This window comes from Theropithecus gelada, chromosome 15 (assembly GCF_003255815.1).
Source record: "Theropithecus gelada isolate Dixy chromosome 15, Tgel_1.0, whole genome shotgun sequence".
Taxonomy (NCBI): domain Eukaryota; kingdom Metazoa; phylum Chordata; class Mammalia; order Primates; family Cercopithecidae; genus Theropithecus; species Theropithecus gelada.
Window position 1 is genome coordinate 88,526,108 of NC_037683.1, and position 144,179 is coordinate 88,670,286.

The 144,179-nt window shown below is 40.3% G+C and overlaps 2 protein-coding genes and 1 non-coding gene across 8 annotated transcripts; 2 read left to right on the top strand and 1 right to left on the bottom strand.

Moving 5' to 3' along the window:
• Positions 1-3,286: 3,286 nt before the first annotated feature.
• On the bottom strand, positions 3,287-32,390 carry NMRK1 (nicotinamide riboside kinase 1). 4 transcript variants are annotated; one of them, XM_025360028.1, is made up of 10 exons: positions 32,085-32,390; positions 26,893-26,956; positions 21,413-21,669; positions 20,573-20,663; positions 20,243-20,291; positions 12,566-12,713; positions 12,412-12,483; positions 11,682-11,788; positions 9,457-9,540; positions 3,287-4,272 (listed from the first exon to the last, which is right to left on the bottom strand). In XM_025360028.1, exons 3-10 carry the CDS (start codon positions 21,451-21,453, stop codon positions 4,253-4,255), a joined length of 612 nt encoding a protein of 203 aa, XP_025215813.1. In that variant the 5' UTR covers positions 21,454-21,669; positions 26,893-26,956; positions 32,085-32,390; the 3' UTR covers positions 3,287-4,252. The 4 variants fall into 4 exon arrangements, with proteins under 4 accessions (XP_025215813.1, XP_025215814.1, XP_025215816.1 ...); XM_025360029.1 differs by having other exon boundaries at positions 21,413-21,698; XM_025360031.1 differs by lacking the exon at positions 21,413-21,669 and having other exon boundaries at positions 32,085-32,211.
• On the top strand, positions 32,129-90,489 carry OSTF1 (osteoclast stimulating factor 1). 3 transcript variants are annotated; one of them, XM_025360026.1, is made up of 10 exons: positions 32,129-32,232; positions 61,006-61,052; positions 70,432-70,482; positions 73,269-73,332; positions 74,466-74,519; positions 75,963-76,070; positions 77,011-77,060; positions 80,491-80,569; positions 83,780-83,878; positions 89,972-90,489. In XM_025360026.1, the coding sequence occupies exons 1-10, from the start codon at positions 32,226-32,228 to the stop codon at positions 90,028-90,030; spliced, it is 618 nt and encodes a 205-aa protein (XP_025215811.1). In that variant the 5' UTR covers positions 32,129-32,225; the 3' UTR covers positions 90,031-90,489. The 3 variants fall into 3 exon arrangements, with proteins under 3 accessions (XP_025215811.1, XP_025215810.1, XP_025215809.1); XM_025360025.1 differs by lacking the exon at positions 32,129-32,232 and adding an exon at positions 32,351-32,788; XM_025360024.1 differs by lacking the exon at positions 32,129-32,232 and adding an exon at positions 32,566-32,797.
• A 49,627-nt stretch (positions 90,490-140,116) lies between these two features.
• On the top strand, positions 140,117-140,223 carry LOC112608760. The gene has a single exon (XR_003116053.1). It is a non-coding gene; the product is annotated as a U6 spliceosomal RNA (small nuclear RNA).
• Positions 140,224-144,179: the final 3,956 nt, after the last annotated feature.

Consider the following 144,179-nt stretch of genomic DNA (forward strand, 5'->3'; position numbering starts at 1 on the left):
GATGTGAAGTTTAATAATCATATCGACACTCTATTTTTATCCTAATAAGACAAAACAAAACCCTCCTAACGTGTTAATAACACAAATTACAGCAACCCAAACTTGATACAATCATGGCCAGGGAAGGTATGCAGAAAAAGGCTGTGGTAGGCATCTTCAGTGGCTTTCCTATTTCCTCACTAAAAGATCCTTGATATTGTTCAGTGGCAACATCCCAAGGCAGAATCACAATTGGTCTGAAACTATCATGACATCTTCCCAGCCTCCCTTGCAGGGAGAAGTGACTATATGACCCAGTTCTGATGGGAAATAAGGATAGAGAGGTACACAGAAGCCAGATCAGAGAAAGCCTTGGAGGCCACATTAAAATATTTGAACTTTATCCTTATTCTACCCTATATCCATTCTAAATACTGTTGATATCCCCCATCTTAAAAAGAGAAAACCAAGACTTTAAATGGCTTGATTGAAGTCATAGCTACTGAGCGGATGAACTGTAATTTGAACCTGGGTTTTGTTTTTATTTGTATTTTTTGTAGTGTGTGGGAGCCAAAGAATTGTCCAGTCATCACCAAGTGAGTGCAAGCTAGTTAGAAATAAAGAAATAATGAGAGCTTACTGAGTCTGTAGAGAATGGCTAATGTAACAATATATTTTAAGGATTGAGATAGTTGGCTGGGCGTGGTGGCTCACACCTCTAATTCCAGCACTTTGGGAGGCCAAGGCTGGTGTATCACTAGGCCAGGAGATAGAGACAATCCTGAAACCCCGTCTCTACCAAAAATGCAAAGATTAACTGGGCACGGTAGCGCGCGCCTGTAGTTCCAGTTACTTGGGAGGCTGAGGCGGGAGAATTGCTTGAACCCAGTAGGCAGAGGTTGCAGTGAGCCGAGATCATGCCACCAAACTCCAGCCTGGCCACAGAGTGAGACTGTCTCAAAGTCGGCTTCATCCCTGGGATGCAAGGCTGGTTCAGCACACACAAATAAATAAACGTAATCCATCACATAAACAGAACCAATGACAAAAACCACATGATTATCTCAATAGATGCAGAAAAGGCCTTCAACAAAATTCAACAGCCCTTCATGCTAAAAACACTCAATAAACTAGGTATTGATGGAACGTATCTCAACATAATAAGGGCTATGTATGACAGACCCACAGCCAATATCATACTGAATAGGCAAAAACTGGAAGCATTCCCTTTGAAAACCTGCACAAGACAAGGATGCCCTCTCTCACCACTCCTATTCAACATAGTGTTGGAAGTTCTGGCCAGGGCAATCAGGCAAGAGAAAGAAATAAAGGGTATTCAATTAGGAAATGAGGAAGTCAAATTGTCCCTGTTAGTAGATGACATGATTGTATGTTTAGAAAACCCCATCGTCTCAGCCCAAAATCTCCTTAAGCTGATAAGCAACTTCAGCAAAGTCTCAGGATACAAAATCAATGTGCAAAAGTCACTAGCATTCCTATACACCAATAACAGACAGAGAGCCAAGTCATATGTGAATTCCCATTCACAATTGCTACAAAGAGAAAAAAATACCTAGGAATGCAACTTACAGGGATGTGAAGGACCTCTTCAAGGAGAACTACAAACCACTGCTCAATGAAATAAAAGAAGACACAAATAGAAGAACATTCCATGCTCATTGATAGGAAGAATCATTATAGTAAAAATGGCTGTACTGCCCAAGATAATTTATAGATTCATTGCTATCCCCATCAAGCTACCAATGACTTTCTTCACAAAATTGGAAAAAACTACTTTAAAGTTCATGTGGAACCAAAACAGAGCCTGCATTGCCAAGACAATCCTAAGCAAAAGGAAAAAAGCTGGAGGCATCATGCTACCTGACTTCAAACTATTCTGCAAAGTTACAGTAACCAAAACAGCATGGTACTGGTACCAAAACAGAGATATAGACCAATGGAACAGAACAGAAGCCTCAGAAATAACACTACACATCTACAACCATCTGATCTTTGACAAACCTGACAAAAACAAGAAATGGGGAAAGGATTCCCTATTTAATAAATGGTGCTGGGAAAATTGGCTAGCCATGTGTAGAATGCTGAAACTGGATCCCTTCCTTACACCTTACACAAAAATTAATTCAAGATGGTTTAAAGACTTAAATGTTAGACCTGAAACCATAAAAACCGTAGAAGAAAACCTAGGCAATACCATTCAGGACATAGGCATGGGCAAGGACTTCATGACTAAAACACTAAAAGCAATGGCAACAAAAGCCAAAATAGATAAATGGGATCTAACTAAACTAAAGAGCTTCTGCACGGCAAAAGAAATTACCATCAGAGTGAACAGGCAACCTACAGAACGGGAGAAAATTTTTGCAATCTACCCATCTGACAAAGGGCTAATATCCAGATCTACAAAGAACTCAAACAAATTTACAAGAAAAAAACAACCCCGTCAAAAAGTGGGCAAAGGATATGAACAGATACTTCTCAAAAGAAGACATCTATGCAGCCAAGACACGTGAAAAAATGCTCATCATCACTGGTCATCAGAGAAATGCAAATCAAAACCACAATGAGATACCATCTCACACCAGTTAGAATGGCGATTGTTAAAAAGTCAGGAAACAGCAGATGCTGGAGAGGATGTGGAGAAATAGGAATGCTTTTACACTGTTGGTGGGAGGGTAAACTAGTTCAACCATTGTGGAAGACAGTGTGGCGATTCCTCAAGGATCTAGAACTAGAAATACCATTTGACCCAGTGATCCCATTACTGGGTATATACCCAAAGGATTATAAATCATGCTACTATAAAGACACATGCACACTTATGTTTATTGTGGCACTATTCACAATAGCAAGGACTTGGAACCAACCCAGATGTCCATCAATGATACACTTGCTTAAGAAAATATGGCACATATACACAATGGAATACTATGCAGCCATAAAAAAGGATGAGTTCATGTCCTTTACAGGGACTTGGATGAAGCTGGAAACCATCATTCTCAGCAAACTATCACAAAGATAGAAAACCAAACACCACATGTTCTCATTCAGAGGTGGGAATTGAACCGTGAGATCACTTGGACACAGGGCTGGGAACATCACACACTGGGCTCTGTCAGGGGTTGGGGGCAGGGGGAGGGGTAGCATTAGGAGAAATACCTAATGTAAATGACGCGTTGATGGGTGCAGCAAACCAACATGGCACATGTATACCTATGTATCAAACCTGCACATGGTGTACATGTACCCTAGAGCTTAAAGTATAAAAAAAAGAAAATTGAGATGGTTGTCTGTAATCTTTTTGTTATGAATAAGCAAAAGATTGTCCAGTACATAATTTAAATTCCAGCATTGAAAGCAGCCTCAAGAGATCACACAGTTCAGACCTCCTTCCTGTGCTTTCCAAAGATACGTCCCCTGGATTCCACATGATTGAAGTAACTGCTTATTTCTGTGATTTTAGACCACTGGTTTGACAAAAACAAAATGAACCAGGAGTGGGGGGAAAAGACCCAGAAACCCTATTTGTAACAAAGTCTCAACAATGAGATACAATGGTATTAGATACATGCAAACACACACACACACACACACACACACACACCCCTACCAAAATACATAAATAATCCTAGATCTTGTAGCAAATTGTTGATTTATTCATTGTGACTGCAGCTCCTAGTAATGCTATTATTTGCAGGTGGTGAGTGTGGTATGGGATGGTATGGAGCAACATTTTCCAAATTGTGGTTGTGATCAATATATTTTTTGAAATTAAAGATGGAAAAACATCACAGTGCAGAATATATAAGGTCAATGTCCTATGATACTTGATGTATGTATGTATCACACACACATATACACACCTACAGACACACAAATACACATACAATGAATTCTACATATATTGGATTGTGATGTAATCTTTATTTCTTACTCTGAGTTCCAGTTAGAAAAGTTTGACAATCATCATTTTAGAGCTTTGTTCAAAAAGTGGAGACTCTCTGACTCACTGTGAGCTCTGCTATATCTATGTGCTTCCTGGAGAGGGAGCAACTTGCTAAGCTAGAGTCCTGTCCATTGGCATGGATATTTACTGTTCCACATGTTGGGAAAACCATGTGCAATAAAAATCAAACATATGAAACAATGGCTGTCATTGTACCACAGTACACCTTGTATCTTGGTTAAGGTTCTTAAATTACTCCTTTGAGTTTCCTAATTCACTTCAGGAAGGATTTGCTGCATTCCGTCTTTATGCTGTTACTTGCAAACCTTGGGAATAAACATAAAAAGAAATTAATGGAGAATTCCAATTCTCATTTTATTAAATCTTTACATCAACAACAGTAAATCTAAGGATGTTTAAATTACGGGGATTCTGGAGCCAAAAATGCTGGTTTCCTGTAAAGAACTAAATTGAGTCCAAGTCCCATTCTTTTAATCCCTGCATTAAATTTGAAGCATGCCTGAAAATATCAGATAGATATCCAAAATCACTTGTAATTGGTATAGTAATCCTTGACTTCAGGGAATGAAATAGTTTGAAGACTAGAATAAAACCACAAAGGGTAGCTGTCTGCAGTATAATCCTTGTTTTGGAGTGTTACCCTTGATGTGGGGAAAGTATTATTACCTTTAATCCCTTTTCTTAAACGAAGGAAGCCCATGGAATACTTGATTTGGCATAGAAATTCAATGATAAACCTACCACATTCTTATTACACAGCTCATATTGGAGAGCACACATTTTTTAGTGTAGTATTTCATTTTTGAAATATGTGAAATGTAAAAATGATTACATCCTTTGACTACACAAGTGACACTTCTGGGAATTTACTCCAGGGATATCATTCAAAAAGAAGAAAACCAACATAGAATACATGTAGATATTTTGTTATAGCATGTGATTTATCCATGTGAAACACCTGTAACAACAGTAAATAGACAACAATTGGGAAATGGTTAAGTGATCTTATGCTAATTTGGACTGCTGTCCTAGATAATTATACTATAATTTTATAATGAGATCATACTTTAAATTTAATGAGAACAATGCAAACATCTGATAATTAAATTTTATTTTGCAACTTCTTATTCCTTTGATTTGAAACTAGACATGTGACATCTTTCTTCTCTACTAAAAGGTCAATGTCAAGTCTTATATTTCTCTTCCGTGTACAAAACAGAACTCAGCCTTGATTTTTGTTTTTAACTGGAAGAGCTACTTAGTTTCATTATATAATGAACTCTATAAAGCTGCATAAAAATTAAATACTAATTTAAAAACAGAGATAAGCATGGCTGATTAACTACACTGCCCTTGCAGTCTTGTAAAGGAGAGATTAATGTGAACAGTAAAAAGACTGGATATGTACTCATTAAAATGTTAACACCAATGACTGGAGAGAACACAGGTAATTACTTGCTCCCTTTTGCTTTATAATAAACATTTAACAAGGCAGGGTGTGGTGGCTCATGCCTGTAATCCCAGCACTATGGGAGGCCAAGGCAGGCAGATTACCTGAGGTCAGGAGTTCAAGACCAGCCTAGCCAACATATGAAACCACGTCTTGACAAAAATACGAAAATTAGCAGGGCGTGGTGGTGCATACGTGTAATCCTAGCTACTCGGGAGGCTGAGGTAGGAGATTCGCCTGAACCCAGAAGGTGGAGGCTGCAGTGAGCTAAGATCACGCCACTGCACTCCAGCCTGGGCGACAGAACAAGATTCCATATCAGCCGGGCGCGGTGGCTCATGCCTGTAATCCCAGCACTTTGGGAGGCTGAGGCGGGCAGATCATGAGGTCAGGAGATCAAGACCATCCTGGCTAACATGGTGAAACCCCATCTCTACTAAAAAAAAATAAAAAATTAGCCAGGCGTAGTGGAGGGCCCCTGTGGTCCCAGCTACTCAGGAGGCTGAGGCAGGAAAATGAGATGAACCCAGGAGGCGGAGGTTGCAGTGAGCCGAGATAGCGCCACTGCACTCCAGCCTGGGTGACAGAATGAGACTCTGTCTCAAAAAAAAAAAAAAAAAAAAAGATGGAAAAAAGACTCCATATCAAAAAAATAAAAATAAATAAATAAATAAATAAAATAAAAAACCTTTAAAAATAATATGCTTTTATAATGAGGTGAAAATAAATGTTTTTAAAGGGAGTTTGAATGTTCCTGGTGGCTAGACTACTTTGTTTTAGTAAGAATAAGGAAATGATTAAATTTTGCCTCACGCTTTGGATTTAAATAAGGATTAAATTAAATGTATAACTCCATTCCCTTACTCTGCTGAATAATTTATTGTTTCATTAACAGTTAAACTCAGTCTTTCTTGTTTCCCCTTCATTATTATGACTTTATCATAATTATGATTTTATGTACTGAAGACTGAAAAATTAGCTAAGCAAGTTTATGAGATGTGAGAAAAAAAAAAAAACCCTGAAGATTAGTCATTGGAAACAGGAAAGGTCTCCCTAGCTGGCTCAGTGTGTGTCATACTCAGGGTTAAACCAGGCTACGCTGAGGGTACCTTCAGGACAGCTTTGCCAGGTTACTGTGGATGGAAGCACCAGGAAAGGTAATAGGTTACTAGAAATAAAACAGTAACTTATTTATGTAACTGAGAAAAAACAGCACAAATGTTAGAGGTAAGAAAAGCTGATGGATTTCTGTTTTTATCCCTCTTTTAAGTTTTTTTTTTTTTTTTTTAACTTTATCTAATATCTAGAAGCCTCAAATGGCATAGCTAAATACTTTCCTGCCTGCCTCTAGGATGTAGGGAAGGAAAGAGGAGGGGCATCACAACATTGGGAAATGCACTTTCTTGTGGGCTAGCAGCACCTGTCAAAACATGCCAGCTGTATTTGGGCCTTGGAACAGATGGTGAAGGCTCAATTTGGAATGGAACTGGTTGCAATTTACCTGAGCTACATGACCAAGGCTACTTTCATCTTTATCAGTAGGTAGGTCATGAGGCCAAACTCCAGTGTATGACTTAGTCATAAAGGAAAGTTGGACCCAAGCACTGGCCATCGCTGAGAAGACAAAGAGCTACAGGTGTCCAACAGCTGAAACACTTCTGGAAGTGCCTCATTAGGGACAGAAAGGGGGGCCAGTAACTCTCAGAGAAGTGGCTCTGGCTCATGTGCTATCATTTATGAAGGCTGAGCCCTTCCCTTCACCCCACACCCTCTATATCCACTCACGTTGGTGCTCTGAGATTCATTATGGGAGGCCTGACTTTCATCAAAGTAACAGACGGCAGGAGTGGGCGGGCATATCTGGCAAAGATTCTAAATTCTACTTGCAAGAAGAAAATTTAAAATGGTCCTGAAATTCCTTCAAATGGGTTCATGCCTATATGATGGGCTGATCCTGAAATCAACAATATTTAGGATCAATGAGCTGCCTAGTTGGGTTCAGTCTCTTATTGAGGAAGGACAACATTTGGATTAGGGCAGTTGCCTCTCACCAAAAAAACACATAATGTTCTTCACTGCTGGAGTGAGTCATACTGTCTTCTCTGAGCCAGTTGATGATTGCATTTTGCCGGTGTTAGCCATGGAAATTCTTTTAATTCAAATAGTTCAAATATAACAATAGCTAGATCTACAGTTCTGTCCTTCCAGCGTGTTTTTTCGACCTTCTTCTTCTGGTTTCTACCTCCTGCCCTGCTTTCTCTTTGGGAAATTTTTAAGTTTTTAATTTTCAGAGATAGGGCTGTCTGTCTCCCAGGCTGGAGTGCAATGGCACAATCATGGCTCACTGCAGCCTTGACCTCCTGGGCTCAAGCAATCCTCCCACCTCAATTTCCTGAGTAGCTGAGATTATAGGCGTGTGCTACTATGCCCTGCTAGTTTTTTTGTCGTTGTTGTTTTGTTTTTTTTGAGACAGAGTCTCACTCTGTCACCAGGCTGGAGTGCAGTGGCGCAGTCTCGGCTCACTGCAACCTCTGCCCCCTGAGTTCAAGAGATTCCCCTGCCTCAGTCTCCTGAGTAGCTGGGACTACAGGTGCACACTACCACATCCGGCTAATTTCTTGTATTTTAGTAGAGATGGGGTTTCACCATGTTGGCCAGGATGGTCTTGATCTCCGGACTTTGTGATCCACCTGCCTCGGCCTCCCAAAGTGCTGGGATTACAGGTGTGAGCCACCATGCCTGGCAGCTAATTTTTAAAAAATTTTAATTTTTGTAGAAACAGAGTCTCTCTCACTATGTTGCTCAGGCTGGTCTTGAACTCCTGGCCTCAAGCAATCCTCCCAATTTAGCCTCCCAAAGTGCTGGGATTACAAACATGAGCCATTGCACCTGGCCAGGGAAATTTTTAAAATCAGAAGGTCTTAGGTGGGGTGTTCAATTACAAGATGGGTTACGTGATCCAGACCTCGCCAATCAAAGTATGCCATCTCTCTGGCCATAATGATTGCTTTGGCAAGTCATGTGATCCAGCAGGACCAATCATCTGGGCTACAACAGAACACTGCTTTTTAGAAAATGATTTAAGATAAAGAATTTCAAATTTATGCAGAAGAAGTGAGAATAAATATGAACCTCCTTGTACTCAATACCCAGCTCCAACATTTATCAACTCGTGGTCAAATCTTGAAAAAGGTATCTTTTCACACTGGGACTGATGGACCTAGAAGGATGTTGTTGTCAACAGACATCAGGTCAGTGGAGAGCCTGACTTCAAAATAAACCCTAAATAGAAAGTAGAATAGAAGCAGAGTCCTGAGGACCTTATTTGAGTTCCTTAACCCATTAATGTTGGAGGTTGCAAATTTTTTTGTGTGAAAAACCAGACCTTGGTGATGACCTTGAGCATTAGGATATAAATAACTCCTACTAGCTTATAGTTCCAACAGTGGAACACTAGGCATAAACGGGTTAATCCAGCTGGGTCTGAAGCCACCATTACCCCTGTACTGTCTTTCTGCTGAAGCCATATTTAGGCAAATCTCTGGCACTTGCAGAAAGTGCTGTCCAATATGAAAACCTTAAATAAACACTTCATAATACTTTTTAAAATCTTTTGTTTATCTTTGAGGTATTTGGAAAGTAGAAATTTTATGGAAATCTTTAAGGGAATAAAAGAAACGGGGAGCTCTGGACATACTAAAACAAAATCATCAGCATTTTAATTATACTCTGCCCAAAGGATACTTCCAGTCCCATTTGGTACAACCATCTACTAAACATTTTAAAGTAAATCACATAAATAGCATTAAGAGATGTAACAAAGGGTACATGGTTTCACCCCTAAAAACAGACAGACAAACTAATTGAGGCTCGAAAACTTCCCCCCAGAATTTCTGATTCTGAATTATCCTCAAAGCAAAGAATGGATGAGCACAATCACTCCTACATTAGCATTATGGTATTCCATCCTTTCATATGTAATGAACTATTTTTCTGGCTGTTTCTCCTCTACCTTCCACTTTGTTAGCACAATACTTACACTTTTGCTTTGCTAGTTCTTGTATTAGATCTTCATATACTTGCAAAAAGAGGTCCTCTTCAGATTTTGTTCCATCTAGGTACACTACGAAGGGGAAAAGAGAGCGGTTCAAATGCTAACAGGCTTATTAATATACAATGTTTACTTTGGCACCCAACGTCTCTTGTAAATGCCAATAGGTTTAACCAAGGCACCCAGGACCATAACTTAAAAGAAAATTAATAGTGATTGAAGAAAGAAATAGATACTAGCCAGGTATAATAGGTTAAAAATGCTGGATTGTTACAGATAAATCCACACTGGCTTATGTGAAAATTATTTAATTAAAAGAGAAGAGAAAGAAAGAAGAAAAGAGGAATGAAACAGAAGAAAGTAAGTGGTGTTCTGCATATGGCACTTTTGATGCACTGAAGGTGTTCACCCAAAAGGGTCACTTAAGGAGTAATTCTTCAACATACTTAGACATGAGGATCACCTGGGAAGCTTCTTAAACCATGCAGCGGTCTGGGATCTGCAAAATATGTACTAACTCAGAATTCACCAGGCTCAGAAAATATGTATGTATGTGTGTGTGCGTGTGTGTGTGTGTATGTGTTTTCAGCTATCAGAGAAAAGATGTATTTTTAATAAAACTGGCATAAGCAGCTTTGGAGAAAAAGTAGATGTTGTCTAGGTTAAAGGAAGGAAAGGGCCTTCTGGTCAGAAAATAGCAGGGAGAGGCAAGAGCAATGATGCACCATTTGGAATGGCTAGAATAGGGGGAAGCTCTGGGAACGACATGAGATGAGATTCTAGAGCAAGACTGTACCTCAGTACCTCAGTCATTAGAGGCCTTGATGTCTGGCTGTTTGGATTGTATCTCAAAGATCTGGAGACGTCTCAAGGTATTCAAGCAGGGCAAGAGCCTGATTAGATTTGCATTTTAGGTAAAAGGGAGAGAAGGGAAGCAAGAGGATGTTCTTGCAACCAATGGTCCAAGGTGGACATGGTGCAGCTAGAATCTCAGCACCGGCCCTGGGGATACACTCCGTATGCATTCCACACGGCTCTGACATAGCTACCTATCCTGGAGGCCAACAGACTTCTCACAACACGGACAAGTCCCCTTTATTGTGAAAAGCATATATCAGTTCTAACTTCTTTGCCTTATAGAACAGCCTTCTGCCATCTTCTCTGCATTGAGTGCCCTATTCCAGTGATCTGTTCTTAGCTTAAGCCCACAGATCCGGATGCTTACCTCCAAATTGCTATGTATGTCTCCCAGGCACCTCAACCTTATTATATGCAAAACAGACATGCATTCCTCCCTTACAGGTCTGCAATGCCTTCACTTTTTTCTAACATCCATCAGTTGCTGAGGCATCTGTCATCTTCCCGCCCCCTCCATAGCTGTTCTATCACCCATTTCTACTGAGTGCAGGCGTCTAACATCACACCCTATAAATCTATCCTCCTCCATTCTCCACACAGCCAGAGGGGTCTTAACTAAAAAGAATTTGTATCAATCATGTCCTTGTTTAAAACTTCTCTCTAGAGAGCTTCCCACTTCTCTGAGAATAATGATCAAAGTCCTTACGTAGACTATTGGCCTTATAGGGTCTCGACCCTGCCTGTATCACCAGCATCAATCTGCTTCCTTGGTTTTCTTTACCAGAAAGTTTTCTCCACACCAGCTTTCTTTCAGGGGCTTCTCATTCCGTCCTGTCATCTGGTCCTTTCGTGTGCCATACCCACTTTCTGGGTTGATCTTCTATTCCCCAATCCATCTCCTTTGTTCAGTTAAACTCATCAAAGGTTGGTTAAATGTGACTTCCTCAAGGAAGCCTTCCCTGACTACTGGGATCTCGGCAGTCCCCTAGAGCTTGGTGTCACAGAACTTACAGCAGCTGGAAAGGACAGGCTGGTGTCTCTAGCACCTGTTTCCATGATAGAATGTCACCTGCATGACAGCAGGGGCTGGGTCTGCCTTATTCCCCTTAACATCTCCAGGGTAGCAGCAGAAGGCATTCATTCGATACTGGTGGAATGAATAACCATCCAGAGGCTGATGAGAGCCACAGAGAGAAACAGAAACCAGGAGAACCAGCTATGGAAGAGGAGAAGCCCAGAGGGTTCTTGCTTAAGTGTCCCTTTATACTTTTCTATGAGTCCTTTCTTTTCTATACTTTGAGGCAAATGACAAGTAAAAGGGGGACTTTTTGAACAGAGGGAGAAAAGGCACTTACCAACTTCCCATGTGATGTCTTGCATTTCTTGTCTGTGCTTTAGATACATGGGCCACACATGGCCATCAAAGTATCCCGGAGAGTCTGGAGGCTCATAGATCCTGGTACTATCAAAACACGTAGGAAACTTTATGTTGACAGAAACACACAATTGATAAAGTAAAATATGAATGGTCAGGATAATGGAGAAATCACTCAGAGGCTGAATCTAAACAGTGTGCTACATGTTTTAACTCAGTGGCAGTTAGAAAGACAGTAGTAACGTGGATTTAGTTCTCTGATCCTAAAATTAATTTTGTAATCCACTGACTATCATTCTTAATTATCCTTTTTCCTTCTAGTGCTTTATAAGAGAATTAAGAGACAAATAGTGTAAATAATGATGGAGAGACCACTATGTTGGATTAAGCTTTCAACTAATTGGTGTTCTCTGTAGCTGTGGCAGAACAGGCTCACTCACATTAAAATCATAATCACCATGGGCTTGTTTTGTTTGAGGATCTAGGAGAAATGAGTCAAAAGCTTGATATAAGGCCCTTTTCTTAGAAAGTAATTTGCATTACTTTGTGTGGATGACCATTTATGGAAAAAGGTTTTGCTCCTTTTATAAAGAAGAGTTAAGGCTTCCTGTGTCTGAAAACTGACATTGCTCAATAATGTTGCTGTCCTCATTTTTCTTCTAAATTTTTTGTTTTGAATTACAACTCACAAAGATGATTTCACAACTTACCTCCTCCTCCTTTTACATTCTTCATATGGAATAGTCAGGAAATAGCTTCTATTCCATATAGTGTCGAGGGGCCTAAAATAACAGCATACTTAGTTCACAAGGGTTTTTCTTCCCCCCATTCACTCAGAGCCAATATTAGAGTGGAGATGCTTACTTATAATTAAAAAGAAGAAAACCTTCGATGATTAAAATGGGAATTTCCTCAGCACTTTCCCGGTCTGTCGATACCACAGAGCGTCTTGCGCTTTCCATCCAGCAGGAAATGGTTGACATCATTTTTTCCATGTTAAGAGCTTCAAGCACTTCGAACAAACACACAAAAATATGCAATCAATATAGCAAAACATTTTGTGATGTGACTTTTTGTGATGCATATATCCAGGATTCTGTAAATGTATAGACCACCATTTTATTTCCCTTCAAAACTCCTAATAACAAATATTTTAGATGACACTTTGAAACTCTAATACTGATAAACCAGAGTGAAACGTTTTTATTATGGAAAATTTCAAACATACAAAAAAGTAAAGTACAGTGAACTCCTACGTCCCTAATACCAGCTCTGACAATCAGAAACCCATGGCTAACCTTGCTTTACTTGTAACTTTGATTCTCTCCTGACTACACAAAAATTTAAAATTTTTAGAAGATGAAATATCTACAGATAAGTTTGAAAGATACATGACTCATGGGGGGAAATATCTGTAATGTCCTTGGCAAAGAGTTAAGATATTTAATCAGCAAAGAGCTCTTCTAGATAAATAACTAAAAGTCAGACAATTTGTAAAGAATACAAATGTGTCATTGTCACACTCTAAAATGTACATACTTCTCGAGCTAATCATGATTTTAGAGAAGTAGCCTATAGCTTTTAAAATATGGTACTTAAACCAGTAGTATTAGCATCACCTGGGAACTTGTCAGAAAGGCAAATTCTCAGCTCCACTCCAGAACTACTTAATTGAGCCAACAGCACTTAAGAGTGTTTTTTAGCGGAAGGTTTTTCAATGATGGATTAATTTATTTAATAGACATAGGACTATCAAGGTTTTTTTTTCTTTGTTCTGGTGTTAGTTTTGGTAAGTGATGTCTTTCTAGGAAATTGTCAATTTCACCTAACTTTTCAAACTTATTTGTATAATGAGTGTTCATAATATCCTTTTATCTCTTTAATGTCTGTAGGGTTTACAGTGATATTACCTTTTTTGCTTTTGGAATTTGTAATCTGTTCCATCTCTATATTTTTTATCAGACTTAGTTAATCTGGGGATTGCTCAGATTCTTGAAGTTTTATGTCTTAAACCAAATTTGAGAATTTTTTTTTTTTTTTTTTTTTTTGAGACGGAGTCTCGCTCTGTTGCCCAGGCTGGAGTGCAGTGGCCGGATCTCGGCTCACNCCCCCCCCCGCCTTTTTTTTTTTTTTTTTTTTTTTTTTTTGAGACGGAGTCTCGCTCTGTCACCCAGGCTGGCTTGCAGTGAGCCGAGATCCGGCCACTGCAAGCTCCGCCTCCCGGGTTCACACCATTCTCCGGCCTCAGCCTCCCGAGTAGCTGGGACTACAGGCGCCCGCCACCTCGCCCGGCTAGTTTTTTGTGTTTTTAGTAGACACGGGGTTTCACCGTGTTAGCCAGGATGGTCTCGATCTCCTGACCTCGTGATCCACCCGTCTCGGCCTCCCAAAGTGCTGGGATTACAGGCTTGAGCCACCGCACCCGGCCAGTTTTTTTTGTTTTTTAAACCATTACCTCTTCGAATACTTTTTTAGTCCCACACTTTCTCCTGAGACTTCAAAGATATGAATATTAGATCTTTCATTATTGTTCCACATTTTTATTCATTTATTTTCAGTCTATTCTCTCTCTGTTGAGAATAATTTGTATTGTTCTGTCTTTAAGTTCACTAATTATTTTCTCTGTCGTACTTACTTTGCTACTGAGCCAATCCAGTGAGTTTTCAAATTTTGATTAATGTATTTTTTCCATTCTAAAATTTCCATCTGGTTCTTTTTTCAAATCTTCTATTTCTTTACTGAGGCATTCTAGGTTTTCACTTGTTTCAAGCCTGTTTGCAATACTATGTTTAGAGCCTTTTAATAACGCTGCTTTAAATTCTTTGCCAGATAATTTCAACATCTGTGTCATCACGGTATTGGTGTCTATTGATTCATTTTTCTTGGTCAAGTTGAAACTTTTTTGGTTCTTGGTATAACAAGTGATTCTCAGTTGTGTCCAGGACATTTTAGATCCTGTGTTATAAGGCTGTAGATCCTATTTAATCCTCTTTTGCAGGCAGTCACCCTGTTCCGGTATAGCTTGCAGGTTCAGGTGGGGGCGGATGCTCTGCTTCCTGCTAGGCCCTGCTGATGCTGTGTTGCGGGGGAAGTTGGTCCATTGTGGGAAGAGGGGGTCAAGGAGAGTGCCGGTTAAGTTTCATTGCTGCTAGCTGTGGGCAGAAGTTCATCTTTCCACTGGGTTCCGCTGACAGGAGCTGACACCACCTGAGTAAGGAAGGTGAAGTGCCAACCTGCTCCATTGCACACTGCCTCCTTCCACCTGAGTACTGCCAGGTGGAGGCGAAAGTGCAGCTCCCCATTTGGTTCCACTGATCCAACCCCCATGGGTGATGTGGAGGTGACGATCCAGCATCACCCTGCCTTGCTAATGCTGGATGGATCTTCTGGAAGTCCAGCTCCGCACCCAGCTAACACCATGAAGGGAGGACGGTTTTGCCTTTTGTGTCTGGCTAGAGTAGGGTGGATATTATCAAAAAGGTTTTCTGTTCTGGTAGGCCACCCTTTTCCTTGTTCCTTTTTTAGCCTGTGCCCATGGATGGTTCCATGTTGTATACTTCTCCTGTATAGGTAGGAAGCAAAAAGAAAACCCAGGGATCCCATAGCCATGTCATTCCTCACCTCCTGGGATCTCTAGCCAGCATGCTTTCTTTTTTCCCTTCAGTCTTCCTTCGTCTGTTTGTTGCATTATGTCCAGGGTTTTTCATTGTAGGAGGGAGGACCAGTGAGCAATGGGACTAATCCATCTTGGCTGGAACCAGCAGTCTTTCTAGTTTTGATATATTTTTGTGATCATTCATTAAAAATATTTTCTAATTTTCATTGTGATTTAGCTTTTGACCCAAGGAATAGATATGTGTTTTGCTTCAGATAAAATACAATGATGTTTGGGATTTGCTTGAAAACAATATAGATGAAATATAATTGGTCAAAATTTCATCTTATTAAAACTGGATGGTGAACTCATGAGAGAGTTCATTATACTTTTCTGCTGACCTCTGCATATGTTTGAAATTTTCCATTAGCAAAAGTTTTTGAAAATCAGAAAAAAGGGTAATGCTTACTTTTCAAACACTTGGTTATTGCTTTTTAATTTCCTTCATAGTGATTACAGAGTATCTTTATATTTCTTCAATCCATAAAGTGTATTAGGACTTACTCCATGCCCTTGCATATATGGACTATTTGGGGTAATATATTCCATGTACTCAAGAAAAAAAATATGTATTCTGCTGTTATTAGGTGCATGTTCTGTACATGTCAGTTTTTGGTCAAGTTAGTTAATTGTATTGTTCAAATCTGTTATATCATTGGTAATTTTTGTCTGCTAGTCCCATTAGTGGCTGTTACGAGCTGAATGTGTCCTCCTATGTTAAAGTCCTCCTGCCCAGTTCTCCAGAATGTGACTTTATTTGGAAATATGGTCATTACAGATACAATCAGTTAAGGTGAGGTCACACTGGAGTAGGGTGGGCACCTGATCCAATATGACTGATTACAGAAGGAGAAAATTCAGACACACATATGGGGACACTACCATGTGGAGATGAAGTCAGGGACTGGGGTGATGCAGCCGAAGCCAAGGCTGCCAGAGATTTCAGCAAACACCAGAAGCCAGGAGAGGGGCACTGAAAAGAGTCTCTCTCACAGCCTCAGAGGGAGCCCACCCTGCTGACACCTGGATCTTAGACTTCTGGCCTCTCGAATTGTGAGACAATAATTTTCTGTTGTTTCAGGCATTCTGTGGTACTTTGCTATGTTGCCCTAGCAAACTAATACACAAAGGAAGTTGTGTTAAAATCCCCCTCATTAGCTGCGCGTGGTGGCTCACACCTGTAATCCCAGCACTTTGGGAGGCTGAGGTGGGCAGATCACCTGAGGTCAGGAGTTCAAGACCAGCCAGCCTAGCCAACCTGGGGAAACCCCATCTCTATTTAAAAAAAAAAAAAAAAAAAAAAAAATTAGCCAGGCATGGTGGTTCATGGCTGTAGTCCCAGCTACTTGGGAGGCTGGGGCATGAGAATTGTTTGAACCTGGGCAGCAGAGGTTGCAGTGAGCCAAGATCATACCACTGCACTCCAGCCTGGGTGTCAGAGTGAGACTCCATCTCAATAAAAAACCAACCAACCAACAAACAAAAAACTCCCACGCCAATTGTGGATTTGTGTCTCTTTCTCCTCTTAGCTCTGTCAGTGTTTAATGCATTTTAATGTTATGTTATTAGGTAGATAAAAATTTTAGGTTGTTTTATTTTCCTGTCGAAGTAACTCATTTCTCTCTATCTCAGTAAAACTCAGCCTTAAAGTTTACTTTGTCTGGTATTAGTACAGTTGCTAGAGTTATAACAGTTCTTTCGGTAGGTGTTTCCATCATGGATCTTTTTCTAGCCTTTTACTGCCTATATTTCTATGTCCTTATGCTTAAGTCCATTTCTTTCGGTTTTTTTCTTTTTTGAGACAGAGTCTCGCTCTGTTGCCCAGACTGGAGTGCAGTGGCGCAACCTTGGCTCACTGCAACCTCTGCCTCCCAGGTTCAAGTGATTCTCCCGCCTCGGCTACCCGAGTAGCTGGGACTACAGTTGTGAGCCACCGCACCCAACTATTAAGCCTTTCTCTTTTAAGGAACTTACTGTTGGCTTAGAAAAAAAAAAATACCAGTGTGACAATTTTTGGAGTATTTTACTTCCTTTCACTTAATGTGGCTACTGGTATATTTGGACTTAAATCTATCATCTTACTATTATTTTCTATTTTTCCACCATCTTTTGAATTTTTTTTTTTTTTTTGACACAGTCTCACTCTGTCAGCTAAGCTGGAGTGCAGTGGCATATCTCGGCTCACTATAGCCTTTGCCTCCCAGGCTCAAGTGATCCTCCTGCCTCGGTCTCCTCTCCTCGGTAGCTGGGACCACAGGTGCATACCACCACACCCAGCTGATTTTTGTATTTTTTGTAGAGACACGGTTTTGCCACATTGCTCAGACTGGTCTTGAACCCCTTGGACCCAAGTAATCTACCCACCTTGGCCTCCCAAAGAGCTGGGCTTACACGTGTGAGCCACCGTACCCGGCCATCCTTTGATTTTTAATTTTTGTTTTGATTTCTTTCATATTAATCAACTATATTCCATTGAAAATATAATTATTTCCTCTACAAACTTGATGGTTCCACATTTTAAAACTATCCTGTTTGTGCTTAGATAGACTTGACTAGTACTTTGATTTACCTTAAATTTGTGCATTTACCTAAAATGTTCAAATCTTTCCTTAAGATAGATTCCTGATGTGAGATGCTTGAAGTCATGGCATGAACATGCTAAGTTTGGGACACATGCTCAACATCCTTTCTAGAAAGGCTGTACCAATTTATCTATATACTTCCATCTAAAGTATATTAGGGCCTTTGTTTTACTGAGCCCGTGCTATCACTGGATAATTCTCATTGCTTTAAACATCTTCGTTTACTTGGTAAGTGGGAAAAAAAGTAATTTACAGTTCTTTAAGGTTGACTTTTATCGTACATTTATCAATCCAATAACTGACTGCTTCTATGAAGAGCTTATTCACAACCTTAGGCCCTTTTCCTACTGGGATATTAGTTTTTCTTACCAGTTTGTAAGAATTCATTAAAAATTAGAAATAGTAATTCTTTTCCAATTGTTGAAAACTGTTTTACCCTGTTTTTCACCCTTCCTTTGCAATGATTTTTCTCACTAACCTCTGGACGAGAGGAAGAGAAGAAAAAAAAAAAGAAAAAATGATCCTGGCTGCAACTCAAGCTGCAGGAACAGAGAGTGAGTCAAGAATTTTGCCTCTCATAAAACTATTATGTGTCTGTAAGAACTGATCATATAACACTTTTCCTAAAAGATTATCAGTTAAAAATAGAGAACATACTTTATGACTTTTTAAGAGAGCTCCCTCTGTTACTAGTTTGTATAAGTACTCAATGATCATCTTTTTAATTGTAAAGGTTAATAAGACCACCAAATATTAAACAGCCTATTAGCATGATATTCTCTACAGAAAATGTTTTAGGATAGACTGTAATCCTTTGGCCTCAAAACTGTTAGCTTGGAGTAAGGAATGAGGAGAATCCATGTAAAATATGTTCACAAAACTTTCTGAACAGTGAAAAAAACAAAACCAAACCACAGCTGTCTAGTACTTTGGCCACCAGGAAGGAAAGCTGAAAGAATGAGAGAATATAGTTTGCTCCAGGCAAAATTCTGTCATGGGGTGGTTAAGGGTGACCAATATAGCTACTTATACATCTCCATAACAGGAATAGGCAGAGGGACAGCAAGTTTAACTTGCTTCAGAAGAAAACCCTATGATTCCACGTGGAGAAAGGGGAACCTTCATACACTATTGGGAGGAATGTAAATTAGTACAGTCACTATGCAGGAGTACAGAGATTCCTCAAAAAATTAAAAATAGAACTACCGCATGATCCGGCAATTCTATTACCAGGTATATATCCAAAATAAAAGAAATCAATCTATCCAAGAAATATCTGCACCGCCATGTTTATTGCAGCACTATTCACAAATAGCCAGAATATGAAATGAACCTAAGTACCCATCGATGAAGAAAGGGATAAAGTAAGTATGGTGCGTATATGTAATGGAATATCATGCAGCCATAAAAAAAATGAAGTCGTCATTTGCAGCAACATGGATGGAACTGGAGGCCATTATGTTAAATGAAGTAAGTCAGGCACAGAAAGACAAATATCACATATCCTAATGCATATGTGGGAGCTAAAAAAAGTGGATTTCATGAAGATAGAGAGTAGACTGGTGGTTACCAGAGGCCTGAAAGGGGAAGCAGGTGAGGGGAATGAAGGGAGAAAAAAAAATATATTTATTACCAATGAACTGTACACTTAAGATTGGTAAAGATAGTAAATTATATAGGCATATTTTACCTCAATTAAAAAGAAGAAAAATCTATCATTCCCGTGTTTTCAGTTTTAAAAATATACATATTTTTGAGACAGGGTCTCACTCTGTCACCCAGGCTGGAGTAGAGTGGTGCGACCTGGGTTCACTGCAGACTCAGCCTCCTGGGCAAAGTGATCCTCCCACCTTAGCCTCCAAAGTAGCTGTGACTACAGGCATGCACCACCACATCTGGCTAATTTTTGCATTTTTTGGGGTAGAGATGGAATCTCCCTGTGTTGCCCAGGCTGGTCTCAAACTCCCGAGCTCAAGTGATCTGCCTGCCTCGGCATTCCAAAGTGCTGGCATTACAGGTGTGAGCCTCCAAGTCTGGCCCCAATGTTTTCAGTTTTAAATATAAAACTGGAAAAAGGTTTTCACTTATTTAAATAGTTGAACAGAAATCAGAAACCTACAAAGGCAGGCTTAAAGTACAGCAATATATTTAAACACATTTTAAGACTGCCTTCACAGATACAGTAAAGCTCTTTTTTTTAATTTTTGTTTCACAGAACCATCAAGTTCAACATAGTGAAGTTCTTTGGGTTTGAAAAAGAAAATGAACATAAGCATACAATATTTGACAAGCAAATCTACTTACCATCATACTGCAAAAATCCATTTTTGTCTGTCTCTATCTCAGACTCTGGCTGGAAAAATAATAAAGTACCCATCAAAATAGTGTGTAGGAAAGAAATAATACAATTATAGACTAAAGAGGAGATAAGTTTTTAATAAATGCTTTGGATGAGCAATTAAAGATCAGCACTGATAGACAGTGCCATCTAGTGGATACGTGGCACCATTGCACTGAGCCTAATTTCAATACAAACGGTACATCACTCGCCAAAGACTTCTTGGATGTAATTCAATTAACTTGGTGGTTAAACCGTTTTGTATTAAATAAATAATTAAGAAGTTTTATAGATACCTTGAAAAAATCATCCTGAGATATGACACTGCAATTTGGGAGGTGTTTCTGCAAATTCTTAGCCAGTGTTGTTTTCCCACCATTTGTCACACTGAAGCAAAGAAAAGTACCAAGAAGGAAAAACCATTAAAAATCATTAAACACTTTTTTTTCTTTTTTGAGAGATGGGGTCTCGCTGTGTCACCAAGGCCGAAGTGCATCGGTGCGATCTTGGCTCACTGTAACCTCTGATTCCTGGGTTCAAGTGATTCTCCTGCCTCAGCCTCCCGAGCAGCTGGGATTACAGGTGCCACAACCATACCCGGATAATTTTTGTATTTTTAGTAGAGATGGGGTTTCGCCATGTTAGACAGGCTGGTCTGGAACTCCTGACCTCAGGTGATCCACCCGCCTGGGCCTCCCGAAGTGCTGGGATTACAGGCATGAGCCACAGGGCCTGGCCAAAAAATCATTAAACACTTTAAAATATTTTTAAAGAGGATATTTAAAGCAATATTTGATATTTAAGAAAAAAAGATTTCTTTCATAGATAGTGCCTTAAACCACAGGCACCAGCAGATCTGATGTACTAAACGATAAGAAATAAGCTGGGAAGGATGAAGGAGAAAGGTAATTGCCGAGTAAGTGAACTGAGTAACACTAACACTTAAAAATACAGACACTGTGTTGGAAGCGAAATGTTTTTTTGCCTATGTCAAAATATTCACATGGTTCATATGCAACACAGAGAATATGAGTAGCACGTTTTAGTGCAAGTGTATAAAACTACATATGGTCACTGTGATTTTGCTTCAAGGCACAGTGGAAAAAACAGGAGTGGCTTAGTATAAGCCCACCTACCATGAAGTCACATTTCCTCTGTGGTGCCTCCTTTTCCCCATCTCTCTCCACCTGGGGGCCAGCTGGGAGGTCCGCTGTAGCTTATCCCATCAGGCCAGTTATTTGTCCCTTCTGGCCGGACCGTGAAGTCCAGGAGAAGGGGCACTGAGTCACTCCTCTTTAGATCTAGTTTCCCAGCGTCTAGGAGACCACACGGGAGGGAGGCACTTCCCTACTCAGTCGTTTATTGAAAGAGTGTTTTAACCTGGGACTCATGTCTGTAAATATAAGTCAGGGCATTTGTGAACTTGAACGAGAAAAAAATTATACCTTTAATTTCACTGAATTCTAACAGAAATTTAGCATCTCCTTTAATTATAAATATAAGTGATATAAGTACCCCTGACATTCACCAAGAGAAATCACAGATATTTTCATATTATGTTGCAGTTGGGGTGGATATCTTGAAGTATCATCAATGTTCATTATTACTTCTGATTTGTGGCATTGTTTAGACCCACCTCTGGGTATTGTTATTTAATATATTGACATAGAAGATTATATATCACAATATCACAAATTTGTTTTTAAAAATAATTTTATAACTATATTTCAATATAACCAATTTCCTTTGTATTCCTGTATTTTATTTTGTACACTTAAAACTATTACTCTGAGGTCAAGATTTCACCATACCACCAAATGTTCACAGCACAAAAAAACTCCTGACTACACATCTATTTGTAAGAAACTTTGCTTAATCCCAGATGAGATCAATCCACAAATACTTATAATCTAGAAAAGGGAAAATGAACTAACATCCATTCATCAAAATGGCCTGCATATAACTCTACTATTACATTATACCTCAAGGTAGAAGGAACCTGATTCACAAGATTTCTCATTTAACCTTACGATACACGTTTGGGTAGGATATGGGCCATCTCTTTGAAAATAAGGAAAAGGGAGTGGGTGCTACCCTATGTATCGAGAAAATATTACAACTTTTCCCCCTCTTTAACAAAAATGTCTGTAAACTATACCAAGTGTCCATAGTTTAGGTATTAAGTTTTGGTTTAAATGAGATACTGAACGGGAGTGATTTTATTACAATATGAACAATCTGGCTAGAAAAAAAATCTGTCATTTTCTAGACTTATCTCTGTTAAGATCATGCAGTCAAACCAACAGTAGTAATTAGATCCTTTCTCACTGACTTAGCTAAAGCCAATGAGAAATACACACCCCATTTTTGCACAAGCCTTGGAGGAGACAGACCGGCTAGAAGATAGTCTGAGATACGGGGAGGAGAGGGGAGACAAAGTATTTAAACAAGCCTGCACCTAAAATCCACACGCAGATTTGGAGACATCCTGGTCAGGTGACAGCTCAGGCCACCCACAACATGGGGAAAAGGAATAGGAACCTTCCTTGGGGAAGGGAATAGGATGGGGGAAAGGAATAGGAATGGGGGAATAGGATGGGGGAAAGGAATAGGAATGGGGGAATAGGATGGGGGAAAGGAATAGGAATGGGGGAATAGGATGTGGGAAAGGAATGGGGGAAGGAATAGGAAGGTCACCCAAAACATGAGGTAAAGGAATAGGAACCTTCTCCTATGGCACACCCACAACCACCATGTGCAGCACACTCACAGCCTTGCTCGCATGTGCTAACCAACCTGAGGAGAAGCGTGCCCAGCGTGCTCAGATCCTAGGAGCCTAGGAAGGAAAAAGGGTGACTACTTGGTGCCGCTCCCTTCTTTGCTCACAACACCCAAATAAATGCACAACTCCTGGCCCATTTATTTTTTTATGTGCCAGGTAACAAGAGGGCTCATTGTATTTGGACATAACAGTGGGCTAGGGAGAAGTTAAAAGGCTGTCTGTAATTATTCAAACACATTCTGCAACAGGTAGATGTTAATATTCCAATTTTCCAGTTGAGGAAACTAAGGATTGAGAAGTTGTATAGTAATAAAACCAGTCCATGTTAAGAAATGGAGATGGGATACAAAGTCTAATGCCAGGATGGATTTTAATTTTTTTTACATTGTGGGACTCTGAGAGAATCCCACGAAGGTTATCATCTCTTTCCCTAGTGACTGAGTTTGGATGTTTGTCCTCTCCAAATGTCATACTGAAATGTGATCCCCGGCTGGGCATGGTGACTCACACCTGTATCCCAGTACTTTGGGAGGCCGAGGTGGGCAGATCACCTGAGGTCAGGAGTTCAAGACCAGCCTGGTCAACATGGTGAAACCCCGCCTCTATTAAAAATACAAAACTTAGGCTGGGTGCTGTGGCTCGCGCCTATAATCCCAGCACTTTGGGAGGCCGAGGCAGGAGGATCATGAGGTTAGGAGATCAAGACCATCCTGCCTAACATGGTGAAACCCCGTCTCTACTAAAAAAATACAAAAAAATTAGCCGGGCGTGGTGGTGGGCGCCTGTAGTCCCAGTTACTCGGGAGGCTGAGGCAGGAGAATGGCATGAACCCGGAAGGTGGAGCTTGCAGTGAGCTGAGATCAAGCCGCTGCACTCCGGCCGGGGCGACAGAGCGAGACTCCATTTCAAACAAACAAACAAACAAACAAAAACAAAGAACAAAAATTAGCTGGGCGTGGTGGTGCATGCCTGTAGTCCCAGCTACTTGTTAGGCTGAGGCACGAGAATTCCTTGAACCTGGGAGGTCGAGGCTGTAGTGAGCCGAGATTACACCACTGCACTCCAGCCTGGGCGAGCGAGACTCTGTCTGAAAAAAGAAATGTGACCCCCAAGCTGGAGGTGGGGCCTGCTGGCAGGTGTTTGGCTCATGGGGGCAGATCCCTCATGAAGGGTTTGGTGCCATCCCCATGGTAATGAGTGAGTTCTTGCTCTGTTGGTTCATGTGAGAGCTGGTTGTTTAAAAAGTCTGAGACTTCCCTCTCACTTTCTTTTTTTTTTTGTTTTGAGATGGGAGTCTCACTCTGTCGCCCAGTCTAGAGTGCAGTGGTGTGATCTCGGCTCACTGAAAGCTCTACCTCCCAGGTTCACGCCCTTCTCCTGCCTCAGCCTCCCGAGTAGCTGGGACTACAGGCGCCTGCCACGCCTGACTAATTTTTTGTATTTTTACTAGAGACGGGGTTTCACCGTGTTAACCAGGATGGTCTTGATCTCCTGACCTCGTGATCCACCCGCCTTGGCCTCCCAAAGTGCTGGGATTACAGGCGGGAGCCACCACGCCCAGCCCCATCGCACTCTCTCTTGCTCCTTCTGCCATGTGACATGCTGGATCCCCTTCACCTTCCACCATGAATGTAAGCTTCCTGAGGCCCTCATCAGAAGCAGGTACCAGCACCATGCTTCTTGTAGAGCCTGCAGAACAGTAAGCCAAATAAACCTCTTTTTCTTTATAAATTACTCAGCTTCAGGCATTCCTTTATAGCAAGACAAATGGACTAATACACCCAGAAAAATGACTATATTTACATTTGTGTTAAATCTCCAGGAGGTTCATGGATGCCCTCTGAATTCCTTCAGAACCCCTGTTATTTGCAATTGAATAATTACTGTTATTACTTCCCTATGAAGTAATAATTTGGTCGAGACTTATTGGACAATTACTTCGTAGGGAAGCAAGTGGTTAAGTTCATAAGATGCAAGGCAGGAACAAAATTCGCCATAACTGAATCTGGCATGGGCTTCACAGGTACAGCAGCACTAAAATGAAATCAAGGCACTTGGCCAGGAGCAGTGGCTCATCCTTGTAATCCCAGCACTTTGGGAGGCCCAGGTGGGAGGACTGTTTGAGGCCAGGAGTTCAAGACCAGCCTGGACAACATAGTAAGACCCTATCTCTTAAAAGAGAAAAAGGAGAAATCATGGCACTTGCTAAAGAAAAGATAGTGGGAAGAAGGCTTTCTTAGGAAGTTATGGATAGTACCTAGTGCACAGGACAAGACAGGAGGTAGGTTTCTAGTTACATGGCCCTGTATTGGGACATTGAGCAGAGGGAAATCTTATTTACACAAACGCCAAATGAAGGGTGGATTGGATCCTGTAGTGGACTCTGTAGTTGCCTTTCCAGGTTCTATGTCTGTTTTCTAGGTCTGGTTGGAACTGCTCCCACTCTCAATTCCAGAACAGAACCCACTGACCTAAACCAATCAATGTAATCCCACCTCTTTTACCACGGTGGCTGCGTGTATGTGGACCATGCTTGTCCAGTCAAAGGGAGACCTATGACCTAGGGGAAGAGAAGTATTTCCCCTTCTGCCCAGTGACAGGCTATGAAGAAACAAGTCACAGGGCTCCTAGCAGCTCCTTGTGACCAAAAGGATAAGTCAGTTCTAAGATGAACCCAAATGAAAGACACATAGAAGAGAGAAAAACTGTCTTTGGTGATACCACTGAGCTCCTGTATCAAATCTTTCCTGCAGCCTGCTACCCCTGAGGCTAATACATTTCCTTTATTACTTATGGATAGCCTTCATAGACCATGATATTCAGATTTAATTCTCAATAACTGGGAACCACTGAATATCATTCTTCAGGCAGATAATTAAAATGTTCTGTATGAAGTTTAAACTGGTAGAGGTGTGTAGGAAAGATTAGAAGGGAAAGATGGGGATTAGGGAATGACAGCCTATATCAGGATGGTGGGAGTGAGTGCGGGAAGGAAGAGAAACACAAGAGAAGTACTGCAGAGAAAAACTGAACTTTTCTTCTGATTAGATGGGAGGCAAAGCAGAGTTCTGACATTTAGTTCACTCAATTTTACTTCTGATTGGTGACTTACTATGGTAATGTAATACCATAACACAATGATCTCCCCAAAATTACAAACAAAGTAGTCTCATATTTTATTAACTGGGTCACAAATAATGTGAATGTAATTAGAGTAAAGGTGAACATAATATGGTAGCAAGACAAATAGTGTCATTTTCAGTTGATGTTGATGTTTTATTTGCATGCCTGCCTCTGGGACCACAGGTAGGATGACCATATAATTTAGAACATGTTTGAGAGAAAGAGAAGTGCATCCAGGACCACAAGTATTAGCTTGGGCAACATGGGACATAAGGCCACCCAAAACATGGGGGAAAGGAATGGAGGTGAAGGTGTTCTCTATAGCACATGTCTGAAGCTGGGCACAGCTGGAAAGAAACACTAAGCTTTCTCCTCCGTCATGATGGAGGAACACCCATATGGGGAATGATAAATCATCCTGAATGAAAGCAGTGCCCAATCAGACCTTGCCTCTGGTGTTAGCTCCACAAAATAAAAGGGGAAGTGGGTAAACGTGGTTGATGGACTCTTCTGTCTCTCTGTTTATAGAAAACTCTTCCATCTCTTGTTGGCATTTATGACGCCAGCACTTCACTGACATCCCACAGTGGTCTGCTCTTCCCCAGGACTCTGGAATCCTCACTGCTTCTCCGTCCCCTGCTCCATCCACACGGAAACACCATTTGCACATCCTCAGTATCTTAAAGAGCTGTTTGTACCAAAATTACTCACCCACTGATTCCAACGATAAATGTTTTCATAATTAGCTTTGAAAACCACAGCTTCCTAATATTTCCTAAAAGTAAAAAAAAAAAAAAAAAATTCAAATGCATTTCATTTAGATGTCTAGGGAGATAAAGAATCCTAAATTAGGAACACCAGCTGAGAGGGGAGGGTGACAGTGACCTCTCAGCACAGCCCCGCATTATCCACATTCCCTGCCGTACTGGCTTCCCCTGCTACCACTGAGTGCCAACAGCCGGGACGTGCTCAGGGCCTCTCAACCAGTTGAACGTCAGGTGAGCTGCGGAGCACTCCCCCTTGAATGTCTGTTTTCCAAGCGTGGAAGAGTTGCTAGGCCACAGTGTGGTATATGAAGTTTCATTCTCTCCTTAGCCAGGTTGCCTTCCACCTGCACAATTCAGTCACCTGGGTATGACTCATTATCAGTGAGGCAGGGACCTCTGTGGGCTGGCCTCTTTCTCCCCTGATAAGACAGGAAAAAAGTTGCTACTGACCAGAGGCAAAATGAAGCTAATGCCGTTTAAAGATGAGATTTCTTCACCCAAAAGCCCAGCTCTTGGGCCTGGCTAGGTACATTTTTTTTGGAAGCAGGCCAGATAGTAAATATTTGACACTGTGTGGGTCAAGAGGCAAAATCTAAATTGTTATGTATGGACTTATATAACAAGAGAAAAAATATTTTCACAAATTTTTGTGATGAAATTCAATATATAATCATAATTTTTTTTAACAGGTCTACTAATGACAAGAATGAAATTCCCTTTTATTGGGCTATCATTTCCCTGAATTGGATTTCTGTAGTGCTTTCTACATGACACTGCAAATGTTCAGGCAGAGGGCCAGGTTAAGCCACCGGCTGCTGTTTTGTGGACCTTTGGTCTAGTGGATGGAGGGCAGTTTCACTAAAGCAGTCCTTGGTTATTACAATGAGCCATTTTTCATCATTAAGTGAAAAGGTGAAGCGCAGCTGGAGGGAACCTTAATAGTGGCTGCTGAAGGTCATCTCTGACAGTCACTGTTCTTCATTCCTATCTGCTGGGGGGGGGGGCGGTGGCCAGGGACCTAGGCTGTGTAGCCGGGGGCAAGTGGCTACCTGTCAAGCTGGAGGCTCCCAGCAATGCTCCAGTTCCTATGATCTGTGTCCACAGTCTCCCTGGGGAGGGGTTATGCAGAAAAAAGCCTGGTGGGGAAAGGGCTATTGTTGCCTGACTTCTTGACCTTTCTAGAATATTCCACATTGACTACAATTGCTTAACACTGGGTCCAATTCCATTAACAAGTCTGTGTGAGACAAGAATTCAATAATGACTGTGATAAAATAGCAGCCGGGCACGGTGGCTCATGCCTATAATCCTGGCACTTTGGGAGGCCAAGGCAGGCGGATTGCTCGAGCTCAGGAGTTTGAGACCAGTCTGGGCAACATGGTAAAACGCTGTCTCTACCAAAAATACAAAAGATTAGCCAGGCATGGTGGTGTGCTCCTGTAGTTCCAGCTACTTCGGAGGCTGAGGTGGGAGGATTGCTTGAGCCCGCAAGGTGGGGGTAGCAGTGAGTGGAGATTGAGCTGCTACACTCCAGTCTGGGTGACAGCGAGACCCTGGCTTAAAAAATAAAATAAAATAGCAGAACAAGTTGGATATTTGAGTTTCATCCAGAGTTATGTTGTTGAGTCACATCTCCATCCAAATTTACAAGATGTATCGAGGGAACGACTGCATACAATGAATATTGTAAAATACATTTTTATGTTGTAATTTTTCTGCTTTTGAATTTTACTTTACCCTATTCTTATTTTTTCGGTATGTCCGTGCAATGATGCCAACTAGCCTTATTTTGGGAAGGGAGAGGCTGCTCTTTATCTCACTTTTGTGGCGATACATGTTCTTTCTCTTACAAAATTATGTTGTCAAAAATTGTTCGCAGAGTGATATCCTCACTTGACCAAATAAAATAAAAATTCATAAAACTTTGTCATTCCTTGCCCCCATTTCACTTATTTTTGGATAGCTCGCTGAAGCACAAATTCTCAAACTTGGAGAAGTATAGCTTTAGAGATTACTTGGTCTACCTCTTCATTTTGCAGAAGTGGAAACTGGCTCAGACAATAGAGCGATTTGCCTAAGGTCACACAGACAGTAACTGGAAAAGCCAGATATGAAACTAAACCAGTTGAGTTGACTTCTTTCCATCACTCCAAGCTGCTAAAAAGCACTTTATTACTAACAGCAAAGAAAGGGTGTTACATATGTGCTAGCTTAATTGTCAGGCTCTGATGGATAATTGATGTCATTCTTACTGATGTATTATTGATGGGGCACTATTTGCTGTGCACACAGAATGGAAAGGACTACTGGTCCCCGTCCTAATTGCCACATCTGTGCTTACACGTGTGACTGTTGCATCAATTACATGGCATGTAAATAACAAGTGAGCATGGTTGTGGCACGGGAAATAGGCTTGAGGGGGTTACTTGCATTCAGGAACCAGGAGTGAGATGGCATAAAAAACTCACTTATAAAATCTCTTGGATACAGTGAAATGTAAGTTTTGTTTTTGTTTTTTAACTGAAACAGGAACTCCCAGTTCTACATTAGTTAGCAGTCTGGGCCTGTCCAAGCCAGTGTTTGGGTAAATGCTGGGCATACCCTATCAGCAATGAGCAGGTAACAATGTGACCGGAAGGGTGGGCAACTGGAACATGCAGAGACAAGAGAGGCAATAGGGCTAAGTGACTAGGGTGGGTGGGGGTAGGCCTAGCAATCCTGAAGTCATTTATTTCAAAAACAGTGTGCATGCACAGGGCAGCTTTAGGGGAGCTCCAGGTTCAGGCCTGGCACTGTCCACCTCCACATCATGTTCTACTGTTTCATTGCCTGTTGCCCTCTATAAGAACTATTAAAAATCACCGAGGTGGCCGGGTGCGGTGGCTCACGCCTGTAATCCCAGCACTTTGGGAGGCCGAAGCGGGCGGATCACGAGGTCAGGAGATCGAGGCCATCCTGGCTAACACGGTGAAACCCCGTCTCTACTAAAAATGCAAAAAAGTAGCTGGGCGTGGCGTCGGGCGCCTGTAGTCCCAGCTACTTGGGAGACTGAGGCAAGAGAATGGCGTGAACCCGGGAAGCGGAGCTTGCAGTGAACTGAGATCGCACCACTGCACTCCAGCCTGGGTGACTGAGCCAGACTCTGTCTCAAAAAAAAAAAAGAAAAAAAAAAAAAAATCACCAAGGCTACAGTGAGCCATGACTGCGCCCGCCACTGCATTTCAGCCTTGGCGATAGAGCGAGACCCTCTCTTGAAAAAAAACCAAAGCAAACAGACAAAAAACAACCCCAAAACTGCCTCCCAAGAAACCAAAAACAAAACAAAACATCAAATTTAAAAAGCTTGCAATTATGATTTGCCAGGCTTCATGAAGCAAATGCAAGCTTCGTACAAACTGTAAATCATGTGATGTGTCCAAAGAGTCATCATTTCAGGGCACGTCTATCACTAGAATCCACACCACCTTCAATCTCACGGAATATCTGTGTAGTTTATTTTCCCGGTGTGTGCAAAGCTTTCCTCAACAGCAGAGAGCTTTTGCATAGCGGGAGAACAAACTAGGATAGCCAAGAGCAAATCTAAAATGACTAATTTCTATTTTTTACACTTTTTTTTAACCCTAAGTAATATGTTGTTGGGTTTTTTTTTTTTTTAATTCAGATGTGTTTATTATGTTTAATTCATTTCACTACTAAACATTTACATTTTGGATTCTAAACAGCAGAACGGTCAGAAGTGGCATGTGCAGAATCAGCAGATTGTACGAAGAGGGCAGCTCTCTAACGCAAATGATCTGAAAGACAAAGTTCCTGCTAAATGTGCTCTTCAAATGTATCTACAGGACAGCCTGATATTTTAAAAAGAGGAAAATGTTTCCAGGACTTCTCACTCTGTATTCTATTCAACGGCTATTTTGATTCTCTTCTTCCAGGAGATAGGGCAGTCTTTTCCTACTATTGTTTAAACTTTGCTCCCTTTTGGTAAACAAATACCTCAAGGCTGGGTTTTTTTTTTTTTTTTTCCTAAGACACTCTCGCTCTGTCACCAGGCTGGAGTGCAGTGGTGTAATCTCGGCTCACTGCAACCTCCGCCTCCCGGGTTCAAGTGATTCTTCTGCCTCAGCCTCCCGAGTAGCTGGGACTACAGGCGCCCGCCACCACGCCCGGCTAATTTTTGAATTTTTAGTAGAGATCAGGTTTCACCATGTTGGCCAGGATGGTCTCGATCTCATTGACCTCGTGATCCACCCGCCTTGGCCTCCCACAGTGCTGGGATTACAGGCGTGAAGGGCTGGGGTTTTTGAAAACGCAATTCATGCCCCTCCCCCGTTGGTTTCATTTATGTAGGTTCTTGTGTAAATAGTTTTTTCCTTCCCCAAATACACAATTAATTTACAATATTGACTGTTATTTTGAACTTATGCCATTGGCTTCCTTGTGTGCTCCAGTTCTTTCCTCCCACCGAAGATAATATCCGCTAGATCAGGGGTCGGCAAACTTTTTCTGTCAAGTGCCAGATAGGAAATGCTTTGGGCTTTGCCAGCTGCTACTCAACCCTGCTGGGTAATGCGAAAGCGGCCACAGACAACACAGATGCAAATGAGCGTGACTGTGTTCCAGTAAAATTTTACGGACACTGAAATCGGAATTTCATGTAATTTTCACGGACACTGAAATCGGAATTTCATGTAATTTTCACGTGTCACAAAGTATTATATTTCTTTTGATTTCTTTTCAGCCATTAAAAACGTAAAAAAAAAAAAAAAATTCTTAGCAGGCCATACAATAACAGGCAGCAGGCGGGCAGTAGGTCATCACCCCAACGCTAGAGGAATGAGACCATTTCGACCCGCGAGGATCGAGTACTGAATCCTGTCCCTGGCGACTTCTCCCAGCTGCGCGGTCTCTTGGAGGCAGAGTTCCCATTTTCAGGATTATGCCAGGGCGCTAGAGCAGGAGTCCACGTGCTCCTCGGCAGGCCACCTATCAGTTCTCTGAGGGTGGCAAGAGTCCAGGCAAGGCTTTCAAGGTGTAACCAAGTCCCGAGCTCCAGCACAAAAACCCTCTGGAAACACCTCCAGGCCCCACCAAGGCGGCGCGGCGCGGCGCGGCAGGGGCGAGCAGGTAAGCACTCACCTGGCGCCAGTTCGAGTCCTCCCAAACACAGCGGCAAGGGCGACAGCCAGGCGCGCGCCTGTCCCCAGTGCGCCGCTACCCGCAGCTCGCTCCCCGACAGGCCCACAGCCTCTTTCTCCACGATTCTCCTGGATTAGAGGGATGCCAGGTAGCGGTGGCCACCTGAGGCCCCTTTCCACTCAGCTCTGCCCCGGGTTCCAGCCCCCGTTGGGGCGGGGCGGGGCTACGGCGAGCGTGGCCTCTCCCGCGCGCCCCTGGCCAGCTCCGGCTCTTCCCTATTGGGAGCGCGCGCGGCCCGCGGCACTGGCGCGCGCCCGCTTCGCCCTCGCTCGGCTCCGGCCCGTTCCGCCGCCGTGCGCGCCGCCCGCGCTCCCACTGCGGCGAAGCTGCCAGCCCGGGAGCCAATAAGCGTTCGGCTAGGCAGGGTCCACTTCCTCGTCGGCCCGGCTGGCGCTTAGGACGGCTCCGGCGGCCGTGGGGCGGGGCGGGGCACACGGCGGAGCAGCTCTGCCTGCGTCCGCTCTTTGCGCAGCCAAGGGTGGGCGCCGGTCCTGAGAGGCGCACCGTTGTAAGCCAGACAAAAAGAAACTGGGGTGCCTGAGTGCCAGGTGGCGGGCAAGCGGTGGGCTTTTCGGCGGGGTCTTTAGGATTTGCAGCGCCAGGAAGCGAGATGTCGAAGCCGCCACCCAAACCAGTCAAACCAGGTGAGGGACGTAAGGGAGGCGCTCGTCGGGTCCTCTGGCCGCCGCGGTGCCGGCCCCTCCTCTGCCGCTTGGCAGGGAGGACCTGGCGCGCACCCGGCCCCGAGCCTGGCTTACGAGATCTGCCCCACTGGGATGGGAGCTCTTTTGCGTTCGCTGTTACCGGGGAGGGATCGATTTTGATAGCGAGAGGATTTCGAGGGTTAAAAAAAAATATATATATATATATTTAAAGGGGAGTCGACCTCACTTTTGCTACGTTGTCATTCGCTGAAACTTTCAGAGGGTGTGATGGCAACGTCCCATGGAAGTTTTCCGGAAAGACAGGGCCATTGATCTCCCTTTAAAAAATGTCTTGAAATGGTCTTTAGCCACTTCCTCTTTTCTCAGTGTTTGTCACTGTCAAGTTAGGGTTCCTGACCGGCCAGAGCGAACGGGAAGTGCAATGCTTGCAGGGTGGGGTGGGCGAGCGAGCCTCCTTCGGGACTTAGGCTAGGAGCAGCGTTTGAAATTGACCTCGGGATCGTGGAAAGAGCGTTTAGAAAACCCCGTGCTCGCGCTCCTGGTGGAAAGAATCTAGGATGCGAAAGTAATCTCAGCTGTTGCTATTCGGAAGTGTCATTTTATCATCTCCTTTGCCTTCGCTCTCCCAAAGACGTTGGCGTGGTAAACCTGAGAGGACTGAGATTACTACATTCCTCAAAGCAGTTTTCTTGGCGGATTGTCCTTGTTCATTTTTGCTCTGTTCTTAGACTATTTTTTGTGATATGCAGAAATAAGCGAATTATGAAAGAAACTGACGTATTTTAATTAAATATTGTAACCTACTCTTCCGCGCGTTCATTTGGGTAGGTACTTAGAAAGGACTGACGTATTTCAATACTTTAACAACTCTTAGGTGCTTTCATTTGGGTAGGTAATTAAGGGAAATACGGGAAATGGAAGATAAATGACTCCGATGTATTCTTGGTTATTTTCACTCCCATCTTGTGTAATTTCGGTATAGCGAAATGCTGAAATTTAGTCCATTTACATCAAATTTTGAAGTAACTTTCGTTGCAGGAGATAAGAGTTTCAGTGATTAATTTTTTCCTTGATTTTCCTAAACTCTACAGCTTTCATACTTGTCTGGTTTTCTTCCTTTGCGTTCCTGCCGTTGGAGTATGAAGTCCCTTTATATGATAATCATGTACATACGTATGGGGAATAGTCCTTCACTGAGGACTGACATCTTGGTGGGCTGAGTGTGAAGGAAGTTGCTGAGACTGGCTCTTCCCTGAGTAAAGATGGGGCACAGCTAGAGTTGGGCTCTGCATTGCATTAGATGTGGAATCTGATGAGAAATTTCCATTTTAAGTGCATGTGTATGAGGTAGCTTTCTAAACCCAGGTGCAAATCAGGACCTCAAGTATCTAACAATGCAGGGTTGTTCTTTAATAGCTAAACAATATATATTTTTTCTGACCACCTGCGGCCTATTGAAATACATTATTTTAAAGAATGCCCTGAGAAAAAGTTCATGAGTTTTTTTTTTTTTTCTTTTTTAAAAATCTTTTCAGGCATATTAAATGTCTGTATTGAAAATGACAGGTGTGTGTATGTGCACACAGTAGTGTATACTTGTGCATTCATTCCCACTTGGGGGTTGAGGGATCATCCTGTTACTAATTGTGGATACATTCCCAGGAACCTGCTTTCTCCTTCACGTCAGAAAGCTTGTGGTTAAACGTGACTGGTGTTTAGAGGGAATTTTGCATTTTATTTTATTTTATTTTGTTTTATCTGGTCCTTGATTCAGGATACAGGGAATTTTGAATGAACATTAATTTATAAATGAGATCCAGACACAAAGTTACCATAGAAATGGGTTTGCCAGTTTAGTAATTTACAGTCAGAAACATTACTGCCAATCAGACTTGATAATGTGGGTGGGCTACCTTAGTAGAAAAAAAAGCAATGACCAGGAGCAGTGGGTCATGCCTGTAATCCCAGCACTTTGGGAGGCTGAGGTGGGAAGAGTGCTTGAAGCTAGGAATTTGAGACTGGCCTGGGCAGCATAGCAAGACCCTGTCTCAACAGAATACAAAAAACAAAAACAGAAATGTCCTATTGTAGTACTGTCCCACATTTACTGTGTGTTAGGCAATGGCCTAGTCACTTTTACATGTGTTAACGCATTTGCTGTTCTCAACAATCTTATGAGGTCAGTACCATTATATTGTTCCTGTTGCACAGATGGGGAAATAAAGATGCGCAGAAATGTTATTTAATTTGTCTAAAGTCAACAGTTAGAGTGGGGGATGTAGCAGGCAGGATTAAAACCCAGGTAGTCTGGCTTTGAAGTATGCACTCTTTTTTTTTTTTTTTTTTTCCTGAGATGAAGTCTCCTCTCTCGCCCAGGCTGGAGTGCAATGGCACAATCTCGACTCACTGCAGCCTCCGCCTCCTGGGTTCAAGCAGTTCTCTGCCTCAGCCTCCCAAGTAGCTGGGATTACAGGCGCCCGCCACCAAGCCTGGCTAGTTTTTTGTATTTTTAAAAGAGATGGGGTTTCACCATCTTGGCCAGGCTGGTCTTGAACTCCTGACCTTGTGACCCACCCGCCTTGGCCTCCCAAAGTGCTGGGATCACAGTGGCGTGAGCTACCGCCCCCAGCCGAAGTCTGCACTCTTAACCATTTGCAATTCTGCCTTGAGTCATAGTGCTCCATTCACATTGGTGGTCATGTGTATTTTAGAGCTGGTGGTCAGGAAGTCGAAAGGGAGGGGCCTCTGGTCTACAGACCTTCTTGTCACAGATGCACATAAAGGTCACCCCCTGGCTGGTACAGCAAGGAGAGTGGTGTGGAGCTTTACTTTCTTGTCCTGCAGGCAAGCTACATGGATACAAATCTCCAAAGACAGCATGGGATTGGGGACTTTGGGGTTGTATTTAATTTTTTGGTTTGTTTATATCCTACCTCTTTCCAAAGGACTTCTAAAAATACACATGATCTGAGAGAGAGGAAAGAAAGATAAAGCAAGGTCATTTTAGAGGGAGGGAAGAATGATAAGATGAAACAAGAGGAAAAGCTAGCTTACAGACAGACTTGCGTGTAGTAAGGTCACTGTAGATTTGGCTCTCAGCTGCAAGCCGAGAGAAAAATCTCAAGATTCACAGTGCTCATAAAATTAAAATGTGTCACTTGCTCTGAAAAGTAGTTATTTTAATGGCATTGAGATCTGAGACAGATTTTCCTGTGGGTTCTCTTAAAGTGTTGGAGTGGCCTGGATATCTCTAGCAGAAATACAAGACAGAACATCCTAACTGTGTTTCTTATAGCTTCTTTCAGAGCAAGATGTGGGTAAAACAGCATGGCTCAACTCAGTAGACAATACTAAAAGGAAAGGAGCTAGATGAGTAAGGACAAAGGACTCGCTGGAAGATATTAAAAGCGAGGGACATTAAGCTATAATGCAGACTAATTGCATCTTTCCGGCTGATCAGCACATGCCCAACAGGGGCACCGTTGGTGGAAGGAGGCTGAGAAGTCCTGGGCAGATACCAGTGGGAGACCCTGGCCATATTTGTACCATCTGGAGGATAGATCAGGGTTACTTTCTTGGGTTTTTGGCTATATCCAGAATTCATTTGCTAAACATTTCTTAATACATGTAGCTCATATTTTAGGCCCTGTGCTAGACACTGGGGTTCTAAGGAGCAGTAACCTAAGGTGTCATTCACGAGGGTCCTGAGTCTAATGGGGAAGACATATGTATCTATAGATATTACCTAGAGTATCCCATATCTACAACTGGATGGCTGATCTCATTCATTTTGTCAAAAAAAAAAGAGCTTATAATTAAAAATATAAGTAATTTTTTTATTTTTAGAAAATTTGGGAAAAGGTAAACAATAAATATATAACTAAAATATAGAAATCATCCCTGTCATCTACTGATAATCATTATTTACATTTGGTTGAATATTGTTTCAGGTTTCTTTCTTCTTCACGTCCATTTCATTTCAAAAAAAATAAAAACAATTATCCTTAGAACAGTGTCTCAGCTTCCATTTGAAATGTCTTGCTGTTGGTTGGTATATGTTTCCAAAAGGTTGTATGGTATTGCCCGCATTCTGCTTGAAAAATCAGTTCTGTCGCATCTTGATCTTTCCTTGCTTACTGATTTTGTTTCTGTAGAATCACTTTTGGCCACACAAGGTCTGTCATTGAAACTTTCTCTCTTAACTGTTATCTGTGTCACCATGGTACTCTGCTAAGATGTGTTTCAATTTCGTGGTCTTTAGCTCATTCTCTATGGTTCTTTCCTTCCTTTTCTTTTCTTTTGGAGGTGGGATTTTGCTGTGTTGCCCGGCTGATCTTGATCTCCTGTGCTCAAGCAGTCTTCCTGCCTGAGCTTCCAGAGTATCTGGAATTATCCGTGCTTACCACCAAACCTGGCTGGGACCCTCCTTTCCTTTTTCTGAATGAGTACGACCTCTTAGTTTTACACATACAGCATTTATGTTGTTTTCAGCCGCTCTCAGAAGCCTTGCAGTTCAATTAGCGTGAATCTGTCTGTCTTGTTAGAGTGTAGAAGTGTAGAAAACAGAACTTTTGTTCTCATGAAATCTTTAAAAAAAATATTTTATTCTGAGAGTAAGGATGGGCCAAAGAATACTAAATGAGATTTGGGCCGTAAAATTATCTCATTCTAAGCAGGTTTGGTAGCCCTCTATTGTAGTTGGAAACCTGATGTCTGACCTTGGCCATTTTTTCCCAAATGGCTTATTGATTTTGGTGGTGAAAGTGAAGCAGCATAAATATTTCATGTGCCTTGTGAAAATAAATTCATGGAACTTTGAAGAAGCAAATGTCAGTGTTTCAGATTCTTTTGTTATTCAGAGTAAAAAGTCATAAAACTTAAAAGACATCACACACATGCTGCTTAAATAACAGTTTTGAGAGAAAAAGGTTTTCATCTAAAATGAACTCAGTTTTTGTGTGTTTTACCCCAACAAAGGAATTAATCAAAAGTGAGGTGAAATATGCATGTGAATAGTCTTCTTTTATAGACTTGATACTTTTTATACCTGATGGCAGAATAAAGCCTGAGAAACATCTTGAAAATTTCAGAATGATGGTGATGATGATGGGAATGGTTAATGTAAATTTGGCCCTATATGTCGGGGACTGCACCCAGCACTGTGTATGCTCTGTCTCCTTTAATTATTCTGACTTTCCTGTCAGGTGGGTGGGTCCTCATCTCCCTGTTTTATGGATGAAGTAGTACTTAATGAGATCAAGTAAACTACCTAAGATCTCAAAGCTAGTGAGTGGTTGGTGTGACCTGGAAGTGGAACGTAAGCTTTAATTGGGTCCATGCATGTGAGCAGAGAAACCTGCCAGAGATGTTATTGGGTTGGACCTGCTTTGGTTGGACAGTCATTTTATTAGCTTATGCAGTTGTGTTATTGGTATTTGGTTTGTGTAACTGCCCTCTTTCAGTGGATCCGTATTAGACCATTAAACTATATACTTTTTGAGAGTGGAATACTCTTTTATTTCTTTGTAACTGCACAGCGACTAAATCATTTATGAATGACAGATACGTAAAATGCTTTGATACAAAAAAAAAAGGTGGTTTTTTTGTTTGTTTTTGTCTGAAAGAAGGTGGGGGGTGGACTCAGAGACTGTGATTGGGCTTTTCTTGTAGCTTTACCACAAAGGAGCAAAGGCTGGAGGTTGTGTGCCTCTGATCAGCACTCCTCCCTTCTGGAAATACTGGGGTTCCCTCCCTTGGTGTTTCAGCATTCCCACAATCTGACTTACATGACTGGTGCAGTGAGATTTTCTAATACACACCTTATACCTCAAGGCACAACAGAAGCCATTGCCAAAGTTGTCCTCACTTGCTTAATGCACAGGGGAAGACAAACTACATTTAAAAAAAAAAATACAGAGACACCTTTCAGTGGGCTGATGTGAGCGAGCTGTCAAGATTCTCTATCAAATTAAAGGAGTTTCAAAAAAATTTACAGGCCGGGCACAGTGGTTCACACCTGTAATCCTGGCACTTTGGGAGGCTCAGGCAGGCAGATTACTTGAGCCTAGTAGTTTGAGACCAGCCTGGGCAACATGGTGAACCCTTGTCTCCACAACAAATATGAAAAAAATTAGCCGGGCTTGGTGGTGCGTGTTTGTAGTCCCAGCTACTCAGGAGGCTGAGGTGGGAGGATCACTTGAGCCTGGGAGGTCAAGGTTATGGCAAGCCACGATCGTGCCACTGCACTCCAACCTGGGTGACAGAGCGAGACCCTGTCTCAAACAAACAATGCAAATATTAGAACTAGGAGAACTTCCTGGTTCTTTTAAATAACTACATGGTATTCTGCTGAGCTCATTGAACCAGACCCTAACTAATGTACTTCGGGATTGTTTTCGATCTTTTGTTATCACAAATAGTCTCCCAACAGTATTGTTGTTGCTTACATGTGTAAATCCACAGGACAAAGTCCTGGCAGTGGGATTTGTTGTTTCAGAGGGTACGCGCACTGCTGTTTTCATAGAAATTTCCAAATCGCTTTTCAAAGAGGTCGTACCAGTTTACTTCCCTCCCAATAATGTATAAGCATGTCTTAAACAGAAAGATCGCAGTGCTTGTGATAGGAGATGTTATCAACGTGTGATCAGAGGGCTGGGAAGCACAGGGCAAGGAGCCTGAGGAAGCTGAGAAGATGTCACGGAAGAGGAGTAATCCAAGCAGAGTTCTGAATGCTGAGTAAGAGTTTGCTGGGCAGCAAAAGGGGAAAAGTCATTTGATTCAGGCGGAAATGAAAGAATGCATCCTCCTATCCACATTTGTCTAACTAAATAAGGGCAAAGCTTCTTTCAGAGAAGTCAAGGAAATTTGTTATGTGCACGGAGAACTGTGAACCACATAATTTTCTCTGAATAAAGAGAAGGCTGTTTATACCCCGTGTAACAGTTTGTGAAAAATGGTATTGCTCCACACAAAAAGCAGGAATTTAAATGCACACATCAGCTCTCTTCACAGATTGCTTATCTGTTTCTCAGAGTGTTAACAGTTGGTGTAGTAGGTGTTTAGTTTAGGGCAATGGGTTAAAGAGATTTAGCAGCTGCAAATCAGTTAAACAAGTTACTGGTGTGACTGCTGTGGCCTCCCCCCTCCTTTTTATTCAGTTATTTACCACTTTATGTCTGTGCATCTGTAGGATTTTTAGAAAGCCACAAGGCAAATTTCTCAGCTTACATTTGGGATAAGAGTTGGGGGATAGTTTTATATTTGTGCATTTTGATTGGCATGGAATTTTAAAACTCTTTAGCATCCCTTATAATTGGATAAGCTATTTTGGTTTTATATTCTTGGGACCCAAGAATGCATCTAATGTGGATCTTTTCTGCTGGGTACTCCCAATTTCCAGGGAGCCTGAGGGCAATTTGAATTCAAATTAAGGGAGATCCTCTAACCAACTCAGTTTATACTCACACTAGAGGGACTGTCTCAGGCCCCTTACAAGGGTCTGTCTGGCATCCGTACACTCCAGGAATTTTGCTTGGTTCTGAGAAACTCATGGATTCTATTTTAGGATTCCCGGCTTCCCAGCCAGGACTCACTCCCATGAGACAAAGAAATGACTTGAACCTGGAGGTTATCTTGGAATGTCTGTGTGTCTTCTAGGAACTTCCTGACCACATCCATATTTGGGGAGAAGATGCTTCCAAACCTTAGCTCACTGAGTGTGGGTTAGAGGGGGTTGGCTGAAAGAAGCCCCTCTAGGTTTTAGACACGGTTGGAAGGTATCTCAGACTCCAGAAGATTTGGAGGATCTCGGAGTCTCATTCTTCCTTATTTGAAAACCAAACTCTTATGCTTATGTCTGAAATGTTGACTACCCAGGTTCACAGGACTTTCTGGCTAGCATGTATTATTTCACTGCTTTCTTGGGCTTATTGTTTTGATGAGTCAGTGCTCAGATTTATCTGTAGCTAGCCCTGGGACAACTTCATCTGAGGGTATTCCTACTGGTTTTTCAGGCAAGGGAAGTGTCCATGAAACATTGGAATAGAAACCATCCCTGCCAAAGTTAATATTCTGATGGTGTGCCAAGCTTAAAATTGTTGTCGACCATATTTTTCTTTGGGGGAATAAATCATTCTCTTTGATCTCTGCATTCAGGTCATCCGAGCACCTGCTCACTAGAACCCGGGCCTATCTGAAGCTGTAATGTGAGGTAGGAGTCACTGCTATGGTGACTGCCTGCTTCCACTTTCAGGGAACCCTTCCCATCTGACAGGGCTTCTGGTCCTTGCCTAAGGCCTTTGCACTCTTGAAAACCTATTCTGTATCTAAATATTGGGGCTCTGAAGTGTAAACCCCAAATAAAACTCTAAGCTCCCTAACCAATGGAATGGACCCCTCCCCTCATCCAGATTTAACCTGAAAAACTAGTTCGGACCATGATAAACTGAGTTGTAATCAACTTTACATTTTCCAAACATCAAGTCTTCAGTGTCTTGATGGCCGTTCATGAACAACCACATTTTTTGAGGATCTCATTGGAATCTGTGCATATAAAGCCCTGGACATATTTAGGTCTCCAGAGTTGATGTTACTGAGTTATAATCACCTTTACGTTTTCCAAACATAAAAGGCTAATGGGGGTTGGACATGCCTTATTGTGAGTGGGATGAACTTCTGGCTGTTCCCCCCCCCTTTTTTTTTTAAAGCAACAACAGCTCCATTAGCACCAATTTTATAGTTAACTTTCTAGGTGACCTTTATAAGTCACTAAACCACTCTATGCCTCAGTTTCTTTTTCTTTTCCTTTTTGCTTTTTTTCTCTTTGAGGCAAGGGTCTGGCTCTGTTGCCCAAGCTTGAGTGTGGTGTGATGATCTTGGGCTTACTGCAACCTCTGCTTCCTGAGCTCAAGCGATCCTCCCACCTCAGCCTTCCCAGGGGTTAGGACTGCCAGTATGCATCACCATGCCTGGCTAAATTTTGTATTTTTTGTAGAGACAGGGTTTTACCATGTTGCCCAGGCTAGTTTCTTCACCTCATGCTAAATCTGATTTGAAATCATCTTCATGGCCTCATACTGGCCTCTCAATAATTTCTCACATTTCTGATTAATTTCATCTCGTTCTCCTTCTCCTAGACTCCTGGGCCATTTTCAATGATCCCCATCCCAACTCCCAGCTACTCAGTGCTCAGCAGCATGTGGATAGAAACATGGAGGAATTAAACACACCAAGCAAGGGCTTTTCATAAGTCCAGATTTCCATGAGAAACAACAAAGAGACAGGAAAGGACAGGATGAGGGTTAGGAAGGGGGTGTAACGTATTAATAATTAGGTCTGATCTGATTTCACTTAGGCTTTTGCTACATAGGGCAGTTTTAATTTTTTTCTTTTCTTGTAACTGTCTAGACAAAGAGAATACTGGGGTCTCCCTGCAGGAATATGTTTGGGGCTTTATATGCGCAGATTCCAGTGAGACCCTTGCAAAATGTGTTTGTTCATGAACGGCCATCTAGATACTGAAGACTTTCATGTTCGGAAGATGTAAAGTTGGTTATAACTCAACAACATCAACTCTGTAGGCCCAAGATGTGAGAATACTAGGTATTCTACTAGATTTTAGAAATTCTCCGTGCAAAATATCATTCAGGATCCTCTTGTCTCTTCTCATCTTATTTTTTCCCATCTCTTTTGGAGGTGATGGTTTTAAGCCATAGATTTAAATTCAGTCCTTTTTTTTTTTACAGAAATCACTGTATTTGATTCTAGAGAGGAGGGTTTTCAGTGCTTTATCTCGAGAAGAGGGAGGACTAATCTACTAAGAGAATGATTCTCTGCCTACCCATCACTCTGCCAGTTATACTGGCAGAAACCAAAAGCCTCTTTTTTTCTTTTTTATTTACTTATTTATTTGTGAGACAGAGTTTCGCTCTTATTGCCCAAGCTGGAGTGCGATGGCATGATCTCGGCTCACTGCAACCTCCGCCTCCTGAGTTCAAGCGATTCTCCTGCCTCAGCCTCCCAAGTAGCTGGGATTACAAGCACGTGCCACTATGCCCAGCTAATTTTTTGTGTTTATATTAGAAACGGGGTTTCATCATGTTGGCCAGGCTGGTCTCGAACTCCTGATCTTAGGTGATCCACCCACCTCGGCCTCCCAAAATTCTGGGATTACAGGGGTAAAGAAAATAACATTTATATATTTAAAGAGATTCTGATAAATGGCTTTTTTTTGTTTGTTTTTGCTTTTTTTTTTTTTGTTGTTAAGAAAAGGTATTGTTCTGTCACCCAGGCTGGAGTGCACAGCTCACTGCAGTCTCAACCTCCTGGGCTCAAGTGACCCTCCTGCCTCAGCTTCCTGAGTAGCTGGGACTACAGGCATGTGCTGCCAAGCCCAGCTATTAATTTTTTGTACAGATGGGGTCCCACAGTGTTGCCCAGGCTGGTCTGATGGGGTCTCCATAGTGGGACCTCCTGGGCTCAAACAATCTTCCCACTTGGGCCTCCCAAGGTGTTGGAATTAGGCTGGGTGCAGTGGCTCACGCCTGTAATCCCAGCACTTTGGGAGGCTGAGGCAGGTGGATCACCTTAGGTCAGGAGTTAGAGACCAGTCTGGCCAACATAATGGAACCCTGTCTCTACTAAAAATACAAAAAATTAGTTGGGCATAGTGGTGGGTACCTGTAATCCCAACTACTCGGGAGGTTGAGGCAGGAGAATCGCTTGAACCCAGGAGGCAGAGGTTGCAGTGGGCCGAGATCATGCCACTGCACTCCAGCCTGGGCAATCGTGTGAGACTCTGTTTCCAAAAAAAAAAAAAAAAAAAAAGCGTTGGGATTACCCACTACATCCGGCCAAAATGGCAATTTTAAGGACATAGAATTATACTTATGGGAATAAATTTTGTTGCTATGGCTTTAGAATTCAAACAAAAATCATTCTATTCATAGTGGAAAATTATTACAGTGCTCAAGTATTAGTTTTCCACTAAGTGTCTTAAAACCAAAGGTAAAGAACTACAATTTGTTAGGACAGAGAGCAAGAGATAGCAGAGTACTTCTGCATGTAGACAGTAGGTATAGAAGGAGAGCAAATTCCTAGTGATTATTCTGAAAGCCTACAATTTAAATGACCACTGCATATTGGTGGCAAGCCGCTGCCCCAGAGAGCACGGATTTTTCCTTCTTCTGTCTCCGTGAGCAGAGGCTATTCTCACTGCCACGCCATCCACATCTCCAACAGTAAATAGTTCTGCAGGCTCAAGGGCTTGGGAGGGAACCAGGGCATTCCTAGAAGTTTAAGAAAAAATTCCATTGTCTCCATTTCCTCCCTTCTTGTCCATGTGCCCATGTTCATAAAAAGATAAAATGATCTTCTGGGCATCCATCAGTGAAAAAGAGTTTTTTTTTTTTTTTTTAAGTCTCTGAGGCCAGGCACGGTGGCTCACACCTGTAATCCCAACAGTTTGGGAGGCCGAGGCAGATGGATCACTTGAGGTCAGGAGTTTGAGACCAGCCTGGCCAACATGGTGAAACCCCGTCTCTACTAAAAATACAAAAATTAGCCGGGCCGTGGTGGCGCATGTCTGTAATCCCAGCTACTCGGGAGGCTAAGGGAGGAGAATCTCTTGAACCTGGGAGGCGGAGGTTGCAGTGAGCTGTTATCAGGCCACTGTACTCCAGTCTGGGCAACAGAGGGAGACTCGTCTCAAAAAAAAAAAAAAAAAAAAAAGTCTCTGAGCAGCTGCAGCCTCAGGGGTAGGTGTGACCCGGGGGCCTTGGCCTGGCTGAAGGTAAGAATACGACCACAGAAGTATTGTCACAACTCTCCCCCACCTTCCTGAACAAAGGGGGATTTCTGCAAGGATGGTCCTGTAATTTACCCTAGTTTAATTACAGCCCCAGAAACCACAGCTTTTCACTTCCTGGCCTTCCCATTCTCTGGGGAAATCCTAAAGGACTCCATTCTCTTGTGCTTCCCTTCCTCCAACCCCTAATCTGAGCTGGCTTGGAAAATACCTTGACATTTCTTAGGGTTAAAATTCTCCCCTGGCCTTTTTGGGAGTCGCTTGGACTCCTTCGGTCTTTCCAGATCCTCCTGACTTCTGCCGAGCCCCTCCTTCCCATAAACAATCTCAACTCTCAGGACCAGGCCAAGCTGGAGAAAGAGCTCACCACCGGGGCTGTCTAGGCGGAGCCCTGGAATGGAGTGGCAGGTCTGGGCGTCAGGTCAGACATTTCCGGGTCACCAGGTGAGCCACTTTTATGATAGGAATGTGGCCCTTAGGAACACAACACCAGCCTTTTGAAGTAGTACTGCTGTGACTTGAGAGAGGGTGCGATTAGGGAAACAATTTTCAGTTTAAAGGCTGTTGTCTTAGTGAGTAGATGATCTTGGAAGAAACAGATGCTTTGGACAGCTTGTTAGTTTCTCATAGATGGCCTTTCTGAACTCATTTTCCTCTTTTTGGGTCTGTTAGAATTTGAGACATGGACTTTTGTGGAGGTTCTCATATGTGCTACATAAGAACATTTGAATCCTTCTGTTTTCTGAACAAAGAGGGGCTCTGTTTTCAAAGATATTGATAATCCTTTGCTTTACTTTTTCCTCTTGTGTTTTATAATCTTTCTCATATGTCCAAAGTTTGTATTATTTTACCAGAGTTCTAATATTAGCTAGAAATAGTAAAATATCCTCAGTTACAAACTTGGCCCCTGTGTATCTGTTGGGTCAGCTTTGATTGAACTCTTAGCTGAAGTTCAGTTCTGTCCCTAGTGATTCCCATTATGTCTTCTTAGATACTGTGTATATCCTGGTCTCTATATCAGGTTTGAAAGAGGTTGCGCTATAAATAAAGGGCACATTTATAACATCATGTTGTCTTGCTACCATGTATCTTCATAGATGGCCAAGACTAAGGCCATTAAAAAATTTTTTTAAGTTATTATTTTCTTTAGAGGTGGCGTCTTGCCCTGTCACCTAGGCTGGAAGGGCACTGGCACAATTATAGCTCACTGTAGCCTCCTGGGCTCAAGCTGTCCTCCAGCCTCAGCTTCCCATGTAGTAGCGCACATTACTATAGGCGCACGTTACTGTCCCAGCCAATTTTTTATTTTTGTTTTTTGTAGAGATGGGGTCTCACTCTGTTGCCCAGGCTGACCCTGAACTCCTGGCCTCAAGTGATCCTCCCACCTTGGCCTCCCAAAGTGCTGGGATTACAAGTGTGAGCTACCACATCCAGGCAGTGAGGGCATTTTTGTAATTTCATCTCTAAACAGTGGATGCACACATGCTCTGGCCTGGTGTTTTTTCACACTGTGAGTGGTGACTTGGTAGGTAGTCAAGTCAGTATAATTAGTCATGACTAGCGTCTTGAAGAAAAGAAAATAGAATACGAACAAAAAATATCAGAGTGAATCACTCAAAGTAAGGATAAGAAATTTTTGTAAGACCTTTTTTACGTTTCATGAGTGTGCGTGTCCTGATACGAAATACGTTTCTTCCTGTGGATCTCAAAAAAGTTTCAAAACCTCTAGCATCCGCTCACGCCCCAGTTTAATCTCTTGCCATCTTTTACCCCAGGATTCAGGCATGTTGATTGACTGGACATTCTCAGACCCTGCTTCCCGAACCCCAGACCCTGCTCTTTATTCTGGGGCTGCCTGACCCTGCCCCCTTTTGCGTGGGTAACTACTGTTTGTTTGTTTTTTAAATTTTTTTCTAGTCCTGTGGCATCACAGTGGATAACTACTGTTATCTCCAAAATTAAAGTAGATGCCACCTCCCACAATAGCCTGTGCTGATCATGAAGGTCTCCTCACTGTGTTCGTTTAAGTCTCCCTGTGTTCTCAGTTTTGTGGGTGTACTAGGCATGGCAATTTTTTTTTTTTTTTTTTTTGTGGTGAAGTCAGGAAGAGAAAGAGAATAAAGAAGGACTCATATTAGTAAATACATTGCCGATAAATCAAATACAAGTAGGCCAGATTATAAGCTCACACTTATAATACCAGCACTTTGGGAGGCCCAGGTGGGTTGATTGCTTGAGGCCAGGCATTTAAGACCAGCCCATGCAACATAGTGATACTCTATCCCTACAAAAAAATAGAAAGAAAAATTAGCTGGGTGTGGTGGCACGAGCCTGTGGTCCCAGCTACCCAGGAGTTTGGGGCAGGAGGTTTAGGAGGTCAAGATTACAGCGAGCTATGACTGCGTCACTGTACTATAGCCTGGGCGACAGAGCAAGACTCTGTCACAAATAAATGATAAATATATATAAAATTCAGGTCCTTGTAAGTTATTCTTCAAAAGGGCATTAAAAGAGAACACATTTTCCTGATTGTGTATGGGATACCTATTCATTGTAGACAATTTAGAAAATAAAGAAGAAAATAAATATGACTCATAGTTCTACCACTCAGAGCTAACGGTTGGCATTTTGATACTGTTTCTTTCCAGTTTTTCTTCCGTGCAGATTTGTGTTTTACATAGCTGATTGCATGTATAATATTACCACCAGCCTTTTTTTTTTTTTACATAACATCAAAAGATAAGTATATACCCCAAAAGCTAAATTTTAAGGGACACAATAAACTCTTATTTTAAATTATGGTAATTCTCTCTGTTGCTAGAGTGCTGGAGTGCTGGAGTGCCAGGCTGGAGTGCAGTAGCACAGCCTCAACTCACTGCAGCTTCGGCTGCCTGGGCTCGAGATTCTGTCATGTCAGCTTCCCAAGTAGCTAGGACCCACAGACCTACACCATCACACCCAGCTAGTTTTTTAAAAAAAATTATTTGTAGACAAGGTCTTGCTGTGTTGCCCGGGCTGGTCTCAAACTATTGGGCTCAAGCATTCCTCCCGCCTCAGCTTTCCAAAATGCTGAGATTATAGGTGTGAGCTTTGTTTGCTTAAAACAAGCATTACGGGCTGGGCGTTGTGGCTCAAGGCTGTAATCCCACATTTAGGGAGGCCAATGCGGGTAGATCACTTGAACTCAGGAGGTCAAGGGTAGCCTGTGCAACATGGTGAAATCCCGTCTGTACTAAAAATACAAAAAAAAAAAAGGTAGCCCAGCCCCAGTGTGGTGGCACAAGCCTGTAGTCGTAGTCTCAGCTACTTGGGAGACTGAGGTGGGATGATTGCCTGAGCCGGGGAAGTCAAGGCTGCAGTGAGCTGTGATGATGGCATTGCACTCCAGCCAGGGCGACTTAAGTGAGACCCTGTCTAAAACAAACAAACAAAAAGCATTATGGCCAAGTGCAGGGACTCACACCTATAATCCCAGTGCTTTGGAAGGACAAGGCAAGAGGATTGCTTGAAGCTAGGAGTTCAAGACCAGCCTGGGTAACAGCAAGACCCTGTCTCCACAAAAAATGTTTTTGAAAAGTTAGCTGGGCATGGTGGTTGTCATCCCAGCACTTTGGGAAGCTGAGACAGGAGGATCACTTGAGTCCAGGAGTTTGAGATTATAGAGAGCTATGATAGAGCCACTGTACTCCAGCCTGGGTGACAGAGTGAGACCCTGTCTCTAAAATTAAAAATAAACAAACAAAAAAAGCATTAGAATATCTCTTGCTGGGATATCATCTGTGATAAATTTTCTAGTATACAGGGTGAGGATTTCAGTAATGCTGTCTTGCCAGTAAGGAGAAACACAGGGAATAAGTCCCAGAATAGTGTAACAAGATGTCATAATTAATAGTAGCTAACATTTATGGGAACGTACAACACATCAGGAGCCGCACTCAGTACTTCACACGTGGTATTTGTTTAGTGTCTTTCAGTCCCTGGGTGCCAGAATTAAGAGCCCGGTATTCAGAGCATGGGTTCTGGAGCCAGAGGGGCCTGAGTTTAAGGCTCTTCGCTGCCACTCCCTAATTGTATGGACCTGGACTAGTTACTTACCCTCTCTAACCTCAGTTTCCCCAGCTGTAAAATAGGGTTAATAAAACATTTACATCACAAGATTGTTTTGAGGATTAAATAAATTGCTGTGAATTAGTACTTTGCGTGATGTCTGGCCCATGGTAAGTGTCCCATAAACATGAGTGTAGAAGGATAATTTAGTTTTGGATTAAAGATTTTGATGTTAGGGAATTTTCTGTCTTTGATCTTGCATATATGTAATCATTTGCCCAACCAGTCATTTCATATGGGAGGAAGTCGTGACCCAGGTTAGTTTGGGGTTGGGGAGAAGCAGGTTAGGAGCTACAGATCTTCACGTGGTGGCCCAGTGCTCTGTTTGTCTGACTTGTTACTTGCAGAGAAAGAGGACTACAAGGTAGAGGTCTGCAAATATCATCAATAAAGGGCTGAATAGTTAATATTTTAGGCTTCGTAGGCCACATATGGCTCTTTCAGCTACTCGGCTCTGCCATGGTATCATGTGAAAGCAGCCACAGACAAAAGACAAATGAATGCTGTGCTCCCATAAAACTTTATTCGTGGACACTGCATTTGAATTTCAGATCATTTTCATGTATCTTGAAATACTACTTTTCATTTTTCTCTCATCTGTTTAAACATGTAAAACTATTCTTAGCTTAAACGTCATACAAAAACAAGCATTGCCTTCATGGACGAGCCTTTGGACTGACCTTGCCTTTTGCGGAGGTGGCATGACCAGGGTAACCTTTTTTTTTTTTTTTAATTCCAAGGACAGAGATAATTTTCTTCCATTTTTCCCAAGGTCTCCCCAAACTGACATTGGAAGCACTTTGTCTTGAGATGAAGGGCTTTTAGGGACCTTGCTTTCTTTCTCTATTTTTTACCCAGTGAAGACAGTTGGCAAAGAGCTTGTCAGTTGAAATTTCAAACCCTGCTCTCTGGGATTTTTATGTTATATGGTGGAGACTAAATAAAATTAACCAGTGGGTATGGTCCCTCAAGATGTAAAAGTAAACCAAGTTTGCTGAAAGGCACTGAAAAGTATAAGCAAAGAAAAAAATGGATTAGAAAGGCACACTGTTAATAAACAGAACCCTCTTGCTAGAAAACACACAGGCTACTGTTTTTAGAGTCCGCTATTCCTGCAGCTGAAGTCAAGACATGTTTCAAATTCTTTAGGTTTTTTCTATTTCTTTTTTGGATTGGATAGGGGAAGTGATGGGGAAGAGGTGGTGTTAGAGAGAGGAGGGATGGAAATGTGTTCAGAGTCGTTGCTATTAGTTTTTTCTGTAAAGGTATATGTGCAAACAGAATTAATTGAACTTGATTTAATTAATCCAAGAGTATAAGTAGGCAGGAAGGAACTTATTCGTTACATTGGAAACTATTGGGCATTGTTATGCTCACAGTATGACTTTCTTTCCAAGGATTATAGCCTCTCTTTTTATTTTCAAGAGCAATGGGCTTTTAGGCCGGGCTTGGTGGCTCATACCTGTAATCCCAACACTTTGAGAGGCTGAGGCGGGCAGATCACCTTAGGTCAGGAGTTCAAGACCAGCCTGGCCAACATGGTGAAACTCCATCTCTACTAAAAATACATAAATTAGCTGGGCATGGTGGTGGGCGCCTGTAATCCCAGCTACTCGGGAGGCTGAGGCAGGAGAATTGCCCGAACCTGGGAGGTGAAGGTTGCAGTGAGCCAAGAGATCAGGCCATTGTACTCCAGCGTGGGCAACAAGAGTGAAATTCCATCTCAAAAAAAAAAAAAAAAGAAAAAGAAAAGAAACAAAAAGCAGTGGACTTTTGTGGAATTACGCCAATAGAGATGTGGTTCAGGAGGCCTATTCTGAGCTAATCACCTACCTCATTTATGGGTGTTGGAATCCACAAAGCCGGAGGTGGAGGGGGAGCCTCTGTTAGCCCAACAGAGTACAGCTGTTTTCTATCACCCCAAGAATTGAAAACGATGGCCTTAACTCTTGGATACCATCCCACAGACTCCTCCTGTTTTGTTTTTCAACAGAAAACATCCTGTTTCATCATGCATGTTTAATAGAATAATTCAAATATGCCTCATAGAAATAATTAATACTTTTTCTTACCCTGAGAATAGCCAGAGATGATGACACTGTTTTTTCATACCCACTTAATTTTCATAAATTAAGATTAATGCTCCCTGCATGTTCTTAGACAGATGTGAGAAAGATATATGTATATAGTAAAGTATTATTTTCCATGATTCTCTCTTGATCAAATAATTCTCTTCCTCTTCTTTCGTTTTGAGAGCTCTAAGATTGCTTGTAATTATCTGCTTTTGGGGGAAGCGAGAGAATATTGTTTTTTATATATTTACTGAAATCCACAAGGTAGGAAAATATTCTTTATAGAGTCCTGTAACAATTCCTAATTTCATCAGATAGTCCAGAGCAATGGCTCCCAAACATTTTTTGACCTTGAACTTCAGTAAGATGTATTTTTCTTGATAACCCAGAACATAAAAATACACACACACGCATGACCAGAGGGGAACACGGAAGTTCACTTTAGACTCAGATTTCTTCCAAAATCTACCATTAAGCTTTGGATAACTGGCCCAATGGTGGAATGCCTACTTTATTTGGCACACCAAGACTTCTGCCTGAGCAAGGATTCTAGATTGCATAGGTGACACTCTTGCCTAATCACGTTAGCAGCATCAGTAATGCAAACAAGGCATGACATATGGATTTACTGTTACCTTAATATTGACTTTGAAGGTTGGGCCTGGTGGTTCATACCTGTAATCCCTACACTTTGGGAGACCAAGATGGAAAGATTACTTGAAGCCACGAGTTTGAGATCAGCTTGGGCAACATGACTCCCGTGTCTATAAAAAATTAGCTGGGTGTGGTGGTGCATACCTGTAATCCCAGCTACTTAGGAGGCGGAGGCAGGAGGATCTCTTGCGCCTAAGAGGTCGAAGCTGCAGTGAGCTATGATTTCACCACTGCATTCCAACCCGGGTGACAGAGTGAGACCCTGTCTCTCAAAAAAAAAAAAAAAGAAAAAGAAAAGTTTGCTTTGAAAACAGGTAAGTTCTCTAAATGTAACTTATTTACAATGTGCGCTTTATATATTGGTCTGATTTGCCTTTTGTGGAGGTGGCATGACCAGGGTAACTTTTTTTTTTTTTTTTAATTCCCAGGACTGAAATCATTTTCTTCCATTTTTCGCCAAGAAAATTTTCAATATTAATAAATTGAAATTCTCTCAGTTAGTTGAATGTATAAATGATTATTCACTATTGGAGATGTAAACTATTGTAATAATGATGATAATGAGTCTTGAATTTTAAGTATGAAAATTATTATATAAAGAGTAAACATTACAGGCATAGATTGAGAATTAATGTTGAGAGAGTGTGATTGCTAGTAATTTTGGAATCCATTGTATTCTTTGTGGGATTGCTGTCAGTGACTTTATATCATCATCGCTAAGCAAATCTTCAGGCCCAGGAGATGAAGAGGTTGTCTTGACCTCAGTTGGTTCCTATTAGGGAGGAAGGATAGTTTACTAATGTACCGGCAGCGTCACTACCGGCAGTAGAGACTCTGGCAGAGCTAGTGCAAAAACATCTTGCTTTTTCTACAGATCTCATTTTAGAGAGAGGATTTGTTTAGTTTTACAAAAGTCCCATCAGGCTGCAGTTAATAGTACCAAGGAATTACCATTTTTGTCCTTTTATATCAGACTTTCAAAGTGAGTCTACTGGAGTTTTAGTCATAAGAGTGTAATTTTAATTATTTTTTTGGATAAAATTTCAGGTTTATTTATGTATTTTTTTGGTGGAGTCTCATTCTCTTACCCAGGCTAGAGTGCAGTCTTGGCTCACTGCAGCCTCTACCTCCTGGGTTCAAGCGATACTCCTGCCTCAGCCTGCCAAGTAGCTGGGATTACAGGTGTCCGCCACCACGCCCGGCTAGTTTTTGTGTTTTTAGTAGAGATGGGGTTTCACTGTGTTGGCCAGCTGTTCTCCAACTCCCGATCTCAAGTGATCTGCCGGCCTCCACCTCCCAAAGTGCTGGGATTACAGGCGTGAGCCGCCACGCCCGGCCAGGTTTCAGGTTTATTCTTGTATCCCAGTCGTTCATTCCATTAAAGCCACATTTGGCTTTGGCAAATATTTATTTTAGCATTTGATCATTTGGCATTAGGCCAAAAAAGGTGTATTTGGTAAATTTATTAATTAAATATTCATCCACCTGTCCATTCCCAATAAAACAAAATTTCACAAAACCATGATTTCTTCTATTATGTATAGTGTACACTGGTCTTTCTGACCCATTTAATTGTCTTAAAGTCAACTAAATTAGTTTCTCAATCTACTAATAGACCATGACCTTCAGTTGAAAAGTGTTGAGGTGACTCACTGTGTTGTGGGATTAGTGAAACAGTGAGGAGGGGTTATTTTTGTATGCAATATTTTCGTCCTACGGAAGATGACCGGAAGGGATTTCTAGTTATGTTCCACTCCCAAAAATGCAACTTAAGGTTTCAAGGCATGTTAAGACTAGTAAAAATAAATTAATGCTACCACCAAACAATTTTCTATAGTGGCTGTACTGGTTTACGCTCCCACTAGCAGTATCTGAGAATTCTATTTGTTCTATAATGCTTAGCAATGCTGGTATTGTTTTTAAATTAATGGACTAATTTTTTTTAGAGCAGTTTTAGTTTCACAGCAAAATTGAGTGGAAGGTACAGAGATTTCTCATATAACCCTGCTGCCCCACGTGTGTAGCCCCTCTATCATCAACATCCCTCACCAGAGATAACATTCTTAAAAAAACATTTGTTAGAATTGATGAATCTTCACTGACACATGCATGCATCATCATCATTCAGAATCCATAGTTTACGTTAAGGTTTGCTCTTGTTGATGTGGTTTCCATGGGTTTGGACAAATGCGTAATGACAGTGATACTCTAATAAGCCATTAGAGTATCATACAGAGTAGTTTCACTGCCCTAAACGTCCACTGTGCACTGCCTGTTCAACTGTACCTCCCCCAACCCTTGGCAACACTGATCTTTTTACTGTTTCCATAGTTTTGCCTTTTCCAGAATGTCATATAGTTGGAATCATATAGTACATAGCCTTTTCATGTTGACTTTTTGCTTCGTAATAGGCATTTTCGTTTCCTCCATGTCTTTTCATGCCTTGATAGCTCATTTCTCTTTAGTGCTAAATAATATCCCATTGTCTGAATACACCACAGTTGATTTATCCCATTGTCAGTATTTTTCACTTTAGCCATCAGAGTGGGTATGTAGTAGTTATAGCCATTGTAAGTGAAGCCCATCTAAATGTCTCACGCTTCTTAACATTCTTAAAAAGACATAAGTGAAATAGTCCATCTATTACAGATGGCCAGGGGCTGATATTTTAAATAGTCATTTGTCTTGTTGTTTATTGTATGTCTGTCTCTTATAGTGAGCAGTTTCTTTCTTTCTTTTTCTTTTTTTTGAGACAGCATTTCACTGTCATCCAGGCTGGAGTGCAGTGGTGTGATGAAGGCTCACTGCAGCCTTGACCTGCTGGGCTCAAGTAGTCCTCCGACTTTAGCTTCCTGAATAGCTGGGACTATGGGTGTGTACCACCGGCCACCACACCTGGCTAATTTTTAAAATTTTTTGTAGAGCTGGGGTCTCATTGTGTTACCCATGCTGGTCTTGAACTCTTGGGCTCAAGCAGTCCTCCACTTTGGCCTCCCAAAGTGCTGGGATTACAGGTGTGAGCCACCGTGCCCGGCACCAACCCCTTTTTAGTGATGTCTGAGTGGCTTTCTTTAGAGGCTTCTCCAGTTCTTCACCAACAGGGAATAAAATAGGTTAGAAATTCTTTGTTCAAATTTGTAAGCTCCAAGCCCCTCTAAGTGCTGTTTCAGGGCCTCAAAAATGAGCTGACTCATACTCTGTTTGCATAACTTAGAGCAGAAATTTCACCTAGTTACCCTTTGCCTGTAGAATATCCTGTTGCGGAACCCTTCTCTCTGCCTTTACCATGCCTCTGCCACCATGGACAGGGATTCGTTTATGGAAGCCTAGGGTCATCCCAACTCTAGAGGAAAATACAGTGTTTGGCTGATGACTAGTGGACTCACCCTTCTCTTCAGGGACGCAGTGGGGTTGGACGGAACAGAGAAGGGTGGGACTGGCAAGGTGAGGAGCCAGTGAAGTGAGTCAGCAGGTGCACCACTGCTGTTATTGTAATGGGAGTTTGCTGATCTTGCTTATGTGAGGAGACCAGCACTGCATAGATCCTTAGTGCTAATACATGCTGGTTCATGCAAGATTCACCTAAAGCCTCAGTCAAAAGATTGGACCTTTTTTTTAACCTTATTTCAATTGAATTCCAGGGTAATTTCAGGGTATTCATAGAGTCTTCTGAGCTCCACTTTTCCTCCTTGTTTTATGTCACTAGACTTTGATGAGAAAATGATCAAGCTTGAGGGAGCCTGAGGAAAGCATCTAACTTAGCCTCCTTGCATATACAAGAACAAGTAAATTTGGAATTGATCAGTGCTTCCTCTTGGTGATCTATTAAGATGTTTACTGCTTTTTTTTTTTTTTTTGAGATGGAGTTTCTCCCTGTTGCCCAGGTTGGAGTACAATGGCGCGATCTCAGCTTGCTACAACCTCCGCCTCCTGGGTTTAAGTGATTCTTCTGCCTCAGTCTCCTGAGTATCTGGGATTACAGGCGCGCACCACCACGCCCAGCTAATTTTTTGTATCTTTAGTAGAGACGGGGTTTCACCATGTTGGCCAGGCTGGTCTCAAACTCCTCAAACTCCTGGCCAAAATCTCAAACTTTTGGCCCGCCTCGGCCTCCCAAAGTGCTGGGATTACAGGCATAAGCCACTGCGCCCAGCCTATTGCTTTTTTTTCACCTAAACCCATTGAATTTCACCTAAACCCATTTAGTTGGCATGGGATCTTGTTTCCAAAATTAGCCATAACACTTTTTTTTTTTAAAAAAAAAGATGTTTTCAGGGAAGATAATATAGAAACACAGAGTACTCTCATTTCTTCCCCTCGGCACATAAATGTATAGACCTATAGAACGTTGCTCAAAATTGAAATAAATATGATGTAAAATGATCAATGAATTCAGTATTATTGTTTTGAGAGGAATAATATCCAGGGTTGTTAAACAGTAATCATAAAAGTCATCTGTGTTTCTTCTTTATGCATTTCTTTTATATTCTGAGGCTGTTTCTATTGCCTTCTTTCATTACCACTTGACTCAATTTTGAGGATGGAATAAATTAATCCCAGAACTTTTATAATGTACGGATGAAAAGGGACAAGAGGCTAATGTCCCAACATTAAGCAATAAATAAGTTTGTGTATGTGAAAGTGTTTTCTACAACAGATAGAATATTCATTTGCAAAATAGTCTAAGGAGTTGCCTGCTGTTCACTGTTTAGTATAAATCAAAATGCAAATAAATCTCACTTTCAGTTGTGGACATTTTAAGTAAGATGATCGTGAAAGATACAATTACAAAAATCAGTGGTTTAGTCACACTGCACATAGTTGTTTTCAGGTTCTGTACTTTTTATTGAATTTCACCTAAACCCATTTAGTTGGCATGGGATCTTGTTTCCAAAATTAGCCATAACACATCTCATCGCTGCCTTCCCTCAGAGGAACAAGAAAGTTCTATCGTTATTGATTTTGGTCACAAGTGGACTGCTTCCTTGTATAACTTCTCTTTGGAAAGTTTGAAGTAATCAAGATAACTAATCTCTGCTTTCAGGGAGACAATCTAGTCAGCAGAAAATACTGTATTTCTCCTGGCAGCTCCTCCTTCCGCTTGGTGTTTCCTGCCTTCAGTCTATATGAGTGAAAAACAAACTCCAGACCCAAAAAAGTTTCCACTTTTGTGTGTGCATATTAAGCTCCTCTTAGTAGAGCAGGAGAGATGTGGCCCTGGAATTCTGCTGGTGAAAAGAGTGTTTTCTTGTAGCAGGGATCTGAGCTGCTCTTCTATGTTAAGATGTTTAGAAGGAGAATGATTCCTCCTCCCAATCCCAAATCACACTGTTACTGTTTTCATTGATTATAAAGGTAATACACACTTGGCGTAATGAATGTAAACAGTAAATGTCAAGTAGAATATGATGCCCCCACAATTGGTGTTCTCATTCAATGACTGTGTGTTTTGTTGACATAAACAGGACATAAACTTGCCCACTGTTCTAAACCTGCTTTTTTGTGTGTAGATTATTTTCTATGTCAGTGTCTGTGGTTCTGTCTGCAGCATTTTTTTTTTCTTTCTTTTTTTTTTTTTTTGATATAGAGTCTTGCTCTGTGGCCCAAGCTGGAGTGCTGTGGTGCAGTCTTGCCCACTGCAACCTCCGCCTTCTGGGTTCAAGCCATCCTCCCACCTCAGCCTCCCCAGTAGCTGGTATTACAAGTGCATATCACCATGCCCGGCTAATTTTTGTATTTCTTGTAGAGATGGGGTTTTGCTATGTTGCCCAGGCTAGGCAACGCTTTTTGTTAATTGACAAGTAAAAATTGTATACATTTATGGTATACAACATAATGTTTTGATATGCATACATTGTGGAATGACTAAATCAAGCTAATTAATGTGTGTTACCTTACATTATTTTTTTGTGGTGAGAACACTTCAAATCTACTCTCAGCATTTTCAAGTATGTAATAGATTGTTATTAACTAGTCACCATGATGTAGACTAGATCTCTTGAACTTGTTCCTGCTGTCTAACAGAAATTTGTGTTCTTTAACCAACATCCCCCCAAGTCTCCCTACCCACCAGCCTCTGGCAACCACCATATTCCTGTCTGTTTCTATGAGTTCAACGTTTTTAGATCCCACATATATGAGTGAAATCATGCAGTATTTGTCTCTCCATGCCTGGCTAATTCACATAACATAATGTTCTTCAGGTTCATCCATGTTGTCACAAATGACAGGATCTCTTTTAAGACTGAATAGCCTAGTGCGTGTGTGTGTGCGCGCGCATATATCACATTTTAAAAATTCATTCTGCCATTGATGGACACGTAGGTTGACTTCCTATCTTGGTTATTATGAATAATGTGCAGGGTTCTTTTTAAAATGACTGTGTCTTGTGGACAAATCAGAGTTTATTTACATAATCCCCTTTTAATGGACATTAAGTCAATCCATTTTCTGATATTCTAAACCTGCAACATGGGGGAAATGAAAATAATATTAAAAATCAATTTCTCAGTCACATGGACCACTTTTCTCATGCCCAGAAGCTACATGTGACCAGCACAGATATAGAACTTTTCTGTTATTGTGTGAAGTTATGTCAGACAGTACTGTTGTAAACTACTGGTTTCAGACTTCTAAATTTTAATTTAATTTTTTTTTTTTTTTTTTTTTGAAACAGGGTCTCGCTCTGTCACTCAGGCTGGAGTGCAGTGGTGCAATCTCAGCTCACTGCAACCTCCACCTCCCGGGTTCAAGCGATTCTCTTGCCTCCCACCTCTTGAGTAGCTGGGAATACAGGTCTGCACCACCAAGCCTGGCTAATTTTTGTATTTTTGGTAGAGATGGAGTTTTGCCATGTTGGCCAGGCTGGTCTCAAACTCCTGGCCTCAAACAGTCCACCTGCCTTGGCCTCCCAAAGTGCTGGGATTACAGGCATGATCCACCATGCCTGGCCTCAGACTTTTTAAAATTCCTGCTTCCATCTATTCCTTTCTTCATGCTTCATTCATTACTTAATTCATTCATTCATTAATTACTGAGTGCCTCGTATGTGCCAGGCACTGTGGTAGGTACTTGGGTGTCTCATTCAAAAAACAACAAAAATACTTGTCTTCATAACGCTTACAGTTGATCCACAAAAGGTTTTTGAGTACTCAGTCTATATAAATGCATATGAATTTATAAGTTGTGTATATATTATTCTATGCTGTTATATCATAAAACATGTTCAAATAGGAATAGAAAAGAATAAGAAGGATAAAAATGTAAATATTTTCTGAGGTAGTCTTCCCGTATCCCACCTTGGAGGCCACTGTTCTGCATGATTTTCTTGTCTTAGATAATCATCTTAAAGGTTCTTCTAGTGTTGCAACTGAGCTTTTATTTATTATTATTGTTATATTTTGAGGCAGAGTCTTGCTCTGTTGCCCAGGCTGGAGTGTGGTGGCGCAATCTTAGCTCACTGTAACCTCCAGCTCCTGGGTTCAAGCTATTCTGCCTCAGTTTCCCGAGTAGCTCGGCCTATAGGTGCATGCCACCATGCCTGGCTAATTTTTATATGTTTAGTAGAGATGGAGTTTCACCATGTTGACCAGACTGGTCTCAAACCCGTGACCTCAAGTAATCCACTTGTCTTGGCCTCCCAAAGCTTTTAAATAGCTATCAAATAGATAGTCCTTCTATTTTGATATCTGTTCTAAATCTATTTATTTTATTAAAAGAGGATCCCCCCCCTTTTTTTTTTTGCTATCTATAGGCTTTTTTCCTATACTGTTTGAGTTTGTTAATTTACTTTGTACAGCTGACCTTCTGTATCCACTGGTTCCACATCCATGGATTCAACCAACTGTGAATAAAATATATTCAGGAAAAACTACTAAAAAATAACAATACTGTTCAGGCGTGATGGCTCATGCCTGTAATCCCAGCACTTTGGGAGTGCTGGGCAGGCGGATCTCTTAAAGTCAGGAGTTCGAGACCAGCCTGGCCAACATGGCGAAGCCCCGACTCTACTAAAAATATAAAAATTAGCTGGGTATGGTGGCAGGCGCCTGTAGTCCCAATCACTCGGGAGGCTGAGGCAGGAGAATCTCTTGAACCTGGGAGGTGGAGGTTGCAGTGAGCCGAGATTGCGCCACTGCATTCCAGCCTGGGTGAAAGAGTGAGACTCTGTTTCAAATAATATAATAATAACACAATAATACAAATAATTTCAGTATAACAACTATTTACATAGTATGTACATTGCCTTTACTTATTATTAGGCGTAATAAGTAAAGATGATTTCAAGTATATGGGAGAATGTATATATGTGCAAATACTATGCCATTTTATATGAAGGTCTTGAACGTCCATGGATTTTGGTATCCATCGTGGTTCTAGAACTGGTGCCCTTGGATACTGAGGGATGATTATACTCATTTAGCAAACATTAATTAAGTTCTACTATGTGCCAGTTAGGTGCTGGGAAATTGACCAAGTTAGAGTTCCTGCCCTCAAATGAGACAGGTAGCAAATCAGTGGTTATAGCCCAGAGTGTTATGGAAATGCAGTCTACAGAGAGAGAAAGGAGGAAGGATTGTTTGGCAGGAAGGTGGGCAACTCTCAGGCATGTGACCTCGTTGCCTCTTTTCTGTTTTGGGACTTAATGGACTCATAGGTTTCTCCAGTGGGTCCTTTTTTTTTTCCTCCATGGTATTTTCTTTTCTTTTGGAAAATATAAACTTCAAACCCGCTGATTTAAGAATATCAAACCTGTATAGATTATCACATTAAGGATTTGTTTATGTTAACATGGTCTTGTATTTTTAAACCTAGATCTCAGGGTTGGAAGGACTCTGTATAGGACAGAACTGAAGCACAAATAATTATGTAGCTCCTGCTGTTAGAAGGAAGCAAAGTCATCTTTCAGAGGTGTGCGTCTGTTCATACATTCACTTAAGAAATATTAAAAAATATCTCCTATGTGGAAAAGGCACTCAATTCTGAAACACAATTCTCCCACAGGCTTTTTTTTCTTGGATAGAGATATTTCAGTCAGTGTTTTTATAATGACAATAGTTGCTGCTGGTACTTATATAATTTTTCTATGTAGTCACATTGATATATATAGTGATGTATTTTTTAAATTTATTTTTTCATTGACAGATAATTGTACATATTCATGGGCTACATAGTGATGCTTTGATATATATAATGTATAGTGATCAGATCAGGGTAATTAGCATATTTGTCATCTTAAACATTTATCATTTCTTAGTATTGGGAAATTTAATATCTTCCTGCTAGCTGTTTGAACTATATAATAATTGTTAGCCATGGCCATCTTACAGTGGTATAGAACACTGGAACTTATTCCTCCTATCTAAGTGTGATTTTATATCCTTTAGCAAATCTCTCCCTGTCCTTCCTTTCTCTCTAGCCTTTCCAGCCTCTAGTAGCCTCTATTCTACTTGATCACATGGGTTTTTAATTAGGGAATTCTGAAGGATATGATGAATAATGCTATTAAGAGCAAATTCAGGAATGAAAAATTCAGTTGTTGTTTTTTCTTCCTTTTTTAGGGCAAGTTAAAGTCTTCAGAGCCCTGTACACGTTTGAACCCAGAACTGTAAGTGTTCAGTTTTTAACTTTTGAAATTGACAGAAAAACCTAAGATGATTTTATTTAGACATTTCCTCTGGTGTGAATGGTCTGCGTTTTCTTTGATAAACCTAGGTAATTCTCAGGAATGGATGTTGGGTGCAGAGCTGTGCAAGTTAAGTCCCGGCTGATTCGCATGTCTTCTGCATCTTGAGGTCATGTCTGTCTTGTAAAGCTTCTCCCCACATAGTGACACCACCTGCTTTCAAATTGACAAGTGACTTGCATATAAAGCATGGCGACCCTATCTTAGTCATCCTTCTGCTGAATCTCGTACTAACCTTCCTTCATTCTCCTCTTGACCTTCTACCTCAAAATAGCTCATAATGGTACCCACTGCTAGCCTTCCAGAACAATTTTTTATTTCTCTGCAGTGTGCATTTTCATTGTTATAGTTTCTGGTATCCATCCATTTATCTGTGGTTTATTAAGCATCTATTATATGCCAGACACTGGTCCAGGCCTTGGTACTAGTGCCGGGACAACAGAAAGGATGCTCTCATAGAGCTTGCATCCAGTGGAGAGAGACAGAGAGTAAGCAGACAAATGAATGTGACTGTCAAGGGCTAAGTACTCTGGAGAAAAATAAGGAGGGTGAGGGGCAAAGAAGTGAATGGAGAAAAGAGTGTTGTCTTCAATAGCATGTTCAGAGATGGCCTTTCTATAAAGGTGGCATCGGGGGAGAGACTTGAAGGAAGTGAGGGAGCAACAAGTGCAAGCAGCATCCTTGGTGGATGCTAGAATAGAAAAAACAGGGAAGACAGCATGGCTTGGAAAGTTGTAAACACAGGAGAGGGTGGTGGGAGACTACTTCTGAGAGTTGGGGTGAACTGGAAGGGCAAAGCATTTAGGGCCTATGAATCTCATTTCGATTTTGCTCTGGGTAAGATTGGAGGTAGTAGATGGTTTTGATACAGGATGGTTTTGATACAGGAGTGACTAGATGGTGAAGCAGGGAGTTGAGACAGTTAGGAGGGAAAGGAAAGAAACCAAGAAGGTTTCTCGGGGAGAAGGGGTGTATGAGTCCATTTTTCCTCTGCTGATAAAGACGTACCTGAGACTGGGTAATTTATAGAGAAAAAGAGGTTTAATGGACTCACAGTCATGGCGGAAGGCAAAGACATGTCTTACATGGCAGCAGACAAGAGAGAATGAGAACCAAGTGCAAGGGGAAACCCCTTATAAAATCAACACATCTTGTGAGACTTATTCACTACCACGAGAACGGTATGGGGGAAACTGCTCCCATGATTCAGTTATCTCCCACCAGGTCCCTCCCACAACACATGGGGATTATGGGACCTACAATTCAAGGTGCGATTTGGGTGGTGACACAGCAAAACCGTATCAAGGAGAAACCTGCTATCCTTGACTTTTCTCTCATATATGCTAGGGACCAGAGCTTTCTCTCTGTGGGCAGTCAGCTTGCTGCCGGCTTCATCTGGGTTTGTCCCAGACCCCACTGTCCCCAAAGTTAGAGGCAACTCAGAAGGTCACACAGAGCAAGTGACACTGAACATCAGTTCGCTGCCATCAGGCCGGGGCCTGACTTCAAATCCCAAATCTGTCTTTTACTTACTGCATGAATTTTCTTACCTCACAGCCATTGATTTCTCATGTGAAAATAGGGATACCGTTCTGCAGTGGCACCATGCCGTGAGCGTGGAGTAGGGTGAATATTGAAGGCCTGCCACATGGTGAGCACCAAAAAATGGTAGCCACTAATAGACTAACATGGGAGTGTGCATATTCAGACAGTTCTCCCAAGAGTTTGTCCACGAAATGTTTCTGGAACAAGAAAGGTGGGGTTTTTATTCTTCTCACCAAGAGATTCCACTGACAACTCTCCTGTGTTGGTGAGGGATTGGGAGTGGGTAGTGTTAGTTTACTGAGCCTGCCATAACAAAGTTCTACAGACTGGGTGGCTTAACCAAAAGAAATTTATTTTCTCACAATTTCGGGAGCTAGAAGACAGAGATCAAGGTGTCTGCAGGGTTGGTTTCTTCTGAGGCCTTGCTCTTTGGCTTCTAGATGTCGTACTTCTCTCCACATCTTCTCATGGTCTTTCCCCATGTGTCTGTGTTTTCATCTCCTCTTCTTATAAAGATGTGAGTCATTGGATTAGGGCTCACCCTAAAGACCTCATTTTAACTTAATTAACTCTTTAAAGTCCTTATCTCCAAATACACTCATATTTGGAAGTACGGATGCTCTTCAACTTTTGATGAACCCAATAAACTCATTGTAAGACAAAAAAATCCGTAAGTCAAAGATGCATTTAATACCCCGATAAGCCCATCGTAAAGTTGACAAATTGTTAAGTTGGATCATCGTATGTCAGGGGCATCTGTACTGGGGGTTTGGACTCTAACGTAAGAATCTGAAGTAGGGAGAGGGCACAGAGAGCCCATAACAGGGAAGTGTGAGGCCCAGGGCTGTTGTCTTTAAGCCCTGCTCACAGGGAGCGCTGTCATTTTATGCCTCGGCTTGTCCTTATCAGTTGTGTCCTGGTTGGTTGCATGACCCTAAGAGGGATAAGAGTGAGAGAGGTTAGGGGTGGTCAGGTGCCAGCCTGGGCCACTCAATGAATAGACCATTCTCTGCTGCCTCTGTGAATCTAGAATGGGACCTGCATTTACTTTGTTTTGAGGCTTGAGGTGACTCCTGACTCTATCTCCTCTCTTAGTATGCTTCGTTGTCCCCGCCTTTGTCCTTTCTCACCAACCTCCTCCTTCCCCTTTGCTTCCTCATGACCTCACTTCCCACCTACTGACTTAGCTCCTCCATTCCGTCTGCAGTCTGAGCTAGATTGGCATTCCTCAAAGGTGGCTTTGCTTCCACCTCCTGCTTCAATCTTTTATTTGACTAGAGATATCGTCCTCTATAGTCCAGTCCCTATTCCAGCCCCGCTGTGCTCTGCTCCTTCCTGTTCTTGAACTATCCCGTCTGGAGGTGACTCACAGCAGAACCTATCTCTCAACCCTTTCTAGACCCGTGGCCCTGTCCCTTCCAAGCTCACCTTACATACTTCCTCTTCTGTAAAGACTTTTCTGACCACCCCAGCTGGAGGTGGACTCCCTCTCCCGCCTCTGAACTTCCACACTTGGTATTTCAGTCCTGCTCACAGGCACGGCATCTGAAGAAGCAGGGTAGCACCAGGTTCAGAGCCCGTACTAGGGTTCAGGACCAGCTCCACTTCTTGAGCAGCTGTGTGACCTTGAGGAAATTACCGAACCTCTCTGTCACAGTGTTCTCATCTGTAAGGTGAGGATAATAATTGTCCCACCGGGTTTTACTGAGAATTAGATGAGATTAATTGCATAAAGCTGCTATTACTACTATTAAGGAGTACTTGTTACTAGTGAAGGAATAGTGGTTGCTGTATTAGTAGACATTTAACAGATATTTTTGATGGGTTGTGTATTGATTTATTTACTTCCAGTTCTACTCCAAAATGGAGTTTCTCCACTGCTTTTAAAAAGATCTTAGTTATGATTGAATATACAGGAGAATATACATTTAATTCATTAGGCTTTAAAAAATATTCAATATTTAAAATGTATTTTTAATATTTTTAGTCCCAAGGATTGTAGGCTGCAGTCAGTAATGACCACCTCAAGCCCTGTTGCCGCCATATTTCTCCCCTGTTCAGCTCCCTTCAATCCCGGTATGAAGTGGGTAGCATCTAGCACAGCAGGCAGCCTCTAGCTCCCACAGGCCTTCCTGACTGGTAAAGTGCCATGCCATACCCATTGTTAAATTTTGAATATCATTCCAGAACTAGATTTGTCTTACCTTCTTTTTCTGAATGAGAATTTCTGTTGGAAGCTGTTTGGTCTTTCTCCCCTCTGACCAGCAGCCGTCTTCTCTGGAGGGATAGATACACCACAGCATATCCCACGCTGACCTGGCCTCCTCAAAGTCAGTGGGACCAGGCAATATTGAAAGGCTAAGGTGGGCTCTGAGGGACATTGCTGGCATGTGCAGCCCCCCAGGCGGGCCTGGGTCCAGTGTTAAGCTCCTGTTCCCCCTCAGGAGATGGGGACAGCAATGCCCAACCCCAGTCTTGGGGATCCATTGAACTGGAAGAACGCTGGGTAGCTCCTGGTTCTTCTTGCCAACCCATTTCTCATCTGTCTTGCTTAAAGGCAAGGGTGTCTTGGCACCACCCAGCCCCATTTGGTTCTTTTTTCTCACCCAGCTCCTTTCAATAAAGTGTCAACCACAGACCTGGCTGGACTGGATTGACGAGTGTCAAGACAGACTGATGAGGAGAGAACAGAATTTCCTGTGTGGTTGAGGCGCATTGATTTCCAAAGGGAAGCCAGCAGGACCCTGCTCTGTCGTGGAAAGGTTGCTGGGCTGCACTAGGTTAACAGAGCCACGTGTAGAGGAAGGAGACTGGGAATCTGAGAGCTGAGGTAGGAGCCCAGCCCTGCCACTTACGCTGATTTGCAGAGATTCTTTAACTTCTCTAAGCCTGGTTGTGAAATAGAGATTGTATCCATGACCCAGCCAAGCCTAGTGAGTTGTGAGGACTAAATGAGGTCAAGTATACTTTGCAAGTAAAATATGCTGCCATTGGTTTTGTTGTACTGCACTATAGGGGTGGGGGAGTTGGGAGTCGATAGAGACAGGTATTTTCCAAGGCGGCCAGCTTTTAATCTGGTCATGACACCATGATGGCCAATAATGGCTGTGTGTGATGCCTTTTGTATGAGAGAAAGCATAGGTGGTGGGTAAGAGCAGGGACTCCGTAATCTGACTTAGAGTTCAAGTGCAGGTTCTACCATGTACCTGCTCTATCGCCTTGGACAGGTTTCTCATCTATAACATGATGATAAGAATAGCACCCACTTCATATAGTGTTCTTGGTGAGGAGCAAATTAGTTAATATTTCTGAATGCCCAGACCAGTACGTAGCACATAATATAGACAATAAAGTGTTAAATAAAAACATCTGTGGAGAATTTGTTTTCTCTTTTTATGAATTTTGAGGGCTTCAGACTAACAAATGTGAAAAATTTCAAAAGTATATCAGTTTTTCTAAACTTTTCATAAAGTATATTTGCATAAACCAACAAAATTAATGCCTTGGGAATTATATGTTACCAAGAATATATGGAATGGGAATGGGAATATATGTTACTAAGTGTGTACTCTTTGCTGTAACATCCCAGTGGACAATAGCTTTCTTATTCTGATACCTTGTTGTTGTTCAAGGAGAGAGGAAAGGAGGAATGTGGTTAAAAAACAAAGAATAAGCTGGACATGGGGAAGTGCATACTTCATTATGTTACTGTTTTCCCATTTCTGTTCCCTGACTATGATGCTGGGAATTTAAAAGTAGATGCTCGTTGAACAATTTACATCAGGTATCCTGCTAGTGGTTTCTTAATGGGAAATGTGAATATTGCAGGTGAAATCTGTTTTTAAAACCATGAAATTACCGTGTTGTATGTACTGCCACCAACACTGCGAAGAATTTAGTAGACTACCTACTTAGCTAGATTAGGAAAACGTGTCCCTGGTTTCTTTGGAAGAAGATATTTTACGAGTAGTAGCATTCTGTGTCTGGGAGCTGTGGATTAAAAGAGAATAAACTGTTGACTGTAATTTCTCGGGATGAAAAAATGAGGTCACTTTTTGCCTGACTGAAATGGACTGCCTGTTCTCGTTGCCTCCGTTGAAAAACAAGTCTGACCTAATGGGTGGCTTGTGGCAGACACCACTATTGAACGGTCCCCATTAATTCAAAAACTGAAATAGCACTGAGAGGTATCGAAGCGACTGGCGCTCAGTGGTCTTTCTCAAATGATGCACTTTCCCAAACCACAGAGGACAAGAATTATTTGAAAGACATTAAGAGTTTTAACTATTTTGGGCCTTATTACTTTTTTAAAAAAATTGAGGTAAAATTCACATAAAATTAACTATTTAAAAAATTTTTAATTTCTATGAGTACATAGTAGGAGTATATATTTATGAGGCATATGAGATGATTGGATACAGGCGTGCCATGTGGAATCATCACATCATGGGATATTAAGTATCCATCCCCTCAAGTGTTTGTCCTTTGTGTTACAGACAATCCAATTATACTCTTTCAGTTATTTTAAAATGTACGATTATTATTGACTATAGTTATCCCATTGTGCTATCAAATAATAGGTCTTACTATTTCTTCTTAAATTTTTTTTGTTCCCATTAACCATCCCAATCTCCTCCCAGGTTTTCCCATTACCCTTCCCAGCCTCGGGTAGCCATACGTCTACTCTCTATGTCCATGAGTTCAATTGTTTTGATTTTCAAATCTCACAAATAAGTGAGAACATGCGATGTTTGTCTTTCTGTGCCTGGCTTATTTCCAAATTAACCATTTTAAAGTGAATCATTCAGTGGTGTTTAGTACATTTACAATTCATTACCTCTGTGTAGTTCTAAAACATTTTCATCATCCTACAGATTAACCCTGTACCCATTAAACAGTTACTCCCTATTCCCCCTGATTTATTGCTTGTTTTTATAAGAAAGAGTCATTACCATGATTGTGTGTGTGTGTGCTTTGTTTTTAAAAGCTATTTGTTTGGTACTTTTTCATAATGTATTTTGTTTGTTTGTTTAAAGGGTGAGTGGTTTTATTAAATGGAAATTTAGGGAGACGTGACTTTTGTGATTTTTAGAAGGAGGGTAAAACTGTAGGGAAAGATGACTTCTTAACTTCTTGACAGTACTGTTTGAGGGGGACACTGTTTATTGTAAGACATAACTGAGTGAGATTAACTTTGGGAGACGTGCTCAGTAAGAATAGCCCGGGACGGCTCAAAGATGGGACAGACCTCTTCATGGCATTGAACTCTTTCAAGTTCCAGGAAATGAAAAGTTGCTCCAGGAAAATGTTGCTGCCCACATGTCCTATTTTCCTTATACTCTTCTTCTTCCTTCATTTTTCCCTCCCAGGCCTTAGCACCATCTAAAGGAGAGTCAGATGGTGTTAAAATTGCCAACAAAGGCCAACCTTAATGTTGTGGGGGTGAGTGGTGGTGGTTGCTGAGTCCAGCTGGGATGCTGTGGTGGGGAGAGAGCCATCTTTCTGGCCTCTCTGGGAGTGATCCAGTTTACATCAAAATAAATACTAAAGGAAATAGTTTCTTTACCTAATCACTTTCTGTATCTACCACATATTGGTAGTAATAGTGATCATTGATCATTAGAACATTTTAGAGACAGGTTTGAGAGAATATTAGTGGTTATTAATTTCTTTTTTCCCAAATTCAAGCAACAAAAGTAAAAAGTAAAAACTTATTTCAAATAATATCAAAATGTATGTCACAAGGTCTAGTACATATAACAGATTTTCCATAGTTTGTGCTATGTGTCAGACTAGTCTGTGCAAATCAAAGTGTAAAAGCAATATATGTTTCAGAAAGTTACCTTTTAAAGGACTTTAGCCATTTGGGGGCATCAATAATCATCATTTGCTAATTTTTATATTTGAATGCATAGTGCATCTAAATATTTTCATGTATTATAGTTGCTTAAAGCATGTTATGGCTGATAATAGCCTTAATTTACATTCATGGAGAAATATAGTAAGAATGTAGATCAGCCTTAAAACTAAATAAATTACTAGTGCAGAATCATATTTACTGCCCTAGTCTGCTACTGAGAGGAGGTAAACAAATGGAAAAATGAATGGATGAAATATTTTAATTTTATTTATTAAAACAATTTTTTGAGACAGAGTCTCACTCTGTTGCTCAGGCCGGAGTGCAGTGGTGTAATCTCAACTCACTGCAACCTCTCCCTCCCAGGGTCAAGTGATTCTCATGTCTCAGCCTCCTGAGTAGCTGGGATTATAAGTGTGCACCACCACGCCTGGCACATTTTTTGTGTGTGTTTTTAGTAGACATGGGGTTTCACCATGTTGGCCAGGCTGGTCTCAAATGCCTGTCCTTAAGTGATCTGCCCACCTCAGCCTCCCAAAGTGCAGGAATTATGCAGGCGTGAGCTACCACACCTGGCTGGGTGAAGTAATTTTCACTAGCATAATTTTGATTTATATGGAACAGTAATTATAATCACAAACATCAGAGCCTTTCTTTTAATAGTATTTTTCCCACCTAAACTATGAAAGCAACACATGCTCATGACAGAATTTGGAAATTTTTCTGTGTCTATTTAATGCATGGTTGTGTTCTTATGACATGTGAAATTTGTGTCCTACATTTTTCATCCACCATGATGATGTAAATATTTCCTAATATCTGAAATTTGCTCTCAGTAGGCATCACCCTACTTACTTATAAAGTCACGGCAAGTGTTATCTACTAATGGGGAAAAGATGTTTAAAATGTGTATCTTTATTCAGAGAGGTTTTTTTTTTTTTTTTTTTGAGACGGGGTCTCACTCTTGTCACCCAGGCTGGAGTGCTGTGGCATGATCTCGGCTCACCACAACCTCTGCCTCCCGGGTTCAAGCAATTCTCTGCCTCAGCCTCCCGAGTAGCTGGGATTACAGGCATCCACCACCACACCCAGCTAATTTTTGTATTTTTAGTAGAGACGGGTTTTCACCATCTTGGCCAGGCTGGTCTTGAACTCCTGACCTCATGAACCACCTGCCTCGGCCTCACAAAGTGCTGGGATTACAGGCATGAGCCACTGCACCTGGCCTCAGAAAGTTTTTAGAACATTTGGTTGGTACAGGCCAGAGCACATATGGTTGGTGTAATTAGCCAACTCCTTAGAGCTGCTTGGGGTTTCTGGACTGCCTGAGTTACTGCTTCATATCTTTTAGCTCTTTAGCCTTATTCATGGTTGAATTACATATTAACTTTTCTCATACAGAAAATGTTCATTCTCCCTGAACATGAAGAGTTAGGACAATGATTTTCTCGTAATAAGCAGATAGCAGATGTTGATCTTAAAGTGTTCCAGGATTGAGGCCTTGTTTAAGAGAAAACCAAGCTTCTGGCTGTTTTTCATGATTCTAATTCTAGACATTTATCTTTTTATGAAAAAAAATATACTACCTTTTAGAATTTCTACAAGGAAGAAGTTTTATTAATATTCTATTTTGATATACAAATGTTTTGCTTTGGTTGTAGAAGAATACAAGATGTGTGTGGAGAATCTTTATATATGTAATTCTTTGAAGTTCATCATGGGAAAAAATCTATTCATGTATTAATTTTTCAGTAGTGTTTTATTATATGGCTTATGTGCTGATTTAAGTGTATAAAACCACATTATTTATTAGAATATGATAGAATTTTGAATCTATATAATGATTATATTCTAATTCATGAAAAATCACATGGAGACAAACTTTTTTTTTTCTTCTAGCCAGATGAATTATACTTTGAGGAAGGTGATATTATCTACATTACTGACATGGTAAGTCCAGATAATATCTTATAATACCACATATAAAGACTGTTTTATGTAGCTATAACATTGTAAGTTATTTAAATGTATATGTACATAGAAATACATATGTACAAGTCTGTTCATTTTAGCGCAATTGATAGTAGCATAAGATTGAAAATAGCCCTTATTTCCATCAATAGGAAAATAGTTCAGTAAGCTTTGGTCTATCCACAAACAGAATATTATGCAGCTATAGAAAGAAATGGGAAATATCTCTATATGCTATTATGAAGTAATTTAAGTGGAAAAAAAAGCAAAGTGAGAAAATGTAGATAGCATATCCTCACTTTTCTAGGAAAGGGTGAGAGTGTATGTGTACACACACACACACACGCAGACACTTGTTTTTCTCAATTTCAAATAAAAAATTGAAAGATGAGTTGCGAAGTAAAATTTAGTTTTATTCTATGAAGAGTAAATATCCTTTCTCTAGGTGGAGGGAGGGAAATAGGGCATAATGGACATAGATGGAAGATAGACTTTTTGGGAAATTATACCTTGTTTTGTGGATTTGACTTTGAACTGATGTAAACCTTGACATAGTTAAAAATTGGAGTAAAAAGCAATCCCTAAAAGTTAAAAGCAGAATGAATCAAATGAACTTAGTTGTACCCTGGTAGTTGACATAACCACATAGAGAGGAAATATTCCAAGTTTAAAACTCAGCAATTTGACTGAACATCCATAGTAGAATATGGATATATATATATGAGGAATATATATATGAAGAACATATATATATGAAGAATATATATATGAAGAACATATATATGTGAAGAATATATATATGAAGAACATATATATGTGAAGAATATATATATGAAGGACAAAAAGAACTGGCCAAAAAAGGGTAAATTGATTTAAATCATGCCCTTGTTAGGGAAATGTTGGTATTGCTAAGTCTGAGATTGTTGCATGTGTATTGTGGTTTAGAGCAAATGAGTCATTAGGTCGGTGATGTTGCTAACGGGTTTTCAGCATGGCAAAAAGGATACACAGATATAAGATTAATGACAGTTTAAGAAAAGCTCTGTATTCCTTCATCTGAATTGGAAGGATCACATTGTATTTTATCTAAAATAAAACGAAAATATTCCCTGCTGTGTTCTTTGAAAGGGCCTAGGAAAAATGACCAACCCAATAATAATATGTTATTTTCCATTGAAACGAACAGGCTTCTTTGAGAAATGGCTAGTACCAAGTCAGGGGCAGCAGAGGTACAAGATAAACCCAGAACATCCTCTTATTAGAAACCATGGAAGCTCCCAAAGACAGTAGGGTCATAATGAAAGGACTTGGGAACTAACTTGAAGAGACTCCCACTGGCCAAAGATAGGACAATTTGAGCATCAATTAGGGCAGCAACTTCCAAGAATTGAAACACATTCAATACATTTAAATTTATGAGTTCCTAATGTTACTTCTGAACAAATCTCATTGGTCAGCATGAGAGAATGCTAGGAAACCAGGTTTTTATTCTGACAACCGTTAAGGGGAAGAATCCCCATTTATTCTGTGTTTTCTTTATGAATTTCTTATCTGGGCAACCTGAGAATTGATGAGGAAGTTTTTGTTTGAAGAGGTATTCAGGTTATTTCAATGAAGAAGGAATGATAGAATTAGCATGTCACCATCTTGCAGCCCCCAGGAAATAGTGGATCTACACAATGATCATCAAAGGCTACCAACATTATGAAAAGAAGCCGACTAGATAGTACGCGTTTCCCAATGGAAGAAATCAGTACTGCCTAGGAAATAGCTTTGCCAAAAAACATTGAAGCTGAATCTAATTAAACCTCTAGAACGAATGACCAATTTATAGGCAATACAGGGAACAGAGGAACATGTTTAATGATAACACAGGGATACAACAGGCAAAATCCATAGAGGTTGAAACTACAGGGCAAACCAACTGGATTCTTCAGCAAATATATTTTTAAGAGATAAAAAAGAATGGAGAGACAACCTTTAGATTAAAAGATACTTAAAAGACAAATCAATTATATTGTATAGCCCTTATTTGAATCCCAAATTATGGGGCAGTTGGGAAATTTGAGTATTGACCTTGAGTATTGTTGGAAAAAACTTTTAAGCTGTGATAATGGCATTATAATTGCCTTTCAAAAAGTATGTATCTTTCCGAGGTACATACTGAAATATTTACAAATGAAATAATATGATGTCTAGAATTTATTTTAAAATAATCCAGGAGGGGAGGGAGGTCGTGGGGGCATATATGAAACAATATTGATCATTAAGAAATGATTTGTGCAGTTGGGAAATGGGTATATATAAGGTCATTACATTGTTCTATTTTTTTATGAGTTTAAATTTTTCTATAGTAAAAAGTTACCCCCAAAATGAAGATAATATAAAGAGATCTTTAGAACTTCCTCCCCCATAAAAAATATTATCTTGGAGCTAAGAGAAATGAAACTGTGGACACAAAATCATATAGCTAGTGTAAACTAGCGTAATTTGTTTTCTTCTGTTTCGTATCATCTCTGATTTGTTTGTTTGTTGGGACTCTGTCATGAAACGTATTCCATTTGTTGCAGGCAGATGCACATTTATTTGTGACTTAGTGGTAAGGGAGACCGACACCCACAGCTAGGCTGTGAGGAAACTTGACAGTGTGGGTAGGGTTGACGGACATTTTGTAGAACAGGTACTTCCTAGGAGCCAAATAATTTGAAAAGTGAATGAATGCAGTCTGGATTTCACACTGCTTAATTTAACTCTTCTTTTACCAGAGTGATACCAACTGGTGGAAAGGCACCTCCAAAGGCAGGACTGGACTAATTCCAAGCAACTATGGTAAGTGTTGCTGAGTGGTTTTACTTCAGCTATTCTTCGTTCACTTGGAATTTTTTTGGTTCTTGAGGCTTTTCTGCTTGCTGCTATGGCTGAGAAGGCAATGGAGTCACTGTCAGTCTCGGACATTTTCCATTCCATGAGCCTCCTGTTAATAAACTGGTCATGACCACCACATGTGCTTGAGCCTGACTGTGTGGCCTAAGAGAAAGCATTATAGCATTCTTAACCCAAGGTTTCCGAGAACGCTTATGGTTTTACTTTCTTCAGCTCCTAAAACAATTGTTTTTAATGCTGATAACTCAATCTTGCAGATCGTTTCTTAGACTAGCCCTTTCTTTTGTGATGGAGTAACACGACCTTGTTAATTCATGTTCGGGGCAGTGACGTTCATTAAATGCTTATCGTGGCAGTTTGGGGACCTTGAGAGAGGAGAGACACGGCTCCCGCCATGAAGCTGCTTCTAGCTGGAAGTGGGACAAATGGACAAAACACTTATTTAGTTGTCAGCAGAATACAGTCAAAAGAGCACAGAATTGATAAACAAGGCTCCTGAGTTTTAATCCTTTTTCTTCCATTTCCTAATAACACTCCCTACCGATTCTAGGAGAGCAGTGAACACACCTTCTTTTAGAGGCAGGTAGCTATGCTGATTGTTCTTTCTGAATACAGGAAGCAAAATATTCCCCCCGCCACCCACTCCTACATAAATACATACAAGAGACTCAAAATTACTTTTAGGCATCTTTAAAGCAGAGTGATCTACAAAATGTAAAAATGAACATCAAATGCTTTCTTTTGCATTTTTGTGCTTTGTTTATTGAATACTTGAGTAATATCAAGTATGCATTCAACTCAGGTATGCAGGTTTGTTTGTTTCTGTTTATACTTCCAGTTAATTACTATGTTATTGCGTTATTGCCTGGCTTCCTTTCCCTTAACACCTAATTCAGCTTCATTTAATGCAAGAACTATCCATTTGATTTTCTGTTACTTTTTATCCACATTAAGTAAAGGAAACTGTATTGAAGGCCCTGGTACTCCTGAAGCTGGGGCACTGTGGTGAATGAGTGGCTTCAGTAAATCATTTGTGTGGCAATTCAACATTGGGCTAACACTTTTTATTTTCAATCTAGTGGCTGAGCAGGCAGAATCTATTGACAATCCATTGCATGAAGCAGCAAAAAGAGGTAGGTGTGATTCTTTTTGACTGAGGTATACAGTACAGTAAAATGCACGGATTTCAATTAGTTTTGACAAATGCATACACCCATGTAACCAACACTCAGATCAAGATCTGGAACATTTCTGCCATCCTATAAAGTTCCCTTTGCACCTTCTCAGTTAAATCCCTGCCTTCCCCAGAGACAGTCTGTCCCAATATCTATTACCCTAGAGAAGTGTGATTTTAATTTTAAAATGTCAGTCAAGAAACAACTGTTGTGGGGAGACGCAAGTCGAAAGACATGGTCTGTGACTTCCAAAGCTCAACATCTGGCAGGGGAGAGAGAGATGTAACAGATCATTAAAATATGGTATGATAAGTACAGTAATTGAAATGTGTTTAACAGGCTGTAGAGGCCAGGGTGGGTAACTGGAGGGCAGAAGAATGGAAGGATCTGGTGGGTACAGCATTTAGGAGAGCATTGGTGTGGTGAGCACTTGGCCAGGGAGGGCATAACAACAGGGATGAACCTGGGGAGGATCCTTGACCAAACAACTGCCAATCTTGTCTTGGGCTTTATTCTGTAGATCAGTAGTCCTCAGCTAGGAGTGATTCCTCTTTCACAAACCCTGAGGATATTTGGCAGTATCTGGAGACGTGTTGACTGTCATGACTGGAGGGATGTTACTGGCATCTTTTGAGGAGAGGCAGCGGTTGTTGCCACACATCCTACAGCACACAGCACCCCCACAATAAATCCAACCCCAAATGCCAATGGGGCTGCTGCCGAGTAACCCTGCTGTAGATAATGGGGAGTTTTTGTAAAGCCTCAGTGAGTTGCATTTCATTCAATTTTTAGATTTTTTGGAAATCTGAATGTACACAAGGAAATTATTGGTTAGGATTGTGAAAAAGTAAAAGGACTAAACTGACATTTAAAAAATTCTTTGTAAGTTAGATACTTGGGACATTAGCCTGAGGATTTTAAATTAATAGTTATAGTTTAGCATATAAGAGCAGCAGCATTGAGTAGGTTATTTAGCCTTTCTTACAGGAACTGAAGATGCATTGTAAATATGAATATGAATAGTATCTGCTTGTTCTTAGGTTTGATTGTTTTTTCCTCAATTTCCAGAATTTCACAAAGAAAAAATAATATATGTATACACACACACACACACACACATATATATTTTTTAACAGAATAGAAATACCTTAAGTATACCCATTTAGGCAACTCTTCCCATTAACCATTAGAAACATTGATGTTAATACTTTCCATTAATAACCTGGAAGTCAAAATGTACCATAATAAATGCATTAATGGGCAGGTCTTAATTTACTACTTACTGATTAATCCATTGCAAATGGAAATTTATGCAGAATGAAACAATGAAATTTATTTAAAAGCAAAATAAAAAGTGAAAGCTTTTTTTCTTGTGTTTTTGTAAATGTAAAATTCTTTCAGGCAACTTGAGCTGGTTGAGAGAGTGTTTGGACAACAGAGTGGGTGTTAATGGCTTAGACAAAGCTGGAAGCACTGCCTTGTACTGGGCTTGCCACGGGGGTCACAAAGGTATTCCATTTTGTTTGTTGTATGTTTCTATGCTGCTGAAAATATGTTTCACCTACGGGAGCCAGATTTACAAAAAACGAGAAAGAAAAAGCATTGGCTATTGTTTTTGAATCCTTTAGAACAGCGGCCAAAAGCCTTGTTCCTGGAAGCTCTGTAGAACAGTGGGTAGAGTGTGGTCAGCCAGTCTCTCCGCATGGGCCCCTCTCGCTTGAAAGACTGGACGCTTCCTTTCCTCTCTCAGGCTTAGAAAGGTTACTGGAAAACAGCAGTAACATCAAAACAAAACCGCTGTCTAATCTTACAGAAGAAAAGATCAGAATTGGCTCCCTAGCTTAGCTTTTCACAAGGTCTGCTTTTATGATTTGCATTTTAAGTTTCATGCAAACTATTAGATTCAAGAGAAAGCCAACATTTGCCTAAGTTAGTGATTCCATTGATACTTTTTCTGTTATAATCAATAATAATGACAAAGTGAATTTTTAGATGTATTTTTTCCTGGCCAAAAATGTATTACCCACTGCTTTTCTACGTCTCTCTATAACAAAGGAAATAAACTCAACAACAATAAGAAATGAAGATCTCAACAAATTAAATAGCAGTGCCAAAGGAAAATTTGTAACTGTCTCCTAAAAAGAAGCTGATCTTATTTCAGCTAATAAACATGTTAGTTATATGAATGAAAAGTATTATAATGAATGTAAAAATATTCCTGTGTCATGTGAAAATGCAAAAGTCAAAACTATTAGAAAAAGTGTATTTTCCTAAATAATTCCACTTTTTAGATTCTTAAGTTTTTCTATTTTATAAATTTTAGAAAATGTGTTAACATTTTCTTGAAGGTTCTTCTAAAGAATCTCGCTTTTATAAAATTATTGTACCTAGATTTGTCAGGCTTCTAATTTTAATTCTTAAAAAAGTATCTTTTCTCTTTGAATTTCAGATATAGTAGAAATGCTATTTACTCAACCAAATATTGAACTGAACCAGCAGGTAAGACTGCTTATCTGAAAATTATTTAACACATACCTGCTTGTTCTCTTTAGTACAGAGCAACTTATGGGCATGTGAAGTATTGTCAAAATACCGCAAGCGCATAATTTAAAAATTATAATTGCACTAAAATTCAAATTGTCCACAGCCCCAAGTGCCAAACCCACTCCTCCTCAGATGTCACTTTCAGCTTTTAGCTCTTTCTTTCTGTACTTACCTTTGTCTTACCAAGGAATAGGCTGACGGAGCTATCTCTCCGTGCGTTATCTTCATGTGTACTTTGGCCTCCTGTTGGGTATGTGAAGGGTTAAGCTTGTCACTGCCCCAGCTCTCATCTTTCAGCACCCCAGCACCCAGCCTGTCCTCTGCTCCTCAATGCACTTCATCCCAGTTTTTGGTTATATTACTATAGGACGTTTACTTTATTATGGGTGTCTAAATAGTGTTCATTGCTTATATAACCTTTTCTTTTTGTTTCTGTACTTATTGACTTTTTAAAACTCATTTTTTGTTATTTCACTGTGACTTCTCTACTGTTTTATACAGTCTGGACATATAATGCTTTTCCAAAATGTGTAAGATAATCAACAGCTTTCTTTTTTCTCCCTGGACTCATACTTCCTGAAGTTCTCCATCATTCTCCAGACTGAGCAACTTCGTCCCTGTGGCCCTTTGCTGTCTTCCAGGGAACGCCTTCCATTCTCTGCCATGTTGCATCTTCATTTTTCTGGATCCCTTGTCTTTCTTTTGTCAGAGAACATCTTCAAGCAGATTCCTGAGAAAGAGAAGCTTGGGATTGATTATTTGACTGATCAGAAGTCTAGGTCAAAAACAGTTTCCCTCAGAATTTTGAAGGCATGGCTCTGTGGCATTCTTGTTTCCAGGGCTGCTGTTGAGAGGTTTGGTGCCATTTTGATTCCCCTTCTTTTATGTGTGATCTGCTTTTTCTCTTGCTAAGAGTATTTACTTTTTTGTTGGTGTTTTAAAATTTTATGATGATGTGCCTTAGCGTTCATCTCTTCCCAGTGATTATGATGAGTTCTTTCAGCCTGGAAAATTATCTTGTATTATTTCTTTTAGAGTTTTTTTTTTTTTTTTTTTTTTTTGAGACGGAGTCTCGCTCTGTCGCCCAGGCTGGAGTGCAGTGGCCAGATCTCAGCTCACTGCAAGCTCCGCCTCCCGGGTTCCCGCCATTCTCCTGCCTCAGCCTCCCAAGTAGCTGGGACCACAGGCGCCGCCACCTCGCCCGGCTAATTTTTTTGTGTGTTTTTAGTAGAGACGGGGTTTCGCCGTGTTAGCCAGGATGGTCTCGATCTCCTGACCTTGTGATCCGCCCGTCTCGGCCTCCCAAAGTGCTGGGATTACAGGCTTGAGCCACCGCGCCCGGCCTCTTTTAGAGTTTTTATCTGACCCTTCTTTGTTCTTTTTGTTCTGGAATGCCTGTTAGTAGGATGTTGGACTTCTTGGATTGAACCTTCAGTTTTCTTAATTTTTCCCAGAGATATTCTCACCTGTTCTATTTTGTTATCTTTTTAGTTCCCCAGAGTTCTGTATTAGTTTTCTATTGCTGCCTAGCAAACAACCATAGGCTTAGCAGCTTCTACTTTCTGTACGTCAGAATTCTGGGCATGGCATAGCTGCGTTCTCTGCTCAGGGTCTCCCAGGTGGAAATCAAGGGATTGGCTGGAGCTGGATTCTCATCTGGAGCTTGGGGTCTGCTTCCAAGTGTATTTAGGTTGTTGGAAGAATTGATTTTCTTGTGTCTGTAGTACTACTGAGGCCCTCAGCTTTTAGAGGCCACCCCTCTCTATAGACAGCTCACAGTATGGCTGCTTGCTTTCTTCCTCAAGGCCAGAAGGAGATTGTCTGTCTGCTGCTTCATCGTTTTTAGTTTTTAAGGGCCCACCTGGTTAGGTCAGGCCCACCTGGGATAATGTCCCTTTTGATGAACTCAACATCCGCTGACTAGAAACCTCATTACAGGAGTGATAGCCTATTACATTCACTGCTTTCACTCGCAGTCAAGAGGAGGGGGCCTATACAGGGGGCCAGGAACCGTGGGGCCCGTTCTTAGAATTCGTCTGTTATAAGCTCTTATTTTACTCTGATTGTTACTTTTATGCAGTATCTTTCTTTTTCTTGTTTCATGACACAATATGATCTTGTATCTTGCTGATATAATATTTATAACTTTTCAAACTGTATTTTTTGGCTATTCACTGTACTGTGTTTTTTCCCTTTGAGATCCATTTATTTTGTTTGTTTTGGTCTTTCCTAAAATATTGTAGGCTTTCCATGAACACTTGATGTCATTATCTATCCATTCATTATTATTTTTTAAATTTGAGATAGAGTCTCGCTCTGTCATCCAGGCTAGAGGATAGTGGCGCAATCTCAGCTCACTGCAACCTCTGCCTCCCGGGTTCAAGCTCTTCTCCTGCCTCAGCCTCCCAAGTACCTGAGACTACAGGCCTGTGCCACCGGGCCTGGCTAATTTTTGTGTTTTTAGTAGAGACGGGCTTTCACCATGTTGGCCAGGCTGGTCTCAAACTCCCGACTTCGGGTCATCTGCCCTCCTTGGTCTCCCAAAGTGCTGGGATTTACAGGCATGAGCCACCATGCCTGGCCCTTATCCATTCATTTTTAAGTGTGATTGGAAGCTGTGTGTGCTTGGTGAGGTCTGCTGGCTGGTGGGCTCCTCCACAGGGCGATCTGGTGAGGTCCTGGCTATTTTGCTAGGTGACACCCAAATGCTAATGAAAGTACACTCCTTCTCTCCCCTGCACATGGGACTGCACTGCTTCTCCAGAGGAACCCTCCAGTCTCCTGCCTGGGGGTGTGTGCACACTGGGCAGTGGGGTACGTAAAGGTACCTCAGAGAGGGGTCTTACTGTTCAGTCTGTAGGTTTTTTACCTAACCTTCAGCTTTTAGTTTTTGGCCTTTTGCTACCTTCTCTTGTACCTAGTGTTCATGAACTTGGAAACTATCAGATTACTTTATTAACAAGTAAATCTGTCATCATTATTGGGTCATCTGGCAGCAAGAGAAGGGGAAGAGGTTCTGAGATTCTACTTTTTATAAGTACTTTTAACCAGTATCTCTGTTTTCCCACCAATGCCTCATATCAGCCCTGACACCTCCAGGAATCTCCCGTTCCTCATTTTTGCCAGGTTTCTGCATGTTCAAATCTGCTTGCTTCCTCCTGGGTCTCCCTCTGCAGGCATCTGCTTTTCAGCTCGTGCTCCACCAAGTCAGCTTGTACTCCTCCGTCCAATTCCATCTCCCAAAAATGACTCCTCTCCCATCTCTTGAGTCTCCTTTCCTTTTCTCTTTGGAATTCTATAACTTCATTCCCATTTTAGGTTTAATTGGGTTAAACCTAAATTAGCATGTACTTTCATGTGGTACTTTCTCTGTCTATCACTATAGAACAAGTTGGGAGACACAGCTTTGCATGCTGCTGCCTGGAAGGGTTACGCAGATATTGTCCAGTTGCTTCTGGCAAAAGGTAAAGTCTGTGCTGAGTTTATCTGGTCTTTGCTTGCCCTGAAAAATAGTCTATATCAAATTATGCCATTTGAAATGGTAGGAAGAATAATAGTCTTATTTCAGAATAGGGTTGAACCTTTGCTCTGCCTGTATATCGTGGAGTAGTTATGATAAAATAAAATTATTGGGTGTTGGTTTGTGTTAGTTTTTAATATAAACTAAAATCATGGCAAGCTTTAACGTTACATATATTAGTAAGAACTGTACTGTACATTTCTGCAGGATTATAGAGCCTTAGAAACAAAGAATGTGTGTGTACACATGTGTTGGGGAGATCCTGTCTGAGAAAGCTGTATAAGTAAAGTTGCTGAGGCCCCAGTTCTCACAGGGAAGTCTTGATGGATAAGCAAGAATGATGTGGCTGCAATGTCCTGCTTTCAGCTGAGCAGGTGCTAGGTGTAAAGTGAACGAGAGACGATATCTTCATCCCCTGTTTTTACAAGTCAGGGGAAACAGTGAAGTTATAAACCGACTATCCCTTTATCCATTTGTCCCGCAAATATTAGTTTACTCTTAGAGAAGGCCAGGCAGACCACCCATACTGTACCCTAGTCCAGAAGCCTATCATGTAGGATGCTTGAGTCCCCAAGACACTTGTCATGGAATTACCCTTATTAGGGATCCTCAGAGCAATATTGTGGGATATATGATAGGAATGGTTTAGATTTTAAGTATGCAGGTGAGGTAAGCTCCAGGTCTAAAAGGCCAGACACTGTGAGGATCACTCTAGGGCCCTGTGAAGGGTTTGCTGAGGACTTTGATGTCTAATATGACAGCCACTAGCCACGTGCACAACTGAGCCCTTTAAATGAGGCTATCTGAATTGAGATGTGCTTTAAGTGTAAAATGCATAACAGATTTCAAAGACTTAGTGAAACAAAAAGTAAAACATCACAGTAATTTTCGTGTTGGTTATGTGTTGAAATGATAACATTTCAGATATGCTGGGTTAAATAAAATATATAATTAAAATTAATTTCACATTTTGCAAATGTGGCTATTAGAAAAGTAAAAATTATATATGTGGATCACATTATATTCCTATTAGTGCTCATCTAAAGGGACCCAGGAAATGGTTGTGTTTCTTCTCTATCATCACTCTCTGAATATTTCCTGTTCTGATAGAAATCATGTCTATGAGCTCTAAAGTGTAATACAATATATGATTAGTCACAGAACTGTTAACCCTCAGGAGTTTTTGACCTATGGCACACTGAGAGAATGAGGTTTCTTATATAACCCTACTGTGAATAGAATGATCTGCTTAGGAGTAAGATTTTGACACAAGATCATTATATTACTAACTAAACATACTATTTTTTTTTCTTGATGCAATATTTCTGTGCCTTTAAATTTGGGGACACTTCTTTCTTTTTTTCTTTTTTTTTTTTTTGAAACTTGGTCTCACTCTGTGGCCCAGACTGGAATGCAGTGGCATGATCTCGGCTCACTGCAACCTCTGCCTCCTGGGGTTCAAGTTATTCTCCCACCTCAGCCTCCCGAGTGGCTGAAATTACAAATGTGCACCACCACACATGGCTAATTTTTGTAGAGACAGAGTTTCGCCATGTTAACCAGTGTAGTCTTAAACTCCTGAACACAAGCAATCTGCCTGCCTCAGCCTCCCAAAGTGCTGGGATTACAGGAGTGATGAGCTACTGTGTCGGCCTATTTTTGTTTATTGAAGGGGAAGTGGTTGCAAAAAAAATGACACTTTCCTACACTGTGGCAGAAAGTATGAACTGATAATGCCTTCTATTTTTAGTTTTTGGTTTTTTTTGAGACTGAGTCTCACTCTATTGCCCAGGTTGGAGTGCAGTGGTGCAATCTTGGCTCATTGCAGTCTCCGCCTCCTGGGTTCAAGTGATTCTCATGCCTCAGTCTCCCAAGTAGCTGGGATTACAGGCATGCACCACCATGCTTGGCTAATTTTTGTATCTTTAGTAGAGATGGGCCATATTGGCCAGGCTGGTCTTGAACTCCTGACCTCAAATGATCCACCCACTTTGGCCTCCCAAATTGCTGAGATTACAGGCGTGAGCCACCATGCTTGGCCTAAAGCCTTCTTGGAAAGCAATCTTAAAATCAGAGATAAAAAAGGAGACATTACAACTGATACCACATAAATTCAGAGGATCATTAGAGACTAGTATGAAAAGCAATCTGGCAGTAGCTGGCAGAATTTAAAATGAACTTAGCCTTACTTTCCAATACCACTTTTAGTAAACCATTCTCAGAAATACATGTGAACAAAGATGTTGTTCAAGGATGTTCACTGGAGTATTTGAGATAATGAAAATTAGGAGTAGCCTAAGTACCCATCAATACAGGAGTAATTAAATTTTGGAGCATCCACAAAATGGAATACTTAAATGGTTAAGTTACAAATATGTGTATTGCTAAGAAAACAGTACCATTAGACATTAAGTTTTAAAAACATGAAATTACAGACCAATATGTGTAGTATGATTTTGTGTCTATATCAATATGTGTATGAATGCATTGATGCAAATAAGGGAGATAAGAACTCACGCCCACTTGTTAAGAATAGTTACCTTAGGAGTAGGTAGAAGATGAAGGGATGAAATGGGACTTGTGCTTTTGTTCAGCATACATTTGTATTTTTGAATCCTTAACAATGCAAATGTATTTATGAATTCTGATGTAATTTTGAACACAATAAAGGCAAATGAAAAGTGGGTAGAAGATGGCTTATGGGAATAATGAATTGCCTCTTGGTTTTATGTGTTGCTATTCTGCTAATTTGCATGAGAACCTACTTACAGATATAAAATATTAATCCCCTCAAGCACTACCCACTTGGTCTTTTCTAAAGACCCTCTTGAGCAAAAGAGGAAGCAAAGGGCTCATTGAAGTTAAGCTCCACAGGGACCATAAACTCCTCACTGCAAAGTTCACATGCAATTCTAAAGGGACTCGAAGGGAAAGGCTCGGAATTAATTGTTATCACAGGTGCAGCAACAAGCTTCCTGATTAAAGATGCCAAATATACTGCATGAGAAAGTTTGTTGTTTTGAGAACGTTTACTTCTGGGCCAGAGTTGTTCACTAGTTTGTTTTGCCAAAAGTGGTTAGCTATGGGGAGAGAGGATTGGCTACTACTGTATAGTCTTCAAAGACACCTAATTGATTTTTCTTGTGTTGGGAAGGTGCTAGAACAGACTTAAGAAACAATGAGAAGAAGCTGGCCTTCGACATGGCTACCAATGCTGCCTGTGCATCTCTCCTGAAAAAGAAACAGGGAACAGGTATTTGTTTTAAACCCTTCTTTCTTCTCTGGTGCCCCATAACTAAGATTTATTAACTTAGAATTGCGCAAAAGAAATAAACTCAGCCGAATGCAGTGGCTTATGCCTGTAATCCCAGCACTTTGGGAGGCCAAGGCGGGAGGTTCCCTTGAGCCCAGGAGTTGGAGACCAGCCTGAGCGACAAAGTGAGACCCCATCTCTACAAAAAGTATAAAAAATTAGCCAGACATCGTGGTGTGGGTCTGTAGTCCCAGCTACTCAGGAGGCTGAGCTGGGGGATCACTTGAGCCCTGTGAGGTTGAGGCTGCAGTGAGCTGTGATCATACCACTGCATTCCAGCCTGGGTGAGAGCGAGACCATATCTTAAAAACAAAACAAACATAAACTCTTCAGATGATTCTAAAGTTTGTTTCTATATCCTTGATCTTAATCAGAACCCCCAAAATTAGGATACCCTCAGTTAAACAGAAATTAGACGAGAAACATAATCTTTTACCTTTATTTTGTGTTTCTTTTATTCCTTGCAATCAAGTTCTAATCACCTTGCTTTCCATTACAGTCCTTTTCAGAGAACGATTGTCTTCATTCCCGCATTTCAATATGTATTTATGAGTGATTATCACTAAATATTTGTAAAACTCATATTTGATAGCTCCATGATTATATTTTGTTTCTATTTTAAATGAGGATATCAATAAAATGTAATCAAAATTATTCTAGACTTTGCTAAATAGTTTGGACTTTATTCATAGTACTATGGGTGGTTTTTTAAAATAGAGGTTAGGTGTACATTATTATTATTTTTTTAGATGGAGTCTTGCTCTGTTGCCCAGCCTGGAGTGCAGGGGTGCAGTCGTAGCTCACTGCAGCCTCAAACTCCTGGAATCAAGTGATCCTCCCATCTCAGGTTCCTGAGAAGATGGGACTACAGGCATGTGTCATCATGCCCAGCTTTTTTTTTTAATGTAAAGATAGGGGTCTCGCCATGTTGTCCAGGTTGGTCTCAAACTCGTGGACTCAAGCCATCCTCCCGCCTCAGCCTCCCAAAGCACTGGGATTACAGGCGAGAGCCACCAAAAGGTGCCCGGCCTCCTTTTGTTCTTTATTCTAGGTATGTCTTTGTTCCAGATTTCTTTTCTTTTTTTAAACTTCAGTTTGAATATAGTGTAAACTGTTAATCAGTTGATATTCCTTAATTAAGCCATGAGAGCTCACTGGCAGTGCAAGCCTTTCTTTAAAGTAATTCCTCATGGATAGATGGAGATGGGTTCTACTAAGGGAATGAGAAAGTATCAGCTGAGCTGGTGCCCCCCAGCTACATTATGATTGAGAAGCCATATTTGCAGCTGTGTGAGAGACATACTTCTGCTTGAGGTCGACCTCTTACTCCTTGCTGCCTTGATTGGGTCAGGAAGTAGGACTCTGGCCTAACTTCCTTTCTCTGCCACTGACTTCCTGTTGTGTGGCTACCCTTCGCCTGTCCTGACCAAAGAGTGAGGCTTCTTATGACCTGAAGGTACCAGAGTCTCATGCATGCTATGAGCTCCATTTTGATAGACAAGGCATATACCAAACTTTCTTAGACCCCAGAGAGCTTACCCAGAAGCCTTACTCAGGAGTGGTTTGAGTTGAGGGAAGCAGGTGATGGGCCTTTCTGCAGCCTTTGTAGAACAGGGCTGGGAGACAGGTACTCTTTTCTCTGTGTACCCCAAGTGTGTTTAGTCTACCTTTCTAAATTTGAACTGATTAGGTAGTGGATTCATTAATGAGGTAATCTTAGGGCCTGGCAGACAGAGCCAAGAAATGAGTTTTGATATTTCAATTTTCATGTTACTTTTAAAATGTTTTTTCTTGCTTCATTTCCCCAGTTATACAGTTAAAAAAAAAAAAAAAAGCTTTAATTTGTATATTGATCCTCATTGGAATAAGTTTGGACTATTTGGCCATAGAGTTAATTGTCAGCATGAGCTCTTAAGTTGGAAGAGGTATATTCTGATATTGTTGTCCTTTTTTTTTTTTTTTTTTTTTTTGAGACAGTCTCACTCTGTCACCCATGCTGGAGTGAAGTGACCGATCTCAGTTCACTGCAACCTCCGCCTCCCGGGCTCAAGTGATTCTCCTGCCTCAGCCTCCTGAGTAGCTGGGATTACAGGCATGCGCCACCACACCTGGCTAATTTTTGTATTTTTAGTAGAGATGGGGTTTCACCTTTTTATCCAGGTTGGTCTCGATCTCCTGACCTCAAGCAATCTGCCTGCTTTGGCCTCCCAAAGTGCTGGGATTACAGGTGTGAGTTGCTGTCTACTTTTAGAAGCACAGTGTGGATTTTTTTTTTTTTTTTTTTTTTTTTTTTGAGACGGAGTCTCGCTCTGTCGCCCGGGCTGGAGTGCAGTGGCCGGATCTCAGCTCACTGCAAGCTCCGCCTCCCGGGTTCACGCCATTCTCCGGCCTCAGCCTCCTGAGTAGCTGGGACTACAGACGCCCGCCACCTCGCCCGGCTACTTTTTTTTTGTATTTCTTAATAGAGACGGGGTTTCACCATGTTAGCCAGGATGGTCTCGATCTCCTGACCTCGTGATCCGCCCGTCTCGGCCTCCCAAAGTGCTGGGATTACAGGCTTGAGCCACCGCGCCCGGCCTCAGTGTGGATTTTTTAATAGGTACAAAAATTCACATGTTGTAGTTACTATGGAAGATAACTAGGATATAGGGCTGGGGGTTATACTCAAGAGTTGAGCCCTTTAAAATTTTTTCCAACTTTTAAAAATTTGAGTACAATTTACATTAAGTAAGTACATAAATCTTAAGCATATAGCTTGATGAATTTTTTTTACACCTGTTTACCACAACCCAGATGAAGCTAGAGAACAGTTCCCACATGCCACCCTCATGCCTCCCACACTCCTCCCTCAGTGTCTTCTGCTTCTCTCACCATAGATTAGTTCTGCCCGTTTGTGAATTTTATGTAAATGGAATCAGACAGTATGTACTTTTTGTGACTGACCTCTTTTCATTTACATTATGTTTGTGAGATTCATCTGTGTGCCTGTGTTTGTTTCTCCATCATTTATTTATTGTCTGTATGTTTGTTGGTTGGTCTTAAGTGCTGGTTCTTGATTTGAGATGTGTAAACCCAAGGTGATAGGATTGAGTTAAAATGAACGTGAGCTAGGGAAGGATGGCAGTGCTGCAGGAAGATACATTCCCATGCATGCTACGCCGAGGTGGGCTATGAAGAGATACAGCTTATTAAACAACACCTGACCATGTGAGAGGTTTCCTGAGAAAACTGCCTCAGAACAGTTCATGAAAGGAAAGAAGGAGAAATAATTTATTTGCCTGACTTGTTCCTGTCTTTTGATGACCACTCAGTCAGAGTCTGCACTGTGGCAAATCATCCTCCCTTTTTAATAGGAGAAGTGAGAATAAAATAAAGAAGACAGAAGTAACCATCTGAGGACACAGAATATGGGCAGACCTTAGGATAGCAAAGTAGAAGGGGAAAGAGTTTTCCTATTTGTCTCTCAGGCTTTAGCTTAGAAAGCTACGTTTTACCAAGTTGACATGAAGTCCTGAAGTTCCTGGGTGTGTTTTGGGGGAGAACAAAATATATTCCTCCCAGTTCTTGTGAACTCCTCTTGAGGAGAGTGGAGAAAAATAGAGTCAACCTGGAGACTTCCAGTAGCTTGGAAGCTGGTGTGAAGTCACTGAAACATGGCCAGGCGCGGTTTCTCACACCTGTAATCCCAGCACTTTGGGAGGCAGGGAGGGTTGCTTGCATCCAGGAGTTCAAGACTAGCCTGGACAACATAGTGAGATGACATCTCTACAAAAAAAAATTAAAAATTAGCTGAGTGTGGTGGTGCACGCCTGTAGCCTCAGCTACTTGGGAGGCTGAGGTGGGAGGATTGCTTGAGTCCAGGAAGTTGAGGCTGCAGTGAGCCGTGATTGCACCACTGCACTGCAGCCTGGGTGACAGAATGAGATCCAGAAAAGAGACCTCTGTTCTTTCCTTCTCTCTCTTGCAAGATAAATCAGCTTCCACCTCCCTTGTACTGATCATCCCTTCTCCTTTTTCTTTTTCTTAACAATCATTTTCCAAAACCTGTAAATGTGAAGACTTTTTTTTTTTTTTAAAGAGAGCATTAGCATACCTAAAAAAATAATTCCTTAATATCATCAAATATCTTCTCCTTGTCCAAACTTCCATTTTCTCGTACATCTTTGTTTGTTTTTACTTATTTATTTACTTATGGTTTATTTATGTCAGGATTCACATAAGGTCAGTTTGTGGTTGGTAGATATATCTCTTTATTTTTTAAGCGACAGTTCCTTTCCCTCCCCTCTTCCCCCTTTTTAACCTTACCATTTATTTATTAAAGAAACTGGGTCAACTCACTTGAATTTCCCATTCTGGACATTGCTGACTACATTCCCATGGTGTCATTTGTCATGTTCCTCTGTCCTTTAAGTTTTTGTCAATTGGTGTTAGATTTAGAGGTTTGATCCAGTTTAGATTCATTCTTTCATCCATTTATCTATCTATCTATCTATCTATCTATCTATCTATCTATCTATCTATCTATCTATCTATCTATCTATCTATCTATCTGTCTGTCTAGAGGTTTGAAGCAATTTAGGTTCTATCCATCTACTTACCTACCTACCTAGCTATGTATCTAATCTATCTATGTAGCTAAAGGTTTGATCCAATTTAGGTTCAGTCAGTCAATCTATCTATCCATCTGTGTATCTACCTGCCTACCTACCTAATTGTGTTTCTTTCTTGGGAATAGAAGGAATAATAGGTCATACAGAATATTGTGTTTTTTTTTTAATCAGGGGCACATGATACCTGGTTGTCACTTTTCCTGTGATGTGACATCCATTGATGATCATTGCCTAGATCTGTTACTAAACAGCACAAAATGATAATATTCTAATTAAATCACTTCTTTCTGAGTTATTAGCTGGAACATAAAAGTTTTCCCTCATCAATTGTTTTGTTACACAGTGGAATAGTTAATGTAGCAAGGGTGGGATAAATGCTGGATTTTTGCCCTTTATTAAAGAGTTTTTAAAAAATAAGCTGGTCTCTGTCATCCTCCAAAGGGTGAAAAATGAGTTCTTTTTGGGGTGCATTTATGTGCTTTAATCCATTCCAATTAGTAGCTTTATCCATAGCCCATCTTTGGCTAGTGGAGGCCTCTTTAAGTTGAATCTCAGACCCTTTCACATGATGCTGTCTTTTATAGGATCCTTACTTTATGGCATAACTAGGGTTCTAGGTCCATCTCTTACACTTCCTGCCCCATACTCGGAACTGGTCAAATGTATGATAAGCTTCAGAGATGTGATACTTACAGACCATGATGATCTGGGTGCTGAGACATGTATTTATTGAACTTCAACAGTGTGCCTGTGTTTGCATTCTGTTTTTCCCACTAAAATTATACTTGGGGTAATCTGTTGCTATAGGAATTTGACTAGACAGTTGAAGAGGTGACAGTGAAAGATCACATGTCTTCCTTTCAAGTCCTGTTCAAGGTTGCTTGAACATTTGATGGGGTCCAGCTCTTTCTATTTTAAAACTTTTCCCCCCTATTTCAGCCTTTTGCTTTATTGTCGGTGTTGTCTACATTGAAATTGAAGCTTCGCTGTTTTCATTCTTTCTTTTCCTTTTTTCCCTTCAGTAGTTAACTTCCTAACCCATGACCTTGCCTTTAGGAAAGACCTCAGGCTGTCACTGGGAGAGGAGGTTGGAAGCACAGTTGTCAGACGGGAGTGCTGCTGGTGGTGTGTCCTGTTGGTCATGGCGCCTGTGGCTGGGCCTTTCTGTTGGAAATGGATGCATGGCACCTAGGGCCAAAACTCTTCTGCATGACTATGGAACCAGCACATCGTCAGCCTCTGTGGCAACAGAAACTTAATGGTTAGGCTGAAAATCTAAAGCAGAGAAAGATCCTCAGGGAAAGTACAATCCATGGGTCAGATGGAAGATTCTATTCTATTTAAGAGCTTTGAAAATGAAAACATAAAATCTGAGCAGTTTATAATTTCCCTATTTTGCTTTTTCCCCTCCTCTTTCTTTTAGATGCAATTCGAACATTAAGCAATGCCGAGGACTATCTCGATGATGAAGACTCAGATTAATTCCTTTCTGGAGCTTTGAGATCTAAAACTTCTGTTGCTTTTGCCATTCCAAAACTTGGTCTTTGCCAGAAAAGTGTTGGTAACTATAAAGCAAAGTATATATGAACACGGCAGTGTTGCACTGTGTTTGAGTAGCAAGTGTAAATGACTTGTTCCCACCTTTGGCTTGCTAATAAGTGACTGGATTCTTGGCTGTATAAAATACATTTGTGTTCACCAGAGTAGAACAAAAAGAGATTATTTCTATTTATCAAGCTAAAGGAATTTTAAGATTTTTTTTTTCTTTAAAACAAATCAGGATTTTTTTTTTCTTTTTTTTTTAGTTAAAGTGCTTTACCTCAATGGTTGAAATATTTTGAATGGATTTTTTAAGGGGGAAAAATGCTTATTATAATAATAAACCAAAATACTTAAAATTGTCAGCTATTCTGACAAAAATAAACATTTTGAGAAACTTTATTCCTTTTGTCTGTTTCTGTGGTATCACTCGTTGTCACTAAGTAAAGCTTTTTATATTTAGGTAAGAACTGATTTTATTTTTTCAATTATATTTAATATTTTTTAGCACAGAAGAACAATGAGAGCCACATGTTAGTTCAACTTCTTGTGTCAGCTTTGATCAAAGTCAAGACAATAATCATTGAGAAGATGCATGTCTAATAAAATAGGTAAATTTAATAATTATGAGACTTCCAGTTTTTATCTCCAAGGTTGTATTTAGAGTGGAGAAACGCAGCAACTCATTAGAGTTTCTGTAAGATTTGAAAGGTTAAAAAAATTTATTTCCTTATGTTAGATGCCATACTTTTCCATATAGAGTAGTCAGGAACCATGAAATTTTTTGCGTTCAGTTTTTTTAATAACATTTGTTTTCTCACAGTATGGATCTAGTTCATAATGATTCAGATTCTTTTGCTGAAACACAATTAACATTGCAGGGAGCCTTCTGTACCACTGACACGACACTTCTTTGGCATTCTAATTTGGTATCAATACAGTGATGATATTAAAAATGATATGGATTAGAATTTGCCTGGAATCCCGGCCCTAGGTCCAAAAGTATATTTTGTATGATTTCAATGCTAATTTCAAAAAACACGTTGTTGAAGAGAAGGAAATGTGTGAAGAAGGAAGTGGGTTAGCTCAGGAAATGAATAACTGCCTCTATAAGAGTTTATTCTGTGACTGTTTGGTTTTTCTCTCTGTGGGAGCCTTGAGAAACGATACCCAGAGAAGCCCATTTGAGGTCTTTCAAACACCCCCAACTAAATTTTAGTAGAAGGGAATCTGTACCACTAGTGACAACAAAGTATGAACACAAATTCTGGCACCAACGAAAGAGGGCATGTTATTCTTAAATATGTTATTAAATTTGATTTAACCAATTGTATTTCTTCTTAAACATAAACTTGAAGATATGAAATTCTTCCTGAAATTGTATCTATTCCCATAGATCCTTTAAGATTTTTCTTTAAAATGGGGCTTGTTTCTTAACAAAAAGCTTTTAGAGAACCCTGTCACTTTTTGTTCTTCTGTACTTTGGGCCGGAGTAATTGGGATGGATTTCAACAAAAGATTCTTAATTTTTAAAACATAGGCAGAATTAATACAGCTTGTGTGGCTATAGACAGTGTTTATGAAAATACCATGTACTTGCTTTAGATACATTATTTGTATATCTGAGGGATAGAAGAGTGGAGGTTTCACTATCATTGTTTTTAACATTAGCAAACTTAAGAGAATTTTAGAAAGTTGGACAACTATAGTTTTTTTGAAGATGAGGAGAGTACTTAGCTATGTGCATGAATTTTTGGTGAAACAGGACAACTCATTTAGTTGTGGCTAAAACTCTACTGGAAATTTTTTTGGTTTGTTTCTTGTTTGTTCAGCCTGACTAATCTGAGCTTTCTCAGAGATTGTTTAGGGCTGAACTCAGCAACAAAAATCAGTTCTAGGAATTTGCCACTGCCCTGACTGTGCAGAGAGCTTTGATTATGTTTTGGAAATAACTTCAGAGGTTTTGCTGTAATCTGAGCTTGCTGACAGTCACTGTGGCCTGAACTCCTTTCTAGCGATTGCACCCTTTAGGAAATGCCTTCCAGCTACTTGGGCAGTGCGATACTTGTTTAGTTGTAGGCCCAGGAGCCTCATGCGAAGAAAAATTCTTAGCAGGGGTTCCCATTTCAGTTTTCTTTCTGGACTGTTCTGTTGCACATTTTGTTGTTGTTGGGCTGACATGTATTACCTCATTTCTTTCTGAGCCCCCATGGCTCCTCTTTTCAGTAGATTAATCATGTTATTACCCAAAGGGAAATGTTGAACAAAGCAATGGCGACTCCATTTTATTAATCTTAAAAAAAACTGGAAATAGACTGGGTGTGGTTGGCTCACGCCTGTAATCCCAGCACTTCGGGAGGCTGAGGCGGGAGGATCACCTGAGGTCAGGAGTTCGAGACCAGCCTGACCAAGATGGTGAAACCCTGTCTCTACTAAAAATATATATATAAAAAAAGTAGCTGGGCATGGTGGCTGGTGCCTGTAATCCCATCTATTTGGGAGGCTGAGGCAGGAGAACTGCTTGAACCCGGGAGGCGGAGGTTGCAGTGAACCAAGATTGTGCCATTGCACTCCAGCCTGGTCAACAGAGAGCAATTCCGTCTCAAAAAAAAAAAAAGGAAATAATGCTGAAAATGAAATTTTAGGTAATTTGCAGATAATTCTAAAGATGGAAATGTCATTTTTCCACATAAGCCTTCTTCATAAATTTTTTTACTGTGTAGAGTTTCTGATTTACTGATTTTCTCATTGTGAGCACTATATTCATCATCTTTGTAAATGATTTCTTTTCTGATAGGCTGTGGAAGCTAACATTTACATCTGATCATCTGCATTCCCTGTTGACTCAGACTGTGTATTTTTTGTCTTGATTTTTATATTGTAAACATGTACATAGCAGGAGAATATTGTATAGCCAAACTTTGAAGTGTCCAATTACTAAAAGTTGAGGTTTTAGTGGGAGAAGTATCGTAAAAGATTCTGGTATTCCTGTTTGCAAATATAGCTTTGGTGAACAGTTTTCTTATGTGCAGGAAAAATTGCAGACCACAGATTTATGGCTTCTGTTTCCTTATTTCTCAATAACAAGCTTTTACATCTGCCCCTCCCTTAAAATGACATGAAATTAAATACAACTACCATTTATGAAATGTCTACTCTGCCAGTGCCTGTGCGAGACATTTTCACAGACATGATGTCATTTGATCTTTGCAGTAACCTTAGGCGAGGAACGTTAATGCCCCAACTTTTTACAGAGACGCTGAGGTTTGAAGAAGTGAAAGAACTGGTTCAAGTGCACACTGCTTGAAGGTGGACACACAGGTCTGGGGGATGCCTGAACCCATGCGCTCTTGCCTGCTGCAACAGTCAGATGTCATCATTCGCATTGTCAGAAAAATCTGCAGAAACAGAACAGCTTCTTTCCAATGGAAGCCCTGATACGGGCATCTAACAAATTCAGCATATCTGCTAATCAATTCATAATTTATTTAAAATGACCCTAAGTGCTTCCAGAGAAATTTTTGTAAAACTTTTAGTTCCCAGTAACCCTAAAGAAACATGATTTAATGAAGCAGGTTTTACTCCCAATTTTCCAAAATTTCCTACTCTGTGCACATTAGAGTATGAGCAAGTATAAGAGAAGGAAAGCTTAGATCAGCAGCTACTCACTTTGCTTTGAGTTTACATTGCTAAGTTCAGCAGTTCTCAGAATCTGAGAGCCTCACTTCTGTGTAACCATGAAAATAAATGCATCCCGTGGAAGGGTCAGGGGATGTGGTCTTACCTGAGTCTGGGAGCTCGATGTGTACATGGAGGTAAGTAACCTCACACTTCCCAGGCAGTGCTGCTGTGTCTGTTGTCAGTGGCCAGCAGATCGGGTTTCCCAGCAGGCTCAGCCTTTCTCCAGAGCTTGCACTGTGAGCAACTGGGAGCCGGAGGGAGGCCAGGTTCCTCCCTGTGACTGGAAAAGAACGCTGAGGAAATCCAAAGGTATGCATTAGAGAGCCTGACAGGAAGCAGGAAGGAAAGTGGAAAGAATAGACAAGTAGTGAAGAAGCTGAGCCTCAAAGGAAAAATGGTTCCCTTTTCTAATGACCCATAGTTCTGACAGAAATCAGTAGAATGCTTCGAGAAGTGGTGGGGCGTATGGGCTTTGGAATCACACTGTCTGGATTCAAGCCAGATTCTGCTGAGTGACCTGGGACTGGTTACCTAAACACCCAGGTTCCCTAGCTGTGCAATGGAGGAAGTGGTAGTATCTACTGCCTGGAGTTCAAAGGATTAAATAAAATCATATATGCAAATGACTTAGTTCCTGAAAAACTCTACTACTGAGCAGTTGCTCAGTTAACATTGAGTATAACCATGAACAAGGAAGTCTACATTAAAACCAGATATGTGTGTTATTCAAAGGAGTGTGTCAACATGTTTTTCAGTTTCACCACCAATATTGAAGAGCAGTATTTTTAAAGTATTTAAAAATACTTTAAAAATGAGTGGAGGGGCCAGGCGCGGTGGCTCATGTCTGTAATCCCAGCACTTTGGGAGGCCGAGGTGGGCGGGGTCAAGAGATGGAGACCATCCTGGCTAACACGGTGTGAAACCCTGTCTCTACTAAAAAATACAAAAAATTAGCCGGGCGTGGTGGCCGGCACCTGTAGTTCCAGCCACTCGGGAGGCTGAGGCAGGAGAATGGCGTGAACCCGGGAGGCGGAGCTTGCAGTGAGCCGAGATCGCGCCACAGCACTCCAGCCTGGGCAACAGAGCGAGACTCTGTCTCCAAAAAAAAAAAAAAAAAAAAAAAAAAAATCAGTGGAGGACAATGATGTTGCTTTCCAGTCATTTAGGTTTCTTTATATGTGGTAGTAGAGTTTTTCTTTTTCTCTTTTTCTTTTCTTTTTCTTTTCTTTTTTTTTTTTTTTTGGGACGGAATCTTATTCTGTAGCCAGGCTGGAGTGCAGTGACCAATCTCAGCTCACTGCAACTTCCACCTCCCGGGTTCAAGCGATTCTCCTGCCTCAGCCTCCCGAGTCGCTGGGACTATAGGTGTGCACCATCACGCCTGGCTTATTTTTGTATTTTTAGTAAAGACAGGGTTTTGCCATGTTAGCCAGGCTGGTCTCGAACTTCTGACCTCAAGTGATCCACACGCCTCGGCCTCCCAAAGTGCTGGGATTACAGGCGTGAGCCACACTGTGCCCGGCCGAGTTTTTCAATATAAATGTACTTTATTTGAGTTACAGGGAAGAGGTCTGTAACTGGAAAAGACTATTATTGTTAATAGAGTAATTCAAAGATGGTTACTATTGTTATTATTGTTAATAGAGTAATTCAAAGATGAAGTAGGGAGAATGTCTCTGCCACTGTTTCAGTTTCATCTTGTTGCTTTCAAGTGGTTTGATAGGATTGATAGACCCTGGGTCTGATGTTTGATACATGATGATTTGAAATCAGAAAGGTGTTAGGTGTTACTATCCTGCTCTTACATGACTTCAAAATTCGGACAATACTGTTATTCAAATGAATAGACTTTGCACCTTCATAGGTTCCCCTATAAGTCTAAACTTCAAGAATTTAGTCTCACAGCATCAATGAGAAAAAGAGAATTGAAGACATTTAAAAGTTAAGTATCATACAATCATCATTAACTTTGAACAACAAGGCAAACTAAAAAGAACTAAATTGCATATTTTGTTACTACCCATTTCAGAAGGGGAATTCCTGAGGCCGCAAGAAAATGCTTTATGGCAACAGTAAGTATGAGATGTGGATGTGATGCCTGTTTGGACACAGGTTGTCTTGAAGAGTCACGCAAAGCTGGTCATTGACTGAAACTAGAAATGGCTTTGGGGAAATTCGTGGCCCTGAAAGCTCTCAGAGACGGCATGTCACCCTGACAGCAGGGTTCAGGGAAAGCTGGCATTCAGTCCTCTGTCATCCTGAGCCTGTGACTTTGACCAGGTCCCTTGGTCCACATGATATGCCCAAAATTAGGATCAGGTGATACTGGTTCCTCCTTGTGTGAAGCAAGGTATCATTGCTGCATCAGTTTCTTAGAGATCCTCGACCATGACCTGATTTTTGAGCCTCAGATCACAGCATAACCTTCTGTGGTGGTTGTGTCAACTTTCCAGGGTGTGGTACTCCTCATCTGCATCAGGATGCGTGACAAACCCCTGTGCTTAGTCTCAGATCTGGGGTTCAGATGGTTGGTCTCAGGATGAAAGAGCACTCGAGGGCCCAGCTGAGTATGTGAGTGTGGTCTGGTGTGGTGGAGATGTTTACCGGATCTTTAGACCTGCTCTGGGCGGTGCTGGGAGTCTTGCTCTTCGATGAGCCATTGCGTTTCACAAACTGTTTATGTTGTGGCCACCATATATAGATACTGTATGAAGTTAGTGAATGCCTTTCTTCTGTTTTTGAAAATGGGAAATCATGCCTTATCAGCTCTCTCCCCATTTCTCATTTTTAGTTAGCAATAGTGTCTGGTATACTGCGATGTGAATTAATTATTACCACTACCACTACTATTTATTTAATGTATTTATTTTCCTCTGGTGTTGAAACTGAAACTACTACTGCTACTTCTAACTACTAAGCATTTATTCCTTGCTAGGAAATCTCAGCAGGAAAACTGTAACTGCTTACATGAGAATTGTTCTTCAATATTGTCTTTAAACAGTCCTTAGATGTCCAGTCCAGTGCCTTGCCCTCATCCCCTTTTTAATAGCTGGAGCCTGAGGCCCAGAAGTGACTTGCTGTGAGAAACATAAGTCAATACCAGAGCTGACCAGCAAGTGAGGAATTGGAAGCAAGGGGTCTGAGATGGTTGCCATGGGTATTTTCTTCTAGATCGTGTTGCTGTGTGAGATCATTTTCCCACTGTGGGCTTGTTTTCCTTGAGTGAATTTTCCAGGTACTCTATATTCTGCGCTCTCCTCCTTCCTTTTCTTTAATTCCATTTTAGCCACGCACAGGGGAATGGAAAGGGCCTGATTAAATCAACTATTTTTTTAAAAAACTTTTATCTTCTGAGGCCAGGTGCAGTGGCTCATGCCTGTAATCTTAGCACTTTGGGAGTCCGAGGCAGGCGGATCACCTGAGGTCAGGAGTTCGAGACCAGCCTGACCAACGTGGAGAAACCCTGTCTCTACTAAAAATACAAAATCAGCCGGGCGTGGTGGCGCATCCCTGTAATCCCAGCTACTCGGGAGGCTGAGGCAGGAGAATCGCTTGAACCGGGGAGACGGAGGTTGCGGTGAGCCATGATCGTGACATCGCACTCCAGCCTGGGCAACAAAAGTGAAACTCTTATCTCAAAACAAACAAACAAACAAAACTCTTTTATTTTCTGATTTAATGTGGCTAATATGAGAAGAAATTGAAATGCCAACCAAAATGTCGTTTGAGATGATAGAGTTTATAATCCATGTTTTTTGACCATCCCCTATTACCTCTCCTAGATAAACAGGAGTTGAATGGCTTGTGTCCTGATTTTTATGGTCTTTTAATTACTACAATAACAAGATCACTCGATCCCTTGGGGTCTGTCCTATTACAGAGTATCAGTGTTCACTCTGCTTTTTCTTTATTTCATCTATCAGCAGTGAATAGCACTTTCATGTTTAAAATGCTTCCTTTTAAAGTTGGAGAATAAGAATAAATGTATTGAATGGCTTTCTTTAGTAGCAGCATTGTCGTTTAGGCCCACTGAGGAATCTTAAGAATGAAATAATCATGAATAGGCAAATAGGTAATGTTTCAGTAAACACTTGTGGTGACTATGTTTCCTTTTTAACCAAGAGCCCAGTAAAATTTGTAATTACTTCAACTGAATGAGAACACAAGGCCATTTCATGTCCTCAATCTTTATTGATATGCTTTGCTTATTTTAATGGCTCGCATATATTTTTTATTGTGCTGTTGATAATGGTTTTACATAATTCATACCGATACACAATAAAAGTCTCATTGTGTTCACATTCCTTTGTGGGTCTCCTCTGTTGCATGTTGATTGTGGTTTAATACTAAAACTGTAACAATGTACATCCAGTACTGTTTCCTTTTCCTTGTTACTACAAGCTATGTGATAAGCTTACTTTATTCTGTATATAAGTCATTTTCATTTTTCAACATAATTTCTTTATTATGAAAGAAGCCAATACTTAAGTCTTAAGAAATTCTTACCATGTAGTATTTTCTTGTTCTCTATTTTATAAAATCTATGAAAATTCTTTACTCATCTCTACCTCAATAAGGAGTTTTAAATTGTGATTTGAGGGATTGTTGATTGATTGATTGATTGATTGAGACAGTCTCACTCTGTTGCCCAGGCTGGAGTGCAGTGGCATGATCTTGGCTCACTGCAACCTCCGCCTCCTGGGTTCAAGCGATTCTCCTGTCTCAGCCTCCTGAGTGGCTGGGATTACAAGCATGTGCCACCACACCCAGGTAATTTTTGTATTTTTAGTAGAGACGGAGTTTTACCTTATTGGCCAGGCTGGTCTTGAACTCTTGACCTCAAGTGATCCACCTGCCTCAGCCTCCTAAAGTGCTGGGATTACAGACGTGAGTCACCGTGCTCGGCCAGATTCCATAACTTTAAAAAACAAATTCCTTTTCTTTGTAAATGACCCAGGTTCAGGTATTCTGTTGTAAGCAACAGAAAACAGACTAAGACACCTTTCTGCACACTATTGACAAGATACTTTGTCTAAATTTTCACATGGAATGATCATTTGCCTTTTCTGGCTCTTGAAAGTGAGATCCAATGCAACCTCCACTCTGAAGCATTTTCTGTGTAGTTAAGCTAGAAATGATCTATTTTTCCTTTAATTTCTTATAACATTTGCTGTTTTTATTTTTTAGTTATCAGGTAACAAATATTTTTGTGTTGTAGTTACTTTGTGTTTATATTCATGCCTTAACTCATTGCACTCTTTGAGGATAGGGTCTGTCATTGCTTTTGCCTCAAGATAGCACAGTGCCTAGCATACAGTAAGTGCTTAAACATTAAAAAGAAATGCAGAGTAAAATTGACTTCTTTCTATGTTTAGGTCTACAAATTTTAACACTTTGTATAGATTTAGGTAACCACCACAACCAGGATACAGAACACTCTAAGTAACTTCCTGTGCTGTCACGCTAAAGTCACACCCTCCCCTTCTTCTTCCCCTTGCCAATCACTGATCTATTCTTCATTACTGTAGTTCTGTTTTTTCCTAGGATGTCATATAAATTGAATCATACAGTATGTAGTCTTTTGAGGCTGGCTCCTTTTACTCAACCATAAGGACTTTGAGATTATTGTATCAATCGTGGCTTCCTTTTTTATGGTTGAGTAATAGTCCATTATATGGATATAACACAGTTCGTGGCTGGACATTTGGGTTGTTTCCAGCTTTTGGCAATTATAAAGAGCTATAAGTATTTGTGTACAGGTTTAAGCAAGTGCTTTTTGAATGAACAGATGAATAAATGATCAGTGTAATTTCAACCATGTGGTCTTATGGACTGCTATATGTAAGTAAAATTTGTGATAAGCCTCATTGGAGGCACATACAGAAATGGACATATACATAATATTTATATATATTATATAGATAAAGATTATATATAATGAATAGTTCTCAAATAGACATACAAACAATTTTTTTTCAGATTTCAGAAAAAGATGGGGTTACTTCTGGCCAGTTGTGGATGCGGGTAAGGTATCATCAACATTATTAGGATTCTGAAATCAAACAATTGCTTCCCAAACTCAGAGGCCTACAAACCAAAGAAACGCATGAACCTCCCCAAAGATTTGTTTATTTTGTTATTTATATGGAATTAATTGACTGTTTTTAAAATGCTTCCATGAGGTCCAAAATGTCTGTTGATATCATTGACAGAATTACTCCCTGTGATTCAGAAATACAAAACACGTTAAATACAGTTTTAAACAATGTCATTGTAGACATTCTCAGAAATTTCAAATAGAGCAAGAGATTCTCAAACATTTCAAATAGAGCAAGACACTCTCAGAAAATTCAAAGTAGTGCAAAGTGTTTTGACTTCCCCTTCTAGAAAAATGCATCCACTTTTAGGGAGAACTGAGTTTTGGACCTGGATTTAACTATAAACTTAACTAAAAAGCATCAGCCAAGTTTTTTTTAACCTCTTGAACCTCTGTTTTCTCATCTCTAAAACTGAGATTACTATTGGCTGCCAAGTAGGACAGTTACAGTTTCAAGAGATCATGTGTAAAATGGTTGTCACGGCCGGGCGCAGTGGCTCATGCCTGTAATCCCCGCAGTTTGGGAAGCTGAGGCTGGCAGATCACCTAAGGTCAGGAGTTCAAGACCAGCCTAGCCAACATGGTGAAATCCCATCTCTACAAAAATATAAAAATTAGCTGGACATGATGGCAGGGGTGCCTGTAATCTCAGCTACTTGGGAGGCTGAGGCGGGAGAATGGCTTGAACCCAGGAGGCAGAGGTTGCAGTGAGCCGAGATCACGCCATTGCACTCCAGCCTGGGAGACAGAGGAGACTCCGTCTCAAAAAAAATGCTTGTCATATAATATTCTTTCAATAAACGCTAAATCCCTTCTTCTCTGAGCTTCGACTTGCTTATCTTTGAAATGCAGGACTAAGAGTACATGATTTCTAAAAATTTTTCTAGCTCTGGATTTATTTTGTTTTAGTTTTTGTGACTGAGTGAGTTATTAACAGGTATATCTACCAGGCACACAATTCTCTGAATTGGTAAGTAAAATATTGTGTCTCAATTCTCTTTTATACTCCAGTTTGATTTGCATTAGATAATTTAAAATAAAATGTTAATGATTTTTTTCTGTTTCAAATTACTTTGGAGGCAATAAGTTAGGTATAGTGCTCCAGGCCTTCTAATTAAGGAATACACTTGATGATAATGAAGGAATAGTGACACCAAATGTCTAACCTTGAACTCAAAGATTCCCAGTGGTTCTATATAACTTTTTTTTTTTTTCCGGTCTGGTATCCACCTTTACAATTCTTATGTATGTTCCTAAAGCACAGAGAAAATGAAAAAGTCACAGAACTCTAACCAAGGCATCAGATTGATGGTCAGGAGGAAATTTAGAACTGAGTGCTGAGCAACTAATATTTCTGGGATTCAGTTGCACAAAGGGCCTCATTATCTCTCAGAAAGGCTCATATTTGGTGGTAACAAACGTGCTTATTTTTAAAAGAAGGAAATATTTAGTTGGATTTCAGAAACTATAGGCCAGTGGGCTTTATGTTAATCATTGTCAAAATTATAGAATGAATGATAAAACAAATAATCAGCTTATAGAAAAGTAGGACATTTTCCTACAAAATTACAACACATTCAAGACACTCAAGAAATTTAACACTGTTATAATGTTACTTCCCCAACTGTCTTACTAATGTCCTTTTAACATTTTTCTTCTTCTTTTGAGAGGGAGTCTCACTCTGTTGCCCAGGCTGGAGTGCAGCGGCGTGATGTTGGCTCACTGCAACCTCCACCTTCTGGGTTCAAGCAATTCTCCGGTCTCAGCCTCCCAAGTAGCTGAGATTACAGGCGTCCGCCACCATGCCCAGCTCATGTTTGTGTTTTTAGTAGAGATGGTGTTTTACCATGTTGGCCAGGCTGGTCTTGAGCTCCTGACCTCAGGTGATCCACCCACCTCAACCTCCCAAAGTGCTGGGATTACAGGCGTGAGCTGCCGCGCCCAGCTGCATTCTTCTTTAGTACAGAATTTCTCTTTCTTTCGTTTTTACACAAATAGTAACATATTCAATTCTTGCTCTTTTGTTATTTGAGACAAGGTCTTGATCTGTCACCCAGGCTGGAAGGCTGTGGCACAATCTCGGCTCACTGCAACCTAGACCTCCCAGGCTCAAGCAATTCTCCCAGCCTCTTGAGCAGCTGGTACTATAGGCGTGCACCACCATACCTGCTAATTTTTGTATTTTCTGTAGAGACAGGATTTCCACAGTTGCTCAGGCTGGTCTTGAATTCCTGGACTCAAGCCATCCTACTGCCTTGGCCTGCCAGAGTGCTAGGATTACAGGCTTGAGCCACCGTGCCTGGTCTTTGTTTATTTTTTATTGTTATTGTTTAAAATTTTATCTTGGCAATAGCATTTTAAAAAAAAAATCTGTCCCTTTTTAATATAAATAGTATCATATGTTACACTTTTTTGGGGGGATGAGGTGAGATTATTTTGTTTCTGTTATTGCTTAAAATTTTACTCCTCATTCAGTGGCTCAGGCCTGTAATCCCAGCACTGTGGGAGGTCGAGGTAGGAGGATCACTTGAGCTCAGGAGTTGGAGACTAGCCTGGACAACATGGCAAAATCCCATCTCTACTGAAAATAAAAAAATTAGCTGGGCGTGGTGGCCCATGCCTGTAGTCCCCAACTACTCAGGCGGCTGAGGTGGGAGGATCACTTGAGCCCAGGAGTTGATGGCTGCAATGAGCTGTTATTGTGCCACTGCACTCCAGCCTGGGTAACAGAATGAGACCCTATTAAAAAAAAAAAAAATCTTGGCAGTTATTCTCTGTCTTTACATAAGAGCTTTATCATTTATTTTGAATTGTCAAATGGTATTCCAGAGTATGGCTGTACCATAATTTATTTGATTGGGCTACAACTGGTGGATATTTACACTATTTTCAATAGTTTAGGATTACAAACAGTGCAGTGATAAATTGCATTATATGTATTTCATTTTATACAAGAGCATGTCTATCTCTGGGATGAATTCCTGAAAAATTGCTAAGTATGCACATATATTTCCATAAATATTGTCAAATTACTATGATAGAGTAATTGCCCTACATCAACACTGTATGAGAATGCCTGTTTACCCAAAGCATTACCAACACAGGATTTATCAAGTATTTTGTGATTTTAGGACATTATTGATAGATCCTCTATCTTCTAAACATTTTTCTCTCAAGCTCATGGAAGTGCCTGACTCCCTTTATTTAGTCTTACCACTCTTAAATCCATTCTTTATAGAGCTGCCCTTGATGGTATTACCATCTTGCATAAAATCCTGTAATGGCTTCTCTGTAGACTGGGATAAGGACTCCTCAGTGTAGCTTAGTCAGGTTTGTGCTTGTATCTTTAACCTCATCCCTCACTATCCCCTCGATAATGGCCTCTCCCTCCCCAGTTCTGCTCCAACTTTGTTCAACCACTAACTAACAGTTTCCCCCTAATGCCCGAAGTTTGTCTCACTGACAGCTTTTGCCAACTTCGCTTCTTTCTTGGAATGCTTTGACCCTTTTTCATCTTATAGCCTTACCCAATCTGTTTTAAATTAGGTGCTCCTGTTGTGCGCTGCCTAACTTCCCAGGTTTACATTTTTCCCTGGATTTATCAGGGTTGATGTTGGCTGGTCCACCTTTTCTACTGGATTGTAAATTCTTTAAGCTCCGAAATCTTGCCTTGTGCACTAGAGCATTCACAGAGTCTGGACCACAGAGGGCCTTTAAGAAATGTTACTTAAATAAATATTGTTCTCTATTAAAAAGCAAATATTCTTAAGACAGATATCTGTTCACATTCTTTTGTTAGTGTAATTTATTTTACTGTGGTAAAATATATAAAACATTTAAAATGGGGCATTGATTTCATTAACAATGTTGTACAACCATTACCTCTATCTATCTGCAAAACTGTCTCACTACCCAAACAGAAACTCTGTCACCGTTAAGCAATAACTTCTGATTCCCCTCTTCTGCGAGTGCCATGGCAATCTCTAGTCTATTTTCTGTCTCTATGAATTTTCCTATTCAATATATTTTATCTAATTAAAATAATATAATATTTGTCCTTTTAACATCTGGCTTATTTTACTTAGCGTAATATTTTCAAGGTGCATCCACGTTATAGCATGTATCAAAACTTTATTTCTCTTTATGGATGAATAATATTCTTTTTCTTTTTCTTTTTTTTTTTTTGAGATGGAGTCTCACTCTGTCACTCAGGCTGGAGTGTAGTAGCACGATCTCGGCTCACTGCAACCTCCTCCGTCTCCCAGGTTCAGGTGATTCTCCTGCCTCAGACTCCTGAGTAGCTGGGATTACAGGTGCTCACCACCATGCCCGGCTAATTTTTTTTATGTTTAGTAGAGATGGAGTTTCACTATGTTGGCCAGGGTGGTCTTGAACTCCTGACCTCAGGTGATCGGCCCTCCTTGGCCTCCCAAAGTGCTGGAATTACAGAATGATATTTTATTATATGTACATTCCACATTTTGTTTTCCTATTCATCTGTTGGTGGACACATGTTTCCACCTATTGACAGCATTATTGTAAATAATGCTGCAATGAATGTTGCCATACAAGTACCTGATCAAGTCCCTGTTTTAAATTCTTTCAGGTATATACTTACAAGTGGAATTCCTGGGCCATATGGTAATTCTCTGTTTAGCTTTTTAAAGGAATCACCAAATTGTTCACAGCAGCTGCACCATTTTATATTCCCATCAGCAATGTAGGAGGGTTCCAGTTTCTCCACATTCTTGCCAACACTTATTTTCCACTTTTAATTACAGCCATTGTAGTAGATGTGAAACAGTGTTACACTGTGGTTTTAATTTGCATTTCTCTAATGACTAAAGGTAGTGAATATCCTTTTGGTACTTCTTGGCCATTTCCATATGTTCTTGGAGAAACAGCTATTCAAATATTTTGCCCATTTAAATTGGGTTGTTTTTCTTCTTGTTGAGTTTTAGGAGTTTTAACTATATTTTGGATATAACCTTATCAGATATATGACTTACAAATATTTTCTCCCATTCTGTGGGTTTTCTTTTCACTTTCTTGATAATGCCCCTTATGTACAAAAATTTTATATTGATGAAGTCCAATATACCTATTTTTTCTTTTGTGGCTTGTGTTTTTGGTGTCATATTAAGACTCCATTATTAAATCCAAGGTCAAGATTTATTCCCATGTTTTCTTCTGAAAGTTTTATGGTTTTAGTCCTTGTATCTAGGTTGTTCCGTTTTAAGTTAAACTTTTGTATATGGTATAATTTGGAGGTCCAACTTCATTGTTTCACCTGTAGAACTGTAGTTGCTATAGCGCCATTTGTTGAAGAGCGTGTTCTTTCATTGTTGAGTGGACTTTATATCATTGTCAAAAACTAATTTGCCATACATATATGGGTTTATTTCTGAACTCTCAATGCTATTCCATTGATCTATAGTCTACCCTTATGCCAGTACCATACTGTTTTAATCACTGTAGCTTTGTAGTGAGTTTTGAAATTGGAACATGCAAGTCCTTGACTTTGTTCATTTTTAATATTGTTTTGGCTATTTGGGGTTCATTAAAATTTCATACAAATTTGATAGCTTTTCCATTTTTCCCAAAAGGCTGTTGAAATTTTTATAGGAATGACATTAATTTGTAGTTTGCCTAGTTGTATTGACATCTTGATAATTTTAAGCCTTTCTATTCATGAACATGAGGTGCTTTTCCATTTTTTCAAAAGATAGTTTCTTTTTTTGTGATGGCTTTATTTGGCTTTGATATTGTTGGTAGAAGAGCTGAGGCAGGACTGGCTTGTCTGTCATAATATTAAAGAGTCTTGGAAGATGTCTGGGGTCCAGGGACTAAAACCCCTCGTGGCCTTTAGAACACCAAGCTCTGTGCCAAAGGGTGGAAGGCTGCCCTGCTGCACCACAAATCTAAGCCCAGGGTATAAAACCCCTCGTGGCTTGGATAGAATCCAGGGTTCATGACATAAAACCCCTTGTAGCCTCTGGAATGTGCACAGACCCGTTGGTTGCTCTCCCAGGCTCGTAAACATGTTCTTCATTATCTCAAACAGCAAAGCATATTCTGTATGCGTCAAAGAAAATGCTAAACCATCACAGCTACGCTTGATGCACCACTACCTTTCTTTCTACCCCCACCTCCGCACATCCTCACCACCTGCTTCTTTGTTTAATCACCAATAAATAGTGTGGACTCCCACAGCTCAGGGCCTTCGCAGCCTCCATACCAGCGTTGGCCCCCTGGAACCACCTTGTGTACTCTTAACTTGTCTTTTCTCATTCCTTTGACTCTGCCAGACTTTGTAGCTCCCACGGCCTGGTGTTGGGTCTGATCACCTAAACAGATATCAGATAAGGTAATGATGATTTCATAATAAGTTAGGTAGTGTTCTTTTCTCTTTTATTTTTTAGAAAAATGTCAGAAGGATTGGTGTTAATCCTTTTTAAAATATTTGGTAAATCATCCAAGTTTGGTACTTCACCAGTGATGCAATTTGGTCCTGAAATTTTCTTTATTTGGAGGTTTTCAATTACTAATTTGATCTTTTTTGTTATAGATCTGTTAAGATTTGCTAATTCATCTTGAGTCAGTTTAGGTAATTTGTGTGGAATTTGTTCATTTCTTGCAGGCTATCCAATTAGTATATAATTATTCATAATAGTATCCTTTTTATTTCTGTAAAGATAGTAGTATTGTTTCCATTTTTATTTCAGATTTTATTTAATAGTTACTTGTGTCTTCTCTCTTTTTCCTTTGTCAGGTCTAGCTAAAATTTTGTCAGTTTTGCTGATCTTTTCAAAAAAACAACTTTTGGTTTTGTTGTTCTCTATTATCTTTCTAGTTTCTATTTTATTTTTCTCCACTCTAATCTTTATTATTTCCTTCTTTCTAGTAGCTTTGGGCTTAGTTTGTTCTTCTGCTTCTAGTTCATAAAGGGATAAAATTAAGTTATTGATTTGAGCTATTTTTTTTTTTTTTTGAGACGGAGTCTCGCTGTGTTGCCCAGGCTGGAGTGCAGTGGCCGGATCTCAGCTCACTGCAAGCTCCGCCTCCTGGATTCACGCCATTCTCCTGCCTCAGCCTCCCGTACAGGCGCCCGCCACCTCGCCCGGCTAGTTTCTTGTATTTTTTAGTAGAGACGGGGTTTCACCGGGTTAGCCAGGATGGTCTCGATCTCCTGACCTCGTGATCTGCCTGTCTCGGCCTCCCAAAGTGCTGGGATTACAGGCTTGAGCCACCATGACTGGCTGATTTGAGCTATTTTTTTAAATGTAGTTGGGTATAGCTATAAATATTCCTCTGAGCATTGCCTTTGCTGCATCCCATAAGTTTTTGTATATTGTATTTCATTTTTATTTGTCTCTCAGTATTTTAAAAATTCTCTTGTGGTTTCTTCTTTAATCTTTTGGTTATTTAAGAATGCATAATTTAATTTCCGTATATTTGTGAATTTTTTTCCCCTTAGAGCCATACTGAATATGTTTGTGAATTTAAAAATGTTTTTCTTTTATTATTTATTTCTAGCTTTATCTCATCATTGCAATTGAAAAAGATACACTGTATAATCTCCATCTCTTAAAATTTATAGAAACTTGTTTTGTGGCATAACATATGCTCTATCCTGTAGTATGTTCCCTGTGCATTTTAGAATAATATATATTCTGCTGTTGTTGGATGAAGTCTTATATATAAGTCTGTTATATCTTGTTAGTTTATGTTGTTGTTCAAGTTCTCTTTCTTATTATTGATTTTATGTCTAGATGCTGTATCCATTATTGAAAATGTACTGAAGTCTCCAAGTACTATTGTTGAACTGCCTATTTCTCCCTTTAATTCTGTCAATATTTCTGTTATCTGTTGTATATATGCTTATAACTGTTATATCTTCTTGATAAACTGGTTTTCATATAATGTCCTTCTTTGTGTCTTTTAATAGATTTTTATTTAAAGTCTATTTTGTCTAATTTTAGTATTGCTACCCCAGCTTTCTTCTGGTTACTATTTGCATAGAATATTTTTTCCATCCTTTTAATTTCAATCTTTGGATCTTCTTGTAACAGGATGTAGTTGGATCATGGTTTTTCATCTGTTCTGCCTATCTCTGCCTTTTGATTGGAAAGTTTAGCCTGTTTATATTTAAAATAATTGCTGGTAAGAAAGGACTTACTTCTGTCAGTTTGTCTTCTGTACATCTTATGCCTTTTTTGTCTTTCATTTTTTCTATTACTGCCTTCTTTTGTGATTAATTGATTTTTGTTGTTTTGTAGCAGACCATTTTGATTCCCTTCTCAGTTCCTTTTGTATATATATTTAAGATTTTTTGTGGTTATTACAGGAACTACATTTAACATCCTAAAATTAAAAAAATAAAACAAATAACTAAATTTATAACAATCTAATTTGATTGGATACCAACTTAACTCTAACAGCACACAACACTTGATTCCTATACAGCTCTGTCATCCCTCTCCTTATGTTATCACAAATTACATCTTTATGTGTCTAGAAGCATATATTTATTATATTTTAATGCATTTTTCTTTTAAATTCTATAGGAAATAAGTAGAGTTACAAACAAAAAATACAATAATAATCGCTTTAATATTTGATCATGTATTTACCTTTACCAGAGGTCTTTATTTTTCTTGCATTTGGCTTTGAGTTACTGTTTAGTGTTCTTTTATTTCAATATGAAGGACTCTTTAAATTTTTTTTTTTTTTTTTTTTTTGAGATGGAGTCTCGCTCTGTTGCCTGGGCTGGAGTGGCGTGATCTCAGCTCACTGCAAGCTCCGCCTCCTGGGTTCGCGCCATTCTCCTGCCTCAGCCTCCTGAGTAGCTGGGACTATAGGCGCCGCCATCTCACCCGGCTAGATTTTTGTATTTTTTAGTAGAGACGGGGTTTCACCGTGTTAGCCTGGATGGTCTCGATCTCCTGACCTCGTGATCCGCCCGTCTCGGCCTCCCAAAGTGCTGGGATTACAGGCTAGAGCCATTGCGCCCGGCCTAAATGTTTTTGTAAGACAGGTCTAGTGGTAACAAGCTCCCTCATCACTTGTATATCTAAGAATATGTTATTTTTATCCATCATTTTTGAAAAATTGTTTGTTGGTTATAGAACTCTTAGTTGACAGTTATTTCCTTCAGCACTTCACATATGTTATCCCACTGTCTTCTAGCCCATTTTCTGATAGTTTTTGAAATCAGCTGCTAATTTTGAGTCTCCCTTATATGTGATGTGCTGCTTTTCTCTTGCTGCTTTTAAGATTATCTCTTTGTCTTTTGACAGTTTGATCATGATGTGTCTTGGCGTGGGTCTGAGAGCTTATCTCACTTGGAGTTGGTTAAGTTTATTGGATTTGTAGATTCATGTATTTCATCAAATTTGGGAAGTTTCAGCCATTATTTATTCAAATATTATTTTGCCCCTTTCTCTAGCCCCTCTTTTACAAGCTCTTCTATTGTATATATCAGTCCTCTTGATGGTATCCCACAGGTCCCTTAGATTCTGTTCACTTTTTTTTTCTTTTACTCAGACTCAGTATTTTTAGTTGTCCTATTTTCAAATTTGGCCATTCTTTTTTCTGCCTACTCAAATCTGCTTTTGAATCTCTCTAGTGAATTTTAAAATTTTTTGTTCTTGTACTTCTCACTCCAAATGTTCTGTTTGGTTCCTTTATATAATTTCTACCTATTCATTGATATTCTCATTTTGCCCATATGTTATTATCCTGATTTTCTTTTGTTCTGTGTCTGTGTTTTCCCTTTGCTCTGTAAGCATACTTAAGACAGTTGTTTTAAAGTTTTTGTCTAGTAAGTCTGATGTATGTGCTCCCACAGGTACAGTTGCTTTCAATTTATTTTGTTCCTTTGAATGGGCTATAATTTCCTGTTTCCTGTATGCCTTGTGATTTTTTTAAATTATTGAATGTTATAGTAGTCTGTTTGTTTAGTATTTTTTCCAAATTATTATTGCAAAGACTATATTTCTTATCATGTGAGGTCACAGAAGTCTTTGTTCCTTAGCTTATATTCAGCTAGTTTTCTGACTAAGATTTCCTTCAGTGCCAGGAGCTAAAAACAAAACAAAACAAAACAAAGGGAGAGAAAGGGAAAACCACCTCTACTAATCTTTCCAGACTGCCTCTGTATATGTGCATGTGTGCCCTTCCTTCAACAGTTAGCCACCCTCACACTGAGTCTGTGGAGCAACTCAAGGTGAAAGTTTAGGGTCTTCTTAGGTCTTTCCTCTGTACATGTTTTGTCCTGGGTGTGTACATGGCTTTCTAAATGCCCAGTATACACGACTGCTTTTGAATGTCCTGATTTCCTAAAGAAATTTTCCTCAGCCTTTGACTTGGGCAACTTATTTTATGTTTTCACTGTAATCTTTTGTCCATGGCACCTGAAAGTTGTTAGTTGGGCTTGTAGTATTTGTGGGCATTGCTTTTTTGGCCTGATTTCTGAGGTAGAAAAAGAGATGTTTGCTTTCCATCACTCCTTCAGGTAGTCCCCAGACAGGTTAGAACAGACATACATGATTTGTGAATAATATCTGCTCTGCTCCACTCCCTCCTGAATCAGAGAAAAGTGTCCTACACTAAGAATGTAGGCAGCCCCTGCTTTAAGACCAAATCTGCTATAAAATCACCACAAACTTTCCTAACATGTTGTTGTGCTTTTTTCTTCATTCAGTTTTGTTTGCTAGAGTTCTGAAAAAGTTGGTTCTGATAGTTAGTTTATGCTTGTTTTTTTAGAGTTTCTGTAGGAAATGAGAACTTGTAGCTGCCAACTTCACCATTTTGCTGATGTCACTTAGTGCAAGTTTGACTTTTCAATTAGACTATCTATGCCTAAAGAGTAAGAGCTGTGGTTAATCTTTACAGTTGTATTTTTCTCAGCATTTAGTGTAAAACTTTATGTAAAATTGAATTCAATGTATATTCAACTTGAACGGTGCTGTATTCATCATCTGCTGCACACTCGTGTTAAGTCATATATACATTCATTGATTCAACAATATTTATTGACCTCTTGTATTCAACACATGCTCTAGCTGAGTTACAAGGGTGAATCATAGAGGTAAGATTTCTTTCCTAAAGGAGTGAATGTCTAAAGAAGGGAAGACAACAATAAATAACATTAACAAAGCAACAGGTTGGTTAGTGTTTCCTTGGAAAGATGGCTCTTTTGGTGATGACTTCTTAGATAACAGAAGCTGCAGACTAGGCTCTGGGGAAGGATCTAAAAGCAATCCCTCTTCCTGGACATGGTGGTTTGTGCTTGTAGTCCCAGCTACTCAGGAGGCTGAGGCAGAAGGATCACTTGAGCCCAGTAGTTTTGAGTCCAGTCTTGGCAACATAACAAGGCACTGTTTCAAAAGAAAAAAAAAAACAAACACCCTCTTCTCTTTCTGACTTCTTCCTGGACCCTTTGGGCTTGCAGAAGAAACTGTGGACATTCAAGAAAGTGCTGAAGAGGGGACAGCTCCTAGTTCTCCAACTCTTTTGTTATTTGTTTGAAAATTCTGAAATCTAACTCTTGGCTCAGCTCCCTTGTTGAGCTTTGGCTTTGAGGCACCTGAAATTTATCCCTCAACTTCCCCTGTAACCTCCACTCTCTAAATTGAGGATTGCTTAATTCCTTATTTAATATTTCAAATGTGGATGGTTGCATCTTGAAAAATATTCTCTGGAGGCGTAACATTTAATTAAGTTTCTTCAGGGTAATGGCAAGGAAATTAAATTACACATTGTTTTTGTCAGAGTAGTCAACTAGGGTGCCACTTGCATATCAAGGCTTTTTCTCAACAAAGGTTTTAAGAATATTTGTATGCTTGGAGAAGATTTTTGTTTTTGAGTTGATTTGCCTTTCATATTCATATTATTCTACCACAGTCTACAAATAAAGGACAAAGCAAAACATCAGAAAGCAAAATTGCCTTGATGAAAAAAAAATATATAGTGCTATTTTAATCTTAACCTTAAAGTGTTTACCCCTGTGGGATAATGGTATTATCTGAAGGGAATATAAGTGCCACATGCTTATGCTAAGTGAGTAAAAGAGTATCTGTGAGGTTATTCAAAAGGATAGAAGAGACCTGGGATGGGTTTTTTTTTTTTGCGGCAGGGGGAGGGGGGGGCACACAAACCCCATGAAGATCAGTTAATAGCAGATAGTTGTGTCAATAAATAATTTTGGATTTAGTGCTATTTTTAGAAAATTCCTGAATTGAGAAAAAAATAGCCCAGAGCAGTCTGAGCTCTGTGAGGTGTGCAACATCTATCAGGTCTGGAGATTCATGAATATGGGACACAGGTCATCCCCCAGCCCCTACCCATGCCCAGGAGCAATTGTTTAAAGGCATTTCATTCTTTGCTTTTTTTTCCATGTAGTTTCCTGACTAGCTGACTCACCCATTTTCTTCACGTTCCTAGAATCTGTGATACAAAGAAAAATGTATAGCCAATCTAGCTTATGTTATTTTAATGTAAAATCTTGGTAAGCAACCTAGAAACTGCCTCTTCATTTCTCCTTTAAAAACCCACTTGTGGCCGGGCGTGTTGGCTCATGCCTGTGATCCCAGCACTTCGGGAGGCCGAGGTCAGTGGATCACGAGGTCAAGAGATCGAGACCATCCTGACCAACATGGTGAAACCCCGTCTCTACTAAAAATACAAAAATTAGCCGGACGTGGTGGTGCGTGCCTGTAGTCCCAGCTACTCAGGAGGCTGAGGCAGGAGAATCCCTTGAACCCAGAAGGGGGAGGTTGCAGTGAGCCAAGATCATGCCACTGCACTCCAGCTTGGGCGACAGAGCGAGACTCCATCTCAAAAACAGACAGACAGACAAACAAACACACCCACTTGTATACTTGTAGCTGCTGCTAATTAGAGCATATATTCTGGGAAACCTGAAACTATGCTCCTCAGTTGCAGTCCTCAAACTTGTTTCAATAAACTCTCTACTTGTATTAATTTTACCTCAGTTTATCCTTTAGGTCAACAAGATGAACAGTTGAATGAAGTCATAGAATAATTGCATACTTTTGTTGTTCATTTTGGCTAGGCTGCCCTTGCTCAAATGCGGAATGAAATGTATGGATAGCATGGCTAGTAGTGTGCTCTATCAGAAAAGCTCATTTATTTATTCATTCCATTCATTCATTTATTCAATCATACAACAAATATTTGTGTTGTGCCTAGTGTATGCCAGGTATTAGCGGTGAATAAAACTAACATTTTTTTTGCCTGTGTTTAACTGAGGTCTAGTTTAGGAGATAAACAATAAATAAGTAAAGAATATGAATTATGATCTGTAGTATGCAGAAAGGAAGCAGGGGCTGTGTTAGGGAATAACAGAATTTCTTCAGTTGAGATTGTCATTTGAGAAAAGGGAATTAAAGTGAAACTTGATAAATGAAAATCCTAAGCCCCCCAAATGACTAAGTGGACCCCCTCTTGGCCAACAGGATCCAGAATAACCTTGAAAACTGAGTTCTTGGCCATAATGGGATGGGAGACAGGACACGTCTTGTTTTACTTATCCCCTCTCTAACCACCACCAGGCTTTCTTCCCTGAGGGCTAAATAGAAACCAGTTCTTTCTTTCTTTTTTTTTTTTTTTTGAATGTAATATTCCAAAGGAGATTGTTTTTATTTAATAATATACTGTGGCCATTTTCTCACATTAATGATATTCTTCTAAAATATAATTTAAAATAAATGCATAGTATTCCAAAATACACAACTTGTTTAAAATATTTTTTTCCCATTACAAATAGTTCATTGCCAAAAAATTGGAAAATACAAAAAGATAGAAAGAAGAAAAATAAAATCCATGATAATTCTATTACCCAAAGAAATCAAACTTTTCTTCAAATCTGGTTTTCTAGGCATATTCACCATATTTATAATTTGTATTTTGTCTTTTTATTTAACAAAATAGTCTACTTATCTTCCTATATGAGTAAAATTTATCTTACATATAACATTTAAATTTATAATTAGGTTCTTAATTTTATAATTAACATTTGTAATTATTTCTATGTGATTAGCACACCAACATGGCACAAGTATACATATGTAACAAACCTGCACATTATGCACATGTACCCTAGAACTTAAAGTATAATAATAATAATAAAAAAAAGAGAGAAAAAAAAATTTATACTCTCATTCATAATTTATACCTGTTCTGTTCTCATATGTATGCTAAATGTCTAGTACATAATAGCTCACAATAACGGTTAAGTACACAAACTGTAAAGAAACCAGTTCTTTCAAAACGTTTTACCTCTGATGTCACCCAGCTTCCTGAGGCTGCTCCCCCTTTTTGCAGTTTTAGCACAACTGACCAGCATTCCTTCCTGGTAAGAGACCACCAACCACGGAGTGGTTCTGACCAGTCTACAAAGGATGAGTAGTGTGGATTTTCATGTCCTTTCTTCACCTTTTGACATCAGAGGGCTGAAAACTCCACCCTTGGATCATGCTAATACTGCCATGTTTTGAACCTGGTTTCCTTAGAGAGTCATGAAGCTCAATTGTGCATGTGCTTGTTTCTCCTTTCATAAATACTCATGATTCCTCCTCTAGCTTATTTTTATTTTTGAGACAGAGTCTTGCTCTGTCACCCAGGCTGGAGTGCAGTGGTGCAATCTTGGCTCACTGCAAACTCCGCCTCCCAGGTTCAAGTGATTGATTCTCCTGCCTCAGCCTCCCGAGTAGCTGGGATTATAGGTGCCTACCACCATGTTTACATTTTTAGTAGAGATGGGGTTTCACCATGTTGGCCAAGCTGGTCATCTCAAACTCCTGACCTCAGGTGATCCACCCGCCTCGGCCTACCAAAGTGTTGGGATTACAGGCGTGAGCCACTGCACCCGGGCCTCCTCTAGCTTATTGAATATGTATATTTGGTCACCCTGTTCATCATCAATTCCTGTTCCCCTTGCGCTTCCCATGAAGTGTGTTTCTGGCTTCTGGCTGGAGGCTGCACTTTCCCAGACTGTTAGAAAGACCACCCTGCAGGCTGCAAGCCGTTATATCTATAAAAAAAGCTCTCTTTTTCAAATTTATGAAACTCATGATTCTTCAGTTGACAGACTGGATGAGAAGGAACTCTCCAGGTGAGGCATATGGGATACTGAAGCTTCCAGATCCAGGGGAAGGAACATGTCTTGAAGCTAGAAAAACCTTTCTTTGTTGAAGTTATAGAAAGCAGGGCTGGAACAGAGTGAAGGAGGGAAAGACTTTCTAAGACAAAGTTAGAGAGGTAAGCTGGAGCCAAAACCAGGTCAGTGTCAGTCCTTGAACTAGCTCATAATGGGATAAATACAGAAATTGAAAATAAGCTTGTAAAGCCTTTTCAATGATTTGACATAGTGGTTTGATATCTCTTCAATCTAATGAAAAAATTGGACTTATATTTTGATGTCTTATTTCTAGTTTCATTTTTTCTAGTAATCCATTTTTATTTTACCTTATAAAAGTATCCATCAGAGAGGAATTGAAAATTGAAGAGAGAAAAAAAAGAAAAACAGAAAAACAAGCTGGTTCTTTGTCACAGATAGTTTGAGAAGCCTTGCTGTGAGATCTTATAAGTTCCAATAAAGAGTTAGATTTTATTTTTACGTTCAAAAGGAAGTCATAGAAAGTTTTAAGTTTTAAGATTCACTTGAATTGATTTATCTTTTAAAAAGACCACTATGGGGCTAATTTGGCTATGACACGTGTCAGAAAGTGGACTCCCTTGGCAGATGAGGATATATTTCCTAGGCGTTTTATTGATACATGAAAAGGAAAAGAATAATAGAAAAAAAGAGTTAACGAGAACTGAAAGATTGCATCTTAGACATAGTAAGAACTGATACCTCACCTGTTCCTACAGTCCAGTAAAAATTCTGTAAGCCTTTTTCTTTTTGAGCCATTTGGGGCTGGGGTGGAGAGAAATGGAAACACATGTTAGATAAACAAATTACTTTTTGAAAGAGCCTTGGCGTTTGCTGGATGGAGAGTAGATTGAAGGTCTTCAAGGCAGGTATGGGGAGAGCTGTGAGGAAGACCATTACAAGGTCTGCTGTAGCTGGTACTAGGATTGTGGCTATGAAAAAATGGATAGTGGATGGATTCTAGATATATTTTGTACATGGACTCACAGAACTTGTTAATACAGATTTGATATGGTAGAGTAAGGGAGAAGTAGAAGTCAAGGAAAATTCTTGGGTATCTGACTAAACAACTGAGTCTATGGTGATGCACCATTTACTGGTATAGGGAAGACTTAGAGAGTAACAGATTTGGAGGGGAGGGTGTATGAGGAATGGTATGGGTAAAGAGCAAAATCAAACAATGTATTTTCTACATCTTGAGTTTAAGGGATGTGAAATACACAAGTAGAGATGTTAAGTAGGCAGTTAGATATATAACCTATATATACGTGGAGCCCTTAGGTGCGGTCTGGCCTCAAGATAGACATTGCGGGGGTGATCAGTGTATAGGTGGTATAGATGGTGTTTAATAATATGGCAAAATAATAGTTATTATGGGGCTTGAGGACTCCCAGTCTTTACAACAGATGTCAAGAAGGGCCAGCAAAAGGAATGTGGGTGGAGTAAACTGACAAAGAGGAGGGAGCAGAAACAGTGTAGAACCACTGAAACCAAGAGAGGAAAATGTTTAAAGAAAGAAAGAGGAATGTGGCCAGGTACGGTAGCTCATGCCTGTAATCCCAGCACTTTGGGAGACTGAGGTGGGTGGATCACCTGAAGTCAGGAGTTCAAGACAAACCTGACCAACATGGCGTAACCCCGTCTCTACTAAAAATACAAAAATTAGCCAGGCATGGTGGTGCAGGCCTGTATTTCCAGCTACTTGGGAAGCTGAGGCAGGAGAATCACTTGAACCTGGGAGACGGAGGTTGCAGTGAGCTGAGATTGCACCACTGCACTCCAGCCTGGGCGACAGAGTGAGACTCCATCTTAAAAAAAAAAAAGAGAGAAATGAAAACTTGTGTGAAAAGTTACTAAAAGGAATAGTAAGATTAGCCCAGAGGACAGTAACTATATTTGGCAATATCAAGGTCATTGGTGAGCTCATAATTAAGATTCTAATTATTCTTCCGGTAAAGATGAAACACTTTCCCTGTGAGAATGATCTATGTGGAGATAGTAGTCTTTAGTCTTGTGATAGCCTGTTCCTTAGTGACTGAAGCCCTTGCCCAGCCTAATAGTACAACCATGCCCATAACTATCCCAATATTTTATCCCAATAATCCTAATGATCTCTTACCTAGTCATGGCAAATAAATGCTACTACACTCAAGGTTCCTACCAGGCTTACTTTCCTTCTGCTTTCAAACACTATACTTTGTGCACTGACTTTCCTATGCCCCCAAACCAATAGAGGCCACATCTTATTATATCCAATTCCTATGTATCTCTATTTGTATGGCATGTTGGACTTTTTGCCATAGCACAAGTGTGCAGGATCTGTTAGCCATTCTACTGGGTCTTCTAGTAATGACTCTACAGCTGTACATATTACAATTGCTGGTAAGAGTTATTATTACTCTCCCAAATTCTGCTGCATGGGTCTCTTGAACCTCAAAGCCGTTCCCTACCTGGGAAGGAATGGTTAATATATCACATACTGACAGGATTTTACATACATAGATTGTAAAAGAAGGCATGAAAACAAGAAGTGAATTTTATTTGGACTGTAAATTGTATACAGTCCAAAGGACACTTGGACATCATGTAAACAACCTGTCCCTGATCGACAGTTGCAGGAATTCTTCTGTAACATCTCCACAAAATAGTTATCCAGACCCTGCTGCTACCTACCCCTCCGGGGAATGGAAAAATGCTACTTCCTGAGATACCTCATTCCATTTTTAATCAGCTCTAAGAGAAAGAGAAGGTTTAGTTTATTGTATCAAGGCTTTCATACACTCCTCCAAGATTTTTTTTGTTACTTTGGAATTAAATCTGCCTTTTCTAGATGACAGCCCTTTAGATATTTGAAGACAATTTTGAAAGACAACCCACATCTTCTGTCCTTCCTTTCAAAAACTGTGACCAGAAGATAATCTGGTAGGTTATACCTCATCTCTTAAGGCTGGACACGCCTCCTCTCTCAGGTACTTGGATCACCAGTCATTTAACTTTATCCCATGGAAGTAGAGAGGGTTGGGTAGGGGCTGGGCAGAGAAGAAAGGGTGTAACTTAATATTTGAGAAAGCTGTTTCCCACCCTTTGCCTGAGAGCTGTTGCTAGAGACAACCGGTATTGGGAATGCTTCATAATGGACTTCTTGAGCAATAGAGAGACAAGTTATTATTTTAAAAATGTTTCAACAAAGCTAGAATAGCAAAACTAGAATTCATATACCTCTGAAAAACTATCATTAGCACTTATGGTGGCTATGATTATTGAAGAAACCTGGGAAGACATTCCTTGAAGAAATATAGAGTTAATAAAGACAAAAGTTCTATCAGGATATCAAAATATATACCTACTTTATGCTCCTATGCTGATTTTAGGAAACTAAAGCGCTTTATCTTTTGTTCTATGTTCTATTCAGTAATATCTCCAATGACTGTACCAGCTCACAGAGTACGGTGGTTAGTTACTATGTAAAACACTTACATAAGTGGTGGATTTAAGATGGCCATATATTCTTTATTCCTCTACCCAGTTACAGGTAGAGTTGAATTCTCCTCCCTGGCTTTTGTGACACGCGTCACTAGTAGAATGCAGTGGAAGTGACACTCTGGGACTGAAGGCTTTGTTAAAAGAAGCCTTCCAGCTTCTACTGAGGTGTCTTGTAACTCAGTTGCCAGACTTTCGGGTAACTTCAGCAGCCCTTGTGGGAAGGTGCACTGGAGAGGAGCCGAGGGCTCTGACTGCCAGGCCTGGGTGATCTCCCAGCTGACAGTCAGCATCAGCATCAATTGGCCGGTCATGGGAGTCAGCGTTCTTGGAAGTGGATCCCCAGCCTCAAAGGAATCAACTTAGTTGATGCTTTATGGAGCAGAAATGAATGCTCAGCCAAACCTTTACCAGATCCCTGACCCACAAAACCATGAGCAAAATAAAATTGCTGTTTTAAGCCACGAAGTTTTAGGGCTATTTGTAATATAGTAACAAGTAAGTAGACAACGTGCATTAACTTATTTAATTCTCACAATAACCCTATTAGAGAGGCAGTATTATATATGCCATTTTACTGGTGATGAAACTGTCCAAAAGGTATTAAGTAATTTGCCTAAAATCCTACAAGTAACAAGACAGGAAGATGTGAATTGAATCAAGGTCTGCCTGACTTTAGACTCCCAATTTGGACTTTTGAGCTAAATTGTTAATGTAATTCTATTGTTTGGATGTCAAATGAGAAAGTAAATTTGTTTTAATTGAGTGTATCGAATCTTTAGTTTTTCAGATGCCAAGATGCTTCTTTCACATCTTAGGATCATGCTGGTTTGTAAACAGATAAGAAAGTTTGGAGTCACCCAGAAAGAAAGCATAGTCACGCTTCACCAATCCAGGGCTCGCTTATCCATGTCAGCTCTTTAAGTCATGTCTGGGATCCCTGAGGTAAGCACAAAGAGGTCTGAGTGGTGAGAAATAAACAGAAACCACAACTTGCAAAACTGTTCTATAACTTGCAAAACAGACAAACTGTACCAAACCATGACATGCAGGACAAACTATCCAAGCTATGACCCTTTCAACATCAGCTCATCCCAAGCCCTATGTTCAAAATAAGACCACAAACTTGATTTCACAGTAACTGTACAAGGACTTGTGTCTTTAAAGATAAGACCACTGATTGTTCCAAAAACTCATCGAGCTGACAGATTCTGACTCATCACTGCTCAGACCCTCCTCATCATCTTCTGCCCTAAATCCATGCTATGACAAACCCCAGTTCCCCAAACCCTGTAAGTATCTAACTGCCCTAGTTTGAGACGTGCCACAGTTCTCACGGCGTGTGTTCTTCTTGCTGCAGGAAGCAGATAAACCTAACCTCTTTTTGACCCCAGGTGTGTCTTGGTGATCCTTAGTGGGTAAGCTTTTATTATTATTTTTTCCTAACCACCAGACAACCAGAGATGGATTTTTTTTTTTTTTTTTTTTTTTTTTTTTTGAGACAGAGTCTCACTCTGTCGCTCAGGCTGAAATGCAGTGGCGCAATCTCTGCTCAGTGCGACCTCCGCCTCCTGGATTCAAGCGTCCCTGGCGCAGCCTCCCGAGTAACTGGGATTACAGGCGCCTGCCACTACAGCTGGCTAATTTTTGTATTTTTAGTAGAGACAGGGTTTCACCATGTTTGCCAGGCTGGTCTCGAACTCCTGACCACATGTGACCTGCCCACCTCGGCCTCCCAAAGTGCTGGGATTACAGGCATTAGCCACAATGCTCAGCCAGATAATCTTGTATAGCAGAAAAAAGAAAAGTCTAGCTTAGATGACAGAAAATTAAAAATGAGACATAATGCCTTGAGGAATGTGCTTACTTGCTAGGGATACCATGGCAAAATACCATAGACTGGGTGGCTTAAACAACAGGAATCCATGTTCTCACAGTTCTGGAGGCTGGAAGTTCAAGATCACGGTACGTCAGGGGGTGGCTGCTCTGGAGGGCTCTCTCCTGGGCTTGCGATGGTTGCCCTCTCATGGCGTCCTCATTGGTCCTTCCTCTGTGCTTCTGCATCCCTGGTGTCTTAGTGTGTGTTCCATTTTTTTTTTTTCTTTTAAGGCCACCAGTCAGGTTGGATTAGGGCTCATGATAATCACCTCATTTTAATGTAATCAACTCCATAAGGCCTTCTCTCCAAATACAGTCACATTCTGAGGTACTCCAGGTCAGGGCTTCAACTTGTCAATTTGGGATTGGGAAGGAGGCATAGTTCAGCCAGTACAAGAACACATGGGACTACTTGGGTGGGCATATGGGCCTGGGTTTGAGGATACTGAAGGGGTAGAGTTATTTTGTGGATCTCTGCTTCACATTGGTGAAGCCTCCTGCAGCTGGAGGATTGTGAACAACATATCAGGGTCATGATGGAGACAGAGTCCCTGAGCTGCTTCTATGAGTGGATCATCTTGGATGTTTTTCCCACTGTGACACATGTGCTAGCCAAGGTTCACCAGTACAACACACCCACGGGAGGTTCCTGCCCCCTTGGGCTAGCTCTAATTGCACCTTTGACTCTTGTTTCTTCTCAGGTTCCTTTTCTCTAGGAGAGAGCATGCTTGTTCACGGCTTTAGATACCACTAGATGACTCCCAGATTTATCTTTCCATCCCCGACCACTCTGTCCTTTTGACTCCAGACCCATGTCTCCCACTGCCTCCCAGGCTTTTCCACTTGAACTTTCCCAAGGCATTCTAAATCCAATGTGTGCAAAACCCAACTCAGGATCTTCCCTCATTCCCATGCTCAGACTTTTTAGGAATAATGCTCAAAATCCTAAGGAAATAGAACACTTGAACAAAGGAGTCTTAGCAAAGCAATTTTACTTCTGCGCAGAGGGGTGCTTCCTTGGCCAGTTGCCATGAGAGCACACCTGAACAAAGGGGCACGGGAGCCTTTATTCCTGACACAAGTCCTGCCCCTGTACCCTTTCCCCATTGGCTGGGATCGGGTCGTACAATCTAAACGAATCCCGGTTGGCTAAACATTTTTTTAGATAGAGTGGGCACGTAAAAGAAAGCAGAGAGGAAAGAGGAAGGAGTGTCTGCAATGAACTAGAAAGTTTGTCCTCTTTCCAAATAAGGAAAGGAATGTGAGCTGGTGCTGATAACACCTGGTGCTGTGGCATGCCTGGGCATCTAACAAAGGCAAAAAGGAAAAAAAGGGGAAAAAGGGAAAAAGGCGGGGGGTACTATGAATTAAAGAATAAAAGATTGATTGGGTTATTTGAAGAGAAACCTCATCATATCCCACAGACTTTACTCAGCATTTTCTATCTTAGTGACAATACTGTCTGTCCTTTTATCTAGGTCAGAAACCTAAAATAATCCTTAATTTCTCCCTCACCTTAACCCCTCACTTTCAACCCATTATTTATTCTATTGACCACCTCACTGGAACCTGTCCACTCCTCCTTAGCAACCTGGACCACGCTAGGTCACCTCTCCCTCGCCTTCCAACTGATCACTCCATGTCCCTGTATCCATTTTCTGGCCATCCAACCAGCTCTGCATGCTTGAATCTCAACCCCATGGATGAATTCTCATTTGTTTTCCAGGGTAATGACAAAACATTTTTAAAAGCCCTGCATGTTTCAACCTTCATCCTTCCCCTCCAGTCCCTTTCACATGGCTCTCCCTCTGGCTATCCCCGCCCCAGCTACCTGACCTTATTTTATCCCATTCTGCATGCTGTGCTCCCTGCTGCCACAGGTAATTCCTATAAGTTCTCTCTGTTTGGAACACTCCCTTTCTTTGCTTGTGAATGTCCACTTCTCTTTCAGATCTAAAGATTTAAGCTAAATCATCGCTACCCACACATAATCTCTCTCATGCAGATTGTAAATGCACTCTCAATCTGCCTTTTTCTTGGGAAGGTCATATGGTATAGTCGTAAGGGTCATGAGCTCATTAATACAAACTTCTTGGCTTCAAGCTCCAGCGCTCCCACACTAGTTCTACCAATCTTGTATAAAACTTTAAAACACTCTGTGCTTCAAAGTTCTCAGTGATAAAATAAGAATAGTGTGACAATAACAGTACTGACTTTATCAGATGATCAGTGTATTAGGCCGTTGTTGCAATGCTATAAAATACTCAAGGTGGGGTAATATATAAAGAAAAAGGTTTAATTAGCTTATGGTTCTGCAGACTGCACAGGAAGCATGGAACAGCATCTGCTTGGATTCTGGGGAGGCCTCAAGGAGCTTTTACTCATGGCAGAAGCTGGAGCCATCTCACATGGCAGAACAGAAGCAAGTGGGGGCCTGGAAAACATATTGGGAGAATAATCGAGGAAGACTTCCTCAGCCTTGTGAGACATCTAGACAGCCAAATACAAGGAGCACAAAGAACACCTGAGAAATTCATCGCAAAGAGATCATCCATATACCTGTCTCCCTGGGCAGGTGTTTTTCTAGGGTTGGGGCCTGAAAATGGAATTACTAGATAGAAAGGTATGTGGTGTCTCTATTTCACTAGGGTTTGTAGTTGTACCAATTTATACTCCTAGTAATATATGAGCTGCCCTTTCCTTACGTAACCTCCAAAACTTGACATAATTAGATTTAGTCATCTTGATGGATATAAAATAATATTTATTATTGTTCTAATTTGGGTTTTTTTCTGATTATTATCAAGGTTAAATTATTTAGTTTTCCTCTTTTGTGAATTGCCTATTTATCTCTTTTGCTCATTTTTCTACTGGGTTATTTGTTTTCTGCTTATTAAATTTTAGGAGTTCTTTATATACTAGGGAAGAGAATCCTTGGTTCATTATATGTGTATATTACAAATATTTTCTCTCATTCTTTGACTTATCCTTAATTTTGTTTAGACTGTTTCCTTAACACCAAATTAAAAAAAATTAGTAATTTTACTTTCCTTTTGTGTTTCTGAAAATGTACATGAATTTGAAAATAATGGCCTTCTTTGTTATCTTGTCATGAATATAGTGTATCTCTCCATTTATGGAGATTTTTTTGTTTAGGGATTATTTCGTGTCCTTCACTATAGTATTTTGATTTTATTCATGTCTTGCACATCTTTGTTGTTGTTGTTAGATTTATTCCTAGGAATCTTATGGTTGCTATTGTAAATTCTTTTAATTGACATTTTCCAGTTGTTTATTGCTGTTGTACCAGAATGTTAATTTTTATTTATTGATCACATGTAGAACAATCTTGCTGATTTATTGTCATAAAATTGTTTATAGTATTCACATATAATTTTTTAAAAATGCAGTTTATGGCCGGGCGCGGTGGCTCATGCCTGTAATCCTAGCACTTTGGGAGGCCAAAGCAGGTGGATTGCCTGAGCTCAGGAGTTTGAGACCAGCCTGGGCAACACAGTGAAACCTCGTCTTTACTAAAAAAAAAAAAATTAGGCGTGGCAGCGTGTGCCTCTAGTCGCAGCTACTCAGGAGGCTGAGGCAGGAGAATTGCTTGAGCCCAGGAGGCGGAGGTTGCAGTGAGCCGAAATCGTGCCATTGCACCCTAGTGTGGGCCACAGAGTGAGACTCCGTCTCTAAAACAAACAACAAAAAAAGGCAGTTTCTTCTCCTTTTGTATTCTTACCTTCTCTCTGTTGATCAATATTGTCAGAAATTTGTCTATTTTAGTATTTTCAAAGATTGACTCTTTGATTTCTTTGATCCTCTCTATAATTTGTTTGTTGTTTACTTGTTGACTCTGGCTCTTATTTTTACTATTTCCTTCCCAGCTCTGGAGTTTAGACTGTTGTTTTTTATTAAAATTCTGAATTAGTGCATTTATTCATTAATATTTTTTCTTCTCTTTGCATGTGAACATTTTAGGTGATGGCTTTTCTTCTAAGCAAAATTGGGTTTAGCCCATTGCTTCATGTTTTGGTTTTTCATCATTATTAAGCTCTAAATATTTTAAAATTTTTGTTATGATTTTTTCTTTTGACCTATTAATTGTAGATTTAAAATAATTCCAAATATATTGTTTATTTATTGGACTATTGTGACAGGCAGACCCTCCCCGACTACCAAAATATGTCCACACTCTAATCCCAGGAACCTGTAAATATGTTACTTTACATATTATTATTTTTAGTTTTTTAAATTATTTTTTAAGGCTAGTCAGGTGAAGCAGTGGGAGTGGAGAAGAAACAAATAAATCTATAACTGGTTGTGATCAATTAGCTGTAAACACCAGTGCACTCGGACCAGCCAAGATGTTACTCTACATGGCAAATGTGAGTTACAGATATGAAGATGATGGATCTTAAAATAGGGAAATTATCCTGCATATCCTTAAATGCAGATAACTTTCTCTGGCTGGAAACAGAGAAATGTGGCAGAAGCCAGAGAGATTGGAAGTATGAGAAGGACTCATCACTGCTGCTGGATTGCAGGAGGCAGGGCACATGGAAAGCATGAGAGGGAGTACAGGCAGCTTCTAGGAGCAAAGACTGCCTGGGGCTGACAGCCAGTAAGGAAGTGGGGACTTGGATCCTGTACCTGCAAGGAGCTGAATTTGACTGACAATCTGAGTTTGGAAACATCCCCAGGGCCTCTGGAAAGGAACGCAGCCCAGCTGAACACCTTGATTATAACCTTGTGAACCAGATGATTCATGCTGGTTCATGCTGATTCATGAACCAGATGATTCATGCTGCACCCAGTTATCTGACTTACAGAACTATGAAATAATAAATGGGTGTCGTTTTAAGCCACTAAATTAGTGACAATTTGTTATAGCAGCAATAGAAACTTAATACAATTATATTTTACTTATTGAATTCTACATTTTTCTACAGTAGCCAGAGAATCTGGTATGCATGACATTAATTCTTAGTGTTTGCTGAGAATTACCTAGTATATGGTAAATTTTGGTAAACATACCATACGTGTTTGAAAACGATGTGTGCTTACTAATTGTTTGTTACAGGTTTTTCTCTATGTATTCACTATATAAAGATTAATAGGTTTGCTCTGCTCAAACTGTCGATTACTCATAGACCTATGTTGATATTTCCCATTGTGATTGTGAATTTATCATATTCATTTTGTAATTCTCTCAATTTTTGCTTTATATCTTTTTAGGTGATGCAGTTAAGTATATATAAGCTAAAAATTATTATATCATTGTGGTGAATTAGTTTTCATTATTATATAATGACCCTCTTTATCCCTAAAAGGATTTTATTTTTAAATCCTAAAGTCCATTCTGTCTGCTATTAATATTAACATGGTTACATTAGCTTTCTTTTGGTTAGTATAACATTTTCCATATTTTCCTACAAATTTTCTGTGCTGTTGGGTTTCATGTCAATCTCTAAAGGAGAGCATATATGTGTATTTTATTTTTCTAAATCTTTTCTTAGAAAAATTCTTTTTTAGAATATTTGTCTCTTAATTGGTGAATTTATTTTAATCACTTTCGATTACTGATCTATTTGAACTTATTTCTACCATCTCATTTTGTGCATTTTATATACTACATGTTCTTTGCATCTTTTTTCTTTTTAAAATTTGATTGGATTGATCAAATTATTTCTCATTTTTTGACTATAATAGTTTGGAAGTTATATATTCTATTTCAATTGTTGTTACATTCACTCTTAAATTTATACATACTTAGTTGCTTTAATGGAATCTAAGCTTGCCTATATCTTTAACTCCTTTCCAAATAGTCTTTGGATTATTTATCTCTGTTTTCCTCCTTTATTATATGTTATTTATTGTCTAGTATTTTAGTTCTTCTGTTTCTATATTCTCAAGTTAATCATTTTTATTTACCAATTTTGAAGATAAAATGGTATTTCAAATGACTGACCCAGGGATCTTCTTGATTGCTGAGCATTGAGCAAGCTGGAACCAACATGTATCAGTCCGTTTTCACACTGCTGATAAAAACATACCCAAGACTGCGCAACTTACAAAAGAAAGGGTTTAATTGGACTCACAGTTTCATGTGGCTGGGGAAGCCTCACAATCATGGCGGTAAGCAAAGAGGATCCAGTCCCCTCTTACTTGGATGGCAGCAGGCAAAGAGAGAATGAGGAAGACGCAAAAGCGGAAACCCCTGATAAAACTATCAGATCTCGTGAGACTTATTCACTACCACGAGAACAGTATGGGGGAAACTGCCCCCTTGATTCAGTTATCTCCCACTGGGTCCCTCCCAAACCACGTGGGAATTATGGGAGATACAATTCAAGATGAGATTTGGGTGGGGACCCAGAGCCAAACTATATCACAAGGGCCCTTCTTACCCCAGTGGGGCTGGGTGGGGAGAGGGGAGACTGTGCTTGAGATCACCAGTGCTCACTATGGACACCAAGTGTGGACAATTGGCATTTACCCATAAAGAGCTACCTCTTGTGTTGAGACTATCTGGGGCTAAGCCCAAAGTGTTTTCTCCTGCCTATCAGTACCCTAAAAAGGGAATGCAAGATGGGGGATCCCAGTCCCCTAACACAGGGCTTCCCAAACCAAGCCCTCCTCTCTACTCATGCCAAGAGAAGGGAATTCTCTATTCTCTACCTTACTCAACACTCAGTATGTATGTATGTATGCATGTGTGTGTGTGTATGTATGTATGTATGTATGTATTTTGAGACAGGTTCTGGCTCTGTTGCCCAGGTTGGAGTGCAGTGGCACAATCTCGGCTCACTGCAACCTCCGCCTCCCAGGCTCAAGTGATTCTCGTGCCTCAGCCTCCTGTGTAGCTGGAATTACAGGTGCCTGCCACCACGCCCACCTAATTTTTGTATTTTTAGTAGAGTTGGGGTTTCACCATGCTGGCCAGGCTAGTCTGGAACTCCTGACCTCAAGTGATCCATCTGCCTTGACCTCCCAAAGTGCTGGGATTACAGGTGTGAGTCGCGGGCACCAGGTGCCAGTATTTATTTTAATTTATCACGTTATCAATGTGCTTACCAATGTTTCTTACATACAATTTATCTTTTGAGATTCAGTTTCCTTCTTACTGAAGTTCCTCATTCAGTATTTGTATTAGTCGATTCTTTCATTGCTATAAAGAAATACCTGAGACTGGGTAATTTATTAAAAATTTATTTAAAAGAAAGTTTTAATTGGTCCTGCAGGCTGTGCAAGAAGCATAGGTGCATCTTCTTCTGGGGAGGTGTTAGGAAGCTTACAATCATGCGGAAGGCAAAGGGGGAGCAGGCACGTCACACAGCAAAAGCAGGACTGAGACAGAGAGCAGGGAGGTGCCACACACTTTTAAACCATCAGTCTCATGAGAACTCACTCACTATCATGAGGACAGTACCAAGGGGATGGTATGAACCCGTTCATGAGAAATCTGCCACCATGATCCAATCACCTCCTACCAGTTCCCACGTCCGACAATGGGGGTTACAATTTGACAAGAGCTTTGATGGGGACACAGATCTAAACCAGATCAGTAGTTTATTTTATTTTATTATTTTATTATTTTATTTTATTTTATTTTATTTTATATTATTTTATTTTATTTTAGACAGAGTCTTACTCTGTCACCCAGCTGGAGTGCAGTGGCACGATCTGGCTCACTTTAAGCTCCGCCTCCCGGGTTCACGCCATTCTCCTGCCTCAGCCTCCCCAGTAGCTGGGACTACAGGCCCCCGCCACTGCGCCCGGCCAGTTTTTTTGTATTTTTGGTAGAGATGGGGTTTCACCGTGTTAGCCAGGATAGTCTTGGTCTCCTGACCTCGTGATCCACCCGCCTCGGCCTCCCAAAGTGCTGGGATTACAGGCACGAGCCACCGCGCCTGGTCGGAAGATTCTTTTATTGGGGTTTAAAAGGAAAGATCTCAGAAATTGGGATCTCCACATGAACACTCCCCCAGCTTCCCTTCCTGCCATGGCCTCTTCGCCCCTCAGTACCTCCCCGTCTTGTGAAGACCAATACAACTCTTGGAAAGCCCTACTCAGATCAGGAATTCTCATGCCTGACATGACTCTGCTATACACGTACCCCATACATTTAGTCAAAATTGCACTTTCTTTTGGTCTGGTGATGCCAGTTTCCCATGATTCAATTCTTTACAGATTTATTCTCATGTTGTTTTTTTGTTTGTTTGTTTTGTTTGTTTTTGGTTTTTTTTTTTTTTTAATGTTCATGGGATTTGGGGAGGAAAGAGAGTAAAATGTGTGTGCTTAATTAGGGAACTCTTGAACCAACTTGCTATTCTTCAAAACGTCAAACAGATGTAAGGATTAACATGAGAGATAAAGGAATTTCAAAGAGTTAAAATTTTTATATTGGTATGTACAGTTTATTAAATCATCACACCAAGTGTTTCTGATCTGAGTTATAGTTGTATATTTCATTCATTTTTCATACATTATACATTTTCTTGGAATTATCCTTCTGGACAAAAAATATTGCTCACTAGAACGTCTACATAGTTACACTAATGAACTTGAAATGGTTTTCATAGATTTTAATGAAACAAATATTCCAATCAAATATTCCAGCATCTCTGGAATAATATAGGAAAAAGTTGAGCTTTTGAAGGACCGCATCTGAATTTGACTTGTCTAGGTGTTTTATATAGACAGCTGCAGTATCTGACACACATTGCTTTTTCAACATATGTTTTAATCAGTAAGCAAGAAAAAAAATGAAAATGTTTATTTTTTTACTATCAATTCCAACATTGACCACTAGAGGACACTGGTTGAAATGGGAAAAGCAGAATTACTAAACCATCTACAGCATTTGTTATCTGTAGTATTAATTCTAAAATCAGATTTGATCACATTTTATGTGAAATATGATTTTTGATATTTCACCCAAAAAAGGAAGGCTTGTTTCACTATTCTGAATTTTCTTCTAAAATAGAAATGCAGTTTGCAGCCTGAATGAGGCTATGAGAAGAGTCAAAAAGTAATGGAAAAATTTTTTCTCAAGGAATATGAGGAAAAAGAAAAAATTAAATAGTGGAAAAGAAATAGAAACACATAACAATCAAGTGAATAAAAGGAAGAGAAAGAAGTGAACAAGAGGAGAAAATGAAAAGGGGAGGGGGGGAGGATTTGTGTGAAATTGAAGGGAGCACTTTCCATGTGGAATTTCCTCATTCATTCTGCCTCTACCACTGCTTCTCAAACTTGAGTGTTATAGTGGGTTGAATGGTGTCCCCCAAAAGATACGTCCCCAGAACCTATGGATGTGAGGGTAAGGGGGTCTTTGCAGGTGTAATTAAGAATCTTAAGATGAGATCATTCTGGATTACCAAGTGGGCCCTACATCCAGTGACAAGTGTCTTTGTGAGAGACAGAAGAAGGGAAGACACAGACACACAGATGAGAAAGCCATGTGAAGATGGGGGCAGAGATTGGAGGGATGCAGCCCCAGTGAAGGCCAACAGACACCAGAAGCTGGAAGAGGCAAGGAACCGGGGAGCCTTGGGAGGGAGTGAGGTCCTGCCACGCCAACACCTTGATTCAGACTTCTGGTCTCCAGAGCTGAATTTGCATTTCTGACAAGCTCCCAGGTGTTGCTAGTGCTGCTGATTTGGGAACCACATTTTAAGAATCACTATTGTTGTTACCGGAAAGGGGGTTCTGATCCAGACCCCAAGAGAGGGTTCTTGGATTTTGCGCAAGAAATAATTCAGGGTGAGCCCGTAAAGTGACAGCCAGTTTATTAAGAAAGTAGAGAAAAAAAGAATGGTTATTTCATAGACGAGCAGCCCTGAAAGCTGATGATTGCCCACTTTTATGATTATTTCTTGATGATATGCTAAGCAAGGGGTGGGTTATTCATGCCTCCCCTTTTTGGACCACATAGGGTAATCTGTCATTGCCATGGCATTTGTAAACTGTCATGGCGCTGGTGGGAGTGTAGTGGTGAGGACTACCAGAGGTCACTCTTGTCGCCATCTTGATTATGGTGGGTTTTATCTGGCTTCTTTACTGCAACCTGTTTTATTAGCAAGGTCTTTATGACCTGTATCTATGCCGACCACCTGTCTTATCCTGTGACTAAGAATGCCTTAACCTCCTGGGAATGCAGGCCAGTAGGTCTCAGCCTCATTTTACCCAGCCCCTATTCAAAATAGAGTTGGACAGGTTCAAACGACTCTGACATTGTGAACCTATGATTTTCAACACCTTATATTAGAGTAACCTGGGATGCTTTTAAAACATCTAGATTCTGATTTTTAATTGGTCTGTGGTGGTGTCTAGGGATCAGTATTTTAAAGAACTCCTCAGGTTATTCCAATTTATAGCTGGCGAAAACTACAACTTTAGACTTGACATTTACTTAAAAAGTTCTCCAAAGTAGCTTGCAATATGAAAATGGGCATTCTCTGAGACACCAAAAGAAATGGTATGAAATCATTCATAAAAGTTACGATTACTAAAAATCATTAAGAATTTTAATGATTATTAAGAATATTTTTGAGAGGTCAGGAATGAGAACAATGCATTTTAAAATGATTTCCTTTTAAAATTGTAAGAGGATCTTGGTGTTATAGTTTATTCTGAGGATGCTGGTCAAAGGATGTGCTACCATTTGTGGTAAGCACATTATATGACAAATGCTTTGGTATGATTCTCCTCTGCAATAGGTTCTGAGTAATATCCTTAACATGATGTCATGTGGGATTCTATGGTGTTAGAAATGCACGCCTTAGAGAGTGGGACTTAGAGCTTAAACATAAAAGACATAAAAGATGATATTGCCAATGGGGCAGAATCAGCACATAAAGGAGTTGAAGGCACAGGTTTTGCATGACAGGTTAGGACTGGAATCCTAGCACTGCCCATTTCTGAGTATGACCTATGAAAACCTGCTGACAATTTAAAAGCAATAGTTTCATGATGTGTAAAATGGATCCTCATGCTTAAATGACATTCCTTGATGTTTTAGTTTTCGATGTATTCTGTTGATTTTCTATTAGCGTAGTTCAGATTTTTATCTCTTATGTACTCCCACATCATCAATGCTTTCTCTGACCCCATGCAAGCATCTACTTACATTATACATTTTTGGTGAAATCCATATTCACCATTTACATTCTTTTGATTATGTAAGTATTGTTCACAACATTATCATAAAATGTAATACAATTACATTTCTAACTTTTTGTTTTTTCTGGAGTTAGTAGTTGCTAGGATCCTCCCCCCCACCACCAATATATTTGGTTTTCCATGTGTCTGTCAATTTTTCCCCAAGTACTCTGACAGAATTGTACATGTCCTTTCTGTATAGCCACTCTTGATCTATTAGTCCTTGCCTTTACTCTCTGCGGTGGAAACAACTCTGTTCTGAAGCCTTTTATCCTACTGATCCAGTCTGGATTGGCTGACCTCTAGACTTTTGCATAGCTGCCATTGAGGAACCAATTCTCGTCCAAATTCCCCTCACCTCTTCTGTGTTTCCTTCCTTCCTTTGAAACTCGTGTCTTCTTGGTTTACTTCCTTCTTGTGGTGGAATTTACCTTACAATAACTTTTTGGGAAACAATGCTTGGGAGATAATTTTGGAGGTAACTTGTATTCTAAAAATGTTTTTATTTTTATTTTACCTTTTGTTTGGTAATGTAGATGGGACAGAATTGTATGTTAGAAATAAGTTTTCTTCAAAATTTTGATGATACTTTCTATTCCTTTCTCCTTTATTTTTGCTCTTTAAAAGTCTGATGACTTTGGTTGGGCATGGTGGCTCACGCCTGTAATCCCAGCACTTTGAGAGGCTGAGGCGGGCGGATCACCTAAGGTCGGGAGTTTGAGACCAGCCTGACCAACATGGAGAAACCCCATCTCTACTAAAAATACAAAATTAGCCGGGCGTCGTGGTGCATGCCTGTAATCCCAGATACTCAGCCGACTGAGGCAGGAGAATCGCTTGAACCCAGGAGGTGGAGGTTGCCGTGAGCTGAAATTGATTGTGCCATCGTATTCCAGCCTGGGCAACAAGAGCGAAACTCTGTCTCAAAAAAAAAAAAAAAAAAAGTCTGATAACTTTTTATTCCTGAATCTTTATACATGGTCTCTTTTTTCTTCTATTTAAACTTTCAGCATTTTCTTTTTATCCCTGGTGTGCTGAAATTTTATGGTGACATGCCTTGGTCTTTTTTGGGTACTTGGGTAGGGCTTTTCAAACTACAGATTTATTTTCTTCAGTTCTGGCAATTTTCCTTCTATTATATCTTTTATATGTTCCTTTCTTCTACTTTTTCCATTTTCTTTTTCTGAAGTTCTTATTATTTAGATCTTAGTAGACACTCTATTTTTGTTATTTTTTTTCTACTCCTGTGTATTTAAATTTTACGTTTTTTTTTTTTTACCTTGCCTTTCAAGTGTTCTTTTGAACTTTTATTTTTAATTGTAATTATCACAGTTTTTGTTTCCATTTGTTCTCTCGTTTTAAAATGTCTTTTTATTTATCAGTGTCTTGTTCTGTTTTTATGGATGTCCTACCTTCTCTTGTTTTTTCTGTTCTTAATCGTTCCTTAAAAAGTTTTTTTTTTTTGGTTACCATTCTCTGTATTGTCAGTGTTTCCTCTGAATTCCTTAATTCTGTTTTGTTTTTCTGCTTCTGTTTTTAGTTTTAGAGGTGTGCCATTTATTTATCTGCTGTCTCCAAGCTGAATACTTATTCTTCCTTACTTGCTTCTGTACTGCTAGTTCTGGGAGTCTACAAACTACAGTTCCCAGGATCCTTTGCCAAGAGACTGCCTTTTAGGTTCTGTCAGGAAGTGGCATTTATGAGAGTTCAGAAGTGGGAGGAAAGGGTAAGCTTTCTGATTCTGGCTTCCACAACAGTGGAAATTGTTGGGTTGCCAGAAATTGCTGGTGATTGTTGTGAGGATTGTGGGTTATGGCAACTACCAACTCCAGGTGTCTGTTCCAGCAGCAGTAGCACCTCTTAGGCATTTCCATATCTCCTATGTCTGGGGAGCCTTTCACTGCCCTAGGCTGCCTCCTCATAAAAAGAATGAAGGAAATGAAATAGTCATTGATTTGCTGACATCCAAACAAATCTTTTTTTCCATGGAAACCAACACCAGAAATAGTAAATGGGAAATCAATTAACCTTACCAATTCTCTATTCTTGCTGAACAAGATGGATAAATTATATTAATGTGCCGTATATATATATATTTTTTACCTGAACTACTGGAGAAATAAGAGAGCCTACTAGATTTGAAATAGATTGGTAACATTTACAGAAAGCTTGCTTGTTTATAACACAGCACTCTGGCCAGGACGTATACTTCATCAGGAAAATGTCATAACTGAATTGGAAATAGGAATTTGAAGCCATTTATTTCTGTATAAATGAAAACACATTCAGTCTTACTCTTTTAGTGATACCAGATGATGCCATTTAAAGGCCATAGGTTCTTGCTTTAATTATATTTGTCACCAGGTTAATTAATTTCTGCTTCTGTGTATAGTTGCCCAGGTAACACATGTATGTGTCTGTGTGTGTATGTGAGCTATATAACTTAATTAGTGGAGGACACTGGTCATGTGGATCACCAGAGTTTTTCCATATTAATTACCTTTACAAGTCAATGAAGGAACAAAGGTAAAGGCAAAAGAATTAGAACCAGGCCATTTTTTTTTTTTTCTAACATAACACAGTTTTCCCTTACTTGGTTAAGCAAGGAAAGTTGAAAAACTCTTAAAGAGACTCTAGCCTAAAGCATTGAGTCTTTCAGAAGGGATTTCCAAACTAAACCATGAAGACAAAGTTGGACAAGAAGTAAATTTTTTTCTTGGTTACATGCCTCTGAAAAGCACATTATTTAATAAACGGTTGGTCAATTTCTCTGGAGTGAGAACTGCATTCTCCTGAATTGAATGATCAACATAAACTTCTATTAGCTTGGTACAAAAGTAATTGGGGTTTTTGACATTACTTTTAATATGTGTGTGTTTATGGGAATCTTTGCTTGTTTGTTTCTGTGGTTGTGTCAATCTATGTACAGCAAATTTAGTATGATCCCTGTCTCCTCAATTTGGTGTAGAGAGAAAAATACTAACTTGGGAATCAGAAGAATTGGGATCTAGCTTTGGATAAAAAAGGCTAATACTTTAATATGAAGAGCCTCTTAGGGGACTTTACCACAAGAAGGATCATGCATAGTATTGTTTATAACAATGAAATCTGGAAAAAAAATCACTAAATTTCCAATAATTGTGAATTGTTTAAATAAATTTTGGTACATTTACGTAATTGAATTTCTGTAGCCATTTAAAATATTGCTGTAGAATCATTTACTGGCATAAATGATGTTTTCATAGATTTACTTCATATAATGACTGTTCATTTGATAATTTTTGGCCATATTGGCTGTTTCACAGTTATACAATGTTTCAGACAATGTTTAACAAAATTTAACTATTTTTCACCCAAGCAATACTAAGTAAATATGCTATGTGATACATTATAGTTTTAGGATAGCCATGTTAACCAAACCAAATTGTTAAACATTATGCTTTTAGGATAACCATGTTAACCAAATGGTTTTAGGATAGCCATGTTAACCAAACCAATTTTCTCAACACAGTAGTTTCTAATCAAATAATATAATGTGAAACAAGTAGAATTGGGCAAATATTAGGTGATTCTAAAATACTTTGCTTTGTGTAGGTTCACCAATCCAGTGGGGTAAAGACATAGTGTCTCTGTGTGCTCTTTCCATATGTTACTAAGAATTATAAAACTGATATGGTTTGGCTGTGTCCTCACCCAAATCTCATCTTGAATTTTAGTTCCCATAATCCCCACGTGTTGTGGAAGAGACCCAGTGGGAAGTGAATAAATCATGGGGGCGGTTTCCCCATGCTGTTCTCGTGTTAGTGAGTGAGTTCTCATGACATGTGATGGTTTTATAAACGTCTGGCATGTCCCCTGCTTGTACTCATTCTCCCTTCTGCTGCCCTGTGAAGAGGTGCTTTCCGCTATGATTATAAGTTGCCTGAGGCCTCCCCAGCCCTGCTGAACGGTGAGTCAATTAAACCTCTTTCCTTTATAAATTACCCAGTCTTGAGCAGTTCTTTATAGCGGTATGAAAACAGACTAATACAAAGACTTAACCTTTATTTTGCCCTACAGATAGCTTTCAGTGCTCTAACTTTATTTCTAAGTCCAATTATTTCTAATTTGAGTGTCAAATATAATCATGAATCCCTGAAAATGTGAAAAATTGGTAAAGAAAATGGTGCACAGAAAATTCATCTTCCAAAGGAATGACTTTCTCACAACTGTCCCCAACCAACATCTACTACAAAGACTATTCATCCTCATTTTGTGAGTACAATAGATCTTTATTTTATTTTAGTCAGTGTACAAACCATATTCAGATATTTCGGAATACTGTTTTCAGTTGTTTGTATAAACTTGATTTTATTGTGTAGTTAGCAATGTGAAAATTGTTTAGGTAAGGTAGGTTAAGATAAAAATGTGTCATAAATTTTTTCATTACAAATTAAAGAAAACATTTAAATTTACTTTTTTTAATTTAGAAAGGCTTTTCAGAATGGAGTAATGCTGTGAAGCATGAGAGAAGTGAATTATTGCATTCAATAAAGCAGATTGCAACCTACAGGTAGCAAAAGATAGACATAGTAGAAATATATAGATGGATATATAGATAATAAATTGAAAAGATAAATACCAAAATTGTTCCCAGTGATTGTGTTGTTAGATGATGGGGGTGATCTAATTTTTAAATTAAATCTGATGACTTTCCTCCCTCCTTCCCTCCCTCCTTTCCTTCCTTCCTTTTCCCCTTCCTTCTCTCCCTTCCTTCCTTCCTTCCTTCCTTCCTTCCTTCCTTCCTTCCTTCCTTCCTTCCTTCCTCTTTCTTTCCTTCCTCCTCCTTTCTATTTCTCTGTTTTATTTGCTTAAGTGGCAAGATAATATTTTGAGATATAAACTAAAATTCCCTCTCTGTAGGTTTTGTACCTCTTCGTCAGTCTGATGCAGTACGAAATTTATCTTAATGCCATAGGGATGGGCTGACACAGAGCAGATTGCAGGTGAAAGAAAAGTACTTTTTAACTTTTGTGTTTTCGAAGTGAAGACCAGGCAAACACAAAGTTTGGAAAAGCACATGAACAGTTAGAGCCAGTTCTCTCACATAAATACTGGATAATGTCTGCCTGGACTTGGGAGGAGCAGAAGAGAATCAGAGGGAAAGGAAGGTTATGGGTCTTGGATGGGCCAAGTTCTGGGATTTGGAGGCAGGAGGAGAGTGATAGAATCCTCCAATACATTTGAGGATTTGAGAGCAGGGAAGAACTCCTTGCAGAGGAATTAAAACTCACAAGTAAACAGAAACGTCTCAAAATAATGTTAGCAGGATTTTGCCAAGTGTTGGTTTAGTGCTCTCACATTTGGATGATTATAGAGGGAGAGAAAAAGTGGGAGGTAGAGGGAGAAGGCAAGAGTTAGCACTTCCAAGACTCTTACTACAGTCCAGAGATTTCTATCTCAACAATAGTTCAGTAAGGCTTTGGGTCAATATGGATCATTCGGTTATAATAATGTACGGAGTATTATTTTCTCCAAATCACCATAATGACAACCAATATTACATACACAGAGATAACTTTCGTGGAATTTACCTGATGTCAGAATGTATTTATAGTTGCTCTCAAGCCACTTTACAAATAAACAAAAGTAACCGTTTTGAAAGCTTAAAAGTTCACGAGGCTTCATTTCCATTAAAACCTAATCTGAACAAAATATACCAATCTAGTTCCACATGAGGTTGAAATGTGACTTCATTTCTAACCTGCCATATAGTCTAATTTAAGACATAGCATTACACAAATAAAGTGTCTCCTTATGCCTTCTAGTAACAAATTCCATCTTCCTATTTACATCTATTAAAAAATTACAGCTCAAGAGTAAAACTATTTACAAATATGCTTTGATCTTATTTCTGCTGTTGTTTTGCTTCCACTTCTTTCAGAGTTTATTCTGCTAATTCTGCCCTTTACTCTGCACCTGGCTCTGCCCTTGCCACTCCACTGAAGGTCCTCTTTTCCAGGGTGCCAGCATCCCCTGCACTGCTGAACCCATGCATCCCTTCGCTACCTTGGCCTAACTTAGTTTCCCATAAACAGCCAATGCTATTGTTCATGTTTTCCCTCTTGATATTTCCACACCCCCACTTATGTTTGTCCACCATCATTTTTGGATTTTTTCCCCTTCCACTTTTAAACTTCCCCAAAAGTTCTTCTTTTTCCTCTCCGTTCCTTAAACATTGGTGATTTTTTGATGTATGTCCTCAGTCTTTTTTTTTCATTTTATTCATCCTCATTCTCTTCCTGAGAAATCTCTTGTTGTTTCAAGGCTTTAATTATCAGTTATATGCTTATTGTTAAATCTACATCTCTGATCTAGCTGCTGCTTCTGAGCTCCAGACTTACGTATCCAACTGCCTACTGGGCATCTCTACCTGGATGTCCTATAGTCCCTCAAACCCTATGTGCCCAGATTGGAACTCATCCTCCCCACAAGCCTGTTCCTCCTGTGTACACCTATCAGTGCTGGCATTCCAGGTTGCATCTTAACCAAGCTAGAACCCTGGAGGTCCCATTTGACTCCTTTCTGTCTGTGAACCCCCATCTGTATTAGTCTGCTTAGGCTGCTATGACAAAGTATCATGGGCTAGGTGACTTAAACAACAGAAATTTATTTTCTCACAGTTCTGAAAGCTTGAAAGTCTAAGATGAATGTGCTGGTAAATTTAGTTTTTGGTGAGAGTTTTTTTCCTGGTTTGCAGATGGCCATCTTTTTAATGTGTCATTACGTGGCAGGCAGAGAGAGAGAGAGAGAGAGAGAGAGAGAGCAAGTTCTCTGGTGTCTCTTCTTATAAGGAAGGACACATCCTATTGGATCAGGGCCCCATATTTATGGCCTCATTTAACCTTAATTGCTTCTTTAGAGGCCCTAGCTCCAAATATAGCCACATAAAAGTTAAGGGTTCAAAATATAAATTTTGGCAGGGGTTGGGAGAGACACTAAGTTTCAGTTCTTAAAACCATCCGTCAGTCACCAAGGTCTTTAATTCTGTGTAATAAATAGTGTGTGAAATGCCCACTTCTCTCAACTCCATGGTCATTAGTTAAGTTCTGACACCATCATCTTTCGTTCACCTGATTTACCACAGCAAGCATCCTTACTGTTTCCCTGCTTCCAGTCTAGCCCTCTCCCATCTAGTCCCTACACTGTAGCTAGGGTACCCTGTCTCAAATGCAAATCTGATTACATTACCCTTCTGTTGAATCTTTTCAACATCCTCCCATTACTCTCACAATAAAGCCCAGTCTGGTTCATGTGGCTCATTAAGACCTTTGTGACCCGGGCCTTGCTTGTCACCCCAGTCTTACATCTCCCAGCTCCCCACTGTCTTAGTCTGTTTTGTGTTGCTGTAAATGAATACCTGAAGCTGGGCAGTTGATAAGGAAAAAAGGATCATTTGGCTTATGATTCCAATGACTGGAAAGTTCAAGACTGGGCATCCGCGTTGGGTGAGGGCCACAGGCTGCTTCCACTCGTGGTGTAAGGAGAAGGGGAGTCGGTGTGTGCAGATATCACATGCTGAGAGGGGACAAGCAAGAGAAGTGGGAGGTGTCAGCTCTTTTTAACAACCAATGTTTGAGGGAATTCATAGAGTGAGAACTCACTTACCCTCGTCCCCCACGGAGGGCATTAATGTATTCATGCAGAATCCATCTCTATGACCGAAACATCTTCCATTAGGCCCCACCTCCCAGCATGGCCACACTGGGGATTAAATTTCAACATGAGGCTTGAAGAGGACAAACAAACATCCAAACTATAGCACCCACCTTGTGCTCAGTGCTCCAGGCTTAAGAAGCATCCACTTCCCCCAAGGAACTACATTTTTTTCTCTTGCAAGTCTGTAAGAACTTACTATTTTTTCCTGCAGTTGTGTGCTGCTCCTTCTCCCTGCCTCCTCTCTTCTCTTTTTCCCTGTCTCCTCCCCAGCATCTGAAGAGCCTGGCTAACGTTTACTCATTTCTCAGGTCTCAGCGTTGTCAACACCACTTTCTCCCAAAAGCTTTTCCTACCCTCTAAGGCTGGGCTGGTGTCCTTCCTCCAGAGGCTCCTTTGCGTGCTCATCTCTTCTTACTGTGTCCCAGAGTCTAGCACAGAGCTTGGCACAAAGCCAGCTTTCACTAATTAGAAATGGATGAATACGTCTCACCTACCGTTTAGGCCAGTTAATCAGGCAATAAACCTGTTCTCTTCTGGTAACAGTGTCCTCCACCTCTGAAGGAAAAAGTAAACCACATCTACATTATATCAATGTGCTATTTTAGGGGAGTCAGCAGGTGATGTCATAGGACAGAGCTCTGCAGGGTGGGTGGGAATGGTCTTGGATGCAGGGAGGTCGGCTCAGTCACTGTGTAGGAGGGACGTCTTCATGTCCCCTCATTTGCTGCCAGGCCCTCATGACAGCTTTCTGTCTCTATGTGAATGAATGGCTGCAAACCTGAGAGGTATTTAAAACACCCAACAACTGCTATGGTTGTATAGATAAATAAGTGAATGAGAAAATGACAGTCCTCGCTTTAGTGGCACACATACCAAAATTGGAATCATACAGAGAACATTATCACAGTCCCTGCATGAGGATGACGCGCAAGTTTGTGAAGTGTTAAAGAAAAAAAAAGAAAATCAGAAATGTGTTTCTGATTCTCTAAACTAAACTTTATGTCACAAAACCAGTGATATAAGTAATTCTGGCGCATATCACTCACCAAATTATTCTAATAATTTCCAACTTGTTTACTGATTGTAGAAAAAATGTTTCTGTGGTTTTCACTGACTAAATAATGCTCCTTTCTGAGCCATGATTGAACACAAGAACTACATCAAGGTCTTCCAAGGATTTTACCATTAGCAACGGTGTGCATGTAGTTGCCAGCACCTCCTCCACAGTGGGACTTGGAGAGCCCACGTCCCAGCCTCACCAATAATGCCAGGGCTAAGTTGCTGCCCACCATTTACTCTGTTATTCCAACCCAGACCCACGTGGCCCAGTGGGGCCTCCCCTGCTGCCTCTGCCACCGCGTTGCTTAGCTAAGTGGCCACCAGGGGCCACCCTCCCTAGACCACCAATGCTTCCAGACACTTTCACTGCCTTTCTGGCCTCAGCAGGTGACAAAGCCTGGAAGTGGAAATGGCTCGAATGAGGTATCCTTATTAGCCAGAGGAACTACCAGCAGCCCGAGGCAATAGATTTTGGTGGGGGAGGAGGGTTTGAGCTTCACAGCATTTCCCTGCTCGAGAACGTTCTTTCCTTCTAGTAGGAAATATTTATGAAAGGGTCCCTTGGCCTGGTATGGGGGTGCCTCGGTACTATGTTCCAGTCTGTATCCCTGCCCCCTGTCCCTTTACTTTTCTATGTGTGCCATGTGTTGCAGACAAACTGGAACATTCCCGCGCACGCGCGCGCGCGCGCGCACGCACACACACGCTCCTGCCTCTTTCCTTGTGCTTGTGTAGCCCCTCAGTGTAATCTTCTTGCCCACCGCTAAGATAGAGCTGATTTATCAAGACAGGGGAATTGCAATAAAGAAAGAGTTTAATACGTGCAGAGCCCGCTAGATGGCACACTGGTGTTTGATTATTACTAAAATCAGCCTCCCTGAAAATTTGGAGGCTAGGATTTTTCAACCATAGTTTGGTGGGCAGGGGCTAGGGTATGGGTGCTGCTGATTGGTTGGTAATGCAATCACAGGGGTGTGGAAAACCGTCCTCCAGCGCTGAGACTGCTTCTGGGTGGGGGCTACAGAGGAGTCGCTGGTCCCCGTAGGACCATCCCATCATCAGAAATGCAAAAGTCTGAAAAGACATCTCAAAAGGTCAATCTCAGATTCTGCAATAGTGATGTTATTTACAGGAGTACTTGGGGAAGTTGCAAATCTTATGACTTCCAGAATAATGGCTGGTAGTCATTTAACTACGAATTGAGGCCCCTCTCACCCTCCTAACCTGGTGGCCTGTAGTTAGTTTTACAGAGGTGGTAGTTTTGGGGAAAGGCTATTATTAATCAAGCTATAAACTGAATTTCTCCCTAAATTAGCTTGGCCCACACTCAGGAATGACCATGGGCAGTTTGGACATTAAAGGCAAGATAGAGTTGGTTAGATCAGATCTCTCTCACTGTTGTAATTCTCGTTGTTATAATTTTTATAAAGGTGGTTTACCTTGGACGGTTGCCTCTTTCTCAATTGTTCTCCCTCCTCCTACCCTTAATTCTACCTGTTAATATTTCATCTCTCCTTCAGAGCTTAGCTGACATGCTGCCACCTCCTATGAAGGGATTCCTGATCCCTCCAACCAGATTATAATCTTTCTCTCACATTTATTCCTTCTCTTATGACGGTGACCCTACTAGACCTTCTATTTTTACATTAGCATTTGCATAGTTAATTTTTAAAATATTCTATATTTTCCTAAACTGATGATCCCAGAGAGAAATTTGCTCTGCTTTTCCTTTTCATCCCCTGAAGATCTTAGTCTAGAGCCTTTCACATAACAGGTATATAATCCTCTTTGGGTGAGATTTGGAATTATTATTTTTTCCTTTTTTTAGTTATTGTCTATTTATAGTCTTGTTTGATGGAATTATTTTGTGTGATACATAAAAGTGTTATCAAGGGAAATTTCTAGAACCAATGTGAAAGCTACAGAAAGAAATGTTTCTGGTTTCTGCATTTCTCTAAGCCTTAGATTCTTCCTCTGCTGAAATGTGGGTAATAATAGTCCATGCCATGCAAGATTGTTGTGTGGATTAAATGAGACCATGTGTTACTTAGCACAAAGTTCACCATGCAGTAAGTGGTCAGGAAATAGCAGTTGTTTTTGCTATTGCTGCTATTATTACTTTGTTCTAATACAGCTGACTAAGTATGAAAAATGCTGCCACACAGATCTTCCTTCTTTCACTGGTATTTGGTAATTCTTTCATTCAACTTATATTTATTCTCTAACTACTGATATTGAAAATCCTGTGCTTAGAAAAAATTCCACACAAGTCTCCTGTCTTCGTGAAGCTCAGTCTAGAGTGGAGTCAGATATTTATCCAGCAATTATGCAAGGAGAGATACATGGTTCTTCAGGACCCTAGTTTAGGGAGCCTAGACTTAGGGAGAGAAGTCAAAGAAGATGTTCCTGAAGTGTTCAAATGTGGCTGTCAACTTCCTGGAGAAAGTAGTTTAGGGGCTAGTTTGACCAGAGCTGGGATTAGGGTAAGGCAAGTGAGGCATTTGCTATAGGGACAAAATTTAAGGGAGTGTCAAAAGATTCAGCGATCAAGATAAACAATATTTTACTGCGATATTGAAAATAAAAATTAATGCGAAAAAGTTCCCAATGCACAAAACATCACAATTTTGGATAAAGATAGGATCAGTAACAATGTTGTATTGAATCATATGGGAGCCTTAGGCAAAAGGAGAAAATCAAATACTGATCCTCAGTTTTAGCCCTGGATTTGACTAGGTAAGAATAACTTTAAAAGTCCATTTATGTCCAGAGATTCTGGAAAACTAAGTACACTTACATGGAAACTTCTAATTCTATCCAGCAGAGGGCAGTGATGCCTAAATAAACAGTTGGAGGCTTTTGCTGTCATTTTCATCAATCATCATCATCAAATTTGGGGAGGGATTAACTTCAAGGTTAAAAGTTTTTGCAATGGAAATAGGGTATGCTGTGGAAACTTTATGTAACTCTGGTGTTAGAGGACCAGCAAACTCTTATAAACTGCCATACAACAAGCTTTCTTTTTAGTAGATGTATTTTTACAGATATGATTTGAAATGTAGCCAATTCCAGGACTTACAAATCTTGAAACCACATAGTGACGAACATTCTGTAATTTTTGCGTGGGTCAATTTTTGGAGGCAGCAGTCAATTAGTGGCTGATTTCCTTTTCATTCCTGTCTTCTTTCAGTATTAAAATCAGAGACTTAGAAAGCTGGACATAATGTAGAAAGAGAGATCCCCTCATTTGCAAGCCACTACAGGTGAGGTTGGCTTATTATTTGTTAATTCACTTGTTCACTCATTATCTCATTTATTCAAGGATTTCACACGCATATATTGTCTGCCATATGACAAATACTGTGGTGGCACAAAGGGACACAGAGACTCAGATGAGTCACAGTGCTCACCTTTCTTGAGCAACTACTTAAGAACAGGAAACAGTGGCAGAAGTAGATCCTTGTGACCCTTAAGCTAAGTTGGTGTGCTGAAATATATGCCAAGCACTCTAGGAACTTGGTTCAAGAGCAGCTAATAGTTCTTCATCTGTTTGCTGTTAAGGGTATTTTTGGAATCTAAGATAATTTTGGAAGTTTAGTACTTTGTTATTATTTGACTCTGATTTTGGCACAAAAAAAATACCTCTAATGAAACTTCAAGCATTTCTCAGGTTCTAGTTCAATAGGGACATCCATCACGTGCTTCTTGATGACTGCCTGAGAAAGAGGACGCAAAGGCCAATCCCTAGAGGAATAATCTACGCAAGTAGTTTGTAAACTGTGCCTTGGGAACTCTAGGGCTCTGTTTCTCCAGTGTGGTCTGTATCACCTGCATCAAATACTTTAGAGTACT

Coding starts and splice junctions, on each gene's coding strand:
- NMRK1 (XM_025360028.1), bottom strand. CDS start 21,453: ATGGGGAAAAGGAGGCACCACAGAGGAAATGTGACTTCATG. Junction 12,484..12,565: donor TTTCTTCTTTTTAATTATAA/GTAAGCATCTCC, acceptor CTGTTATTTTAG/GCCCCTCGACACTATATGGA. Junction 11,789..12,411: donor GAATGTAAAAGGAGGAGGAG/GTAAGTTGTGAA, acceptor GTGTTTTGATAG/TACCAGGATCTATGAGCCTC.
- OSTF1 (XM_025360024.1), top strand. CDS start 32,755: ATGTCGAAGCCGCCACCCAAACCAGTCAAACCAGGTGAGGGAC. Junction 32,798..61,005: donor AGTCAAACCAGGTGAGGGAC/GTAAGGGAGGCG, acceptor TTCCTTTTTTAG/GGCAAGTTAAAGTCTTCAGA. Junction 77,061..80,490: donor ATATTGAACTGAACCAGCAG/GTAAGACTGCTT, acceptor CTATCACTATAG/AACAAGTTGGGAGACACAGC.